Consider the following 121,896-nt stretch of genomic DNA (forward strand, 5'->3'; position numbering starts at 1 on the left):
ACAGAGAGGGAAAACATAAGCAGAGGGAAAGGCAGGATCCCCACTGAGCCAGGAGCCCAATGTGGGACTTGGTCCCAGAACCCTGGGGTCATGACCCAACTTGAAGGCAAACACTTAACCAACTGAGCCACCCAGGCGTCCCTATTAATTTCTGTTTTATATGTGCCTGACCCTTCCCATTGCTTGACTCATTTTCTCTTTCTGCATTCAATTCTGTGCGAATGTAGCTGTTTCCCAAAGGAAGGGATGGAGGACAGAAAAACCAATATATATCTGCTGCACCATTCTCAGGTTGTGAGAAATCTATTTCTGAAGTCCAATGGGGGGCAAAGGTTGCAACCGTCTTTAAAAACAAGTGGAACATTATCTTTGACAAGAAACATCCTAATCAAAAGCCTTTATCCCAAGAACTCGAAAAGATGTCTTTTGTCAATTTTTCTCTCTTCTTGCTTTAAGTAGAGAGGCTGGCTCACGTAAGTGATTTTATTTTATTTACTTTTTAAAAAGATTTATTTATTTATTTATTTATTTGACAAAGAGAGAGATCACAAGTAGGCAGAGAGGCAGACAGAGAGAGAGGGAGAGAAGAAGGCTCTCTGCTGAGGGGGAGCTTGACATGGTGCTCGATCCCAGGACCCTGAGATCATGGGCCTAGTTGAAGGCAGTTGCTTGACCGGCTGAGCCACCCAGGTGACCCTTGAAGGAAATTTAATGAACAGATTATTTATAAAGGTTTAGGCACAGTTAAGGAACTTTATAAATAACTGTAGAGTCATGTTCACTGGGATACAGGAGAAATTTATGCCATCCAACTGCTCTGCAGTGACATCACAGTAATTAAGAGTATGCATGAATTTTGGTCAGACTGATAAAGGATCCAATACCAGCTTTAACACTTTCTATGGCAATTTAAAAAACCTATCTGCATTCCTATTTCCTCATTTGTAAAATGGAGATGATAATATATCAAAGGATTGTTGACAGATAGAACAGAAAATGTAACTCAAATAGTAAAACCTACACATAGTGCAACAACACTTGAATGTTAAATTTTATTAGTATTCTTTATTTGATTCCTAGTAGAGATATTATAATACTGGCCACAAAAAACAATATTTAGGATCAGGTGTGGCTGTAATAATAATTAAAAAAAACAAATAAAAGAAGCTTAAATATAAGTTTCTCTTTCACAAAAATCAGAATCAGGATAGACAAGGTTTTGTATGGCAGTTCTGCTTTAAAAAGCCCACATACATCTTCCATGTCAATTTTTGCCATCCTTAGTATGTGGCCATTGTCTTCACGGTCCAAAATAGTGGTCTTTGCATCCTTGTTTCATGTGGCAGAATGAAGTAAGTGTAGCACTGGCAGAAGAAAAGTTGCAGCAGTCTCTTAAGCAAGGTTCTTGAAAGCTTACATTCTATGGGCCAGAACATCAGTTATATAGCCACAGTGGGCTGCATGAGAGGCTGGGAAATGTAGATTTATTTCTAGGGGAGAAAGGGACCATAGATATTGAAGGATAATCTGAAATCCTTGTCACAGTCAGCAACTCTTTCAAACTATCTTTATTATCCTTAAGTTCCCCAAAGTTACCTTTTGTTCTCCCATTTTTAAAAAATCTTTCTTCTCCATTGAATTTTTTTTCCTGCTTTAACATTCATAAGCCTATATATTTTCTGTCCCACTTTTCTTTCCAACTTTCTCATCCTGTCTTTGTGTATGTAATGAGCATTCCTGTTATTTGCCTGCTATTTTGCATTTACTAAGGTTGAACTTTGTGCATAGAATGTAATTTTCTACAGTTTATAAGTCCAAGACTTCACTCTTCACTCTTCACTTTCACAAAAGCCAAATGTAAGTTACTTGGAAAAGGGCTCTTAGAAGCTTCAGTTTGAAATTGTTCTAAGTCTTCTGTAACCTTGTACCTGAGGCTCCCACGTATTAGATCTCCTTATGTACGTATCTATTCTTATCAGGATGTGAGTTCAAGGAGATGAAAATCTGTATCTTACACAGCTTCATATCTCCTTCTGTAGAATAGTATTCTGCATGTTTTAAGTACTTGATTAGTTATGTATTATATAGAACTGGATAATTTTTAAAGCCATCCATAATTGTTACTGTAAATGATCAAATGTTTTATAACACCTATATAAGAAGCTGTGTGCTATAGTTTCTGAAATTTTGTGAGAATTTTATAATTGAATCATTGTAAAATATATTTAGAGACCTCAAATTGTAATTGTAACATAAATTCTTCTGTAAAGCCAACTTTACTCTTCCTCTAATTTTAATATTTTCAAGTTTGCATTTCCAAATGCTTATCTTCCTTAGAGTGAGTACCATTATACTTGCCTCAAAAAACAGTTTTTCAAATGTAGATATATAACTTTTTAAGGATCAGATTTATTGAGATAATTTTTTAAAAAGATTTTATTTATTTATTTGACACAGAGAGAGAGATCACAAAGTAGGCAGAGCAGCAGGCGGGGGAGGGGTGGGGGGGCATGGAGCAGGCTCCCTGCTGAGCAGAAAGCCATGATGTGGGGCTCCATCCCAGGACCCTGGGATCATGACCTGAGCCGAAGGCAGAGACTTTAACCCACTGAGCCACCTAGGCACCCCGAGATAATTTACATACGATAAAATCCACATTTTCTTAGGCATACTAGTCTCTACTAAGTAATTTCACTAGTTAGTTTTTTAAGATTACTACAGATTTGAAGCTATTACCTACTTTCTATATATATATATTATATATATATTATAATTTTAATGATCTCTGAATATTTTCTAGGGAAAAACAGTAGAACTCTCTTAACTGAATGGAAACTACTTGGAAATCTTTAGTACCAAATGAACTGTTAAACTATGCTTTATATGATGAGGGAAGTAAAATCTCCAATAATGCTTTTAAAACTTAGTTTCCTAATCATTTAAAAAATTTTATGCTTTCCCAGAAAGCTATGGCAGGAAAAAACCACAACAGGCACAATTTTTTTAATAGTTTTATAGGCTGATTAACATGGTATACCATATTTTCAATGACTGAAGAACTGAAAGAAAATATAAAATGATATATACTAATTACGACTGCCATAAAATTATATGTACATGGCAAAACATATAATTACCTTAGTTCTGATAGTATGCTTTTTATATATATAGGCAAATACCAAAAGGGTTGAAAAAGATGCTTTTTGATGCAAAATGTAGAAAAAAATGCAAGAATTATGAATTCTTCCTCTAGGTCTAATCTCTTTTACTCAAATAGGTATATTCCATTCAGTCTAGGGTCAATATGTCTAGAAATTATAATAAAAACTGAATACCGGACTAGATCTAAAGAGTCTCCCTCTATTGTATATTCTGAATTATAATCAGGTACAAGTGCTCAAGTTCATATGGAAACATGATAGTGGCTTTTCTTAAATAATAGTTGTGTTCAAATTATAATATGGTACCATTTTTTTGTTCTCTTTTTTTGTTTTTCTGTTTTTGTTTTGTTTTTACAGAGAGAAAGATCACAAATAGGCAAAGAGTCAGGCAGAGAGAGAGAGGGGGAAGCAGGCTCCCTGTTGAGCGGAGAGCCTGATGTGGGGCTTGATCCCAGGACCCTGAGATCATGACCTGAGCTGAAGACAGAGGCTTTAATCCACTGAGCCACCCAGGCGCCCCTTTTGTTCTCTTTATATATCACTTTGGAAAAACTAGAAAATGATGTTAACTTTCATTAGTAGGACTCTGTAGTTCCGCTCCTCGCTAAATTTGTTTGTGGTCCTCTGAAAGAGCACATCTTTCCTTCAATGTTCACCATCTTTCCATTTTCTTATGTGGCTGTCCCAACACCCTCATGCAGCTTTGCTTTTCCCAGGTCGGTCTGCTCTCACTGTAGCAGGCTCCAGATGCTTGCCTCCTCTAAATTAAAATTTTAACTATCAGGTTGGATAGTAACCAGATAAATCAAATCCCCCAACGTGTTACTGGCTAAAATAGCTCAAAAGGTCATCTCCTTGAGGTGTTTGAATTAAAAAATAAATAAATAAATAAAAGTAAAGGAGTCTTTAAGTTCAAAGCCTTCATTCAGGTATGATTGACTGTGCTGGATGTTGGACTTCTTTAATGTCATTTAAGTCAAATGCATTCAGTCCATTTCCTTCCTCGTCAGGATATTAAAATAAAGATTTCTGTAGAAATAGTATACACCCCAGCTTTATATGTATTTTTTAAAAATTATTTATTTAACAGAGTTTACAAGTAGGCAGAGGGGCAGGCGGGGGGGGGGGCGGGCGGAAGCAGGCTCCCTGCCCAGCAGAGAGTCCGACATAGGGCTCGAACCCAGGACCCTGGGATCATGACACGAGCCGAAGGCAGAGGCTCAACCCACTGAGCCTCAAGAGGAGCAGAGGGAAAGGGAGAAGCAGGCTCCAGGTGGCACCACCACCACCTTGAGCAGGTGGCCCAAGAGGGGGCTCCATCCCAGGACCCCAAGATCATGTCCTGAGCTGAAGGCAGAGGCTAACCCACTGAGCCACCCAGACACCCCTTAAATTTCCTTTTGAAAGCGATTCATCACAATTTCCTTTTCACAAAGCGTTTTGATAAATCCAATGATAGCTTATTTACTTAGAATGTTGTTTTGAAGGTGGTTGAACATTTTGTCATTCACTTAAAATTAATGAATATAACAGAAAGATTAACACACTGAAGTAAATTAAGGGCAGAAATGATCAAGGCAGTGTGAATCCTCTTGGCTAGAACTCCTCAAGCCAATTACCTAAATCCTCGATTCGTTCACTTTTGGAACCAAGTCTAATACATTTGTCTTGAGGGAGTAGTCTCAGAATGTGGCCGGGAAGAAACTGATCAGGAAAACAAAACAAAACAACACAATGAGATGGAAAAGTAGAAGGGTTCCAAGAAAGGCTGGGATTGAGGGTGGAGGCCAGGGGGAAAAAAGCGATCGTTTTTTCATTGAACATTTATTTTTGGCTTCCCTCATGCCAGGGCCTATTTAGAGTCTTCTCCGGATGGGTGCCCCGAGTCAACAAATTCCGGATTCCGATTATCTCAGGAACTGGAGCTGCCCTCACTTCCGACCTCCTCTCTCACAAACTGCCTGGAGGCAGGGGAGTAGGGGTGGGATGGGGCGGATGGGAGAGGCGACGCCCGCCTCGCGGAGCACAACATCTGCTGTGTTCAGCCGGGAGCGTCTGTCAAGCAGTGGGAGGAAAAAGAGCTTGGAGCCACCAGCCCACTCTTAGGCAAAAGTCTCCTGAAACGCTCCCCTCCGCCCTCCGGGCTTCTCCTGGTTTCTTTAGGGAGGTGGTGCGAAAAGCCAACTTTTGGGAACTTGTAGGAGAGGCGTGGGGGCCGAAGAGGGACGAGCATGGAAAAGCGACCTCACTCGCTCCTGGTTTAGGACTCCCCTGCCGGGATCCGGCGCAGTGGGCGTTCAGGGTCGGGTCTGGGGCGGGAGTCAGGTCTCAAGCGGCCGCAGCCGCAGCAGCGGCCAGGCTGGGAGGGGCGACTAGGGCCCCCCCGGCGCAGTTCCCCGTCCGGCCTCGCGGGGGCGCCGGCGCGGCGGATCAGGTGACCGAGCGCTCGTCCGGGGCTGCGGGAAGCTGCCTCGTTCTCAGCCGCCGGAGACGCCGCCGCCGCCGCCGCCACACCTAGTGGAGGAGCCGGGGAAGGCGGCTCGGTGGGGGCTGGGGCGGAGAGCGCCGGGGGTGGGGACGGAAGGGCGGCGGGCGGAAGGCAGGGGGCTGACGGGGCGCGGGCGGCTGCGGGGGAAGGGACCCCGAGGCGTCTGCCGAGGCTCGCTCGGTCACTCGCGCGGGATTGAGGCGCAAGGGTCATGGGCGCTCTCCCCTGAGACGGAGGTCGCGGGCGGGGGGGGAAGAGGCCCGAGAGAGGTTGACGCGGAGGCCGCGGGCCGGTGACTGGGCGCAAGGCGGCCGGCGGCGGCAGCGGCGGCGGCGGCACCACCAGCACCACGACTACCACCATGTCGCGCTCCGTGCTGCAGCCCAGTCAGCAGAAGCTGGCGGAGAAGCTCACCATCCTCAACGACCGGGGCGTCGGCATGCTGACTCGTCTCTACAACATCAAAAAGGTGCGCACGGGCCGACGAGGCCGCGGCGGGGGCGACGGGCGGGCGGAGGAAGGACGGGCGGCGGGGGAGAACGGGGGTGGGGGCAGCGGGCGGCGCCCACGGCAGAAATCACGGCCATGCCGAGTCAGGCCCGGCCCGGGGTCGCCGAGATGCGCCGCGGCCTAATGCGGAGTCCCGGCGCCTCGCCCCGCGACTGGCGGGCCGGCCGGAGGCCGAGAGAAGCCATTTCCCCGCTCCCAGCGTTGGGATCTGGCGGGGCCGGCGCAGGGTGCGGGGCGCCTCTGTCGCCCCCTCCTCTGCGCCCCCGCCCCCGGAACGGGGTCAACAGGAAAGGGAGGGGGTGGAGGGTAGGCAAGATGGGGGCGGGGAGAGCATAGGAAAACTTGGGTGTTCCATAACTGAGGCTGAATGGTGGGAATCTGGCGGAGATGGTAGCAATTTTTGGCCAATTTTTTGGTGTGTGTATGTGGGAAGGGGATTGTTCATCAGGGTGAACCCCGCATCTCCTCCGCTTGCCACTTTATTTTAGATAGCTAAATAATAGTCGTTTGAGAACATGCTGACAATTTGGAATTATTTCATTTTGAGGGTGGAGAGGAGGGGGAGGTGAGGGTGGAACCAGTTTTCTTCTGAGATACTTCTGGGCTGTGAGTCACTAGAACAGGAATAACAGCCTTCTCTCCCATCCGTCTTTACACCTCCTCATCTTAGTTTTTCCAGCCTTGTCTAATAGTACCTAAGCACATTTCTTAAAGTTCTGTGTCGGTACGAAATGAAAACTGTAAATATGTTGCTATTATTACTGGTTTATAACATATAAGGAAAATTTGTAGTTGTAGCTAATAGGCCCGTTGAAAGTCTTTAAATGGCTTCAGCAGATTAAGAAATGGAAGGCTGAGTTGGAGTTAAGAGAAATAGATGTAAAAGATAGAATAAATATTAATTCCTCCTAAGAGAAAACAAACCAAATTTTTTTTTTTCCTTTTAAGGCAGGGTTAGTAAGTTTCAAAGAACTTGGTTAAGAGAACATTAAAGAGATTTTTGGGTACAGTCTACGTTCTTTGAGTTTCCAATGTGTATTTGATGTCATGTCTTCATAACTATTTTTGTTGGCTTTTTAGTAAATCATGAATATTTCCTTTAGCTTAACCATAGTTGAATTGTGTGTAAATTAGGGCTGCTGAAGAAATAATATGTATGTTTTTTGAAGTCCATATAATGAGGTTCAAGTATAAAACTGATTTATTCCAACAATTTGATGTAGATATTGTAATTTTAAAGAAGACTGTCCTGACTTAATATTGATAAGTTTTTTATAAGGATGGTTTATGTTGCTGTTGCTTACCTGGATGCAAGATTAGTTTGCCTCTAAACACAGTAAAATCTGGAGAGTATCTGCAACATGTCTGTTCAGTTTGTTACATCTTATGTGGCAGGAACTCAGTATCATTACAAAGAAGCCCTCTGCATTTACCAAAGAGCCTTGGTTATAAATTTATGTGGTTGCAAAGAATTTAATTTTGGTACTACTACTTATAGGTTGTATCGACCTAAACTTTTTTGTGAGATTATGCTTCAACAAACATTGAAATTCGTTCCTATATGAACTTTGTCCAAAAAAACGAGCAAGGCAAGCAGTACTAAAAATTACTAGACCTGTGGTATTGTGGTTAAAGGAAATGGTTATGATGGTTTTCAGAAGAGGAAGTGAGAGTAACATCAAAAGTGATTTGGGTATTTGGGCACAATACCTTTTTAACCTTGCATTTAAACATTTTTATGGTATAAATACAACCAAACTTTATTCCACTTTCATAAAGTACATAAGGTTAAATTTTATTCATTTCAACTCTTACAATTTCAGTTCAATGCCTTAAAAGCATTATTTTTTCACTTCCTGTTTTGAGAAACTTCAGGCTCTTGTATTACTGAGCTAGTGAAATTTAGAATGAGTTGAATGTGATTATTAAATCCAAGTGTCAGATATTTTGAGTTACTGAAAAGTTATATTGCAGCACCTTATTGATAAATATTTTGTCCACCTTGCTTGATTGTGAGTTCCCTCTGGGCAGAGAGAGTGTTACTCATTTTTGAATTACTAGTACTTACGGTCTTACCTGGTCCACGAAGTTTTCAGTTAAGTCACAATTGAATGGATAAATACACAATGTATGTTATAAGTATATATTTAACATATTATGTGTGTGCATAATCTTGCTCTAGTTTTAATAATAGCTTTTGGTTTGCTCTCCTTGTGTAATTTTGCATACAAATGCATCAGATAGATTTTGAATCTTTTAGCCTATAGAGTTGTCTATAAGACTGGCATATCTTCCTGGCTGGCTAGGGATTGAAACATTTGTTCAAAAATCTTGCCAAAAAAAGTGAGTAAGATTTGTTCACCATGTGTTTATAAGGTTCATGCAGTCTGCATTTTTATAACAGTATGAGCTACCTAATCTTTTCAATCCCAATCTCTTAAAATCCTCAAGAAAACAACAACAACAATAAAAACCCCCAAAACCCCAAAAAACCAAAACCCTTCCACTACATAATACATGTCTATCAATTAGTTATCGCATTTTTATTAACTCATGTGTGCATTATATTGTTAGATTCAATTACTCTGTTTCAGTTGAAAGTCTGCATGGGAATATAATGAGCATACACCATGAAAATACTTAAGTGACCTGAGTAAAATAACTTCATAAGTTGCTGGAATCAAAAATAATATGCTTTGGTGCTTATAACAGGAATGTAACATGATTATTGAAATCGTTTTGCTTTTTTAAAAAAAATTCATCAGTTGAAAAATTTTTGAATCTTAATATGTACAGATTTCGGAAATTTTAAGGAACTTATAGACTAATCAGGGATGTGAAAACACATGAAGGAGGATTTTAGGGAAAAGACGTGAACGTGGTAGGTAGTTTTACATTTAAGTTTATTTCTTGAATCCTTAAAAATTGAAAACATGTCTTTTTCCAGACCTGATAATACTGCTCACTTATATGTTGATTTTTAACATTTTCCAAGCTCCTTTTATATCTGTTATTGTGGCATGGCAGGCAGTGTGGTTGTGAAAGTGGAGTACTAGGCCAGGATTTGGGAGACCTTCGTTACAGTCTTCAGTCTGTCACTGAGTTTTGTAACATTGGGAGGTGTCTTGACTTCTCTGAACTTCATTTTTTACTCTTTCTGTAAAGCAGGGGAAAATTAACTGTAAAAGAAATGCTAAAGTCCATTCCAGCTCTGATTATCTTATCTTTACAAGTAGTAGTCATAGCCCATTTTAAACAATAACTGAATTCAGTATACTTTTCTATAAAATAGAGATGGTAATCCATTCTCTGCCTACATCACAGGATTATTCATGAAGATAAAAGACAACAATGTGAAAATAGTTTAAAACCTCTGTGAATGTAAGGTAGTATTTATTTAGGAGTCTCAGCAACTTTTTTTGTCAACATTTGTTTTTTCGAAATTTTACTGCTATTAGCAAACATATTCACAAATACCAAAACATTTTTGCTGAGTTCAGAAATACATCTATTTTGTTTCTTGTTTCCTTTCCTTTCTTACCGGTCATCAACATGAACTTGATAATTCTGTACCAAAAAGGTCTCAGTTAATACTTGCATAATTTTGTTACATTATTGCCTTAATTCTAAAGGACAGAAAAGAAGAGCCACCTAGCTATTGCAAACTTTTTTTTGAATGGCATCTGTTTGCAGATTTCAAAGCACTTTCACTTGTTTAAAAATTTTTTTCTTATTAGAGGCTTTTTAAAAAAATAGTCTTTCCTCATAATTTTGGATATATTTATTCTATGAGGAAAAATGGGTAGAATAGCAGTGTAAAAAATTGAAAGTCTTTAGCTGGTATCTGTATATTTAATGGAGAAAAAAAAGGGTGCATGGGAAGGGTGTAATGTAAGACAAAGGGAGGGGAATCAGCTTTAGTTTTCTTTTTCACTGTTACGTTTATCTTTATTTAGGGTGTTATTTTCTCTGTTCCTTAATCAGGAGCAGAAATGTGCTCCAAAGATTGGTTTGTAGCAAATTGTAGACTAATAATTATTATTAGTATGAGATTCCCCCCCACCACCCCCTGCAGTGGGGTTTCATTATTAAGAGCCTTAAACATGATAAGAAGGAAACATCTCTCCATAAAAATCTGAATTAAATAATATATATTATTTATTTAAACAAATCCTATCATGTCCATTTGTAACTTTATTTTTCAGGAAAGCTGCTTGTAAAAATGAGGATTTGATAATTTTTTTTCTTGTTACATTGGATGGTAGGCTGAGGAGATAAAGATCACTGAAAAATACTTAGGAAAAAATTATTTTTATTTTTTCAAGTGGCAGTGATAGATTATTCTTTGTGGGCTAGTTAAGTAAATACTAAGCATTTTTAATGATTACAAGAAGAATACATGTTTATTATCAGAAACTCAAACATAAGATATTTGTGTCACTTCAGAAATTCTTTGCCTGCCCTTCTCCCACTTTTAAAAATAAGCCTTATACTTACACCCTTTTCTGTACCAATGCTAACATATGTGCATGCATATTTTATTATATTTTGATTAAATTAGACTCTTCACAAAAATAAAATTGAAGCAGCATGGTGCAGTTTACATATAAATGAAATTAGGGTCCTTAATCTATTGCTTGTAAACTTACACTGTAAGAAAGTGTTAAAGGAACGAACATACTTAGCTAGCTATATCCAATATGTAAAAAATGAAGAAGCCCAGATGAGAAAGTATGTCAGGGTCGAAAGTTCTTGTTCTTACTGCTTGGGATAATTAAGAATCTACTCCATATTTTTGTTTGATAATTTCCTAGGGATTGTTCTTATTAAGTTAAGTTATAGCAGTAATTTTGGGTCAGTTCCGGTAGTTGTACACTTTATATGTTATTAGAACTAAAAAGTTTCATCTCTTTATTGGCCAGTAAAAATAATGTGTAATGAAATTAATGCTAGCTGCCATTTTATTGAGACTTTACTGTATGCTGTTTGTAGTCTTTAAATTTGTCCTTAGGTGTATGTTGTACTTATTTATAGTTAAAGCAGTTGACTTTGGAGAGGTTAAATAATTTACCCAATTCCCTTTTTTTCAAAGTTTTTTTATTTATGTTTTAGTAATCTCTACAACCGATGTGGGACTCTGACTCATGATCCTCAGATCAAGAGTTGCATGCTTCTCCGACTGAGCCAGCCAGGTGCCCCTTCGCACTTCTTATTTTAAAGAAAATAAGAATTTAGATTGGTGACTTTTTTTTTTTAATTAAACCATAAGTATGGTTTCTGATTTAATTATTTTTGCCATTAGATTTATAGTGATTATTGACATTTTTGTGGTAGATAGAATTAGATTTTGGACACACAGTAACCTTAAAGAGATATGCAGTTATATTACAGAAATAATTTTTATTTTTACTGTAGATTAGTTTTGTATGAACTTCCTATGGATTTGTATGAAAAGATCACTGAGATCATACTCTCAGTGTACCAGAATTATTATTGTTTTAAAAAAAGATTTTATTTGAAAGAAAGAGTGCAGTGGGCATAGGGAGAGGGAGAGAGAGTCTTAAGCATACTCTGTGTTCAGCATGGTGCCCATGTAGTGCTGGATTTCATGACCCGAGCTGAAACCAAGATCTGGCCACTTAATTGACTGTACCACCCATGTGCCTGCCCAGAGTGATTGTTAATGGAGACTCCTGTTTAGCTTCGTAATGTATTAAAATGAGAAATAGTTTAGAATTAGGAGTTTTAAAATTCAATTTATTGAAAATCTTTTGGAGAAATATGTTTTTTTTATTAGCTTTTCAAGTTCTGTGCATTTTTTCTTTGTGATTATTTCTAAAATTTAGTCTCTGCTATTAAAATATAAAAATTGGAAGGACTAACCATAAAAATAATACTAAAGAAATCGGGAATTTTGTTTTAAATTGGGGGAAGAGTATGAAGCAGAAAGGAGAAGTGTAAACTGAAAGAAACAATGAAGTACCATTTGTCTTTCCTAATGTTAAGAACACATGCAATCATTTCCCTACTTGAAGGTATATTTTGTTCCAAATTGAACTTGGATTTTTTTTTTTTTAAATTTTTAGAAGGAGTGATTATGCAGGATGCGGGGAAGATGGGAGGGACACAGGGAGAGAGAGAATTTTAAGCAGGCTCCTCACCCAGTATAGAGCCCTACAAAGATTTAATTCTTTGAGAGAGAGAGCAAGAGTGAGTGAATTTGGGGAGGGGCAAAGGGAGGAAGAGAGAATCTTAAGTAGGCTCCCCATTGAGTGAGGAGCCCAACCTAGGGCTCTATCCCAGACCCTGAGACCATGACCTGAGCTGAAATCAAGAGTGGGATGATTAACTGACTGAACCACCCTGGGGCTCCTAAATTTGGAATTTCTAATGTTCTTTTTCATTTTAAATTTTACATAAAGTTAAATGGTAACATTCTCATACTGAAAATTTGTAACATGAAATATAAGAAATATAGTTAATAAAGTACACCGGTAAGTTTGTTTCTTTCTGTCTTGGGGAGAAATTAGTAATTAGTAAATTAGTAGTACTGTTTTCTATTCTCAAAATGTGGGTTTTGTTGTTGTTGGCTGTTTTTACGATTGCCTTAATCAGTAAATGTAGTAAAATCTTTTGATCCTTTTAGGAATTTGCAGTACTATAATTAGACTTTGGTAGATTTTTTTTTGTTTTGTTTTACTTAATCTGACAGTGCCTGGGTAATAATTTCTTAAAATAATATCATATTGCAGTGTTTTACTTAAATAAGTTAACAAACTTCATAAGCTCTTGAATTGCTAATTTGTAAGTAGGCTTGTACATGTGCCAGTTTCAAAGAAATTTCTTGTTTTAAGTAAAAGTCTGGGAAAATACTTTCTTATTGCATAGTTAATTATTTTAGATACTTGGCAGTAATAAAACTGCATTTTAGAAAGTATTTTATAAATCGTATGAACTTTTCTTTTAGTTCCAGATTTTGAGGGTTTTTTTATTCATTCATTTGCTTTGCATTTACTGAATGTCTTCATAGACACTGGGGAGACAGATAAATTAAGATGCAGTCTCCAATGCCAAGAAATTCACATTTTAGTAGGTTGAGAGGTTTAGAGGTATTTACCTAAAATGTGTTGTGTAAGTGTGCTTATGAGAGTCTTGAGAAGGGCAGTGAAGATTCCATTCTGGGGAAGAAGAGATACTGACCTTTGTGCTTGATTTTGAAGTATGAATAGAAACTTCAGGTAGGCAGTGACAAGGTGTAGTCGATCATTATTAGGATTCCAGAACTTTTGTTCAGCAGAATATATAGAGATGTAAAATATATAAAGTTATAAAAACCCTAGTAATGTCTAATGCCCTCCTTGCTGACATATGGCCTCTAAACTTCTCTTTTGTTTTTCATTCTTGTAATTTATTCTGTGGCTTGAGAGAGCTAGATTCTGATAAAGCTCTGATACTGTCTTTTAAACTTTGGACAAGTTATTTAATTTTTCTTGTTTATAGTTTCTTTATAAATTGAGGAGACCAGTGTTTTTTAGCCAGGGATACACAATATAATTATTTTAAAAGTTTTTAAAAATATATCTGTATCTTGACATAAACCTGCTAAGAAAAAGCCCCTGAAATGATTCTGATGTTAAGAACCATTGAAATGAGTAAAATGTAAGTTTTAGAGCCCCACAAAGATTTAATTCTTTGAGAGAGAGAGCAAGAGTGATTTCTTTCTCAGGCAGTTACTCACAATAGTGATACAATTTTGTTTTTTTGGGGTAATACTAAATTTCTGGTATATTGGGCTGCATGTAGACTTTTTACTAGCAAAATCATCCACAGAGTACTTATTCTCAGCTTCTGTTACACTCTAAGCTGTATATTTTTGTTTCCTAAGCCATGTTAATCTTTTTGATACTAAGTCTTGAAAATTTTATAGATATTCCAGTTCTACTATGTCTGTAGAGTACTCTTTAGTTAACCTTAGAAGGTTGAGTGAGTTAATTCATCTGAAGTGCTAGTGCAGTGCCTGACACAGAGTAAGAAATGAGTAAGTTTAGGCTATTGGTATTAAATCTGTTTCTGGGGCATGAATCAAAGTAGACAATAAGTTCATTTTTCCCCCCTGTTAAATCCAGCTCAGTACCCCCTCTGGGAAACATATCAACTTTTCCTTTTTTACTTTCTGACATTATAGTTTGATATCTATTTACTGCTAGTACAAAATAAGTATTTTTTTAAAAAGATTTTATTTATTTATTTGACAACAAAGATCACAAGTAGGCAGAGAGGCAGGCAGAGAGAGAGGAGGAGGCAGGTTTCCTGCTGAGCAGAGAGCCCGATGCGGGGCTCGATTCCAGGACCCTGGGATCATGACCTGAGCCAAAGGCAGAGGCTTTAACCCACTTAGCCACCCAGGTGCCCCCAAAATAAGTATTTTTATTACAGGAGTGTGTTCTTCAGTGGGCCTTTATGTATTTATTTATTTTTAAAGATTTTACTTATTTATTTGACAGACAAAGATCATAAGTAGGCAGAGAGGCAGACAGAGAGAGAGGAGGAAGCAGGCTTCCCGCTGAGCAGAGAGCCGGATGTGGGGCTTTGGTGGGGCTGGATCCCAGGACCCTGGCATCCTGACCTGAGCCAAAGGCAGAGGCTTTAATCCACTGAGCCACCCAGACACCCTGTCAGTGGGTTTTTAAAGAACAGATTGACTGATTGATTGATTGATTGATTTATAAAATAAAGTGGAGCCCAGCATGAGGCTCGAACTCACGACCCTGAGATCAATACCTGAGCTTAGATTAAGAGTCAGATGCTTAATTGCCTGAGCTGCCCAGAGGCCCCAAGAGCAGTTTTTTAAAAACAGTAAAAATGTGGTCACATATAATACTTGGGAAAAAAACCTATAGAATACCTTTTTTTTTTTTTTTTTGTAAATTGAGCTGTTTCTCTATATTGCAAGCTGAAAAATGTTTAAAACCTGTAGTGAAATACACTTCTTCTTGTGAAATGAATAATAATTAGTAACTCATTTGAATCACTAAGATTTTTTAAAAAATGAATTTTGAAATATCTAATGCATTGAAATATTTAAGTTTGTGGTTTTCCCAGAATTTGTGCTTGGAAAGCAATAACCTTAAAATATATTTTTAAGCTGGCTGTTAATTGGCTCCAAGTGACAGGTAATTATTGATAAATTTGCATTAATTTTAAAGCATTTCCAATAATTCCAGTATATTTTCTATGAAGCCTCTTAATCTAAATTTTAGCAGTGAATTGCTTTTTTTTCCCCACATATCCAAGCTTGAGGGGAAGTTGAAAGCACACTGGTTGGCCAAAATATAGGTGACACATACAAAAAAAAAAAATAATTGAAAACAAAACCACTAATATGAGACTTAAGTCTTGTTTTGCTCTTGATAGATTTTCCAGTATTTATTGAAACTTCATTGTATTACTTTTGTTTTTGAAATTACACAATAAAAGAATGATAGCTAAATTATTTTCTGTAGTCCATGATTTTAGGTGATGTCCGTCTATAGGCATTAATGTCAGTTAATTTCCTTGAAGACTCTAGGGAGAATCTTGGTCCTGATATGCTTTTTTTTTTTTTTTTTTTTTAAAGATTTTATTTATTTATTTGACAGAGATTACAAGTAGGCAAGAGAGGCAGGCAAAGAGAGAGGTGGGGAAGCAGACTCTCCGCCAAACAGAGAACCCGATGCAGGGCTGGATCCCGGGACCTTGGGATCATGACCTGAGCGGAAGGTGGAGGCTTTAACCCACTGAGCCACCCAGGAGCTCTGGTCCCGGTATGCTTTTAAATTTGCAAAACACGCTTTAAGATCTATGGTTTTTCTTATTTATTGAGTAAAAATTAACTTCCTGTTTAAAAATTAACTTCCTGTTTCTAGCATAAATTCGTCACATTTTGCATTTTTCTCTTTTTCCCTGACATATTCAGATAGGGCTAGTTTTTTGTACTTTCACAAATAGCATTCTCACTCTGAACTCTGGGATTTTGTTCATGTTTTTTCATTTACGTTACTGTATCTAAAAAATTGGTTTGCTCTGCAGTATTTTGGCAAAAGAATGTGTTTTATTGCTGAGTTAGACTAGGACTTAAAAAACAAAACTGATGAAACTAAGCAGATTTTTCCTTTGATAGTAATTACTCCAGTGAAAGTTTTGAGCATTGAGGTGTTGAAAGAATGGAACTATTTTTTTTAACTGTTTTTCTGTGCATATATTTTTAGATAAGCATTTTTAGTGCTTTGTAATCTTTAGGTGCTCACAGCTAAACCTTGAGCAAGTCACTTAATTTTTCTGACGCTCCTTTCCTCTCTGTTGAGAGATGCTTTAGGCAGTTTCAAAAGCATAGATGTTTTTACGCACAACAGGTGCTTGTAAATGTTCTTTTCACTCCCCACTCTTGGGTCTTTTTTTCTTTTTCTTGATTGTTGCTTAATCTCTTATGAAAGATTGAGGATTATTTCTGTATTTGATTTTTGTAACATCATGTTAAGTTTTTGGAAGAATATGTAGCATTAGTCATGTAAAATTAATCTGTGTTATGTAATTGGTTTGAGGAAAGGACTTGGGGGAAAGGGTTTTGGTGGTAGATTGGCAGAAAAATTTGTTTTGAAGTTGAAATCACACAAAGTCTGGTGTTGAGGTTTCTGGTCACAGATATTTATTTTGTGGCCTGAATGAAATATTGTGTGGTTTTCTAAAACATCTCTGTTCTTTATTTTTGGTAATAATATTATATTTATATTTTGTGAAAAAAAATGAATTTGGAGATGTTGGCTGATAATACTGAGCTAGAATTGGTTAAATGGAAAATTTTACTTTAATAATTGGGAACTCACTATAGCTATTCATGTGTTTTAAGAAATTGGAAGATTGTTCAAATAAAAATCTGAACAATCTACCCTGGGGAGTAGGTAGTATTACTTACTTCTTATGAGTTAGAGAACTGAGGTTCGGAGATTAAACTGCTTGCCGGGATATGGGCTGAGCTCCTTGACTCAGATTTCTTAATTATTATATTTAAGTATTCCCTTTAACATTAGTACAATTTCATCTTCTACATTAAATAGTCATAACTTTGTTGAATTTAAAGACAAGTAGAATATTCATAGAAAATAAAGTTGCAATTGTGAGAACTGGAAATTTAAGTACATAAATATTTAAATTTCCTTTATATCTTCTGGAACTCTAAATTACAGTGTTTTTTGCATTATGAAAGCATGCTGAGTCAAGATAAAGTAAAATACATGGTTTTAGGGTTGTGGGTTTTTTTTTTAAGTTCTGTGGCTCAGAAATTATTTACTTTTTGTCTAGTGATACAGCTCTTAGCCAATTATGCAAAAAAGCTTTTTTTTTTTTTTTGATAAGGCTGTAAGGTTCAGTTATTTAGGTACAATTTTGCCTTGTACTCACCTTTTCTTTTCCTCTTTTTCTTTTTTGGTGTTGGGGAGGTAGAAGTATTTAAAAGTTTTGTTTGATTTAGGCCTTTTGGTAAGCCTTTCTGACACATAATAGTCTAAAATTTGTTAATAACTAACTATATTAGTATATGTTTTCTTTTTTTTTTTTAAGATTTTATTTATTTATTTGACAGAGATATCATAAGTAGGCAGAGAGGGCAGGCAGAGAGAGGGGGGAAGCAGGCTCCCTGCTGAGCAGAGAGCCTAAGCAGGGTTTCCATCTCAGGACCCTGAGATCATGACCTGAGCCAAAGGCAAGAGGCTCAACCCACTGAGCCACCCAGGTGCCCCTTCGTTGTTTTCTTAAATGTGGCACTTCAAAGGGTGATACTTTTGAGAGTGAGAGATTAATTTTGTATAATATAATAGTTACAGGAGAATGAAGTAGAGTTTCAGATGTACCAACTGCAGACAATGTTTTTGAAATATATGTTGTTATTTTATGATTTCTTTGTCCTGTGTCCTGAAACTCTTATGCTTTGAGTGATGTTGGAGAAGAATATTAATTTTTATTAAATGAGAGTATCTGGTTAGTTGGATTTTTTTTAAATTTTGTTTATTTGACAGAGATTACAAGTAGGCAGAGAGGCAGGCAGAGAGAGAAAGAGAGAGAGAGAGAGAAAGGGAGGAGGAAGCAGGCTCCCTGCTGAGCAAAGAGCCTGATGTGGGGCTTGATCCCAGGACCCTGGGATCATGACCTGAGCTAAAGACAGAGGCTTTAATCCACTAAGCCACCCAGATGCCCCTAGTTAGTTGGAATTTTGCTATACTGCTTTGGTATAGGAGGAAACCCTTTTTAACTGAATTATTATGTATGGCTTTTTGTCAGATGTTAATTACTTAGATGTTAGTTTTTAGTCAACTCGTTTTTTTCTTTTTTTCTTGTACTTTTTCTTTTTTGCGTGAGTGTTTCTTACACGGTATTTCTGTTGGTATTAAGTAAATAAATCAAGCAGGTTGACCAGAAAAAATGAAATAGGGGCTAGTACTTCTATACAGTATCTATGAGCCATGTATGTTTTATTGGCATTTTTGAATGCTCGTGGTATTCCAAATATCTATGTTAACTGCACAAGCACATGCATGCACACAAGTAATGGGCCTGAAAACTTATTAGGGTAAATTGCAATTATTATCAACCAATTTAACGGATGGAAAAACTGAGGCAAAGAGGAGTAAAATCACTTACTTGCTTATGGTTAGGCAGTTAAAAAGTGATGGAGTTAGGATATGAACATGGGAGAGCCTATCTTAGAACTCATGTTCTTAACTAGGAGGCTAAACTCTTTCTATCAGTACAACGTATTTGGCATTTAGAGAACAAATGAAGGAAATGTGTGATTGGAAAAGGGAATTGTGGTCATTATTTTATATACTATGATAAAGACTATTTTGCAGTTATTCTTATGAGACTTTTACTTGGGTAATTATAATTATTGAGGCTGTTATTGACAACAGCTCGCATTTTTAGAGCATTTTAGAACACGCATATGGTAGCCCTTCTGTTAAATACTGTACATGGTTTATCTGTCTCTTTTCTAATCCTCATAATGACCCTCTGAGGTAAGTACTAAGTTCCCCATTTAAACATGTAGAAACAGACTAGGAGATAATTTGTAGTATATTAAAGGTCCTGTGTATCATAAGTGGTGACGATTGAAACCCAGTAAGTCTTATTCTAGAGTCTGTTCTGCCTCCCAGGATAGTATGTTTAGATATGGCTCATTGAGCAATGTGGAAAAAGGTAAATCAATTCCACAAAAAGATTATACAACCACTTATTTTTCCATTGAAACGAAATTTCATTCTTTATGTTTTCAGTGTAAGAAAGAATTCCTCGTATATATACATGCATCTATATATATGAGAATACATGAATGTTAGTTTTCAGATATTTGATTAAATTCTTACACAGTAAAATTTGTGATCATGGGAAATGCATATGGTAGTCTATCATATTTTCATTATTCAGTAGTCACGAATAATGTTAGAATGGATAGCTAAATTTTTAAATATTAGAATATGGAAGATAAAACATAATATTAAGAAACTGAATGTAATACTGAATAAATACTCAAGTGGAAAAAAAACTGAAGGTTATTTGGAATCACTTTAAGATTTGCACCACCTCAGGCATATTTAGGGAACTTGATTTTCATTGTATCATTGGTGTAAGGAAATGTTAATCTGTAGCTATTTATATTTGCACAAATTCTTAGTATGTGGTTCTTAGTTATTCTTATTATATATAGTAGACTATTTTTTGGGAAGTGAATTAATTGGCTAATTAGTTTATGAGAAATCATATTTTAAACAAATGATAGTCTACTCTGATGAAAAGGCAGATGTATTTTAGTATTTACCATGTTGAAATGGAATTTGCATAGTTGTTTTGTGTCAATCTGGTTAAGGATTATGAAGTTCTAAATTTCTTAGGTTAATTTTATCTACCTATGTTTGAACAATAAGAGAATTCTTACTGCATTCCTATTTCCATTTGGAAAATAACAGGAATGTTTGCATTGATTTTTATACTTTGATTTGGAAGGGAGTTAGGTGATATTTGAAAGTAGTTTCAATTTGAGCTGAAGTACAAAAGTCATCCAATAACAATTTATTTTTATTCTTGGCTACTGTTTCTTTTTAAGGTATGTAAAATTTCACTGACGGTTTTGCTCCTATTTTTATAGTTGCATGTAATCTTCATTTTCCTTCTAGTATTATTTAAAGTTTATTTAGAAAGAGCACCAAGAAGCTGACATGGTTGTACACTTACACAGTAGTATTTAAATATATATGAATAGTATAAACTCTATAAATCTATTGTATACTAAACTCGCTACTTAGAATACCTTTAAATTGTAGCACCATATAGTTCTAATCTTGTTTTGTTATTCATAGTCTGCAGTGCATAAGTTCTCTACTGAAACTACTGAAACGTATATCATAGTTTGACAATCATTGTTTACACGTAATTTTCTCTCTTTTTATTACAATGCTTCCCCAGCAAGGACAAGTTTGGAAGGTTTGCAAAGCTTTTCACCTTCCCTCTGCCCGCTTGCCCGCTTTCAGATCAGTTTCATGTTTCATAACTTCTCTCTCTGCAATTCACAACATAGCCATAGTAAACAATGAAAAAAACATTAAAATTGCAATATGTTTCCTCACACATAGTAGAGAGATAAAACTTTGTCAAAGGACACATTTTAAAAAAAATGTAATGAGAAGTTAAATAACAATGTTATAATTTTAGCAATTCCCTAAGAAATAACATTTCACTAGCATGCAGTTTATTAAACGTCACATAACAAAACACTAAATAGTTTAGATTGTATTTGGTATTGCTAATAGTTCAGATAAAAAGTTTCTTCTAATAGTAGTACTTGACATTTGTATAATGCTTTACAGTTTACTACAGAGAATGCTGTATGGCTGATGTGGTCAAAATGTAAACATTCCCATTTATTCTGTGCTTATGAGATATAGAACAGATGTAGATTCATTGTTTGAAGTGCTGCTGGTATGATGGAAAAATACTGTTGTAACTCAGATGTTCAGAGGAATAGGCAACACACTTTAGTAATATAAAGATAATTTTAGCAGCTTCCAGTTCTTTTGAACTAGGGCTCTTGTATTAAAATGTTTAAAGTGAATGAGGAAAACATTTTGGAAAAGACATTTAAACATAAGCTTATTATTTTATAACACTTAGAAAGAAACATTTCCAGTATTCTTCTGAATATTTAATTTTGTAATATTTTATTAGCTTCAAATGAATACAATCCTACCTCAAACCAAGACTTTTTTTTTCTTTTTCTTTTTTTTTAGGTTTGAGCTTTTTCCTTCACTGCTGTTCTGCGCTAACTGCTTTGAAACTTTCCATGCATTTTTTTTCAGTAGAAGAACATCTCTGTACTGTCTCCCATTGCATATTTCAGCTGTGACAATCCCTGCACTTTGCCTATTCATTTTATCACCTGCTCACCAAAAACAATAAAATATCTCTAACTTCTGATTACAGATTTGCTATTACTTGGTTTTAGAACAAGGATGCATTTCACTTTTTTATTACTGTTGTTTTATAGGCATGTGGAGATCCCAAGGCAAAACCATCCTACCTTATTGATAAAAACCTGGAATCTGCTGTGAAATTCATAGTCAGAAAGTTCCCTGCTGTAGAAACTCGCAACAACAATGTAAGTCATAGAAATTTTTATATTGCTTGATTTTAGCAGTCTGTAGGGAAAGTAATGTTTAGTTCTTATTTGTCTAATTCTTTGTATTTTGGTATGCCAATTATGTAACTTGATTAAGGGCTTTTGGGAACAATATTCTTATCTCTAAACTGGAAAAAATGACTCCGAACTACATCACCATTTTATTATAGAAGACATAAGATCTTAATTTCTTACACACTTCTTCTCTTTCAAGTTGGGACAGAAAGTAAGGTAATAGAAATGTATATATTCCAAATATTTGCATGACTAGTTGGGGAGTTTTTAATTATAGTCATAAATTTTAATTTGAAATTAATAAATGTCTTCATAGAATTTGTATTCTTTTTAGTAACTATCTGTGTTTATTTTAAAATACATTTATTTCTTTAGTATTTTTATAATTGAGAAAAACATTTCTGAAAAATAATATAACAAGGTGATGGTGTAGGATCTTTATTTTTCCATATTACTTTCTTCAGATGGAGTAGTTTTTCTTAGAATATACAATATAGTCATATCTGGAGTCTTCCTGATATGTTTATATAATCTTTCAGTAGTTCTTTATAATAATTTCTATAAATAACTAATTTTAGAAAATTAGAGCTAATTTTATCTCACCATGGTCTTTTCATATAAATTTTGTTGACTTGGAATCTTTTTGCATGTCTTCTTTTAAAAATTTTTTTTTCTTTTGTAGTCTCATTTTATAATCTTTACTTTTTTTTCCCTTATGTACAAACTTAGTCTAGAAATTTCCTCTTATATCTGGTCTCCGTACTTTTAAGAAACTGTTTAAAAAATATTTTGTCATCTTTTAGTCTCCTCAAATCATGTATATTTATTGAAGAATCATATTTTCCCTGTTGATAATCACCTTTACTTAAAAATATTGTAATGTAGAATCAATCAGAATTAATAGTCTGATAAAGTGCTTTTTAAAGAATTAAAAAAAGGTCTGTTTCTTGTAGTACGGGTTAATAGAGGTCTTTGTGTGTTTCATAGACGATTGTGTTTCATAATTGTTATATTAAGATATCAATTAGTTTTTGATTACAAAATGGGTGATTCAAAGTATACGCTTCTTAAGAACACCATTATTTTATGGAGAATCTTTTTTAGTTATTGACATTAATTAACTGACTCATCTGACAGATAATTTACCCACTCTGAATGAGAGAGATTTTGTAATGAAAATCTGTCCTACCTTTAGTTTTATATATACTTCTTTTTCTTCTGGCTCATAAAATCTCTGTGATATGAGCTCTCCAGAGAATCATTTAAGTTTAATTTGTGTGTGAGTATGTGTGTGTTTGTGTGTGTAAAGTTCTATGTGAAAATAAGCATAGTTCCTAAATAGGAGGCCTTTTTTTAGAAAATTAGTAAGATCTGATTAAATACATGTTCACTGTTTTTGTAACATTAATATTTTTTGTTGAAGAGTAAATTAAGAATCTTTGCTTTTCCTGATTTTTGGGGCAAACTTTATAATAATGCTGCTATTTTTTGTTTTTTAATAATTTTACTTCCCTTCTCAAATTCTGCAGCACAAAATTGACTTTTTAAAATAAGCTTTTTAAAAGATTTTATTTATTTGTATTTATTTAACAGAGAAAGAAAGATCACAAGTAGGCAGAGAGGCAGGTAGAGAGAGAGGGGGAAGCAGGCTCCCTGCTGAGCAGAGAGCCCAATGCAGGGCTCCATTCCAGGACCCTGGGATCATGACCTGAGCTGAAAGCAGAGGCTTTAACCCACTGAGCCACCCAGGCGCCCCTAAAAGAACAGTTTTATTAAGGTATAATTCACATACATATAGTTTACTCACTTAAGGTGTACAATGCGGTGGGTTTTTAGTACATCCCCAGAGTTGTGTATCCTGTACCACAATCAATTTTAGAGTATTTTCATCACCACAAAAAGAAACCCTAGACTTATTAGCATTCACTCCTACCAATCCCCCATCCCTAGATAAACACTAATCTTCTTTCTTTCTGTATACCTATTTTGGAGCTTTCAAATAAGTAGTATCATATAACATGTTGTCTTTTTTGACGGGCTTCTTTTCATTTAGCATAATGTTTTTATGGTTTATGCAAGTTGTAGCATATATTAGTACTTCATTTCTTTTTATTGCCAAAATATAGTCTATGGTGTGGATATATGCTTTTATGTATCCATTCATCGGGACGCCTGGGTAGCTCAGTTGATTAAACGGCTGCCTTCGGCTCAGGTCATGATCCCAGCGTCCTGGGATCGAGTTCCACATTGGGCTCCTTGCTCGGCAGAGAGCCTGCTTCTCCCTCTGCCTCTGCTGCCACTCTGCCTGCTTGCGCGCGCACGCACTCTCTCTCTCTCTGGCAAATAAATAAATAAAATCTTATGTATCCATTCATCAATTGATAGATGTTTAAGTTGTTTCTGCTTTTTTTTTTGTTTGTTTTACTGTTATGAATAATGCTGCTGTGAACATGTATGTAAAAGTAGTGTAAACTTATGTTTTCATTTCTCTTGGATGTGTATACTTAGAGGTGGAATTGCTGGGTCATGTGATAATTTTTTGTTAAACCCATGAAATTAGTTATATAGTATTGTTGAATGTTACGCTGCTTATAGAATTTACTCTGGTTGTTCTGTTTGCAAAGTCTGAGTTTTGTCATACAGCCTTTAAAACTATTATGTGTAATGCTGTTCTGTTGTTTTTTGCCTACTGAAGTACTATGTACTAGGTATTTATGAAATTTTGTGATCTCAGTTTTGATCCGAGCCTGCTAAAATCCTGGTGAAAAGTTCCTGGCAAACTTGGGTTAGGAAATGAGAAATGAGTTCAGTTTTTTTTTTTTTTTTTAATTTCATAGAAGTAGTTAATGGAGCTTTAAGGACTAGCAACTTTCCTTAGTATCATCTGGGAATGATAGAAATTTGCAGATTTCTGGCTGTTAGGTATGCTGAAGAAATGGTATTGATATCATAGTCGGGTTTTTTCCTTTGTGTTTGGGTCCTTGAGTCATTGTATAAATATGTGCCACAGAGCATGCTTACTTTATCTCATGGATCAGGGGGAATTACTGGTTAGCACTGTTTTTTTTTTTTTTTTTAATTTTAATTTTTTATTTTTTATAAACATATATTTTTATCCCCAGGGGTACAGGTCTGTGAATCACCAGGTTTACATACTTCACAGCACTCACCAAAGCACATACCCTCCCCAATGTCCATAATCCCACCCCCTTCTCCCAACCTCCCTCCCCCCAGCAACCCTCAGTTTGTTTTGTGAGATTAAGAGTCACTTATGGGGGACACCTGGGTGGCTCAATTGGTAAAGCAGCTGCCTTCAGCTCAGGTCATGATCCCAGCGTTCTGGGATTGAGTCCTACATCGGGCTCTTTGCTCAGCAGGGAGCCTGCTTCTCCCTCTGCCTCTGCCTGCCATTCTGTCTGCCTGTGCTCTCTCTCTTCCCCTTTCTCTGATAAATAAATAAAATTAAAAAAAAAAAAAAAGAGTCACTTATGGTTTGTCTCCCTCCCAATTCCATCTTGTTTCATTGATTCTTCTTCTACCCACTTAAGCCCCCATGTTGCATCACCACTTCCTCATATCAGGGAGCACTGTTTTTGTTTTGATTCAGGTAAGCACCACTTGTCCTCAGTTTCAGAAAAGGCAAACATAAAAATATTGTTTTGGTAAAAATTAAGCACAAATTTATTTAGGTGTTTCCGTGGTTTGATTCTTAAAAAAAAAAGGCTACCTGTGTGCTCACAGATAGCTGGTTATCTGGTATTGTGAGAAAAGGAGGACACTATTATCTGATACGCCCAGATTGGTCCTAACAATGCTTTAACAGTGATGATGTTGGGCTCTGTTGAGTTAATTTTACTGTCTTGCTCAGCCCCTTTGTAATCTGGTAGAAACTTTTGTACTCTTCCGATTCTGGAGTTAGGATAAGTCAAGGAATGTTTGTTTTGTTTTGTTTCTTTTTTGTTTTTGTTTTTGTTTGTTTTCTGAGTCGTGATTTTGAACTGGATGCCTCATAGGCTTCAAAGCAGGTTGATTAGGGTAAAAGTCACCTGAATAAAAGTGATACCAGTTTTATAATTACAGCAGCATTTACTGAGTGTCTAATATGTGCCAGGCTATGTATTTTAATAGAGTTATTTTTCTTATTTAATTTTAGATTAAAGAAAGCATTTCTGAGCTGAGAGATTGTCTAATATATCTATAACATGGTATCTTCTAGTATTTTGAGAGTGACTGCCAGATGGTTTAGAATTTGTTTCCTGTAAGTTTCTTAGAGCATATAGAGGGAAATCTGTAATTTTCCTAGATAAAGAAAATAGTAGAAACTTCTTATATTTTTAACAGGTAAAAATTGTTTTGTCCAAGAAATTCTAAAGGGGCATTTTAAGGAAATGTTCAGGTGTATATATGTTAAAATATTTCTTTTGAAATATTTTTCCTAAAATATTTTAATTTCCTCCCTTTGTTCTGATGTTAAATTTCCATCTAAAAGCTACTTTGTGTTTTTTTAAAACAATAAAAATATCTAACACAAAGGTGTCATTGTAAGATTGGTCTACTTACTGTACATTGTAGTGTAAAACTTTTTATTTGATTCCCAAATTAATGGGAAAGTGATAAAAATTACTGCCCTGTATATGTTGAATGAATCAGGTCTTAATTGCCTAAGACTGATGGCATTGTTGGTGAGGAGAGTGCCACAAGAACCATACTGAGATTCTGGACTGAGATATAGGCCATTATTGAAATAATTAGAAAATTAAGTTTTTAGACTTAAGAGGAATATTTTGTTATAGGTATTACTTATCTCCTCTCTTAAGGAACCCAGTACTACAGGATACTATGTAATAAATTAAAGTTTTTAGCTTACAGCATCACTTAAGGAAACACAAAATAAAGCAACTCTAATACTGTTGGTTGTGAGACATAGCTTTAGAATCTGTTTTTTTTTCATTTTTTAAAAAATTTTTAGAAGATTTTGTTTACTAGACAGGCGCTTTAACCAGCTAAGCCACGGAGCCAGCACTAGAAGATTTTGTTTAAATGAATCTTAACACTGAAAAAATAAAATAAAAAAACAAAAAATACAAAAAAAGAGAGAAGATTTTGTTTATTTATTTGAGAGAAAGTGAGAGAGCACAAGCAGGGGGAGCAGCAGCAGGAGAGGGAGAAGCAGGCTCCTGCTGAACAGGGAGCCCTATGCAGGACTAGATCCCAGCACCCTGGGATCAAGACGTGAGCCCTAGGCAGACGCTTAATGACTGAGCCACCCAGGTTTTGTTTTTAAACACCATTTTATCCCTAGTACATAAGAGGCAATAAATAAATGTTTGATGAGAGAATAAAATTTCCTTTATTGTTTTAAATTTATGTCAGAACCCAACATAGCAATATTTTTTAAATTTCATTATATTCTTAGCTAAAAAGTAACTATCCTTTTTAGTAGAGTTACACAAATATGTCTCATTAATACTACTACTGAGAATAAACTGGAATAAGAACAGGAGTTCCAGCTTCTTCTTTTTTCTCTTTTTTTAAAGATTTTATTTATTTATTTGACAGAGAGAGATCACAAGTAGGCAGAGAGGCAGGCAGAGAGAGAGAGAGGAGGAAGCAGACTCCCTGCTGAGCAGAGAGCCCGATGCGGGACTTGATCCCAGGACCCTGAGATCATGACCTGAGCCGAAGGCAGCGTCTTAACCCACTGAGCCACCCAGGTGCCCGGAGTTCTAGCTTCTTAAAAACATAAATATGTTTTGGGAGTGGGTGCTGGTATCAAGGATGGGATTAGGGAAGCTCTGACACATGCCATCATGCACTGTGGTTTAGTTAGAAGGAAATGGTAAGGAAACTTACTTGTTTCTAGCTAATCTCTAAGAGGGCATTTGTTGTCTTGGCATGGTTTCCATTATGATGTGGTACTTAAGAAGATGGACTTTGGAGCTAGTAAACCAGAATTTGAGTTCTAGCTGAATGATTTGGGAAAGTTATTTCACATCTTTTTTCTTTTTTTAAAAGATTTTATTTATTTATTTGAGATACAGTGAGTGAGCGAGCAAGAGCGGAAGCTGGGGGAGTGGCAGAGGGAAGAGGGAGAAGCAGACTCCCTGCTGAGCAGGGAGCCCAACTGGGTCTGGATCCTGAAACCCTGGGATCATGACCTGAGTTGGAGACAAACGCTTAACTGACTGAGCCACCCAGGCGCCCCAAGTCATTTCACATTTTTTTAGTAAATATGCTGCTGAAGTGAGCATAGTCATTTCACATCTTAAATCTTCTTTGTTCTTACCTCAAAAATGATAATACCAATTCCTAAGAATCAGTTTAATATCTACTAAGTACTTCACAGATTTGTGTGACAAATTGCTTTTGAAAAATGGAAGCTGTTACTTATATTACCTTGCTTTTTGGTCTACTTCACTGGTTTTTCTTTTAGCTGCCCTTTATAATGTGGGTGTTTCTAAATGGCTTCCTGCCCTCCTCCCTCCTATACTCCCCTGCCTGCAGTATATATGTATGAAAACATTTACTTCAAGGCTTCAGCTGAGTAACAAACGGTCTTCTTTTTTCTGGGTTCTAGATCTGAATTCCGTCTACCTTTTGGACAGCTGCACAAGTTAAATAGCAAACTTTCATCTAGTATTGAACACATGGTTATCTTCCATTTTGTTTCTCTTTTGTCTTGAGTCTCTTTTTGTCTTGAGTCATTATCTTCCACTTTGTTACCTAAAATAGAATTTTCTGAAACCCCTTTGACTTTTAGAAAATGTCAAGTTAGTCATTTAGGGCTCATCAGTTTTAATACTTGCCAGTTTTCATAACATTTTGAATTTATCCCCCTACCCCCCTTCAGGTCTGCATTTCCTGCTGGGAGAAATGCTATGATAATCCAAACACTGCTTTTCATGCCTTTCCAATCTCTCCTCATGTTGCCACCCCCCATCTTTCACACTGGGGAGGCCAAACAAAACAAAACTAATCTGTTTCTCTGTTGTAACTCACATCTCTGTTTTCCTGGCCCGAGTACTCATCTTTGAATCCTGTTGAGTAGGATATAGTAGGCCAACAAATAACACTTTGGTTTTAAAAGAAAATTATAATAAGATAATGTAACAATTTTTTTTAAAGATTTTTATTTATTTATTTGACAGACAGAGATCACAAATAGGCAGAGAGGCAGGCAGAGAGGGGGGGGGGGAAGCAGGCTCCCTGCTGAGCAGAGAGACCGTCGCGGGGCTCGATCCCAGGACCCTGAGATCATGACCTGAGCCGAAGGCAGCAGCTTAACCCACTGAGCCACCCAGGCACCCCAATGTAACAATTTTTTAGCCTTTTTTTTTTTTTTTTAAAGATTTTATTTATTTGTCAGAGAGAGAGAGAGACAGAGAGAGTGCACAAGCAGGGGGGGAAGCAGGTTTCTCACTGAACAAAGCCTGATGTGGGTCTTGATCCCAGGACCCTGGAATCATGACTGAGCCAACGGCAGACACTTAACACACTGAGTCACCCAGCTGTCCCATTGTAACAGTATTTTGATGGTGTATTTTGTCATTAGTCAATATGTCTCTATATATACTCTAATGGAAGCTTAAGGAAATATTTGGTCTTGACTGATTAAACTTTGCCAAAATTGAAAAATAGTGAGAACTAACTTAAGTGTCTATTCTTTTAAAAAGGTATTATCAACATTCATTTAATATCTCTTCTACATATAATAGTCTTTAATTCTAGCTTGAATAAACAGAATAAATAAAAGAATGAAACCCTGATTAGTAGATACAACTAAGCCATGCTTTGATACATTTGAAAAGTATGAAATAGGTCAAGTACTGGCAGGGAATTGCATTAGCACTAATAACCTACCTAAATTGGTTTAAATTATCTTTCAATTTTTACCAAAAGTAATATGGATGTATTGTAATGAGTCAAATAGTTCAGAAGAATTTAGGATGAAAAGTGATTATATCTCTTATTCCATTCTTTCCTGCCCTGGTCTTGTTTCTCAGAAGGAACTTGTGTAAGGAATATCTTATTTTTCTTTTATAAATTCATTTACCAATGTTAGACACTATATATAGTCTACGAAAGAATTTTGTAGACTGCTACAGAAGAACTTAGGTCATTCAGTTTCTTGCTCCTTACTCACTCTCCTCTTCTTGATATTCAATAGGTTTTCTTTTCTTAATATTTTTGCATCATTGGTTACCTAATTTTTAAACTTTAAATGTAGTTCTCTATTTTTATAGCCTCATCACAGTCATTTATACTTTAATGCTGTCAAAATTGTTAGTTGCTTCCTTTTGTTTTTGAAATCATAAAGTGTTCTGAAATTGAATTATATACTGATTCTAAAAATTAAAACTAGTAAAGATCTGCGTGCTTAGTTTGCATTGTTTCACTCCATTGTCACACTGAACTTAGAATAATTTATATTACATATATGTATTTATGTTTATGTATATAATATATATAGCATTAAAATGAAATGGATTCTTTCTTCCAAAATAATTTCATAGTTAGATTTGTTTCATAGGTGCATCATAATTTTCTGTACTTATAGTTATGTGCCTTGATAGAATTCTTAAATTTACCTGTCCTAATAATCACATTGATCAGCTTTCCTTTTTTTATGGAGCCCACTCTTCTATAACCTGCAGCCTCTGACTCCCCTCTGGACAGTTTGCTTATGTCTGCTGTATAGCTTTTGTCCTGGGAAATCTTCTCTTTGTTGTCCCACCAGGGCTTTCACATGGAGTTTTCATAAAGTTTGGGAATGTCTTGAAATTGTGTACCGAGTTTGATTGGGAAAGTAATTTTGAGCTTTTATTGTAATCTCAGGAATGATTCTTTGATCCCCAAACACATCTCTTTTGAAATCATAATCTTGTATATTGTATATTCTCATTATACTATACTGTAAGCATAACCTCTTCAGCTCACTCATGCTGTTTTCCTGCAAATGAGACTGTCAGTGGACATTATACTGAGGTTTTTATAGTATAGTCCCCAAGGAGATACATTCCTGGCATTTGCAATCATCTGTTTTCCTCAAATTTCCTGAAGTTATATCTTGCCTTTAGTGATAGTTTTTCAGCTGTCTTTCAAAGAATCCCTTTGGCTGCAATGGTAATTATGATCCCTTACCTAATAAAAAGGATGTTACGAATAACTTGTATTTTTAATTTTTATTTTCTTTGTCATTTGTTCTAGGGGGCTCTAGCCACTTTTAGCCTGTACCCTTTGAGTACCCTTAGCATAGTATTTTACTGCTTATCATGGCAGGTCTGGTCTTACCTTTGGTCAGATCAGAAGTTATTTGCCAAGATCCAGAGTAAAAGACAACAAAAGAAACTGCAATGGAGTAAATGAGAAGATTTTGCAATATCACTTGTTTTCTTTTTTCTTCTTAGCAGTAATCTTGGCTAAAATTGTTTTAAATATGTATACCCATGGTCTTTGGCCACAAATAAATAGGATAGTATACTATGTTAGTCTTTTCTTTAGTGTTGGATAGAATGTAGAACATGGGAAAATTATTTAATTGCTTATATATTTTTAAAATTTTTATTTATTTGAGAGGAGCATGAGCGCATGAGTGGGGGAGGGGTAGAGGGAGGGATAGAGAGAATCTCAAGTGGACTTCACACTGAGCGTGGATCTCCCATGGGACTCGATCTAATAACCTGAGATCATGACATGAGCTGACATCAAGAGTCAGATGCTTAACCAACTAAGCCACCTAGGCATCCCTTAATTGCTTATTTCTTAAGGAGTATTTTGTTTTGGGAGAGTATGTTTATGCTTTTCATGGCACAAATGGCCATGCTTTCTTTTGCCTCTAGGCCTTTCTTTATTGCTATCTTTACTGTCTGGCAAAATATTTTACTCCCATATTCTTTCACTAGGCTAACTTCTTCTTGTCTTTTGGGTTTATGCTTAGATGTCACCATTTCAGAGAAACTTTCTTTAACCCTTCCAGTTAGGTTATGTGCTGCATGTATAGTTCCCTCCATTTATCATTTACTTTATTCACTTATTTGAAAGGTTTGTTGAATGATGTCTGTGAGCCAAGTTCTGTTATGTGAGAGGGGATCCAGCAGTGAATAAACAAACCAAAATACTGCCCCCTGTAGAGCTTATATTCTGTTGGGTAGAGATAGAAAAGAATATGAATATAATACCAGGTAAAGATGAGTTCTAAGAAGAACAGAGCAGAGTGATAGTAGGGAGATACTTAATTAAGGTGACCAGGGAGTGCTATTCTGAGGAGGATGAAATTTGCAGTCATTGAGATGAGAGCTTATAGTGACTTGAGCTAGAATGGTAGAGGTGGAGTATGTTCAAATTCTCAATTATTTTGGAGACTGAGCCATGAAATGTTCAGATACTAGAATTGTATTTTGAAGATAGAATCCAGAGTAATTTGCTGATGCATTGATGGGGGACAATGAGAAATAAGATCTGAAGATTTTGGCTTGAACAGATATCAAGCTTCACTTGGGAGAGGACACAAGAGGAACAGGTTTGGGGTGGGAATAAAGAAGCGGTGGTACTCCCCAGCTCAATATTAGATACGTTAAATTTGAGGGGCCTGCAAAACTGAATAGAGATTTTGAGTAGCCAAGTCTATGTATAAGTATTGAGCTCATATATGTAGCATGAAGCTGAGAAGTTGAAGAGAAATTGTTAAGTGTTTTAATGGAGAGGAGGAGTGGCATAATCATTGAGAGGAAGAGAATGAATTGACAGTAAAAATTGGCAGTGAAAATGGAGTAATGTTGCTGCTCAGTTATGGTTTATGATCATGAAGTAGGGTTGAGATCAAGTCAGCCTGTGTATATTCTTTCTCTCAGTGGGTTTTTTTCAGGCAATAATGATAGAGGGAGAAAGGGCAAGGGTGTAATACAATGACGGGCCATTCCATTTTTTTGGGGGGGGGCATTTAATTTTAAGACGGATAAAAATAGAAATAGAGCATGAGATGATGAATGAAAAGATGGTAGGGCAAATGTATAGGGGGTGCCTCAGAGTTCAAAGAATTGATGAAGATGTAAAGGTATTAAGAGGATATTATCTGTATTAAGTGGGAGTTATTCTTCCATTGATGCTATTTTACCTTGTCTTCAAATCTCCCAAGAACAACAGATAAACAAAAAGGCCAGAAAGAAGCCACGGCAGCTTAAGCATTAACGTTATTCCTCTTTATAGGCCTGTAAATTGAGGACATTTAACATGATCCACCACTCTCTGTCAATATGGAAGAAAAATAATTCCTGGGAGCCTTCTGTATTTTAGGATCTCCTTTAACTTCCCCCATCTTCTTTACCATCCTCACTGCCCTTAGAAACTTCTGCAATTCTTATTGTGGTCTTTTGCAAACTAGAGTGAGTGAGATGTGTTTGTGTTTGTGTTTTAAACCTCTTTTGTGTAATTACTATATAAATATCTACATACTACATAAATAATTTCTACATACTACATAAATAATAATACATAAATAATTTCATGGAATTACTACATAAATATCTACATAAATATCCCTCATTAGATTATATACTCATTTAGAGGGCTATCATTTTATTGATAGTTTTATCCCTCATGTTGCCTGATAATAATAGGTTGGGATATTTGTTGACAAAATGAATACTATTTTATTACGGTAATTCTTCACTTTCCTAGAGGCTACTTTTCATATCACTTGCCTCTTTGAATACCTCTGAAAACTAGGAAGGAAGTGGTTCCACTTTCAAGAATCTTCTCAAGAGGAGCGCCTGGGTGGCCCAATCCATTAAGCTGAACCTTTGGCTCAGGTCATGATCTTCAGGGTCCTGGAATCTCAAGGTCCTGGGATTGAGCCCCGTGCTGGGCCCCCAGGTCAGCAGAGAGTATGCTTCTCCCTTTTCCTCTGCCCCTTCTTATCACTCATGCTCAATCTTTCAAATAAGTAAATAAAATCTTAAAAAAAAAAATCTTCCCAAGAAAAAGAAAGTGTGTGTCCACATATAGATATATTTATAGCAGCATTCATTATTTGTAATAGCCTGGAACTGGAAACAGTTAAAATGCCCAGCAATCAATGAATAAATAAAATGTGCTATATCCACTTAATGAGATACTGTTTAGCAATTAAAGGGAACACACTACTGATGCATATTATAGTATCAGTGAACTCCAGAAACATTTAGGCTAAGTGAAAGAAGCCAGATCGAAAAAGCTACATATTGTGTGATTGTTTTATAGGAAAAGTCTAGAAAAAGTAGATTTGTTGAGATAGAAAGTAGGTAAGTAGTTGCGTGGTGCTGAGGGTGGTGGGGGTAAGAGTGAGGTTAATGTAAGTAGGTACAGGGGAACTTTTTGGGATATTGAAAATTTTCTAAAGTAATAAAGTTGGTAGTGGCACAACTCTAAATTTACACAAAGTATTTAATCGTTCATTTATCATGATATGGTAGGTAAATTATACCACAATAAAGCTATGAAAAACAAATAATTTTGAGCAGCCAGAATTGGTATTTTAGAAAAAATAAAGCTTATTTAGAAATAAGCCTTTTGGTTCTCACTATGTCAAGCTTGTTGAGTTTACTTAGACAAAATTGTAACAAGTCTCTTTTCTAAAGCACTGTACATTAAAGGTACTCTTATTAGGAGCAAATGATAATTGACAGGAAGAGAAATAGAAACTTTAAAAAGTGAAAAGTATAGCTAGCAAGGACTGTTTAATGTTAGCTTATTACCTTGTATATGTTAGTAGCACCTAAGGCTATCTTGACATGAGTAGCTCGGTATAATTATTGATTACAGTGATGACATCTAATCAGTAAGAAAAGCTTGATTTCTTTCTGTGTCCCCAGGTTATGAAAGCAAAGTTATCACATATTATAAAAAAACTTATAAAAATTAGTTATTAAAATTCAGTGTAAAGGAACTAGCTTCATTTATATTTTTACTTATATTAGAAAATGGTGCCATTATATGAGGTAAATTGTATTATTAACACAGTGTGCTGTCTTTTATATAAACCTGTTATGCCTAACCACACTATACTAGGATCTGTAATTAATGATTTTTCTAGTAGTAATGATAAAATTACAGTAGTTTCATCAGTTTGCATTAATTTTGACCATCTTGTAACCAGAAATCTTAAACTTTCAGGATTTTTTCTGATGCAAGTTAATGCACTGAGGTGGTCAGATAGAGATTGTTTTAATTTACCTAGTGCTACATAACAGACCACCCCAAATTTTGCTGAGCTTAAAACACAACTTATTTCTTATCATTCTGTGCATAGGTGGGGTAGTTCTTGTGCTTGTCTCACCAGTCTTACATCACAGCTGCATTTAGCAGTGAGTTGGCTGGGGGATGGGCCTAGCTGGGCTTAGCAAAATGCTGAACAACTTCTTTCCACATGATATGATAGTTGAGGCTTTTTCACCCATGGCATTTTAGGACAGTGTTCCCGAGAGAGGAAAATTGGAAGCCATAGGCCTCAAGTTAAGAGTGTCATTTCTGTGGCTTTTTGTTGGTCAAAGCAAGTTACAAGACCAGTTGAGATTGTAAGGGTGGCAAAATAGACTGTAATTCTTGATGGGAGGAGCAATTAAAGTCCCATTACAAAAGAAGCAGGCTTTAATATTTTTTGCCTTTCTGTTCTTTAAAATATAAAATTATGCATTTCAGAATTGAACAGATGACTAGCATAATTGGAAAAAGTTTGGATTTATATATAAAATGAAGAGGTTGAATTAGAGAAATTCTTGGAAGCTTCAGTCTGATGAGGCTACAAATAAATACAAGTATTTTCTGAAAATAGTTTTGGCTTTGCTTATTCCTATTCTAATTTTGTGTCATTGTAGGGCAGCTTCAATGTTGAAGTGTATTGGAGAGGTGTTTGGGCTTTGAAATTTGACTTGTATTGGCATTTTACCCTTTTATGGTCTATTTCTGTATCTGGAAAGTGAATATAAAAATATACCTGGATTGGGAAATAGAAAAAAGTTCTGGAGATAGATGGGAGTGATGGTTGCACGACTATGTTAGTATATATATATTTTTAAGATTCATTTAGAGAAAGAGACCACAGTTGTGGGTAGGGGGGTGGACAGGATAGGGTGGGAGGGATTAGGGTTACTTTCCCTAAAACTTACTTACTTTTTGTTCAGAAAAATGCATTTCTGATATAATTGACTACCAATAGAATCGTCTTATATATGATAAAAGAAGAATCCTACAAAATCCTATGAACCTTTTTAAAACATTGTGTACTTTTTGTGTGAATTTGGATTTTCAGGTAATCTTAAGTGATTTGCTTATATTTGGATGGAATATGTCATTCTCTTTAGATGTTTCATATCCTCCTTTTATACTTTCTTATCCTGGAAAGACATAATGAAATATTTTGCCCAACTTTGAGGATTTGTTCAAAGGATTAAATCAACACTCTGTGTTAGGATACATAAACTCATTTGAGGCATGAGTTGATGCCTGATACTACATTCATTTACAGTCAGCAGTGCAATTTGAAAATTGACTTCATGATTTTAATGTTGAGAATCTTGAGGATTGGTGATGGATTGATTGTCCATCTCTGTGCTATGTCCATCTCAATGCTGGCGATATAGCAGAGAATGATACAAACGCCCTTGCTCTCATGGATTTAAGTTCAAGTTGAGATTTTAGACAACAGACAAGAGAAATAAACACATACTTTGATTGGAGATAAGTGGTAGAATAAGGAGTTAGAGAGTAATGAGGAAAAGGAGACTGTTTTAGAGAAGAATGCTTAATAGTGGCTTCTCTGAAGAGAAGTGTGGAGTGAGTTATGCAAAGAAGTGGAAAAGAGCACCCCAGACTTAAGAAAGAGCAAGTGCAAAGGCTCTGTGCTAGGGCCAACCTTGGTGAAGTTGATTAAAAGAGCAGGAAGAAGACCAAAACGTTAACTACTAAGTGAGGGTAGAAGAGTATGAAGGGAGATGAGGTCTTAAAGGTAGGCAGGTCTGCTATTTAAATTTGATTCTGAGGCCTTGGTAGGGACTTTGTATTTTAAGTGTGATGGGAAACCATTGGAATTTTTTAAAAGCCTTCTATTTTGAAATAATATTAGATGTGAAAAAATTTGCAGAAATAATACAGAGAGCTCCCATATACTCTTTACCTAGTATTAATATCTTGCATAACCATTATTGGAATCAGTTTTTTTAGATAGCATGTTTCTTTAAAATTCTCACTCTCCCGCTTCTATGTGGAAAAGACTGAAGAGGCAAGAGATGAAGTATAGAGTCCAGTTTGGAGGCTAGTGTAGAGATCTAGATGAGAGTTGATGAGCGCGGTAGCTGACAGTTCCTTCAGAGGTTTATCCAAATAGCTTCTTCAGGACTCGTACTTTTAAAAGCCTGGATTAGAATATCATACTAAGAAACTGTGCAAAGCTTTCCCTGAGTCCAAGCTCCTATATTTGGTTGTTTTTTTAAGAGGAACAAAATACTAGCATAATTTAGACCAAGAAAAATACTGTGCATAAGTAACTTTGTTAATGAAAGAAGGTAATAATTGAAGTAAGTGAATAAAGAACAATAGCCACATTTCTTTGTGTTGAAAATCAGTGAGTAGCTCTCTTAGGCCTTGGTTCCTTGCTGTAAATTTTCAGTACTTTTTCTTTGAAAGAATGAAAACTAGTAAATACTAGATGTCAGTCATGTTTTTAGATACTTTGTGTGGAAAATGCTTCTTACTTTGACAAAGATCAATTACCAAGATTTTTCATTGCAAAGGTATCTTATTTTATGATCTGCGTGGCTACTCTTTTACTTGAATGGTAAGAATTTTACTTGAATGGTAAGAATAATGAACCATGGTTTGAAATTTTAAGAAAGCATTCTGTAACTATATACTTTGCTAATGTATATAGTTAATCTATGAATCCATGATATGCTTTTAAAGTATTAATGAACAGAATGCATTCTTCTCAGAGTTGTGCTTTTCTAATATTCTGTAATGTAACATTAAACAATTTATTACTAATTTATGTTCTTAAACTATTTCCTGCTTTTGTTCGCTATAAAACAATGAGGTGATGAATTAAGAAAACTTTGTTCTGGATGTTGAACCTAAAATTAAGTACTTTTTGGTAGTATCTACTCTCCCTCACTTTAGGAACTAAGTGGTAGCATTTTTTGTGGTTGAAGTCTGAAAATTGTAGACACTTTTGTTCTTTGTTATAGGTTTATATAATTTATTTTCATTAAATAGAGTACATAATTGAGATGATTGAGTGAGATACTTGTAGAATATTTGGAACAATGCCTAGCAAAAAGTGCATGCTCACTTAATATTAACTCTTTTTTTTTTTTTTTTTTTTTTTTTTTAAAGATTTTATTTATTTGTCAGAGAGAGCGAGCGAGAGCGAGCACAGGCAGACAGAGTGGAAGGCAGAGTCAGAGGGAGAAGCAGGCTCCCTGCGGAGCAAGGAGCCCGATGTGGGACTCGATCCCAGGACGCTGGGATCATGACCTGAGCCGAAGGCAGCTGCTTAACCAACTGAGCCACCCAGGCGTCCCAATATTAACTCTTATTAGAAGTACTATAAGTAGTATTGGATTATTTAAAATAGCCTTGTTTTTGTTGTTTTGAAGAAGTAGTCTGTGAGCCTCCTTTGTTACTTACTTAATATTTAATGGGTAGCTTCTGGGTGTCAGGCATTGTTAGATGTTCTTATGTACTTTATTTTGGCACATCATAAGAGTATTAGGTTCTGAGAGGTAAAGTCATATAATCATCGTTGTGCAGTAAGATGTGGGCTTTCTTTTCTTCTTTCTTTATTTATTTTTTCAGTGTTCCAAGATTTATTGTTTATGCACCACATTCAGTGCTCCATGAAGAGGTAGGCTTTCTAACAAAACTACCCAAACCTGTCATCTGTCATTGACATATAAAGGCCTTTTAATTTGTCAAAATCACTCCTCTCATAGATGTTTTTATTGCATAATTTCTTATGTGCAGAGCTATATGATATAGGTTGTGGAGACTGAAGAAATGAGTTGCATACACTATCTTATAGTGTTGGAGATAGCTGTGATACATGGAAGAAAATGATATTATTAGAAATTAGACACAATTAGAGGATGGAGGTGTTGTTTGCATTCAGGGAAGAAGGTTAATCCGGAATGGTGTTTTTGTTTTTGCTTTGGTTTTATTTATTTATTTATTTATTTGAGAGAGAAAGAGCCAGTGTGAGCGGCAGAGAGAATCTGGAGCAAACTCTGCCCTGAGTGTGAAGCCCATTATCGGGCTCAATCCCATGTGACCTGAGCCTAAATCAGAAGTCAGATGTTTGCTCAACCAACTGAGCAAAGGACCCTCAGGGATGGTTTCTTGAAAATAGGTTAACATTTAAACCAAGTGATTTGGGAGTAGTGGGATTTGGACATCTCAGTAGAGGAAACAATGAAAACATGAGATAGGAAAATAGTGAATAATTTGTTTTGGCTACTGTGTGTGAATGAATGTAGGGGAAATTTTAAGATTGGAAAGGTAAATTAAATTTAGGACCAAATTGTGTAGCGCTTTGAAAACGTGACTGTTTTCAATTCAGACATTCATTAGTTGAGTTCATTTCTTTTGGTCATTGTAGACGCTAGTTACATATGGTTTGGGGGGAAATAAATTGAATGAGAAATTTAGACCACAATGAGATTTTGTTATTAAAAGGGAAATTGGTGGGTATGCAGAATGGTACAAAGAGCAGTTTATTAGGAATGAGGAAATGAGATTTCAAATTCTGGTCCTGCCATGAAGTAGTTATATAACTTTGGAAAAGTTCTTTTACATTCTGTGTACATTAGGTTATCAGTATGTAAAATGAGGTTTGTATAAAGAATCATTAAAGCCATAATGAGATGGTGACTGTGTCTTTTTCTTTTGTCCAAATAGGATGCTGAAATTGAAAGATACGATTAATAATTAAGCCCAGTCACAACTGAATTATATTCTTGCTTATCTTAATGAGTCTTTCACCTATTATGTTTCAAAACTCAAATTTAAAGTACTGAACAGCAAGAAAAAGGACTATGACATTAATCATAAATGTCTAATGTTAAACAAGGTGAAGGTTTATAATCTGATGAAATAGAAGCTTTTAAAAATTAATTATTTTTAATTGAAGTATAGTTGACATACAGTATTACATTAGTTTCAGGGTATGTGACATAGTGATTTTGTAAGTTTGTATCTTAATACTACGCTTACCACAAGGGTAGCTAACCATCTGTCACAATACAGTGCTATTATAATAACACCGTGGCCTATATTCCCTGTGCTATACCTTTTGTCCATGACTTAAACTCATTCCATCACTGGAAGCATATGCCTCCTACTCCCCTTCAACCACTTTTACCATCTGCCACACCCTGGAAATAGAATCACTTTTAAATAAGTATCTGCTTGATGTTATGAGTGGTAATGATTAAAAATGGGCGTATGAACAGGGAATTGTTTTGAAACAGATGTATTCTTCAAAATAAAGGCAGTTAATCTGTAGATAAAGCTAAAAACAGTTACACATCACTGTAAGTATACACTTTAATATGGCATTTAGAGGAAGTAATGAGGTACCTCATTTGCACATGTTTTCTAGACAGAATTCTTTAAATGTCTTCAGGGACTGAAGTCTTAGGGTAGTTTACCCTGTGCTTGCAGTTTTAAATTAGTCTTGTTACAGTTTTTTTGTTTATTTTTTAAAATCTTCCCTTAATGTTTTAACTGCTGTAAATTTTCTGGCTTATAATGGTTCATTACAATTACATGGAGAGGCATCTTTTCCCACAACCTTCCTGTATAAGAACTGCATGAGAGCCTCAGAATTATGTGGATTTGGTAGCAAGTTTGTTATTTCAAGCCACTTTCCCTGTATTTTCTAGTTTTCTCATATTCTGAGTAGGTGATTCTCAGACATTTAATGTGTATTCAGATCACCTCGGTATTTTATTAGATCTGCCATGGGCCTGATTCAGTAGATTTGCCATGGGCCTGAGAATTTGCTATTCTAATAAGCTATCCTAAATGATGTGGAGTTGCTGTTCTGTGGACTACACTCAGTATCAAATGTTCTAGGAAGTTTATTGGAATTCACATTTATTGGATACACAGGACATTAAATATGGCTGGATTCTTTCAGAACTTATATTGATAGTTAAAAAGAAAAAACTTAGGACTTTTGTAAATCTAGTAATACAGTTGATTGAATGATATTTATCTTTTGTATTCACATTTCCCTCTTTCATGTCTACCAGTGTCTTAATCCTAGTTTTGCTTCTTTCTCATTTCTTTTTTGTTGTTGTGGTTTTTTGCTTTTGTTTAATGTATTATTATGTTTTGTGGATCTGGTTAGGGAACCGTTACTGTATTTTATGTTTGTATCTACATTTTATTTTGCATGCGTAACGTGGCTTTGCCTGGATGTTCTTTTTGGTAAGTTCCAAATTTATAAAGCATATTATTTTTTTGTAGTGTAAGTTACAGTGTTTTTCTTCTTTTTTCCCCTCTCACTTCTAGTAATGTGATCATGCTCATGAGTTGTTGTTTTTTTTTTTTAAAGAGTTCATTTGATATTTTTTCCTAACATTTTCCAACTTTCCTTAATAGTAGTGCAGTTTGATACTAATCTGCTTTCATTGGTTTTATAGCTTCACGCTGTCAGTTGTTGATCACTATTAGCAGTTGCTGTCTCAAGTATTTTGGTTTTTTAAAAAGCCGTAATCATTTAGAGATATTGTTCTAAGAGCTTGTGCTTCCATATAGCAATCATAAAAGAAGATAGTTTGTAGTAAAATTAAATATCTTTGTTCTGAATGAATAATGGATTCTGATTTTGTTTTTACAGCAACAGCTTGCACAGCTACAGAAAGAAAAATCAGAGATTCTGAAAAATCTGGCATTATATTACTTCACATTTGTAGATGTTATGGAATTTAAGGTAATGTATTTTAATATGTAAAATTTAACATAGAATGATGTTTGTTAATTGTATAAATTGCTTTATCACTTGGATATAATAAAATTTGACTTCTTCTAGAACTAAAACTTATACTACTTTTTTTTTGTGTGTTTTCTAAATTTAGTATCATTTATATAGGTGAGAGATTAAAATAAGCTTTATTTTCAGGACCATGTTTGTGAATTGCTGAATACTATTGACGTTTGCCAAGTCTTCTTTGATATTGTAAGTATTATTTTCAGAAAAATTTCCGATTCTCTTCTATCTGATTTTCTAATAGAACTAAGGGGACTGAATATTTTTCTTTAGAAAAAAAAAAATCTACGTGTCTAGTGTGTGAAATTTTAGCATTGTTAAGTTGGCAAATTTGTAGGATTTTATTTAAGGTAAGGAGTTATAAGGAGTTTTTAAGGTAAGGAGTTTTACTTGTTTATTTGTCACTGGGTATATGTTTTGCCCATATTGGGAAGTAGTAGTTACTTTTAGTATTTTATTTTAGAAGACCCAATTAAAAGTTAAGTGAATAATATTTTTCTCTGTGAAAGACATACTTGATGGAATCTTTCTTAGGTATGATAATTTCTAGATACAGGAAATCAAAGTGAAAAATGTCTCCATTGACAGTTTACTTATTCAGTGAATTTTATTACTTATTGGTATAATACTCCTTTTTCTTAGTGAGATTGGCTCTATCTTCCTTCTCTTTCTGGTTTTGTTTATCGCTTTAAACTGTCATCAGTTAAGGCAATAACAAACTTGTTTCATCTATAAAAGTTCGTCAATAGCACAAAACTGTTACCTGTAACTTCCAAATTTTAGGTATATTTTTGGTGAAAGGAATTAGAATCTTAGAAATGGGATAAAATAAATATAGAAAATTATTGGCTTTCAATAGCTGCTGTGAAGATGTGTGTGTGTGTGTAAAAGTTTTGTAAAATAAGGAGTTAACCTTGATTTTTGTTTTCTAGACTGTAAACTTTGATTTAACAAAGAACTACTTAGATTTGATCATAACCTATACAACACTTATGATACTGCTGTCTCGAATTGAAGAAAGAAAGGCAATCATTGGATTATATAACTATGCTCATGAAATGACCCATGGAGCAAGGTAGACACACATTATACAAATCTTTGTGAAATTCTGTTTGATGGCTAACACCTCCCTGAAATTTGGTATGTCTGTTTTAAGTGACCGAGAATATCCACGCCTTGGCCAGATGATTGTGGATTATGAAAACCCTTTAAAGAAGATGATGGAAGAATTTGTACCCCACAGCAAGGTAAAGTCTGGTTTTTAGATGCACATAGTAGGCATGTGAAATACAGGGTCAGGAAATCAAGCCCTGTGCTGAGCCCATGTGGTGCTTCCTTAAGATTCTCTCTCTCCCTCTCTTTCTGCCCACCCTACTCCACTCATGCATGCGTACTCTCTTGCCTGCTCTCAAATAAATAAATAAATAAATAGGCGTATGAGATGGCATAAGGGTGAATATTTAGAGTTATTATCAACTTTTATGAAAAACATAATGGGATGTGAATAATAGCTATGTATGGCTTTATCCAATTGTGAACCAGAGAACTCTAATTAGTTAGACTCCCAAATAGTATTTGGAGACTCAGGAATCATTCATTATAGTTTTTAGATGCGGTGTAGGGTAGAGAGGTAGTGAAATTTAGTATTTGAGAATGTCTCCTCTCATATCAGACTACCTGGATTCTAATCCCAACTCTGCCAATTACTGAGTATGTAATATTGGGTAAGTCATTTAACCAACTTCATTGTATCTCAGTTTTCTTATCTGTAAAAATGGAATAATAGTACCTACCTCATATGGTTGTGAGGATGATTAAATGAGTTTAATAAGGATGATTTAATAAGTTTAATACTTCACCAAAGTATTTGGATACATAGTATTTGGTACATTTTAGTTATATTATTAATAAAAGCTCTTAATGAGAAAAAAATTGCAAGAGTTTTGTGAAAATAATTTGAAGCATCAGTCTTTTATAATATATTAAAAAAATAGTTCCTAATGAAACAATTTTGGTTCAAAGGAGTCTTGCTGTATGGGTTCTCCACAGTAGGGCTGATTCAAATGTTCCTAAGCACATCAGGGAAATGTATAGGTATCTCATATATCCTCTTTATAGATAAGGAAATTGAGGGCTAGAGAAGTGACATGAATGATTAGTCATTTGGCAGTAATAGTGGCAAAACCAGAACTAAAGCCCAAGATTTCAGAATCTTGGTTCATTCTCTGAGTGATGAGAGTTAGACATTTTAATAATACACTATTTTGTATGGATCTGTTAATGCCAAGATTTTTCCTTCAGTTTTCTTATTCCTGTGAAAATTCTGAAGATGCATTTACAGAAGGTGTGTTTGCAATTAATTTTTTGTATAGCTGTATTATCCCACAAATTTATATGGGTTTAATGTTTTGAAGTTAGTTGGATCATTAGTTAGAAAGAAGCCAATGGATGGCATTAGTTTTGAAGTAAAAGTCAGCATTATAGATGGAAGTGTCAGGATTTTTCAGAGTGCTGAGCATGTCCTGGTCATCTGTCTCTGATTTTGGTAACAGTTTTTCCTCACCTAGAATGGTCTTCTTTGCTCCTCCCTTGTTTTTTCCATGGATCCGTTTCTGACTTTTTGCCAGTTATGTATGGCCTTGTTTTTACCCACTGCAAATTTGTTTCTTTTCCCACTTAGGTGATGATTTTAGGTAGTATGCTGGTTTCTGTTTTCTGAACAAATCCCATGGTAGTTTATGTGCAGCCAGATTAAAGAATCACCCTTAGGGATGGCTGGGTAGCTCACTTGGTTGAGCATTTGCCTTCGGCTTAGGTCATGATCCCAGGGTTCTAGGATTGAGCCCTGCCTCTGGCTCCTTGATCAGCCTGCTTCTCCTTTTACTTCTGCCTTCCCCACTATCCCTGCCTAGAGCTCCCTGGCTCTCTTTGTCAAATAAGTAAATCTTAAAAAATATATAATTAAAAAAATCACTCTTGTACATAAATTTTAAGAAGCAGAGATGGGGCACCTGGGTGGCTCAGAGGGTCAAGCTACTGCTTTCGGCTCAGGTCATGATCTCAGGGTTCTGGGATTGAGCCCTACATGCGACTCTGCTCAGCAGGGGGCCTGCTTCCGCCCCCCCCATCCCCACCCCCACTGCCTGCCTCTCTTCCTACTTGTGATCTCTGTCAAATAATAAATATACTCCTAAAAAAAAAAAAAAAAAATGAAGTAGAGCTAAGTACCAAAGCCCAGTTAAAAGCAAACAAAAAGTAGGTGAGAAGAAACATTAAATACCTTGATGATAAAGCTGTACTTAATAGACCAATGGCAAATAGAAGTACAGTAATTTATTAAGATAGAGTACATTTTTTAAATAAGGCATTCTTTGGAGAAATATGAAATATGTTGAGTTCTGTTAACACTTAGTCATATAACCCTAATGTTCTGTTATTTCAGAGAACTATCAGAGTACGAAAGAATGAAACTAGGCTTCCTACCTCTTCTGAAATAAAAATCCCAAGATTTCCTGAGCTAAGATCTTCTCCAGAAATGCAGAATCTATGTTGCTTTTATGAAATTAAAAAAAAAAAACTTGAGAGGAGATAGCTGGACCCATCTCAGATATTATATGGAGCATAGTCGTAATTAGGCTTTGTTGTTTTAGGGTGATACAGTTAGAAGCACACAGCAGTTAGAGCTGAAATTTAAATGGAAAAAACATTTATTCCTCAGCTTCCTTTTTTCCTATTTTAATTAGTCTCTTTCAGATGCACTGATTTCTCTTCAGATGGTGTATCCTCGAAGGAATCTTTCAGCTGACCAGTGGAGAAATGCCCAACTATTGAGTCTCATCAGTGCACCTAGTACAATGCTTAATCCTGCACAGTCTGACACCGTATGGTTCTCTTTTTTCCCTTTTTGAATGGAAATAGTAAAGTTGATTTTTTAAAAATATCGGTTATGCTGTGTTGTTGCAGTTTTTCTTCTAATTGATATTAGCCTGTCAGTAAAATTTATTTTAAGATGTTAAGTCGTACTATTGAATTTTTTATTTCTAAATTTTGATGCTGAGTTAATACAATCAGTGTTAAGTATTTTCTTTTAAAATTTAAATGTTTGTTTTGTTCTGATGTAGTAGAAAATTTGGAAAATGCAGAAGATTTTAAAGAAAAAAATCAGAATATCACCTCAGTCTTCACTGACTATAGAAAATCATTATATTCTTTCACACAGTGGACCTTTAAACAACACAGGTTTGAATTGTGTGGGTCCACTTACACCTGGATTCTTTTGATAAATACTATAAATGTCTTTTCCTTAATATTTTCTTAATAACATTTTCTTTTCTCTAGCTTAATTTACTGTAAGAGTACATTATATAATTTGTGTAATATAAAATATATGTTAATTGATCTTATGTCATAGGTAAGAATTCTGGTCAATAGTAGGCTATTTGTAGTTAAGTTTTTAAGAGTCAAAAGTTTTAGGTGAATTATCAGCTACAGAGGGAGGGAGTTTGGCACTCCTGACCCTCATGCTCTTCAAGGGTTGACTGTATTTTCAGTCTTTCCTCTGTGTATATGAACATAGAAGTTCTGCAAATGGAGAACACACACACACATAATTAGTAATTCGGGTGAGACTGCATCTATGTACATAAATCATTTTTAACTTGATTAATATATTATCCTTTGGAATATTACAAGCTCTAAAATAGACTTGGGAAATTTAGAATAGACTCTTGGAAATTTATCCTTTACCAGATTGAAGACAGTTTTGCGAAATATTATTTTAAGGGAGATTTCAGGGAGTGTAAATGTGAAGGGGGCACAGCTCTCATTGTCCTTTATGGATTGCACATTTAAATATAAATTATAAGACCTTTATTCAACTTTTCAAATAGTTGTGGTGGTATTTGAACCATGAATTGAGTAGTAAGAATTTTTAGGAGAGAGACAGTGACTTAGTATAGGATTTGTTTTTTTAGAATTTCCTTAATCAGACATCTGTATTTTCTTTTTAAGATGCCTTGTGAATATCTCTCTTTGGATGCAATGGAAAAATGGATTATCTGTAAGTAAAATTAGTTTTGTAATCACCCCTCAGGTTCTAAGTTTTAGAAAAAATAATGGATAACATGGATTACTTCTATGCCAAGCAGTGCGCTAAACCTTCTCAGTGCCTTACCTCATTCAGTTCTCATACTGACTCTGTCAGGATAGATAGTCTGCTTTATAGATAGGAATCTAAAGCTTAGTTCACATAGTTAATAAGTGACCAAGACAAAATAACCCAGGCTAATGCCAAGGCTCATGGTACATAAATTGCCTCTCAGAGTGGCTGTCAAACTACATTTTTGTTTTGTTTTTAAGGATTTTTAGAAATATTGTATTTATTCACTAAGGTTTTTGATTTTGATTTATTTCAGTAATACTAACTCATGGTTGGCAGTTAGATACATGGAGGATAAAAGTACTAGTTGTACTCCTGAGAAATTCACAAACTGTAGGGAAAATAGACACAGTGACCCACAGATATAATATAGAATGAGAATTGCTATAATACAATTACTTCTACCACCCTGAAGTCCAGTGGCAGAGGGAAATAATTTTGAGCATTTTTTTAACTTCCTCTAGTTCTTGTTACTTGATTTATTAACCATTAGGTAGTATTTGTTGTCTTTTCATTATAGTATGTCTCAAACTATAATGAAGGACCAGTTTTTCTTTTTTAAATTATTTTGGATTGATACTTAGATAAAATACAGATTACCAAACTACTAAGAACTAAAAGTGAATTACTAGAGTTACCAGAAATAAAGTAAGAAAGACACAAAATAAAAACTCACATTTTAAATTATTTAATTCAGTTTAGTCTGACAAATAGATTATTACTAGGTTTCTACTCCTACTAAATATCAAATTTTTGTGAAAGTTGCTAAGTACTCTCTTTCTTTACTTAATCTCATCATGCCCTGGCACTTTGAATAGTCCTGGCACTGTTACTAGAATGAAGGAGAGCACATGCTCCCTATCCTTAGCGTTTTTTAAAGAAAGATTTGATTGATTGATTTATAGTGTGCACACATGCGAGTGGGTGGGGGCAGAGGGAGAGAGAGAGAGAGAGAGAATCTTGAGCATGGAGCCTGTCTCGAGTCTTGATCTCATGATCCTGAGATAATGACCAAAAATCAAGAGTTGGATGTTTAACTGACTGAACCATCCAGATGTCCTCCTTAGCCATTTTTATTAATTATATTTTTTACATTGATCAGTTTTGTGATATTTATATTTTCTTCTATAATGATAGTTAAGATTTTAATCCCTTCTCTTAGTTGACTCAAAAGCCAGCTTTCCAATTATTGATTTTGCTGAAATGTATTGTGATCCTCGATGGTTCATGTTAATGGAAGTCTGGCCTTAGAGTAGAGGTGGTTAGTAGTTTAGGTGGCATGGGTGATCTCAAGAGTTAAAACTAGTTGCGCCAGTCTGTACAGGAATGCTGATTGCAGGTTTTCACATGATGAGCAGGGAAGTGATTCAGAAGGTAGGCTACCCTAATTGGGGATATAGGGACATAGAGAAGGCAAAGAGATGTGGAATGACCACAGTTGCCAAAATAAGGAAGGTGTTTACTCTGAGTTTGCTGCTTTCATGTAATTGAGCCTTGAGTAGAGGTAACAGGTTAAGAATTACGTTAAGAATTAGCTTAAACTCTGTACTTTTTGACCTCGATACTCATAGTAGGACATTTCTGTAGAAGGTGGTCTACTTCAGCACTTTGCTTTAGATTAGTTCAGGTGTGGTCCCTGGGTCAGCAGCATCACCTTAGAACTTGTTAGATATACAGAATCTTGATTTCTACCTTAGACCTGCTGAATTAGACTGTGAATGAATCCTAGCAATATGATTTAAAAAATCATAAGCCTTTCCAGTAGTTCTGATGCAAGCTAAAGTTTGAGGATCACGTGTCTATATTATAGCCTGGCTAAGAGTTACTGAGAGTCTGGAATGTTAAAGACTCAGCTATTTGGAATGCAGTATAAAATAACTTATCCTGGTGTTCTTTCCGGGTCTATTCTTGCTATATTGGTTGGACTCAGAGGACTCCTTGGGAAAGATCTCTTTTCATCTCTGGAGTTTTGGGTTACTAAGTCCAGTCTCCTTTTAAATTAAATTCTACCTACTTTCCATCTTGAAAGATATTCTCTAATTTTCTTATCTAGCACTGGTGTTTTGTCTTGTTTCCAACATTTTTTGTGGCTTAAAAAGTTAAAAAAACATTTTTTCTGTCCTTTTATTGGGACGTTGGTGGGGAAAGGAGGGTAATATTTAATTTAATAAACCATCCTGATCTTGGGCAGTCGAATTTGAATTACATTACCTTTTTGGATTCTGTCATAAACAAATGGGTATACTAAATTCAAAGGTAATCCATATCTTAAAAAAGTAAAACATATGGTAACCCATAATATAACTGCTAATATTTTTAGAGAAACCTTTTGTTGTTAGCAGCAATTTTGTGAATCTAAGTATTCAACAAGGTATAAGACACTAAATGAAATCTCTTTACTCAGGGGTTTAGAGTAAAAGTCATTATATAAGGCAAGAATCTTTTACAGTCTCTCTTGAGGATTCTTTTTAAGTTTCCGTACATGAATTGTATGCCTTTGCTTGTGCACCAGATCATATAATTGTGTTTAGGGGTCCTGTTGCGTTAAAAATACTTTATGTGTTTCAGGAAATTTAAATACACGTCTGCACATAAGACTCCACAGTATATGCCTACTTAACTTAAAAAGTTAACTTGCTTGTGTAGTGGCCCTGTTAAAAGAAGGTTGAGCTAAGAATAAAAAGATAAATGGCAAGTTGTATGTTAATGATTCAGGAGTTTAGAGGTGGGAGTGACTACTGAGAATCCTAGGGAAGTTTTGACAGGAAATAGGATTGGTTTGTAAATGGCCCACTACAATACCTTTTGTATAGCCAGCACTGAGTAAATGTTGAATGAAGGACAGATGAGGTTTTGTGGCCTAGTCTGGATGGCTAGAGAGGGCACCCACAAACATATATATGATTATATTTTTGTGTAGGATTTCCAAAGTAGGTAACACAAGATGAAAGAGAGATTTGAATCCGTATACTAGAGAGCAGCATAGTATATTGAAAGAATCTTAGACTTCAAGGGTAAATACTTGAGGCTGACTCTAGCTCTAACATGTTAATGGTATAACTTTAGGTAAGTCATTGAACCTTCATTTCTTAAACTATGAAAGAGAAGTATACCATCTGTTTTATCTACTCCACAGAATCATGTGATATGATATATGTGAAAACTTATTTAGTAAACTGTGCATTGCTATGAAAATGCAGGATGCTATTGCAGTTCTTCTGGTGATTTAGAAAAGTAGATTCGTCTTATTTTTCAATTATTTGAATAGTTGTAATGATTGCTGTATTGTGTGTTAATTAGTAACTTCGGACCTTTGGCTTAAAATATTTTGTAAAGGTTTTTGAAAATGCCTTTTACTCATTTGTTAAAAATGACTTCTTATACTACCCAGAAGCAACATTTCTTTTTCTCATCAGTGTGGGTTGAAGGAACTGATTTTGCAGAATACAGAAAACTATTGAGAGAAATATTGTTGCTATCTTCCATGTATATGAATTTTTATCTGTCACTTGAAATCCTAGATTTAGTGATTATGTTTATATTTCTAAAAATTTGAAAGCTACTTTGTAACTGAAATAATATAATTTTGGAATACTTTTACTTTGTATTTGCTTATGTTTTTTTACTTTTATCTTTGTATTTACTTGTGTTTTTTTAAAGTTGGTTTCATTTTGTGCCATGGGATTCTAAATACTGATGCGACAGCATTGAACCTTTGGAAGCTAGCTCTTCAAAGTAGCTCTTGCCTCTCTCTCTTTCGGGATGAAGTTTTCCACATTCACAAAGCTGCAGAAGACTTATTTGTAAACATACGAGGGTATGGAATTTTCATTTATCTTGCTTTTTTGGGAGAAGAGTCGGATTATCTTCATTGAAGTTGATAATAGAGAAGGGTCATGTCATACAAGAAGATATCACCTGTATTATCTTACTGGCCATAGCAAGTTTTTTTTTTTTTTTTTTTTTAAGATTTTATTTAATTATTTGACAGAGAGAGATCACAAGTAGGCAGAGAGACAGGCAGAGAGAGAGAGAGGAGGAAGCAGGCTCCCTGCTGAGCAGAGAGCCCGATGCGGGACTCGATCCCAGGACCCTGAGATCATGACCTGAGCCGAAGGCAGAGGCTTAACCCACTGAGCCACCCAGGCGCCCCTAGCAAGTTGTTTTTAACAATCATCCTGATATGGTAGTATTCATATCATTTATAGGTAATATTCATATTAATATTCATTCATTGAATATTAATGAATATTAATATTCATTCATAATATTCAAAAATTCATATCATTTTTATAGGTAACTTTGTAGATTAAAATACCTAGTGTTTCTGCCCTTTCAAAGTTTGTGTTCTAGGATAAAGAAGATGTGTTCTCTTTTGCAAATCATGATATGGAATTCGACATAAATATTGCTGAAAGTACCATATACATTTTAGAGTTTTGACATTTTTGTAGTGCTATTTAAAAGTACATGAATCAGTCAATAGCTCTTACTTAGTTATAACAATTATAGAAGTCAGACCATGGCACATAAGAAAACATGTTTCCTTTTAATAAGTTGTTTCAAGTGACTCATGTATATTAATTCCCTGTAAATCGAGCAGTTCATACAAATTTGTTTCCTTGAAAATTTTAATGCCTACATTTCTTTCCACATGAGGTTCTATAGACAGTATATTAAAGACAGATTGAACTCATACTTGGTAGCAATTTTGAAATCTTTTGAAATTAGGAGTGTCTAAAATATTCTGGGATCCCCTTTACCTGAAGGTGTTGAATAATTATGTTTGGCTTCTTAGCTTCAGATAGAAATAAAGTTTACCTACATTTATTTCATATCCAGTTTAGAAATGTCTTGATGAAATTGAGATGAAGCATCTGTTATTTATTAAAAAATAAAGATCTGTTTAACCTACCAATTTAAGCCTCACATTTTAGTGTGTGTAAGAATTACAGGTTCCTGGACATCATCCCTAAGTTGTATTTCCTATATCTGTATCTTGAAGAGGCTAAAGGAATCTGCCCTCTTTCCCCTACTAATTTTTGAAGTAAAATTTACCGACAAAAATGCATAAATTTTAGGTGTCAACAAATTTGTTTATGAATATTCTAGGTGATCACCTACTCAAGATACAGAACATTTCCATCATCTCCAGAAAATTGATTTGTGCCCCTTTTGGTCACCACTGCCACCGTAATTTACCTCCCAGTCCTTTGGTCAAGAGACCCCTGTTTTGATTTCTTTCTCTGTGGGTGTTTCTGACATTCTTTCTCTGTTTCTCTCTCTCTCTCTTTTAAAGATTTTATATATTTATTTGACAGAGAGATAGAGAGACAGAAAGAGAGCACAGGTAGGGGAAGCTGCAGAGGGAGAGGGAGAAGCAGGCTCCCCAGTGAGCAGGGGCTTGGTCCCAGGCCTCCAGGATCATGACATGAGCTGAAGGCAAATGCATAACCAACTGAGCCACCCAGGCGCTCGCTGTTTCTGACATTCTCTTGTGGTAGTTTCTTGGTCATAAAATGAGGTCTAGTGCTCTATGTACTTTACAGCTCTTATTCGGCTTTTATTTTAGGTGGTGAAATACATGGAAATATCCCATGCCATATGGGATAGCTTCTAATTGATTTTCATTTTCTAATTGATTCAGGTTGAAAGTCATGAAACTTGTATTTTGTTTTAGCATATTGATAGCTTCTCTGTGGAATAGTATTTAAATATATGTAAGCATTTAGAACCAGGTAGTCTATATATTGAGCAAACTTATGTATGATACACATAAACTTAATGACACCATGAGACTGATTGCTTTGATGTTATGCTTTCCTTTTTTTTTTTTTTTTTTGTTATGCTTTTCTAATAAGAAACTTAACCATATAAGAATCTTCATATTTAGAGTTGAGGAGTCTTAATTTTTTATTAAATCAAAAATGACCAATTTAAAATATGACTTCCAGTAGTTACACGGCAGATTGTTAAGTATAAAGGCTTATGAATTATTAAGGACAGTGATTACAGAATTAGCTTATTTTCAACATTTGCTCAAAGAACACATAAATTTTAGATTTTGGAATTAATTTAGAGTTTGGTTTTAGCCGGGTTTTCAGGAATATAGTTTTTCTTTAACGTTTTAGAAATTTTGAGTTTTTGTATATAGCATTTATGAAAATAATGTATTTATTAGCATTTATTTTTCAAGTATTATCTTTAAAGTTTTTGATGTTCGTGTCTTGTTTCTTTTGATTTAAAGTAGTCTTATGCTTTCCTGCCCTAGTTTTTTCTGTCACAAAACCCCTACTCCAAACATTAAATAGTGTTGCTCCCTCTGTCCTTTCAGAATTTTTTTTTTATGAAATAGCATAAAAATCAGAAGTAATAGCTTTGTTATTGCTTTAGATTTTGGGAAACCACTGTTAATTTCATTGGAAGTATAATTTTTAATAACTCCATGAGGGCTTAATGAGGTATAGTTAATCAAGATCTACATAGTGAGCTTTAATTTTTTTTTGTTAGATTTAATATAATATGAGAACTCTTTTTCTAAGAAGACTTAACTGAGTAATATAAGGAACCAGGAAAGGAGGTGGGTGGATTTCTTTCATGCATTTTTAGTTTGAGGGCCAGTTTTCCTTGTTGCTAGTAGAAAACTTTAATTGACTTTTAGTGTTTGGCTAACTTGTTTTGACTGTTACTGATGAAATTAAGATTAATGTGGTTTTAATTTTTTTTTCACATAGCTATAATAAGCGTATTAATGACATAAGAGAATGCAAAGAGGCAGCTGTGTCACATGCGTAAGTAGTTCTATCTTATCTGTGGAACTTAAAATCAAGAAGAATTTCTTTCTTAAAGCACAATTTTGTTGAAATGATGGCAGATTAATGTGTACAAGATGTGATAGAAGTGAGAGACTTACAGTCAATGAAAAGTAGGTATATATCCTTAGTATCTAGTAAGCTTCAAGTTGTACAGACAGATCTTAAATATTTTTGAAGTGTTGATATAAATGCTCTAAGAAAGTACTGTACTTTTATTTTAGGTATCATTTAAGTCTTTTACCATTACTATGCTTTTGTGCCAATACTTTGCAAATTGTGATGATTTTTGTACTATTTCATGAAAATTGACATATTTTCACACTCTCCTAAGTAGTATTTACTTTTCAAAGTATGCCTTTCCTGAATTGTAATAAATATTTTATATTAGTAAATATATAGAATAACTTAAAAGTTAGCATATTTAAGATCTTTGAACAGCTCTAAATTTACTCATGAAAGAATTATAAATAATTTGATATTTCAACTTAATTGATATGTATGGTATACTTGTATAGAATATTTTCTCTACTGAACTTACATAGAAGTACCTACCTACCTACCTACCTATTATTTGAGCCATCTGTATTTCTATAAGCCAGAGAGAAGATAATGCATCACCGCCACTGATAAAAATATAAAACCACAAGAAGTTTTAGAATTTAGGTTTAAGCTATGGGATGGATGTTGGGAATTTAAACCATCTTTATTTATTGCTGTCAGTGTTGTATCATTTTCCTCATGCATATTTTTTCACTTGAATGAAATGCTTATATTATAAAAAGTTATTTTCTAGTATAAATAACATACTTTGGAGTGTGTTAGAATTCCTTTCTTGACATACAAATGATTATCACTTCTTCATTGGATAGACACTGTTGTAAGCACATATATGGTGTCATAGCTATCTTTTATGAAACTCTTTCAAAGGTAAGACGTTCCCCCCCTTTATTTATTGTATAAAGCAACCATAAGTAATAAGCAATAATTTTTCATAGGAATTTCTCATTCCCATAATGCAGGCTTAGGACTTTATAGACCTTTTCTCTCTGTATAAATAATACCACAGGCACCTTGTAGCTACTCTGTGTAGCAAAATAGTCAAAGTAACATTGACCCCTTTCTTGGAAATTGCATAGAATGACTTTATTATTGTCAGATAAAAAAGAGCTTGTTACTGGAGTTAACCTAACATTGTGAAAGTGTTGTGTTTCAGCCATTATGGAAGATGTATTTTTTGAGGCAGGTATCATCATCCCTGCTTTATAGATGAGTGGCTAATACTAGGAGAGGTGAAACCTAAGATTGCTAGGCAGAGGTTGGATTTTAATCGGTGTCTTCTACTGGGTCCTGGCCAAATTTCTGGTATTCTTTATCCCTTACAGTTGTTTTTCTGGCATATATATATATTGTGTGGGGGGGGGGGGGCGGTGGTGCCATTTTTTGTACCTATCAAAATCTTAAAACCTAAAATTGGGACTGTATATTTTTCATACTGTGAGAAGTTGGAATACTTAAAACGTTCTGTGATTTTTTTTTCCATGTTATTATGTGAGAGTAATTCTTTTTAAAAATTTGTATTTCATTTAAAGAATACCTAGTAATAAATATTTATAATTATCTTTTCCTTAACTCATCTTTTCTGTTTTTGAAGAGTGCCAAGAGATCTTATCCCAATATCTTTATTGTATATAGCTCTTCCTTAGTAAGTCTTATATATTTAATAGGAATGTAGTTAATAAATTGGATATGGATTATCAGATATTTATTAACTTGTGTTCATTGATTTTTTTGTGGAGATGACAGAAATGTATACATAGTATACAAAGGATTTCACAGTCCAGTTCTTAAAGTGCTAGGCTAAATGGTATTAGAGTTGGAGAAATTATTTAGAAATGGAAATCTGGATAGTGGGAAATGCTTTTTGAAGGATTGGTCTTAAAGTTTGGGTAGGATTTTGATAGGTGGAGAATAACAGAATAAAGATGGTTATAAAAACAGCATAAGAAAGGCAAAAAAAAACGTAGGATTGGAAAGTCCTTTAATGACATACCATAGAAGATACTTGTAGGGGCTTCTTCCTAAGACAACTTTGGAAATTGACCTGAAGTGATAAGTTATTTAATTGTCAATAATGATTTTAGTGGAAACATAAATTATAATGATGTCTTTCCCTATAGTGGTTCAATGCACAGAGAAAGACGTAAATTTTTAAGGTCTGCACTGAAAGAATTGGCTACTGTCCTCTCTGATCAACCTGGCTTGCTAGGTCCGAAGGTAACTGATTTAATTCTTGTTCTACCTACAGGTGCACGATATTAAAAGGAAAAATTCTGTGTGAAGTTTTATTAAAATTTGATCTAATTTCTTAACTATATGTGTGCCGTATTAAAATTTAAAAAATATTCTCTATGGGAAATTGTACTAGAATTTGAACTTTTACTAAAACTTACATATAACTGAGAATGAATTTGTTTACTTGATACATATATCACACCTTCCTCCATTTTTCTCACTTCTTATATATATCTTGATATATTTTATATATATTTTCTTGATACATATCTCCAGGTTTTCTTCTGTATTTTCATTTTTGCCTTTTGAACTTGATTTCATCAGTTCTTGCCAGTGACTTTTCACTTAGAGAAAGATTGTGCGTAGGTTTTACTTAGAAGCTTGGCATGAGAATAAGCAACATTGTTTATTTCTTTTTAATTAGGCACTTTTTGTTTTTATGGCATTATCCTTTGCCCGTGATGAAATTATCTGGCTACTTCGTCATGCAGATAACATGCCAAAGAAGAGTGCAGATGACTTTATAGACAAGTAAGTTAGCAACATTTAAAAAGTTATTTTTTAAATATTTTGGTGTATGGGATGTGGAACTTGGGAACTTGGGGTTAAATTATTTTGTAAGACCTTTTTAAGGGCTTTTCATATTTCATAATAAAGGAATATTTGTAATACATCATTAGATGATATGAACTAGAATGCGGAGTCTACTTTAGCTTAATATTAGGGTTTTAATGTTTCCTTTCTAGTACTCTAGGTTGTCATAAATTCCTGTTTTCTTGCTATAACCAGTACTATTTTCTTTGGAATTCATTTTTTAAGATGACTTACTATGCAAAAATTTAAAAAGAATCCTTCTGAAGTAGAGTTGCAACCAAGCGTGTGATTTGAAATGTCTATCATTTTAGTCCACAGTCTTTCAATAGGATTTAGATAAATGAAGCAGAGAAATAAGAGCATACAGAAAAATCTTATTTCTAATCCTCTAATCCTCTTTCATTTGTGATTTTTTGGTAATGATGTAGTTTATGAGATACCCTAGTTTTATTTTCATTTTGGGTTTTCCTTTATCAACTTCTTTAGTCATAGTTGTTTTGCTGTTGGGTTTTTTTTTTTTTTATTTTTGTTTTCCATCATGGAAATGTCTTTAGAAAGTAATTGACATAAAATGATATTTAGCAGTGCTTTTTCTAAGAAAAAAATCTTCTTGTAGTAATACCAAAGGCATTTTATATTTTCCTATTAATAATGATGAATTTCTTTTTTGAAATACTTTTCTTGAATTTTTTAAAAAGGCACATTGCTGAGTTAATATTTTATATGGAAGAGCTTAGAGCACATGTAAGAAAATACGGACCTGTAATGCAGAGGTATTATGTGCAGTACCTTTCTGGCTTTGATGCTGTTGTTCTCAATGAACTTGTGCAGGTAAATCTATATCATGCTATTCTCTCTATTGTTCTTTGCTTCCCTTTTTTCTAATAACTGTTTTGTTTGCTTACTACAATCTAGTGCCAAGTGGTGGAGCTACAAATGTAAGTAAGTCATTGTCCTGTCTTATCAAGGGGATCATAATCTAGAGGGGAGAAAACACTTAGTTGTAGTTGAGTATAGTAGGTGTTATGCTTAAATGTGTACCAAGTTCAGAGTGAACACAATGCAGGGAATATTTCTTTATTTTGGCAGTGGAGGTATACAGTGACCAAATTAAAGAGGACCTTGCAAAAGAGGGATAGTAATAAATCAGATTTAACTAAGTTTTAGAGGAAAAATAGAAGATAAGTCCTTTGGCACAGTATGTTAGAAGATCTTTTTATTTATTTATTTTTTTTAAGATTTTTTTTTCTTTTTTTTTTTTTTAAAGATTTTATTTATTTATTTGACAGAGAGAGATCACAAGTAGGCAGAGAGGCAGGCAGAGAGAGAGAGAGAAGGAAGCAGGCTCCCTGCTGAGCAGAGAGCCCGATGCGGGACTCGATCCCAGGACCCTGAGACCATGACCTGAGCCGAAGGCAGCGGCTTAACCCACTGAGCCACCCAGGCGCCTCAGAAGATCTTTTTATTTTTTTAAATTCATCTAGATGTCCTAATTTGATTAAATGTTCTAATTTTGTTTTTAATTTGGATTTTCATCTGTTGATTTTTCGTCTTAATTTTTTTTTTTTTTTTGGTGTCTGTAATTTCTTTATTCAGTCTTTTTCATTTTAATATAAATTTATTTTATCTTTATTCCAAATAAACTAACTGTAAGGGAAATGGGTTTTTTTTTTGCTTCATTTTATAAATCAAGATGTCTTTATACTATGTGTTAGTTTACTAACACATAGTGTAAAGAACAACACAAATTCTCTGTATTCTAAAATTACTGGTTTCCCAGAAGAATAACCATACTTGATGTCCTGATTTTTTTTTTTCAAACCTACTTAAAAGGTGCAAGTAAGAAAATAAAAAGTTGTTCATGTAATTGTTTACCTTGAATTATATATACACCTCATAGGTTACTATCCTGAACTGGTGTATTTTTTCTTTTATCCACTAGATGGAGCTTAGATGCTTTCTGTCTAGAATGTCTATTAAAAACAGGAATAGAAGAACTGACTTTTATCCCTATAATGTTATTATTTTGCTGTACTTTTTAAAAAAGATTTTATTTATTTATTTGATAGACAGAGATTACAAGTAGTCAGAGAGGCAGGCAGAGAATGAGGAGGAAGCTGGCTCCCTGCTGAGCAGAGAGCCTGATGCAGGGCTCGATCCCAGGACCCTGAGACCATGACCTGAGCCAAAGAGGCTTTAACCCACTGAGCCACCAAGGCACTCCAACTTTGCTATACTTTTATTTAAATAGTTACTACTTACTGGATAAACCAGAGGCTTTTGTGCTATCACAATTTAAAAAATAAACCAGACTCCTGATTTCATGTCATTTTGGAACTTGCTGTGGCTGGTTGGATATTAATTAATAAATGTAGATTTATGTTACATAATATTAAAATTTTTAAGTCATTCCATCTCTTTTGGTGTCTTTTGCATCAATTGTATTTTATAATACTAGGAAAATTAATGTTTTTTTTTCTGGAATTATAATATTAGTAGCAGTAATACTAGTATTAATAATTGTCAGATTTATTGATAGTGTATTTTATGATGTCTGTGCAACAATCCTCAGAGATTAGGTGTAGTTACCATTTGTTGATGAAAAAAGAATTTACATAACTTGCTCAGTATCATAGAGTTCATGAGTAATAGAGCCAGTATTTGAGTGCAGGCTCTAACTCCAATGTCTGAGCTTCTTATACCCTCTTCTGTTGTAAAGTACATGCATGGTGTTTTTAACCATTTACTAGGATTTAAATTTAGAACTAAGATTAACCTGCTAATGTAGTTCATTGTAATGGGTGTTAAATTTTTTTATTGAGGTAAAATGTACATAACATACAATTTTCTTTGCTAACCATTTTCAAGTGAACAGTGTAGTGAAATTATGTATATTCACATGGCTGTGTAGGTTTTGAAAATTATACTATTTGTGAGCTAAGCATTCACTTTTAAAAAAATTGTATTATTCAGCATCAACTTCAGATGCAGTTTTTAAGGTACTCATTTTTCTAGCTGACTTGAGAGGGATATTTTGGTCCTATTTTGTTGAAGTATAATTTACACACAATAAAAGTCATCTATTTTCAGTATACCATTTGAATTTTGACAACTATACATCCATGTTACTACTACTACAGTCAAGACATGGAAAGTTTCCAGTACTTAAAGGTTTTCTTGTGTACCTTCGTAATTGATTCTTTCTCTAAACCCCGGGCAACTATTCATCTGCTTTTTGTCACCTTTGCCTTTAAAAACATTTTTTCTCATATAAATGGAATCATATACTATATAATCTGTTGTTTGTGATTTCTTTCTATTAGCATAGTGTTTCTGAGATTCATCCATGTTAATGTATGTATCATTTCATTCTTGTTTAAAGCTGAAAAATACAGTATGGATATACCAGCTTGTTTATCCATCTGCCACTTGACAGATCTATGAATTATTTCCCCAGTTAGATGTTTTTAACATTATTATTATTATTATTTTTTTCAGAATCTTTCTGTTTGCCCTGAGGATGAATCGATTATCATGTCCTCTTTTGTTAACACTATGACTTCCCTGAGTGTAAAACAAGGTAAGTCTTCCAAATAAAAGCATATTTTCTCCTAATTAGATTTTCAGATTTGATTATTAAGGGGGGAATTTAACAGTTAATTTTTCTAGACTCATTTATTTTGGACACATTTACTCTGTTTTCTTTTGTCTTAGCTTTGTTCTCTCTAAAGCAAAGTTGCCAAAATAGGTGTATAATGATGTTTATAAAAATACTGAGAATTATGGCTTGAAATTTCTTATTATTCAGTAGGTGGGAAAAAAAAAAAAACCCAAAATATAATGAAGTATATATGTGGTCTAAGCATCACCTATGACAGTAGTTGGTACCACTGAGGAAATTATATTTTAAAAAGTACCAGGCACTCAAATATTATCCTATTTAATAAATATCAGTTTTAGAAAGCTGTTGTATTTGGTAGATTTGAAAACTCAAGGTTTGAGAGTTAACTTGATTTTGCCAAGCTCTAACAGTTATTAAGTGTCCCTTCTAGTGCAGGGATTTTAAGTTCAGGTCTATCAATCCCAAATGTTGTATACTCGACTGCCTCTTCATTATTTGAATACTTCATTCCAGCAGATTGCTTTGATGTTTCAGTGTTGTAATCTTTGAGTAAAAGATTCTAAAACCTTGAACATTTCTGAGTAATAAATACACTTTAGTTTAATCAATCTTTATCACACTTAAGTAGTGAAGTTATTGTGAAGTTGTACAAAGAGTTACTTTGAGGAGTTTCACCATGCTGTCCATAGCTTCTGTTTATAGGATTTCTCAAGCTCTCTTCTAGCTTTATTCAAAATTGGTATGTAAGCACACTGAGAAATAGTTTATGAGAGAAGTCTGTACTTTACACTTCTCTTAGCATAACTCCCTCTTTATATCAACATCATTAAAGGATTTGAGAACGACTTCACTCTTAGGTATTCAATTACTTTTGTTTTTTTAAGTGTACAGTTTAATAGTATTTAGTATATTCACATAGCAGTGCAGCCATCTCTAGAACTTTCTCATCTTGAAAACTGAAACTTCATAGCTATTAAAGAACACTTTCTGTTAACCTCTTGCCCCTGACATCTACCATTATGAGTTTGACTACTCCAGGTACCTCATAAGTGGGATCATGCAGTATTTGCCTTTTTGTCACTGAGTTATTTCACTAGCTTAATGTCCTCAGGGTTCAGCCCCACTATAGCATGTGTCAGAATTTCTTTCGTTTTAAAGGCTGAATAATGTACCACATTTCTTTCATCTATTCCTCTATTGATGGACATTTGGGTTGCTTCTGCCTTTTGGCTGTTGTAAATAATGCTGCTTTGAACATGGTATGCAAATACTGCTTTAAGACTCTGCTTATAATTCTTTTGTATATATGGCCATAAATGGAATTGTCTTAGATCTTAAATTTTAAAACTGATTGTATATTTGTGAAACATTAATTTTCTTTGTAATATTTTTTCTATTGTAGTTGAAGATGGGGAAGTATTTGATTTCAGAGGAATGAGATTAGATTGGTTTAGATTACAGGTAAGAATAACTTAATTTTCATTGTCATTCCGTTTGGGTAATGGATATTTTAGCTAACATGAAAATACTAATAAAAATATTCATTGTTGTATACCTGTTGAAAAGACTAGTTTTGTTTAACTAACTATAGTTTTTACCTCATAGAAGAAACAGTTTTCTTAATTAAGATATAATCAACATATAACAATATATTAGTTTCAGGTTTACAACATAATGATTCATTCATATTGCAACATGATCATAATAAGTCTAGTTAACATTTATCACCACACATAATTAGGAATTTTTTTTCTTCTGAGAACTTTTAAGACCTACTTTTCTTAGCAACTTTCAAATATGCAATACAGTTTTACTGATACAGTCATCATACTGTACATAACATCTCCAGGACTTACTTATTTTATAACTGGGAGTCTGTAACTTTTGGTTACCCTCAGCCATATTGCCCAACTCTGGCTCCCCACCTTTGGCAACCAGCAGTCCGTTGTCTATTGTACATTTAGTTTTAAGTATTTGGTGTTTTTTTTTTTTTAAATTCCACATATAAATGAGTTCATTTGGTCTTTGACTTACTGTGTCTGACTTTCTTCACCTAGTATAATGCCTTCCGGGTCCACCCATATTGTCACAGGTGGCAGGATTACCCCATTCTTTTGTTGGAATAATATTCCCGTGTGTGTGTGTGTGTGTGTGTGTGTGTGTATTTACACCACCAATTCTTCATCTGTTTATCCATTGATTGCCACTTAGGCTATTTCCATGTCTTGGCTGTTGTAAATAGTGCTGCATATGAACTTGGGTTTATAGATATCTTTTTGAGTGAGTGTTTTCGTTTCCTTCAGATAAATATCTAGAAATGGAATTACTGGATCATATGGTAATTCTAAATTTTTGAGGCATCTCTATACTGTAGACATCTCTATACTGTAGACTGTATACTATATAGACAACTTTATAGTGGCTGCATCCATTTACATTCCCACCAGGAGTGCATGAAGGTTCCCTTTTCTCCACATTTTTGCCTTGTGTTTTTGTCAATAGCTTTTCTAATAGATGTGAGGTGACATCTCATTATACTTTTGATTTGCATTTTCCTGATGATCAATGATGTTGAGCACCTTTTCATGTTCTTGTTAGCTATCCAGATCTATCTAGATGTCTTTATGAAGGAGCAAGAACAAGCATCCAGCTCACAGGCTGTAGTTTACTGTCCCCTGATATAGTGCCAAAAGCTTCATTTTTCTGAAATGCAGAAATAAATGGTAGTAGACTTTAAAAGTTTTCATTTAATATATAACACATAAATAGTTTAGAGGACTTTTTTTTTTTAAATTTTTCTTTAGAGATCACAAGTAGGCAGAGAGGCAGGCAGAGAGAGAGGAGATGCAGGCTCCCTGCCAAGCAGAGAGCCCGAAGCGGGGCTCGATCCCAGGACCCAGGGATCATGACCTGAGCCGAAGGCAGAGGCTTTAACCCACTGAGCCACCAGGTGCCCCAGTTTTAGAGGACTTTTAAAATTCAAGCTTAAAATCTTTGTATAACTGTAAATTTCATAATGAAATTTAATTCCCTGTAAATTCTTCTAGTAATTATGTGAAAACTGTGGCGCAGTTTTTCAGTAACTGAATATTTTTAAAATATGTATATTTTAAAATAATAGTAGTATGTTCTCATTATAAGATGTCAGAATACCCAGAGGTAAAGTAGTTTGTACTTTTCCCACTTTCATACCTCAGAAATGCATTTAATAAGTGGTTTATATCCGTTTAGGTGTTCAAATAGTAAATGGAATTGTAATATACACACCCATGGTTCTGCAATTTAAATTAATTTTTATTTGTTTAATTAAAAAGTAAAATGTGTTGGTGGAAGAGATTTTTATCAACCAGTATGTGTTGGTGGAAGAGATTTTTAGATCAACTCAGTCTCAGGAAGGATTCCTAGAAAGAGCATACCTTTCTATTACCTGAGGTAATTCTGCCCTTAGGTTCCTTCCAACCTCAAAATACAAAGGAATTTTTCTCACACTTGTTCTTTGTTCTATGGTTGTATACATTTGGAGATGATTTTATAAGTGAGGCTACTAGTATTAAGTAACTTGCCTGAGTTTGCAGAGTTGGTTAGTGGGAAATCAGGGAGGAACACTTAAAACACCACCACGCCAAAATATTAAATGTGTATATATAATAGGTTTTTTTTTTCCCTTTAAAAATAAAGTTTGGGGTGCCTGGGTGGTCCTGGGATCAAGCCTCCCGCATCGGGCTCCCTCCTCTGCAAGGATCCTACTTCTTCCTCTCCCACTGCTTGTGTTCCCTCTCTCGCTGTCTCTCACTGTCAAATAAATAAAATCTTAAAAAAAAATAAAGTTTAGATATTAACATTTTATTTTAACAAAAGCTGTGAAACAGTATAGAACTAAGAGCATATAAAATGAAAATAAAAGTGAAATTGCTGTGCTACAGAATGTACACATTTAAAATTTGGAGAGTCACTCATCATTAAAAAGCTTGAACTATTTAAGTCTCCTGCTGTCAGTTTGTGAGAGTGCCTAAACCAACATTTGGGTTTAGAAAATTTTAGAGAGTTAAGGTACATTTTGAATTTGCCCTTATTAAATACTTTTGGGATTATTAACTTACTCATTTGAAGGATTCACTTGAGAATTTATCTGTGTTTAGTTATATGGCAGAATATAAAACATTTCTGTAGCATTAAGAGTGTAGAACTGGTATATCTAAGTTTTTCTAAATTTTTATAAGATTATTATAATAATATCACCTGCTGTATGATTCTTTCGTGTGTTGTATTCTTGCTTTTATTAGTTTGCTAGGGTTGCCCTAACAGTACCAAAGCTGGTAGCTTAAACAACAGAAATTTATTATTTTATAATTCTGGAAGCTGGAAGTCCTAAATCAATGTGTCAGCTGGGTTGATTCTTTCTTAGGGCTATGAGGGAAAATCTTTTCCAGGCTTTTTTCTAGCTCCTGGTAATTTGCTGGCAAACTTTGATGTTTTGGCTGGTAGATGGGTCACTCTAATCGCATTGTCCCTGTCTCTATACAGTCTTCTGTGCATATCTCTGTGTCCAAATTTTTCCTTTTTTATAAGGATTCCAGTGATAATGGATTAGGGTCCACTCTTACGACCTCATTTTTAACTTGATTGCCCCTGTAAAGACCCTGTTTCTAGATATGGTTACATTCTGAGAAACTGGGGACTATGACTTCAGCATATTTTTTGTGGACCCAATTTAACCCATAACATTGCTCATAATCATGAGTGGGACATATAGCCACTTTTCTACTGCATAACTCTTAATTTTTAGTGACAGTGGGCTAAAGCATACTAAGGAAGAAAATAGTGGGGCATATAAGTAAGCCAGAGAAGTCTTGTCTGAGGGAAAGGATAAAAATGTAAGTTGTGAGGTAGTAACCAGAATCCAGAACGTTAGCAGAGGTGATGAAGAAAAGTACCACACCTACAGACTAGGCCATAGGATTCCAGAAATAAAATATTGAGCAGTATTATATAATCTGGAGAAGAGTACAGATCCTCTTTTAAGGGTGTTATAAATCTGGTTGTGGAGACAGGCATTAAAGATAATGAAAAATTAAATAGCAGTTGAAAATTTAAAAGATTAACTTAAAAGATGCTGCTGGCAGAATATGATTATAAATTAACTGTAGTTTTCTTAGAAGGAAGAAAGATTTTTTCAAGTTGGAATTGCTAATAATGATTTTATAGAGAAAGCATCATTTTGCCCATTGAAAGATGGGTAGAAATTGAATAGGAAAATAAGCTTAGACACAGGAAAAGGGCAAATAACGAGGAAAGGACAAGTAAAGAAACTTTTTAGTGTTAAATATTACTACAAGAAGGAACAAATCTTTACAAGAGTGATGAATGATCTGACTCAATGATCAGATATAAGGATAAGAGTTCAGTATAAGCACATGGCCAGACAGGTACACAGATATCAGTAATTCTTGAGTAGTGCAGGACCAGAAGGGTAAGCCTTTGGAGAATTTTAGAATTGCGTTTTGCCTTCAACTGGAGTCCGAATTTAATCCTTAAGTCATTGGTGTTTTTTAGGTCATTTTGATTTTTCTCCTTTTTTCTAGTCTTTGAGGAATTCTTTGTCCATGTATTTTTTGTCATTTTTTTTCCTGTTTCCTCAGGCATCTCGTTCCCTTATGTATTCCCTAGTCTCTTAATTATCTTTGGTTACTTTCATTTATCTTCTTCCCTTCTGTCATTAAATTTACTTAGGTTGTTCTTACCTTACTTTTATTTAAACCTTTTTTTTTTTTTTTTAGATGACCTGTTTTCTCTTTCATTGTTGTTAAATACTTCAAATGAGTCTTTTAAATTAATTTTGTCATTTTGTCACCATCCATGTTGTAGCCCCTTGCCATTGTAGGGGCTGAGATTTGATTTTTATACAAGGAAATAATTTTTATACAAGGAAATAATTTTTATACAAGGAAATAATTTTTGTACAAGGAAATAATTATTTAGTCTCTACTGTTTGATAGAAATTGGCAGAAGACATGGGGCCCCTGCATCAAGGACAAAGGATTTTATTCATTGCACAGGAAGCAGCATGAGCATCAACATATATGTATCTTTTTTTTTTTCTCTAGCTTCCATGACCCAGATGAATGCTATGTATGCAGTAGGTTTCTGTTGCAGCTAAGGAACACTGAATTTGATGAACCCTCTGTTGTATCAACAGTAAGCATACTAGCTCTTTGATCCAGAGGTAGATACCGCCTCATTTCCTCAAGTTTTACAAAGTACTTGCAAGTACAAAGTACAAGTACTCTCAGAAATGGCCTGAGTAGTTGAATTCTTACATATCGAAGATGTGTAGGCACACGTGAGATCCATGAAGGAGTATCTCACAACACCAGAATCCTGGCCATCATTCTTAATTCTTCTGTTGCCCGCCTATCTAATGATTTCCCAGATGAAACTCTTTTGAACTACCACCATTGTAGAAGAGACCATCATAATCCTGTCTGGATTATTGCCACGGCTGCCTTCTATTCCCTTTCTGTCCACCTTTCCCTAGTTCCCTCCTCCACATAGAATAATGTTTCTAAAACACAAATTGACCACTGCACAGAACCTTTGGTTCACCAAAAGGTTTAAATTCTTTAATGTGTTTTGCAGGGGTCTACATGATCTGGTTGAATCTCTTCTTACACCATTTTATTTCTCCTCTTTTCATTTTAATTGTAGCCATAGTGAACAGTATTTATTCTATAGACACTCTTTCTCTTCTTGTTTTGTACCTTTCTGGAATGCCCACTGTCCGTGGACAGATTTTTCCTCTTGATTTGGTACCCTTATAGTAGAATTTATTTCCCTGTAAACCCATTGTGATGGTTTTGGTTAAGTTCTATCACATTGCTCAACCTACACTAATTTTTACGATTTTCATTTCTTTTCTAGAATTCATCAATTAGTACAGTATGTTTTAATTACTATAATCTAAAACCTCAGTGAATTAACATGTACAATCTTTACTTTCATGTGAGTGTATCACCTGTATTTTTTCTCTCAAACTAGATTGAAAATTTCTTTCGGTGGATCTAGCTTGACAATGCACTGTTTTATACTTTTGATATTATAACTTCTGTTCCTTTGGGGTTCTAGATGAATGACCCATATATTAGATTTTACTTTATTGGCAGTAGTATTTCTATTTATTTAAAGAATTTTTTGATAGGAATTTCAAGTTTGAGTCACTATTGACAGCTTTAAAAAGGTGATGTTACTGATACAACATCAAAATAAAAATAAAAAAATTTTTGATAATGTGTTTTTTTTTTCCCTGTAGAATGTCAAGGGTAAAGTCATTGGTCTTTGCTTAAACTACTTTTGTTTTTTACTTTCACAGGCATATACTAGTGTTTCTAAGGCTTCACTTGGCCTTGCAGATCACAGAGAACTTGGAAAGATGATGAATACAATAATTTTTCATACAAAGATGGTAGATTCCTTGGTGGAAATGTTGGTGGAAACATCAGATCTCTCCATATTTTGGTATGTGGTAATTTTTTTTGTATCAGAATTTGACATTTTTAGTATGTAAAGATACCTTTGTTTATTGTTATTATGATAGTGTTGTCCTTGAGACCATTCAGTAATAGTCTTTAAAAAATATATTTTATTTATTTATTTGACAAACAGCGATCACAAATAGGCAGAGAGGCAGGCAGAGAGGGGGGGTGGGGAGGAAGCAGGCTCCCTGCTTCCAGGTGTCCCTCAGTAACAAACTCTTAAGAATAAAGGGAATAGAGGGGTCTGGCTGGCTCATACAACTCTTGATCTTAATATGGGTTTGAGCCCAATGTTGGATGTAGAGATTACATAAAAAAAACATAAAAGTAAATCTTTAAAAAAAAAAAAAAAAAAAAAAGGAATCGTTGACAACAAAAGGAAGTCTACCAAGTAGGGACCTTTTTTTTTTTTTTTTAAATTCTATGTAAGAGCAGCTCTTACTCTTGTGAATTTATTTTTATACTTTTTTGTGTGGAGGTAAAAAACTGTCACTTCAGATTGCCTTAAGATCCTCTTTTGCATCATTAGATTAAGGAAAAAAAGTTGTGACTCAGGGTTAAGTAGAACAAATGTCAGAAGTAAAATAACAAGTAATTTCACTCTGTAGTAATTAGATATTAATGCTATGATGGTGTGGTGACTACTCACTCCATTTTCCTCTGTTTTCCTTTGTTCCTGTCATAGCCTCTTTAATTATTTTCTTCCTTCTCTTTCTCTTTTTTCTTTTCAAAGATTTAATTTATTTGTTTGACAGAGAGAGAGATCACAAGTAGGCAGAGAGGCAGGCAGAGAGAGAAGGGGAAGCAGGCTCCCAACTGAGCAGAAAGCCCAATGTAGGGCTCGATCCCAGGACCCTGAGATCATGACTTGAGCTGAAGGCAGAGGCTTAACCCCCTGAGCCATCAAGGCGCCCCTTTTTTTCCCTCTCTTTCCCCCCACATAAGGTGGTCCTTGAAGGAAGTTCAGGTCAGGTTTTTGGTTTTTTAGTGTCTACCATAGTAGGTGTTTAATAAATGTTTAAATGAATAAATGAACTTGATTGTGATCAGACCAATAAAGAGTAGGACCAGGTTTCATACATAATTATTCTGGCTCCAAAGCTGGGCAGTATCAGCTCTGTATCATCTTGGTTTTTTTTCCCTGTATGGAAGCTAATTGGAGTAACCTAGTGTGTCCCTTTATTTCTACAATGCTGAGAATCTCACTGGATAGTGGTAGTTGTTTGTGTGTATTGAAAAGCTGTTATTACAAACAGCTTCTCATTTTTTTTTATTTTGGAAGATACTCCAGTCCACATTGATTTGGGCAGTTTGTTAAGATAGCTTTAATTAGCAGTATTGCAAAAGAAATCCAAATTACCAGATAGGGAATGCATGAGAGGTTTCTTTAAAAAACTGAAACAAAACAAACCAAAACAAACAAACAAACAAACAAACAAAACCTCTGAAACATAATTTGTCACTGAAACAAAATATATCACATGACAAATTTGCAAGAATTTTAAGATTATTTGGAATCCTATACTGTTGTCTGACTTGAAAAGAAAATGGAACATTTTATGTTTACATGTATTTGAGCTACAGAAAGGTTCCTTTTGGTAAAAGGAAGCTACTGCAATTAAAAAATCCTGTTCCCCTTCCTTGGAAATAAAAATACTTTGAGTAATGTTTAAAACTTGTGATTTTCAGTCATACTTAAATTTTATCCCTAAGTAACTTTTATCTATTTTTTTCTCATCACTTTCCTATTTTATCTGTTACATCCAAAATAAATACATGTTTAGTACTTCTGGTTGTCTTACTATTCCAAGATGTACTACATTTTATTGCTCATATTCTTTTATATTTAATATCTCCAAAATCGGGAAGTAATTTGAAATTGATGGTACAGCATTGTTTAATTAACAGTGTTTTTCTTTCTTAGTGGTACAATAAAATAGTGGTGTTTCTTACTAATTGATAGTGACTTGCCTTTGATAAGATTTGGTAGTGTGAGATTTGAATGTCCTGTATTCATAAGCCATAGATATGGTTTATTTTTTGTTGAAGTTTTTTATTTTAAAACTTACTATTATGAAAATTATATTTTTATTACTCTGTAATGATTGTTGGTATATAAAAGATACTCTTTGGAAAAATAACTACTCTCTTCTTAAGGAAATAAAGGCTACCAGTTGATAACTTTTGTTCCCTGGAATCCAGTTAAATTAACTAAGTATTATATCATAAAATTTTTAACTGTAAAAATGGTGATTCTAATTTTTAATTTGTTTCCTCATATAGTTTTTATAGCCGTGCTTTTGAGAAGATGTTTCAACAGTGTTTGGAGTTACCCTCTCAGTCAAGATATTCAATTGCATTTCCACTACTTTGCACTCATTTTATGAGTTGCACACATGAACTGTGTCCAGAAGAGGTAATTTCAGGATAGTACTGTGATTTATGTGGTATGCAGAGTATACTAGCCCAAACATGTAGCTGGCTAGATTTCATAATTACCTAATCTAGCTTCCTACCTAATTTCTCTTTATGCAGAATCAGAACGATGTTTGAATAGATTAAAATAAATGTAGTGTTTATTTGGATGGATGGATAAATGCACATACTTATTTTTAAGAATATATCATAATGTCACTTAGAATTACATTTATTAAATGACAGGTCAGGTATTCATATTTATGGTAAAGTTATATACAGTAATTGATTTTGTATGCTTACTTTTTCTCTTAAACTGTTAATTGAAAAGAGTTGAAAATTGAATGTATAGATTACTGACTAAACATAAGCGTGTCAAAGTGGAATTTCACTCACTTGTTAATATGATAGATATGGTAAACAAAATTAACATTAGCATTTGTAAGACAATTGCTTCTTGGCCTTTTGGCTAAGATCAAGTGTAGTATTTGTAAGACATACACACAGACACACATAGTTATTAAATAATTGGACTACTCAGTATTTTTATCAGTAATAAGTATCAAATATGTACTCAGTATTTCTTCTGATCTTTAAAGAAGAAATGTCACTTTGTAAGTGTGGTGAGACTATATATTAAAATTAAATGGTCTGTTTCTTTATAGTTTAACTTAGTGTTGAATCTCTTAGAACTACAGAACTTGGAGAAAAGAAACTGACAAGCAGTAGCATTATTACTATCTTGAAACATTAGGTAACATCTGTTGCAGATTGTATTCCATCAGCGCTTTGGAAGCCAACTCTGAGACAAGGTTAACCTGCAGGAAGTTTAGTAGGGACTGCTTTTTAGGGTTGTTACCTGTGAGGATATCAACACCACCAAATTTAATACTTTTATACAGTTTTTAGGTATAATAGATTTTATCCTGAAGCTTTATACCTAAGATACAGTATTAACTCTTCATCATAATCATCCTTCCCATTAAATTACCCATGAAGTCCTCTTAATTTTATTTGTCTGGTTTCATTTCTTGAATCTGTCTTCTACTTTCCGTTGCTTTGGTCACTCTTGTAGCTCAAATTTGCAATACTCTTCATATGTACTCCTAAATAGTTCTCTTACCTTCAGTATTTCTGCCTTTAAGACTGTCTAATACACTGCCACCAGAGTGTCTCTTTCCTTCTTGAAGAATCCTCAGTGATTGTCTCTTGCATATGGAAAAGGTAAAAATTTCTCACCCAGGCATTTAAATCTTCAACAATTTGCACTCTGTTCTTATTTTTTTTTCTTCTAAAAAACTGTGATTAAAATCTATCTGTATCTGTCTGCATACAGACAGATAATGTTATATATGAGCTAAAAGTGTGCCATGTGTTATTTTTAAATGTGCAGTACAGTGGCATTAATTAATTTCACAGTATTGTGCAACCACCACTAATATCATTTCCAAAACTTTTGTCATCCCAAGCAGAAACCTTATGATTATTAAGTAGTAATTTCTCATTCTTCTAACTCTTGATATCCTCTAGTCTGTTTTCTGTCAAAAAATTTGGTTAGTCTAGGTGGTTTATATGGGTGGAACCATGTAGTATTTGTCTTTTTGTATCTGGTTTATTTAACTTAGTGTATTTCTAATGTCTCCCAGATTTTTGTCTCCATCCCAGAGCTTTCAGATCTTGATTTTCTGGATATTCTGCTGGAATTTAGGTATTTTTAGCCATCTGAAATGTAACATGTCCATGATACTCTGCATGTTACCCCATCACCATCCTTTGAAGCCTTTTCAGGCTTCATATATCCAAACTCCTACCACTTATCATTATTGTCAAAGCCACATCTTTTTTCCTGCATTACTGTTGTAGTTTCCTAAGTGGTCTTTCTGCTTCTGACATTGTTCTCCCCAAATCTGTTTTCAGTATTGTCGCCAGAGGCTGAGGCAGATCATGGAGAGAGTTCAGTTGTTATGTTTTTCATCCAATTTCAGCATTTCTGAGCATTGAAGGGGAATAGTAATATCAGATTTGTATTTTAAATAAGTCCAGTAAATTTGAAGAAATGCTAATTCAGTGTTTTGTATTGTTTTGAGGAATAAATGATAGCAAGGGGTTCAAGAGTCAGAATTTGATTAAATAAAACCCTGAATGTTTATAATTTGAAAACTTTCCTTAAGTAAAGTGAACCAGTATTTAATTGTATCTGAGCTGGGGATTCCTTTTGATTTGGCTTCCTTTTAAAGTATTCAGGGGCATTTATAATAAAATACATTAAAATATCATGATAGATCACCTAGGAACAGTTACTTTAGCTGTTTAAGTATTTTTATATTCTTATATATTACATTTATTTATATATTTTATATTTACATTTATATTTGTATATGTATATTTATATTGTATATTTACATTTATTAGCAACATAGAAATACCATATGTAAACTGTATATTTGTTATGTAATTATGGAAGATCTGGTAAGGTAAACTTTAAAAAATTTCTCTCTGTATGAAGTATAAATTTGGAGTGCAAAATTTTATGGCATTATATACTCAACTTTCCAGTTATCACTGACAAGAAAAACCTATTAAATTATTATGATAGCCACCAAAACTAAAGGTTTTGGTTACAGAATCCTGTAGAGAGAGATGGATGAATTTGAGTGAGTATATGTCTACGTACACATATCTAATCTCTTGAAAATTAAAATAATGCTCCCTGCCCACCCCCCTCACCCCCCCCACCCCCGCCAAGTTGTGTTCAGAAAATGCATGGTTAGCTTTTTTTCTCCTCTGGTTTGGAGTTGATTTTAGGGAGTTGAATGCTTTTTTCTTTGTTTTACTGACCTCATGTCTAACAATTTTAATTAAATATTGAAGCTTTTCTATAACTAGGAAGTTATTTGTTGTGTCAAGATCTTATGTATGTGTAATAAATATATATGTGTGTTCATGTGTGTATCAGTTAAGATTAGAAAACATTATTCTAAATGTGTTCTTTCACATCCTCTGTTTGATAGTTTAATTTTTAAGACCCAGATGTAGGACCTTGCAAAAACTGAAAATTAAGTTAATAGTTTTTCATGTAAAAGAAAATACCAATACTCTAAGATCCCTCTAATCATACTTAAAACTTGTACAGTCACCAAATACTTTACATCAGCTATATAAATACAATATGGTAGGTTAGTTGTTCCAAGAGATAAAGGTGATCTAGAATGTTCCTTACCCCCCACTCCTCAGTGTACAATAGACTTTATTTTCCATGTTTATTTAAAAAATATTTTAATTCAAACCGCTTTCTTATAACTTTTCTTATTGTTGTTATTATTCTGCTTTGACAGCGGCATCATATTGGAGATCGCAGTCTTTCCTTATGTAATATGTTCTTGGATGAAATGGCCAAACAAGCTCGAAATCTCATCACTGATATTTGCACAGAACAGTGTACTCTTAGTGACCAGGTAATAATTCACATGTTTTCTTACAGACAGGAAAAATAACTGTTAACCAGTTATTTTTTAATTTTTCTTTTTCATTAAACTCTTAGTAAATCTCATTACCTCACTCTTATAAAACTCCATTTTTAGGTTTTTAAAAAAATTGCCACTGTCTTTACTGTTTAAAAGACAGCCTGTAGCTTAGTGTTCATATACCTTCCTCATAGCTCAAACTGTCTACTTCACCCTGTACTTGATGCTTTTTACCACCTAGTAGTTCTCACTAAATTTTGAACTTTTCCTTCCAGTAAAATGTTCTCATTCTTTGCTTGCCTAGTCTGTTTTTACTTATCCTTTAAACTTTTGCTTTGATAATAACTTCCTCTATGAAGCTTTCTTCACATAAGATTTACCTGTTTTCTCTTTTCTACCAAACTGTGTGAGCTCCCCAAGCTAGCTAGGTGAACTACATCTCACCTTAGTGCTAGATGGTATTTGCTACATTGTCTGGATTCACGTAAGGTTTGCTTAAATTGTTAGTGCTTTTTCAAAATAATTGGTTAATGTAAGATTTCATTTCTTTTTAAATAGTTGCTACCCAAGCATTGTGCCAAAACCATTAGTCAAGCAGTGAATAAGAAGTCAAAAAAACAGACTGGTAAGAAAGGGGAACCTGAAAGGGAAAAGCCAGGAGTTGAGAGTATGAGGAAAAACAGGCTGGTAGTGACCAAGTAAGCCATCCACTTTTATTATATCTTTTTGTTACAGGTAGAAGTTTTTCATTTTTTGTATGGCATTAGTACTGAGGGAATGCTAGTAATTGTAAATTCTTAATTTCTCATTTATTATTATTTTATGTTTGTGAACTCAAATAGTTAATGCTTATTTCCAAAAACAGACTTTGGATTTTTGAAGAAAATTCATGTAGTAGGTAATATTTGCCTTTACTAAATACTTTATTTGTATATTTTATTTATACTTATATACTTTGTTTGTACTGAATACTTTGTCTATACCGAATACTGAAGGCAAAGAATTTGTCTAAAAATTTGGGGGGTATGCTATAAAAGCAAGCCATAGTTTTCCATTTCTTTAAAATCAGATAGCCTGAGACTTTATTTTGGCATGCATTATATTAGAACCTACATCAATTTTAGAGTGAATATATCAGACTAGATATTATTAAAGATTGTGTGTTTGTTTGGAGGGTAGGAATGGTGGGCAGTAATACATGAACATATGTTTTGTTTAAATTTCCTACTTAATTGCTTTTTTTATGTTGAGCAAGCTGTTGGTTATTTTATAGACAACTTTCTTTCTCTGGTACAGAGACTATAGCAAGGTTTGGAAATGATCGTTTTTATGAGCATGTAATAGCTCTTATTTATATTAAATCATTATAGTCATTATCATCTGAATGGAGAAACAAATGAGTGATACTGTCTTTAAAAAGCTGCTCTCATGTTAGTAATGTCCCTTAGGGTTTTGAACTTGTCAGTTTAGGAAAGAAGAAAACTGAATTCTGCAATTATTATCCCCCAATAAGGTCTGATGTGTTTATAAAAGTAATTTTGTATTGCTATGGTGAACTGTTGAAAATTTTATTGTTTATTAATATTTTTTCAGCCTTGATAAATTGCACACTGCACTTTCTGAATTGTGTTTCTCTATAAATTATGTACCAAACATGGTAGTTTGGGAGCATACGTTTACCCCACGAGAATATTTGACTTCTCATCTGGAAATCCGCTTTACTAAGTAAGAAAGACTATAAACTACTTTTGTTGGTTCAGTTAATGAGTTTGTCATGTTCTTCATATCCATACAGTGTTTACTTTTATGAGGAAAAGTATTAGAACTGATACAGTACGAAGAGTAATGAATGGGGAACCACAGAGAATAGTGAACTAGAAATTACTTAAGTTATTCATATTCTTGTCCCATACTTGTTATTAACTAGTTGTAGCACCGGATAAGCCAGTTACTCTTTGTGTGCCTTAAGTTCCTTATAAGCTAAATGGGAAGACTGGAGCAAATTAGTGTATTTCACCTGACAGGTAACAACCAAGTAGGGTCATGAGGTCAATGTATAAAGTTGCAGTCAGTGTTTAAAAAAAGAAAGAAGAGGCAGGGAGGAAAAGAAACAGGGAAGAATAGAAGAAAAATATCCATGCACTGCACGTGAATATAAATACTGCTCTTGAAACTCTTCACTTATACATATGTATGTTTGTACTGATCGTGATGCGAAATGCATATCTTTTAGTTGGTTACAGTTAAATGTTTAAAAACATCAGGACTAGGTGAATTCTTATCTTCTCTGAATTCACATGTATGCTCTTAGACCAGTAGAATTCTAGACTCTCAAGGCATTCCTAATTAGAGATTTTTAAATCTTACATATGTTTCTTGAAGTCATACTGTCTGTGATATCAGAAACCTTTCAATTTTAAAAATGTTGCTCCAACCTTTTTTCTAAAGTTATACACTTAATTATTGAAGAAAATGTCAATTGATTTGAGAAGTTTTTCTTGGAAGGCCTTAGAGCAATTTATAAAACAAAATTTAGCCAAGGATTTTTCACAGTTTTATAGTCATTAACAAGTAGTATTTGTACCATATGCTTGACATTGTGTTAAGTACTATAAGTAGTAATGAAATAGTATAAAGCTTAGAGCTACAGTTCATGAGAAGACTACAACAATTGGAGAGCAAAATAGGAGAATATATAAGTGGCATTAAATTGTGTGTTAAGTCATCAGTTGCGTAGTCAGGTGTTTAAGACTCTCTGTTGCTTTCCTTTAGTAAGGCAGGCATCCTGACAGTGAAAACCAGAATAGCATTTAGACCAAAAGGTTATTATGCACTCTGGTATTTATTAAATATTCTCAACTTGGTGGGGGTTGTTAGAGTGGTGGGTGGAAGAGAGGGTTCACTTTCCACTCCCTTTTTTTTTCTCTGTACGTAGTCTGGTCTGTTAATCCACAGAGAAACAGATACTCGTTTAACAAAACATCTACTTAGTTACGAGAATCAAGGCCAAGCTATAAACTTGTTTACCTGGGAAAGATTTTTATGCCAAAACAAATAGCTCGTATTAGTTGGTTGATATTTGCTGATCACTTGAGCACAGTTTTAGGGCTTTAGGGGTTATATACAAAGATAGCACCTACTAACCTTGAGTTGGTCTTCTGGGATTTTTTCTTTTTTAAAAAGATTTTATTTACTTATTGGACAGGCAGATCACAAGTAGGCAGAGAGGCAGGCAGAGAGAGGAGGAAGCAGGCTCCCTGCTGAGCAGAGAGCCCGTTGCGGGGACTCCATCATGACCTGAGCTGAAGGCAGAGGCTTTAACCTACTGAGCCACCCAGGTGCACGTCTGGGATTATTTTCTATTGATGGAGTTTGTCGTTCTTTTTAAGGATTTATCCTTAGAGATGCAAGTTTAAGATCTTTACATATCTAATGCTTAGGGAGTTTTAAAGATGGTAAGATAGAGGTGGTCAATGGAGGGAAAAATCAGGTTGGAAAATATTTTCAAAATTTGTGTTTCCTTTTAGGCGTACAGTTTATTGGGATATAAACATAATGCAACTGTGTTTTATGTGCTGCCAATGATTAAAAAACCAAGAAGTTTTTTGTTTATTGCCTTGTTTTAACTGTCATGCATTTTGTTGAGTGGCAGCACGATAGGCAGATGTGGGCTTAAACCCTAGACCCACTACTTCCAAAAAGAGTGAACTTACTCAGTTTCCTTGAGTTCTGAGCCTTAGGTTTTTGTTTTTTTTTCAAATTTGTGAAATGGTGGTGATAATAATTACATCATAGGGTTATTAAATATGAGGATGATCTGTATAAAGCATAAAAAAAACTACTGGCATGTAATAGTGCCAGATGAATTTGAGCTATGCATTAAACAGTTCATTGTATCTACTACAGACAGTGTATCCTGTTAAAGAAGTTTTTTTAAAACCATCTTTATTGTTAAATCATTTTATTTTAATATTGATGTCCTTAGAATTTTTAAAATCATATTTCTACCTCATTTTAGCTTTTAGGTGTTCTTTTTTTTTTTTTTAAGGTTGCTTTTTGGACGATAATGATAGTAATTACATGGCTTTGAAACAAATTGTATTTAAAATTGTTATGGTTTATTTAATCAGAGATCAGTATGTTGAATGGCTTTTACATAAATGCAAAGTCTGTTCTTTTATTCCCTTCCCGCCAGGTCAATTGTTGGAATGACTATGTATAATCAAGCCACACAGGAAATTGCAAAACCATCAGAGCTTCTGACAAGTGTAAGAGCATACATGACTGTACTGCAGTCAATAGAAAACTATGTGCAAATTGATATTACAAGAGTATTTAATAATGTTCTTCTTCAACAAACACAACATTTAGACAGTCATGGAGAACCAACCATTACAAGTCTATATACAAATTGGTAAGCACATTTAGAAATTAGGAGTGATAAAAAGTTACTTCGAAATAAGCTGCTTAAGGAAGTTATTTTTTTTATCAATGAGTGCTCATTTTTATTATCAGTCAACTTATGTAGGAATGTATACCATAATAAATTTTGAATTGATTTCTCCTTTTTATAAATTTACTTTTTCTCCTTAGGTATTTGGAAACTTTGTTAAGACAAGTCAGCAATGGTCATATAGCTTATTTCCCTGCAATGAAAGCATTTGTGAACTTACCTACAGAAAATGAATTAACATTCAATGCAGAGGAATATTCTGACATATCAGGTGAACGAAACTATGACATGTTTTATAGAGTGAAGAAACCTTGATTCTTTTGGCTTTTGATTGTTATGACTATGTTCATTCAATTACATTCATTCAGTACATAATCATCATACATTATATCTTAGACTTACCTTTGTGTTACCTTTTTTATTCTGGAGACTTGTCTAAGGATTTTTGTATTAATAATTTGCTTCTATAATGGAACATTCCAGTATGTTAATATTCGTTTTCTGAAAGTGTTTGCTCTGTCAAAGTATAAAATTAACTACATTTCCTTTCAGAAATGAGGTCATTATCAGAACTACTAGGCCCATATGGTATGAAGTTCCTAAGTGAGAGCCTTATGTGGCATATTTCATCACAAGTTGCTGAACTTAAGGTAATACAGTTTTTATCAGTTTTAGCTTTGAAACGTTAACTCCTGAAAAACATTTCAAAAATATGAACCTCAAGTCTAGAATCTTAGTTTAATCCAACATGGAAGTTCTCATATGTGGAGTAAATTGTAGAGATAGCATGGCCTTTCAGTAGCATTTTCATTCAGTACTCTCTTTTACAGTTGAAAAAACTGAGAGCCTAGAGAGGTGAAATGACTTACTAGAGGAGACTAAAACTCAGATTGATTTCTTGGCCTTTGGTCATATTTTCATGCTGTTGTACCATGATACTGTTCTTTGAATGACTGGTCAAAATTCCAGCCAAAGTCATTTATTTAAATTTTTAGTTTGAATGTATTACTTTATACAGATTATATTACAAACAATTTTAGGCTCATTGGGGTTTTTTCTTTCCCCTAAGTAATCTCTGTGCGCAATGTGGGGCTCAAACTCATGACCCTGAGATCAGGAGTCACATGCTTTATCAACTGAGCCTGCCATGCACTCCTAAGCTCATTGGTTTTTTTCTATTATTAAGTAATCTTTTAAATTATCTTATGCCCTTTAAGCTGGATAAAAAATGTCTTTAGAATGCTTAGCATTTTTTTACAAAAGATTTTATTTATTTATTTGACAGACAGAGGTCACAAGTAGGCAGAGAAGCAGGCAGAGAGAGAGGGGGAAGTAGTTCCCCGCGGAGCAGAGAGCCTGATGCAGGGCTCGGTCCCAAGACCCTGGGATCATGACCTGAGCCAAAGGCAGAGGCTTTAACCCACTGAGCCACCCAGGCACCCCTAGAATGCTTAGCATTTTATTAAAGATGTAAAAGAGCTGAAGCAACAGCATTTTAAAGGACTTTTTTTTAAAAAGCCTTTTAGAAATATCCTAGTGTTAAGGTGATTTATATTGAATTAGTCTGTGTATATAGTAGCTATTAAGTTTTTGAAAGAATTTGAATTTGAGCCATTAAGACTTTTCAACTTAAGAACAGAATAGAAGAGGCATATTTTAAAATATGCCCTTTTAGGGACACCTAGCTAGCTCAGTTGGTGGAGCATGAGACTCTTGATCTCAGGGTTGTAAGCTTGAACCCTACTTTGGGTTTATTTAAAAATAAAATCTTAAAAAAATATTTAATAATGTACTCTTTGTGAATTTTTTTGGTTACTTGTGCCTTGCATTTTTAATTTCTCAAGAATATGGTTATAGCACTGATTAATAGCTTGCATTTTATTTTTATTTTTTATTTATTTATTTTTTAAAGATTTTATTTATTTATTTGAGAGAGAATGAGTGAGAGAGAACATGAGAGAGGAGAATGTCAGAGGGAGAAGCAGACTCCCCAAGGAGCTGGGAGCCCGATGCCGGACTCAATCCTGGAAGTCCAGGATCATGACCTGAGCCAAAGGCAGCTGCTCAACCAACTGAGCCACCCAGGCGCCCGTAGCTTGCATTTTAAATGTAGCACTTAGAAGTCTAAATGTGGCAATCTGATATACTGAAAATTTAGCAAATATATAGCTTAAGTCGATTGCTGCAAGGTGAGAAATATTTTGCTGAAAATAGCAAGAGTGTGACAAGAAGGAGAGGTGGTAGTACCCAGTATTTAAAACTTTTTTTTAGAAAGCTTTTATTAATTTTATTTTAGAGAGAGAGTGCGTGAATGGGGAGAGGGGCAAAAGGAGAGGGAGAGAACCTCAAGTCAACTCTGTGCTGTGTGGAGCCTGGTATAGGGCTCAATCTCATGACATTGAGATCAGGACCTTTGCCAAAACCAAGAGTCAGATGCTCAACTGACTGAGCCACCCTAAGAATTCAAACCTTTAAAGACTCTAATTATCCTGAATTTCAGTCCTCTCATTTAAGAGCTTTGACTTTGGGCAAAGTTTAAACTCACTAAGCTTTTATTTTGAGAGAATTGTATGAGATAATACATGTCAAACACTTAGGTACTGAGCATAGTTCTTGACTCACAATAAACATTGAGTAAAATATTACTTGGTATTCAGCATTTCCATTATCCTCTTAATGTTGTTTTTCAAAAGAGTGTTCTATAATTCTTGTATAAAAGTCAACTTTTAGGTACTTTATAATGTGGATTTTAAATAAACAAACTGTATGCTTTATATAGTTTTGAATACATAAACATTGCAGTGACAGTTTTGGTTCTTTACAAGCAATATCATTGCTGTTTATTAGACTCATTCACCTATAAATACAGTCTTTCTCTTATCCTATTGTTCTTAGGTGACAAATTTCTCATCCTCATTATACTTTCTTATGTTCTTTTTGGCATGAAAGAAGAATTATGACAAGATTTTTTTTTTCTTGACTTCTAGAAAAGAATTTTGCTTTTACCAGCTGTTTTTTTTTTTTTTTTAAATTTCAGACTGAATAATAGGGACTGCTAGAATTGTTAAGTATTTTTAGTGCTTCTTTGCCATTTAATGTGGTAGATTGAATATTGTCATGTAGTAACACAAATTAGCCTGTATCTGTATCCCATATCTATGAGAGTTTAAAGGCATTTAATGTCCTTAACAGTACTGGAAGGCTGCCCCTGAAGATCTAGCCTTTCACTTTCCTTACCTCCATAACTCCTCCAGCCTGTTTGGCCTACTTGTTGTCTCAAAATATTCTTCACTGAGTTATTGTCTTAGCTTACCTTTTCATAATATTCATGTATTTTTCAAATGTTGTGTTATCAGAATATCCTTTCTTCACCACACTTTCTAAAATAGCAAACCTCACTTTTTATTCTCTTTATTCAGCTTTCTGTGTATCTTACTTGTGACCTTTCATGTCATGTATTTGTTTATGTCACTGTCACTCGAATAAAAACTCAGGTATAAGCTCGCTTAAAACTTTGGTACTAAATTAGTGTCCACACATAGAAGATACTTGCTTAATATTTCTTGGATGCAGAAGTAAAAATAGGTAGCTATTTTGACTCTTCACTTTGGGGACTTTTCTAAGCTGCTTTCATAAAACTGGTATCGTCCCTGTTTTACAAATTAGGAAAGTGAAACCAAGAAATATTAAGTACCTTGTCTGGACTCACATGCTTAAAAGTGGTGAAACGAAAACTTGAGCCTGTGTAGTCAGTCTAGACCTAGAGCTTATACTGGTACCATGTTATCTGTTTTTAGAAATAAAAAGGATCTAAGCAGTGATCTAACACATACTTACCTGATGCAGGAAGATCACACAGATTTTCATTCTTACATCAAGAGGTAGAGATTGCCTTTGACAAGATTACCTTTACATATTTAAGAACTTTTGTAGTGTTTTGCCTTTGTCTTCCCCATGTGAAATACATTCGTGTTAGTCTTTCTTTCTTTTATACAGATTCTATTGAAATTATTTGTGTAAAGCCCTTGGATAATAGTGCCTTGAAACTGAGAATAAACTTCAGCTAGAGATCTGGTTAGTGAAGGTACACTTATTCTGGGTACTGTACTTACTAGTACTGTTTAAGATTGCATTTATACTTTTGGTAGCTATACCATAATATTTTCATGTCAACTTGTGATCATAAATTTTCTCTTTTCTTTTCACTTACTGACCTTGAACCATGGCTCTCCACATCTGAGATTTTGTATGTTTTTGTTCTTTAGACCCAAGTGTTGGCGACATTGTTCTTTTAAAAATTTTGTCCTCTTAGGTACTATTATTTCCAGATCACTTTGACTTCAGATTTTGTCATAATTTTTTAGTAATAGTTTATTTATAAACTTAACTCTCTTAGCCTTTCCTTAAGTATTGTTCTCAAATACATTCTTACTCTTTTTTGTTTTTTTTAAAGATTTTATTTATTTATTTGACAGATAGAGATCACAAGTAAGCAGAGAGGCAGGCAGATAGAGGGGGAAACAGGCTTCCCCCCCGAGCAGAGAGCCCGATGCGGGACTTGATCCCAGGACCCTGGGATCATGGCCTGAACCAAAGGCAGAGACTTAATCCACTGAGCCACCCAGGTACCCCTACCTACATTCTTACTTTTGAAAAGAAATGGAAGGAGCTTATGTCTAATATTTCTGTCTCTATGGTGGAGTGACTATTTTTTTCTTGAATGTTATTAAAATTTAATTTAAGGTTTTGATGAGAGTATAAATAATGTTAACATCTTTCTTTTAATGCTATTGAATTTTCTGACTCCAGAATGTTGTTTCTTGGGTGGATCCTCTTTTAAATATTTGATAATATTAATCTTGAGTGAAAAACCTAGACAAAAGAAACTTTTTGTGTGAAGAACTCATACTCATAATAATTGAGGTGCATGAATGTAAATTAGCTTGGATTTCTCATTAAATACAATATACTCCAAAACCAAGATGGTTTAGGATACTAAACATTTTTTTTTCTAAAACTTTTGATTTTAGCATTTTTATTTTTTTAAGTTTTTATTTAAATTCCAGTTAGTGAACATACAATGAAATATTAATTTCAGTTGTACAATTTAGTGATTCAGCGCTTACATATAATACCTGGTACTCATCACAACCAATACACTCTTTCATCTCTGTCACCTGTTTAATTTATCCCCTTTCTCCGTACACTTGCTAACACTTGTGTTTTTGGTTTTAGCCATTCTGATAGGTGTAAGGTGAGATCTCGTAGTTTTGATTTGCATTTCCTTGAGGATAAGTGATGATGAGCATCTTTTCATGTGTCTGTTGGCTGTTTGTATTCTTTGGAGAAATGTCAGCTCTTTTGTCCATTTTTAATTGGGTTATTTGGTTTTTGGGTGTTGGTTTATATAAGTTCTTTATATGTTTTCAATACTAACCTTTATTAAATATGTCATATGCTAACATCTTCTCCCATTCAGTAGGTTACCTTTTAGTTTTGTTGTTTGTTTCCTTCACTGTGCAGAACTTTTTATTTTGATGTAGTCCCAGTAGTTTATGTTTGCTTTTGTTTCCCTTACCTCAGGAGACATTTCTAGAAAGAAGTTGCTATACCCGATGTCAGAGAGGTGACTGCCTATATTCTCCTCTGGGATTTAAATTGTTTCATGTCTGATATTTAGGTCTTTAATCCATTTTGAATTTATTTTTGTGTATGGTGTAAGAAAGTGGTCCAATTTCATTCTTTCACATATTGCTGTCCAGTTTTCCCAACACCATTTGTTGAAGAGATTGTCTTTTTCCCACTGGATATTCTTTCCTGCTTTGTCAAAGATTAATTCACTGTATTGTGACCAATTGCGGGTTCGTTTCTGGGTTTTCCATTCTATTCTGTTAATCTGTGTGTCTGTTTCTTCACCAGACCTTACTGTTTGGATCACTGTAGCTTTGTAATATAACTTGAAGTCTGGAACTGTGATTCTTCCAGCTTTGCCTTACTTTTTCAAAATTGCTTTAGTAAATTGGGGCCTTTTGTGGTTCCATATAAATTCTAGGATTGTTTACTCTAGTTCTGTGAAAAACGCTGTTCTTGGTATTTTGATGGGGATTGCATTAAATGTGTAGATTGCTTTGGCTAGTAATAGACATTTTAATAATTTTCTTTCAATACATGAGCATGGATGTCTTTCCATTTCTATGTGTTGTCTTCAGTTTCTTTTTTTAAAAAAGGATTTTATTTATTTGAGAGGGGCAAACAAGCTCCTCCCTACTCAGCATGGAGCCGGATATGTGGGGCTTAGTCCCAGGACCATGAGATCATGACCTGAGTGGAAACCAAGAGTTGGATGCTTAACTGACTGAGCCACCCAGGTGCCCCGTCTTCCATTTCTTAGCCTCTGTATACTGAGGCATGCTTCCATGTGTATTCTTGTATTTTATTATATAAATCATTACAATCTTATGGTCATAATATAATGGTATTTTATATCGACAAGTTCAGTGTATTGTATAGTATTCTATCTCATTGAGATAAATCTCCGAAAGTACTCAGTCTGTCAGTGATGATTCTAATTGTTTTGCATTTTTTAATGTCCTATTAAGTTTCCTTAGAATGATCTAATTTATGAAATTATAGAAACAAAATAACATACAGATTTTTGCTTCAAGTATTGGTAGGGTAGGTTATTTAGACCATCTTTTCTCCTAAGGGCAACTTAAAAAGTTGGCAAGATATATAAAGAAAGATTCTTCTTTTAAAGAAGCTAAAAAGGTAGGCCAAAATCAAGAAGAATGTGGGAACTCAGAGACATGAGCCTAGTACTGGAAGCCACTTTTGATCTGAAGACATTTGCTGATCCAGAAGCAACATTTATAAGAGTAATACATAGGTTTTATGGCCTTGTGGGGTAGGGGTAGGGGAGTCTGTAATAAAAGCCAAAGCCTGTCTAAGGTGAGGAGTGGGAAATCTACTTAAATTCCTCTCCACCCTTTTTACACAGATACCCCAAAGGGTTATATCTCTAGGATAATCATGGACTGGAAATGATTTGCCCCTCCCCAGGATATCCAGCTCTTTTGGTGTTGCTCATTTTGTCCAAGGAATCTATAGTCTTAAACCTGGATTGAGGTTGTCCTAGATTAGTAGTGCCACAAAGTGCTTGGCAGAAGCTGACAAATACTCTTTAGAGAAATCTTCATCATAGTTTTCAAATGAGTCCTACAATAGTTTTCAAAAACAGTAACCTCCACCGAGAGAGTGGAAATCTGTCGGAGATTGAGTGTGGGGGTAGGATGTTCAATACATCTGGCTGGCTGCCTTGGGTCATTTTCTGCCCCCTGCCTCCCTGCTGCCAGCTTTTGTTCCTGATTTGCAACTGTTGTCCTTGTTGGCATCACCTCTTAAGATGGTGAGAGGTGTGTAACAACTCCCAATACAGACATGTAATAACCCTCTTGTTTTCATCTTCCAGTCTTTCTTTCTATGCCACTGCTTACAACTTCTGTGCCCTGTCTGGGTCCCAAGGCATGCATTAGCTTGCCTTCCATACTGTATCTCCCCTGCAGGAATTTGCTGGTCACATTTCTTACCTCTACTTACTCTTTGCTCCATTTTTCATCTTCTGGAAGTTTGTTGACATCTCTCATTTGGTCTTGTTTCCTATATTGTTTTCTTTTTTATTATAGGTTTATTCTTTTTTATTCTTTTCCTTTCACTTCAGTGGATTTCTGGAAGAAGAGTTTTAGACATATGTATAAAATACTCAACATTTAAGCAACACTTCACATGGTTTACAAACTTATTTGAGCATAGGAAAAATTTATGAAAGTGGTTCAAAAGATATGGATGTCTGCATATTTTCTAATATTGCCAAATATCCCCCTGAAGAGATTGTAACTCACACTCTTCATATTAAAATATGATTATGCCTCTAATAGTATTTTGGTCTTTCTTTTTTTTTTTCAAGTAGGCTCAATACCCAGCGTGGGTCTTGAACTCAGGATGCTGAGATTAAGAATCACGAACTCCACCAACTGAGCCAGCCAGATGCCCTTCACTTTTGTCTTTAAATTAGTGCATAAAGGGGCATGTGGTTGGTTCATTCAGGAGAGCATGTAGCTCTTAATCTCAGCGTTGTAAGTTTGAGCCCCACATTGGGTGTAGAAATTACTAAAAGTAAACTTTATGAAATTAGTTACATAAAATATTTTGGGGGAAATTGTAATATTTTAAAGATCATTTCTGTGATTCCTTAGCTTTTATTTTTTTCTGTTTTTATTTCTTAAAATTAATCTAAATTGACATAAACTAAATATTTGGCAGCACATTTTCTTTGTATCTTAAAGATGACGTTCATTGTTTTAGTTTCTATTTTAGCTTGGGACTTTTTTGTTGAGTAAGTTTGTGTGTTAGAAAAAAAGGAGAACTTCTTTATATTTAATGATCGTGAATAAATCATTTGTCAGACATAGTCAACACTGTGCATGCATACTCATGGTAAAATGCATTCATTGCTCTCTGGAGAAGAAAACAGCCAGTCTTCTTTCCTACTAAAATTCTTGAGGTGTTTCATTTGGTGGTGTGCCCATTGAGACAATGTCTCCTTCTAATCCTGCCAAAAGAATCGTTTTTGGCATTTTACAGATCAGTTCTTCTAGTTCCCTCATAGAGCCTCCCTGCCCCCAAATGAAGTAGGAAATTTAAATATGAATTGTGCCAAGAATTTAACACTTTCTTATTAACTGAAAACCAAATTTATTTTTAGTACTCTTCATATGTTTTGCCTGATTTGTATTCACTAGTATTACTTCCGGCTTATAGTCCATTGGCCAGTGATATTAATCAGTGGCTTTAAAATGTTTAGAGAGCTCTGTTTTAGCATTCAATTGAGAAAAGAAAAAAATTTAAATATATGAACTATTTTTAAGTGGAGACAGTATTAACTTTTTTTTTTTTTTTAAAGGAATAATGTGCAAACAAATACTTTAGGGTTATGGTTCTTAAATTATGGTCTTTAGATCAGCGGCAGCTGCATTACCTCAGAACTTGTTAATGATGTGCAAATTCTGCCTTTGGTTCTGCCTCAGACTCGCTGTATTGAAACCTGTGGGGACTAGGACCCAGCAATGTGTGTTCTAATTAATAAGTCTTCTAGATTGTTCCGTACACTAAAAATCGGGAACCATTTCTTTAGGGATTAAGAGCATGGATTTTTAAATCAGTTGTATCTAAATTCAAATTCCGAAATTCACCATTTAATATCTTTATAACTTTGGACTACTTACCTAATTTCTCCAAGCCTTAGTTTAATTTCCTCAGTTGTAAAGTTGGAATATCACCTCTCTTGTGTAGAACAAGTAAATGGGGTTGTTTGTAAATTGCCTGGTATGGGAACTAAAAAGTGATTGTTGTATCTTTACCATTAAACAAATACTATAATTTTTGATTCTCAAGCACAGTTATTCTGTATTAATAACTGTAGGGATCTTAAAGTCATGTGATTGGAAACATTGTGTCAGCTTACTTGGTAAAGTTTTCTTTTTTTTCTCTTAATGGAGCGTAGGTAATGGTGTATTTAAAACTCAGTGGTGTCTGATTCAATGATATGTGTGGTATTATGTTCAAGGTATAGGAGCACTGTCAGGATTGAGCATGTATTTGAGTGTGTATTGACTCAATCAGGTTTTAGCCTGGGACAGGTATTGAATTGGCCCCAGGAGAAGTAGGCATTTTAATCATACATTGTAGAAGTTGAATTTAGCAAACAGGTATGACTGGAAGTGTATATTTGATTGGGAGCATAAAGAGAAATAATCTGAAGTACAGGAATACCTCATTTTATTGCACTTTGTATATACTGCAATTTTACAAGTTGTGGGTTTGTGGCCAACCCTGTGTCTAGCAAGTATATTGGTGCTATTTCTCCAGTAGTATTTGTTCATGTCGGTGGCACACTTTGGTAATTCTTCCAATGTTTCATGCTTTTTCAGTATGATTATATTCCTTATAGTGATTTGTGATCAGTGATTATGACTCAGAATGCTCAGATGATGGTTAGCATTTTTAGCAATAAAGTATTTTTTAATTAAGAATCTAAAACATTGGTTTTTAGACATGCTGTTGCACATTTATAGACTGTAGTGTAGTGTCAGCATAACTTTTTGTATGTACTGGGAAACCAAAAAATTCATTTGACTCGCTTTGTTGCGGTATTTGCTTTATTACAGTGGTCTGGAACCGAATCTGCAATATATCTGAGGTATGCCTGTAATATCAAGTAACCTAAACAAAATTCATACTAGTATAGGAAAACTGATTTTTATAAATTTTCTGTATAGGTTTTCATCCTCCCTTAAATCAGTTGTCATCAGCCTTTGGCTTGTAACAAAACCCTCATGGCACTTTAACAATATGCTTGCTGTTAAATCTTTGCAACCAGGCCTGCTAAATTGAAATATTTGAGGATGAAGCTTGGATTTGTATGTATTTTGAAATATACCCAGGCTTTATTCCTGGATATTTAAATATTATATCCAGGCTCTCCATATACATAGAGACATTATCTCTGCCGGAATCAAATTAATTATTTTTTCATTTTAATTTCAAACTTAATTACTTTTCCAAAGCATCTTTTAAGAAAAACATTCTTTAATGGGTTATACTTTCCTTGAATAGCTATTCTTTACTCCCTTCCCTTATTTGTATCTCTTCCTTCTCTTCCTTTTTCTGTGGTCTCTGAAAGAGAAGGTAGATAGTTAACACTTCCATTTTATAATTTGTGTGGGAAATCTGACTCTATTATAAGCCCCATGAAGGAATACATACATATGAAATAGTACAAAAGTTATTCTCCCTCTGATTATACACATCCAGTGATGAACTGTAGGCTCTCTTTAACTGTAGGCTAGCTTTAACTTTAGCAAGTTGTTTTTATTTTGGTTGGAATTTATTGCTCTCTATATCTTCTTCAGTGTCTGTTTTTTATTATTGATGCTGTTCTGTGTCTAAGCATTAGGTAATCCCTTATCCTACTGCTTATCTTTATTGCTTTTTCCTAAACCATCCTCTCCTTCTTGAATTTGCAAATTGAAGAAAAACATTAATCCTGTGTAAATAATTTTAAGATTCTTTTATTAAGCCAGCAACAAAAGTATATAGCATAGAACATCTGGATTTCATGAATTGTATTTCCTACTTGCTGGATTATGATTTCCAAGCATGCTCTTATCTCATTAACACAAGGTGGTCTATGCTTAACCTAGGATCTTTATTTTTTTTTTTCTGTCTTTCTTTCTTTTTTTTTTTTAGAAACTTGTGGTGGAGAATGTTGATGTGCTAACACAAATGAGGACCAGCTTTGACAAACCAGACCAGATGGCCGCACTCTTTAAAAGATTATCATGTGGGTAACTCATGAAACTTTCTCTAAGCATTAAGAAGACCTTGACACTCAGTATTTAGCCTTTGCTTAAACATAAATATAATTACTCCTGAGCTTATGAAGAGAGCAGAAAATAGTTGCAGTCAAAGGATATTTTGAGTATATGGCTTATCTATTTCACATTTTTTTTTTACCATAGCTTTAATACCATGTATCAAATATTTAATGAGTATTATCAATTAGTTCATAAACTCATTTAATACAAGTAATTTAGACTGAAGGAGAATTAACTTTTGAGTCTATAACTTTCTAAAAATCAACTTTATTGTGGTATAATTTGCATACAATGAAATCTACACATGTAAGTGAACAGTTTGATGGATTTTTGTCAAATGCATATATCCATGTAACCGTTAACCATAGTCAAGACATACAGCACTTCCATCACCTCAGGAAGTTGCCTCATGTCCCTTTGTAGTCAGTTTCTTGATATCCCCCAAACATAGATAAAAACTGATCTGATTTCTGTCACTATAGATTAAATTTGCCTGTTACAGAACTCTACATAAATGGAATCGCACAGTATATACTCTTGTGCCTGTCTTTTTCCACTTAGTATGTTATGTGAATCAGTAATCTGTTCTTTTTTATTGCGATCTAGTAGTCATTGCATGAAAATCTGAGCCCTACAACTAAAAAAAATTCGTTTTTAATGTCTTCTTGACATTGATTCTTTGTAGGAGGTATATTGTGCAATAGCAGTGAGTCCTAAAAATTTATGAAAACATAGTTAGGTAACTATTTTAGGTGCACTTGAATTAATTTTATTTTCATTTGCTTTTGTACTTGAACTTGTATAATTAAAAATTATTCTGAAGTCATACTTCTTACTGATTCATTTAAAAGCTTTTCCAGCATTAAAAAATTAATGAAATACCAAAAAAAAACTTTGTATTTGAGAAAACCACGGTTTATTCTCCCAAATAAAAAATAATCCTGAAAAAAAATTAAAGCCATGTGTATATTTTACTTAATACGTCCCCCTGGAGAATTTTCTTTTAAATGTTATGCAGCTATATCAGATTTTAAAAGTATGAAATGATTTAGAGAATCACTTTATTAGGCTATCTTATCCAGCTTCAAAAATATAAACTTATATAATAAAAATTAGTATAAAATTAAACTACATGATAGTTGCCTTATAGGACAGATCAGTTGTTGCCAGAACTGGGAAAGCAACAAGTGATGAAACTTGTTGACCACAGTGGCAATGGTGGTAACCCAAGTCTACACATGTTAAAATTTTTTCCTAGAGCTGTACCAAAAGGGGGAAAGAGCATCATGTTTACTGTACGGTACTTTAAAAAATGAAATTAAAATTTAAAAAAAAAAAAAGAAAATACTGATTTGGTAGTATTCTAGGGAGGTAGAATATGAATAAATACTTAGAAGGAAATTATTTTTTTTAATTTCTACCTGATCTCTTTTGTTCATTGTTTTACTATATACTTACATTTACCAGTCTTGTTTTCTTTATTCTTAATTATTTTTTCCTGCTTCTCCTATTTTTTAATACTCAGTTGACCACCCAACCAGCCGAACTACTTAACTTCTTACTAGTAAATAATATTTTGACTGTATCATCTGGTTAAAGGCATTTAATCCACTGCATTGTTCAGTACCTGCTTACTGTTACTTTAACTCTCCTATTTGTGTAATTGAAACAAAACAGAATTTGTTAAAATTCCAAAGTTCATACAATTTCAGAATAAAATCCATAACCCTAATGGCCCATCTATATCAAATTTGCCTTCAAATAGAATTTATTTATTCTTTTTTGTAATTTGGATACAGAAAAGTTCTGCTTGAGAATGGCTCATGTAGGGGAGTAGAGAAAGCTATTCTTTCAGTTGAAATATTTTTCAAAACACTCTTTTGTCTCAGATCCCCATCTTTGTGCCTCCTTCATCCCATATCCAGAGGTTGATAAATTTTTATGAGTCTGATTTTCATATTCAACAACTATATTCTTTTTAATGCCTTTAAAAAGCCATGTAATTTGTTAAAAGTAACCCTAATTGGGGCACCTAGATGGTACAGTCAGTTAAGCCTCTGACTCTTGATTGCGGCTCAGGTCTTGATCTCAGAGTCCTGGGAGCCTGCTCTGCATCAGGCTCCATGCTCGGCACAGAGTCTGCTTGAGATTTTTTCTCCCTCTGTCCCTCCCATCCATGCTTGCTCTCTCTCAAATAAATAAATTAATCTTAAAAAAAAAAATTGCTCTGAATTGGGAGGTAATCTGTAATTAATTTTCAGTTCTAAGACTTTTAAGCTATTTGAGCAAATTTAATACTGTATTGCTTCCTGTTTTCTGACTGTGTCTCTGGGGTCTAGGTTCATCACTTTATTGACTCCCTTAGTATAGACCTTAATTTTTCTAGTTTTCCTTTAATAAATCTTCCTTTTAAAAATTCATTCCATACACTTTTGCCCTGACCTTGCGACCATCTACAAATCTGTAAGTTGCCTCCAAAGACCTTTACTTTAGCAATACTTTGAATGTTATTATCACCTTAAATTGTTGCACTGATAAGATCCTGAATTTGAAACTTGACTCTCAGTTCAGTCATGTCTTCAAGCTTTCCCACTCCTTCACTCCTATTAAATTTTTTGTTCTAGTTCATTGAAACATTGTTTCTCTAGTTTTCTAATCAGCCTCTTCCTGGCTTTACTTCCTTACCCATTATGGACTTTAAAACTTAGTGATTTTAATTGCATTCTCCTTTGTGCTATCATACCTTTAACTTTTTTTTTTTTTTTTAAGATTTTATTTATTCATTTGAGAGAGATACAGAGACAGAGATGGAGAGAGAGAGAGCACAAGCAGGGGAGAGGCAGAGGGAGAGGGAGAAGAAGACTCCCTGCTGAGCTGGGAGCCAGACATGGGGCTCTATTTTAGGACCTGGAGATCATGACCTGAGCCGAAGGCAGACGCTTAACCGTCTGAACCACCCAGCTGCCCCTTCTTTGACTTTTTGCTACATTCATCATTCTAAGCAGTTTCTCTGATCCCAGAAAAATTTCCTGCTCCCTGGAGGCCAGATACTGCTTGTAAAGTAACACTTGTTAAAGTCTGTTGTTAAGCCTTCCTCTTATTCATTCTACCATTCTTCATATTGCCAAATTTTTGACTAGCTTGTATTCACTGTTTGTCTTTCCAGTTCTCTACTCTCAGTACACTATAATGTGGCTATGCCTGAAACCTTTCTGGAAGAGATCATTAGTGACTATCCATTTTTAAAATCTGGTCCTCTTTCCTCTTATTCTACTTGATTTCTCTGTAGTCATTCTCTCTTTTATTCCCCTTTTTATTGAAATTTCATTCTCTTTATTTGTCAATAGTTTTACAATTTTTAAGACTTTTTTTAATAATCCTTTTGGGGAAATGTATCCAGTCTTATTTATCAGTGTGTCTTTAAAGTATTCATCCCCAGCCGGACTCTCCTTATGGCGCTGCAGGTATTTAATACCAAGTGCTAATTTGATCAGAGTGTGGTCTATGGACCGGAAGCAACAATCAAAAGCACCACATAGGAGTTTGTTAAGAATGTAAATTATTAGGGTTCCACTCCAGACTTACTAAATCAGTTTGCTGGGGCCCAGCAGGTGATTCTGATTTGCACTGAAGTTTGAGAAATATTGTTAGATGTTTGACGCACAGATACATTGCAGCATCTCTGGAATAGGAATGATATTCTGATGGGAGATACAAATGGGTGGGGCGAGAAAGCCTGATATTATGTTATTGACCATTATATTACCTCCCCTGCCACTCACCCCGTGATTCTCAGAGGGAAACTTGGTTATGTTATCTGACTTTTTTCCTGTCATATTCCATATCTAGTAGCTATTTCCTCCAGATCAGAGTTTGCAAGTTGGTGGGTCATGTTTGGCCCAGAGATATTTAATTTTTTTTTGGCTCTGTGCTCCATTAAGTTAAAAACAAAACAAAACAAAACATTTTTTTGATCATTATTTTTAAAATGGATGATTTTGCATAAATATCCAAACTTTTGGTTTTCCCTCCCCCCAAATCCTGGACAGTATTTTGCCACATTGCAGTGATTGGCTGGAGCTAAGTAGCAGTTGTCGCCTTCAGAAATGTTTTTCTCCAGCTTTTCCCCCTCACTATTCTGTCTTTCACTTAGACTACTTCTTTATTTTATGTTACTTGCTATAGACACTGAACTTGTAACTCCTGCTGCTGCAGATCCCATCTCTTAAATGTAATGCCTCAATCTGTTCCTTTTATTCCCATGGTTCTTATTTAAGGCTTTGTCATTTCATGAACTACAATCTTGGCTTCCTAATATGTTCAGTCTAACCCTCTCCCACATTCAGTTATATTTCCAAAGATTTCTTTTCATATCACTCTTTATATTTAAAAAAAAACCCTGAACTACCCCCTCCTTGCTTAGAGGATAGTCAGAACTCTATCAAAATGGCATTCAAAAGCAATTATTTGGATAACCTTATATCATCCAGCCATTGTTTCCTCTCTTTCCCCCTACAATTTTTTGCTTGCCTGGCCTGAGATCCACATAGTCTCCACTCAAGTGGTAGTTCCTTGGGATATGCTTTAGTCTCTTTGGGCTACTACAACAAAATATCGCAGATTGGGTAGTACATAAACAACAGAAATTTATTTCTCATCGTTCTAGAGGCTGGAAGTTCAAGATTATGGTACTGGCATGGTTGGGTGAGGGACCTCCTCAGGGTCCCTGACTTGTTGCTGTATTTTTGTCGCTGTGTTTTCACGTGACTGAAAGGGGATAGGGTTCTCTCTGAAGCCTCTGTAAGGCAGTAATCAAGTTCATGAGACTTCACCTTCATGGCTTGAGCACCTTTCAAAGGCCCACCTCCTAATACCATAAGCTTTGGGGGCTTCAGTTTTTAATACATGAATTTTGTAGGGACATAAACGTTCAGAACATAGCAAGATGTTAATGGAAATTTTGGGGAATTAGAGGAGGTGCCAGTGCTTAAAAAGGTATGCCAAATAATCCATTAATGATAAGTTAAACAACAGTTCTTACAATAAAGTTTCTCAGAACTTTTAATGGGTCATTATTGTTACATATATTCAAGAGAAGATTGTAGGATATAATTCTGGCAAAATTACTTGATTGAATTCTCAGTATCATCCCTTGGAAAATATATGATTATGCCACACTACTTATTTTCTCATTATTCACCTTATTTTCTGCATTCCTTTTTCTAGATTCCCTTTTGTTTTGTTCCCTGGCCTGGAATGCTTTGTCTTCTCCTTTATGACCAACTTTGATAACATTTTCCCAGAGAAATAGTTCCTTTCATCCTTCTTTCTTCTCTCCTTTTCTGGATGGTAACATAGTCTCATTTCTTGAATAACCTTTTCATTGAACGTCTAGCCTTCTGAGTCTCCAGCACTCTACTAAGTACCAGAGAAAGATTAAAAAAAAAAAAAAAATTGGTTGATTCGACTGGTTTCTGCTCTGGGAGGTATAACATATTTGTGCCTTACCTCATTTTGTTAACACTGCTGTTTTAAGTCTCATCACATTTTGGCTTATATTATGGCTGTTGGTGTGTTTTAATAAAAGATGGTATGGTCAGGGTTTAAGCAAACCACACAAGGAGGTAGAAAGTCCAAACATTCTCTCCATTCCTGCTCCTTAAAGGTAGCTATGGTTAATGGTTATCTATACATCTTTCTAGAGATTTGTTATATATATACAAATATATGTATGTATATACTGTTGACTCTTGAAATTCATGGGGTTTAGGGGTGCTGATTCCCTGTGCTGTCAAAAATCTGCATGTAATTTTTGACTCCCCCAAAACTCAACTGCTAATAGCCTACTGTTTACTGGAAGTCTTGCTGATAAAATAGTTAATATATTTTATATGTTATATGTATTATATACTATATTCTTACAACAAAGTAAGCAAGGGAAAAATACTATTACAAAAATTATAAGGAAGAGAATATATATTTACTGTATTTACCAAAGTAAAATCCATGTGTAAGTGGACCTGCACACTTCAAATCTGTGTTGGTTCGTGGGCGAGTTGTGTATCTTTTGTCTCATATAAATAGGGTTGTGTTTTCTTAGTTTTCTTGACAGTTCATTTAGACTGTTAGTTATGGTCTAGTTTATTATTCTGTTTATATTTGTGTTCTTATTATACAGTACTATGTATATTGGGAGTAGTTCAATAAATGTTTGTTGGTTTTTTAAAATATGAAGGTATTGATCCTTCCAATTCTAATTTCCCTTGATTTTGTTAATTAAGTTTTAATATTGAATATATCATAATAATTTTTAGAATAATGCTTTTTAACCAGAACGTGAATGATTAAATCATTTATAGTTTTCAGCAACCTGGTCTTGCCCAAACTGTGTGTGATCTCAATAGCCATTTTTTTTTTTTTCTTGACTCTCCAGACCTCAACAGTTTAAGAGTTTAGCATCTCCAAGTTCTGGGACCATTTGAGGACTTAACTCCTGTCCACTCTGACAACTCCTCTTTCTCCCTTAGTCTCTCTCTCCTTCCTCCTACTTCTGCCATTTCTGAGAGGATTATACAGGTGGCTACTTAAGTGATTATTTCAAGATTCTGGTGTACCATCTAAACCATTTTAAAGATAGTATGTGCTCCATATGAAGTAAACTGTAATTTCCTTACTTTAATATCATTCAGTACTTTTCCCTCTTTAATTATTTGTTGTAGTCAACTTGCTGTCATATCTTTTATCTTGGGAATTTTATGACTAGGAGTTTTCTTCAAGGTTAAGGAAGAATTGAATTCATACTCTTCTCTTTTCTTTCAATTTAGCTGTTGACAGTGTCTTGAAGAGGATGACAATAATTGGTGTAATTTTATCCTTCCGGTCATTGGCCCAGGAAGCACTTAGAGATGTAAGAAACCATTTTAAGTACATATCCTATAGTTAAATAATCCCTTTTAATTTCCCAGAAATTAAACATTACTTAAAATTCCAGTTTTCATAATTATATAATATCAAATATATAGAAATAAGAGTTATTTAAACTTATTTTTTATTTTGGCATTGAAATAGGGGTGGGGATTTAGTTTGCCAGGATATTGTACTACTTTTTCAACTTTACTCTTCATTGAAGTGTTTTCCATTTCAGCTATATTCAGTTTGGCATTCTAAGTACTGTTCTTAGTACTTCAGAAAATCAAGTGAAAATAGAAAAGGTAAAATAATGATTATGAAAACTAGAAGTAATTGAATGGTTATAATTAAATTTGGGGTTCACCATTTTTTTTTTTTTTAAGATTTATTTATTTGAGAGAGAGACAGAGAGAGAGCATGCACAAGTAGGCAGAGCAGCAGGCAGAAGGACAGGGAGGAGCAGGCTCTCCGCTGAGCAGGGAGCCTGCTGCGGGGCTTGATCCCAGGACCCTGGGATCATGAGCCAAGCCAAAGGCAGCTGCTTAATCAACTGAGACACCCAGGTGCCCCTAGGGTTCATCATTTAAAAATAACAATGCATTTTTATTTGTTACCCTGCCTAGGTCTTATCTTACCACATTCCTTTTCTTGTAAGTTCAATTGAAGATTTCAAGGATCATATTCCAAGGGAAACTGATATGAAGGTAATAAAATTTCTATTTGGATTTTACAGTTTCTGAAATGAAATATTTGAGCTACATATGAAGTAAAATTTAATAAATTCAAAACAACTGTGAAGTTTATATTTTAGAGTGATCAATTAATTATGCTTACTTTTGCAAATGCATCTTTGAGAGCTCAGCACCAAAATGCTACATAGGCATTTTGAAAGTTCATCTTCCTTGATCACTTATAGCAATGTCAAATGTGTTGGTATTGATCTTTTCTTATACTGATAGCTGTTCATACATAAGCAGAATTAGAAAGACAAGCCAGTGACCTAAGAGTTGTTTTAGTAAAATTTAATCAATTTTTTAAAATTAATGTTAAAAGTCTTGTAAAAGGATTTCAATTATAGGGTATGATTTTTAAAAATTTTAATACCCTGTTTTAGAAATTAAGGAATATTAGTAGCCATATGTGAGTTTACAGTTTTGTTTTGAAAATATTTTGATCGTGAAATCTAACTTACTTATATAACCCCAGCAGTAATTAACCAGTGGTTACACATCCAGTAAGTGACCTCATATGTATGTTTTCCAAGCTTTCATGTGTCTTGAAAATATCTTATTTTCTGTTTCACATGTTTTGAAATGCACTGTCTGAAAAAAGTGATGTCTAAACTCTTTTTTGTATAACACTCAAGTTTTTTCTCAAATTGATGCTATTCACTTTTTGAGGCTTATTTTCCATGGCTTGTTCCATTCCTCTCCCATGCTCTTACCTTTCTTACTCTATCTTTCTTGTCATATGTATCCCATGAGGTAACTAGTTCTTCCTGTGTGCATTCTCACATCTGTTTGTTTCATCCTCCAATTTATTCTACCTGAAAATCCTGCCCTTGTCTAATTTCCGCCTTGTTGAAGTCCTGCTTATCTTTTCAGGTCTGAGTCAATTGCTGTATTCTGAGAAACATTCCTTGATCCCCAGGCAGAAGGATTTCTTTTTTCTTACTATTATCAGAAAACTTTTTTGTTTATCCATTGCAGAGTTAAATATTTTCTGCTTCGTATTATCATTGTGCTTTTTCTCTTAAATTTTTACTAGATTATAAACATTTTGAAGACCTTGTTTTATTTTTTTTTTGTCTCCTACAGTGCTTTACATAGTGTAAACATTTGAAATTAATGACTGTCCTATGATTTTATGTTTGAAAACCATGTGTGATTAGTGCAAACTTGTTAAATGGAAAAACTGTAGAAAAAAGTTAAGAAAACAGTAAAGATGAATCATTCCTTGAAAATACTATGGTGTATGGATTATGAGAGTATCTGAGCAACCATCCAGTTCTCTGAGCACCTGACATAATTATGTTTAGTTTTTAACAAACTTTCTTTCTTTCTTTTTTTTAAAAGATTTTATTTATTTATATAAAAGACAGAGATCACAAGTAGGCAGAGAGGCAGGCGGTGGGGGTGAGGGGGGGAGCAGGCTTCCCGTTGAGCAGAGAGCCCTATGCGGGGCTCGATCCCAGGACCCACTGAGCCACCCAGGTGCCCCTTTAGCAAACTTTCAACAACACTAATATTTTTTTTTAACTTACATATTTTTAACATTTATTTTTAACTGAAGTATAGTTGTTATACAATATTATACTAGTTTCAGGTGTACAACATAGTGATTCAGCATTTATAAACATTATGAAGTGCTCACCATGATAGTGTAGCTACTATCTGTCACCATACAAAGTTATTACAGTGTTGCACTACATACAGGGACTTACTATCCAAAACATTGTTGACTGTATTCTCCATGCTGTACTTTGCATTCATGTGATTCATTTTACATCTGAAAGTTTTTACCTCTTACTTCCCTTCATCTATTTGCCAATCCCTCTGGCAACCACCTGTTCTCCAAATATATATATTTTTAATAGCTTTATTGAGATATAATTCAGTTATCTTAAAATTTACCCATTTAAAGTATATAGTTCAGTGGATCTAAGTATAATCAAGTTTCTTGATATCCTGTCAATATTTATTGTTGTCTTAATTATAGCCATGCTAGTATGTATGAAATGGTATCTTATTGTTTTGTTAAAGATTTTCCTAAGATGATGAATGTTGAATACCTTTTCATGTGCTTATTGAGTATTTGTGTATCTTCTTTGGAAAAATCTCTTTTCATATCCTTTGCTCATTTGGATTGTTTGCCTTTTTAATTTTGAGTTGTAAGAGTTCATTATATATTCTGGATACAAGTCCATTAACATAGACATAATTTGCAAATCTCATTCCGTGGGTGGTTTGTTTTTTTGTTTTTTTGGTTTTTTTTTTCATTTTTGTAATAATGTCCTCTGTGGCACAAAAAGTTTTTTAGTTTTGATGATCCAGTTTGTTTGTTTTTCCTTTGGTTGGCTTTCCTTTTGGTGTCCTAAGAAACCATTGCCTTACCTGAGTCATAAAGATTTATATCTACATTTTCTTCTAAGAATTTTATAATTTTAGCTTCTGTGTTTAGGTTTATGATCCATTTTGAGTTAATTTATGGGTTGGGAACGAGTATTGGATCACACACAAAAAAAGTTCTTTTTTTTTTTTTTTTTTTTTTAAAGATTGATTTATTTGAGAGAGTACGTGAATGAGCAGGGAGAGGGGCAAAGGAAAAGGGAGAGAATCTCAAGCCAACTTGCTGCTGACAGGGGGTTGGGGGGGCTTGATCTCACAATGTTGAGATCACGACTTGAGCCAAAATCAAGAGTTGGGTGATTAACCAACTGAGTCACCCAGGCGCCTCCCCAAAAAAATGTTTTTCTAGAACTTAATCCATGGCAATTTCCATTTATTTTAAGATACACAGTTTTACTTCGCATTTTATACTGAGTTTTTTTTGGTAGCGATAGCAAAGGTATGCTATGTAACTATGTAATTGGTTTTTAACTGAGGTATTGAGTAGTCAGAATACCATACTTGAAATTGATATATGATACCAAAAAGAATTATTTTAGTCATTAGAAATTTCTTTATCAGACTTTAAATTTATATTCCTTGAAAATCTCTCATGGGACTGGACCCCTGCATGGCTCGGTCAGTAGGGCATGTGACTCTTGATCTCTGGATTGTGAGTTCAGGGTCCATGTTGGGCATTAGAGCTCGCTTTAAAAAAAAAAAAAAAAAAAAGGGGCGCCTGGGTGGCTCAGTGGGTTAAAGCCTCTGCCTTCGGCTCAGGTCATGATCCCAGGGTCCTGGGATCGAGCCCCGCATCGGGCTCTCTGCTCAGCGGGGAGCCTGCTTCCTCCTCTCTCTCTCTGCCTGCCTCTCTGTCTACTTGTGATCTCTGTAAAATAAATAGGTAAAATCTTAAAAAAAAAAAAAAATCTGTTATAAAGAGATTAATTTACCATATTTATAGCTATGATATGATGAGTCATTGAACCACCACAATTTTTCATTAAGTAAGTATGAATATAAATATAAGTTGAGCAATTTTGATTCACTTTGTTCCTTTATTCGTCTCTTTTGGCTTGATATTTTTACATCCATGCTTCCAAGAAATGTAATCTTAGTATGATTTTATTGGCATTTGCCACAGAGAGTATACAGATTTTCTTTGGCCTAACAATGGGAAGTTCTAATAAGCAGCACATTATAAAGTAATAACTCAATTTTTCATTGTAGGTTAGTTGTGCTGTAGTTCCTGTTTCAGCCAAGTTTGAGATACTCTAATATTCTCATAGGTAGATTCTAATTTAAAATGTCTTTCCTTACTAAAGTGAGATTTCTTAGAAATTTACAAAGTATTTCTTACTCTGTAATTCTTAAATATTCTGTCAGGTTGCAATGAATGTATATGAGTTATCATCAGCTGCTGGATTACCTTGTGAGATTGATCCTGCCTTGGTGGTAGCTCTCTCTTCACAAAAATCAGGTAAAGTGCATTGGTAAATATGTATTAGTCTTAGTTAAAATTACCAGGGCAACACAGATACAGGTATGGTACTTATTTATTCAAATGCCTACTTAATGTCAAATTTTTGGGGGGTGGGGATGGGTAGTTGGAATATAGCAATGCAGAAAAGACAAAAATCCCTGTCATCTGGAGCTTATGTTATAGTGTAGTCATAAGACTAGATGGAATATTTAAACCATAAGACTAGATGGAATTTCCAAGGTTAGTTAACATAGATGCAAAAGAAAGAGGATCAGGGTCTGATCCTTAGGACGCTTTCAAATTTAAGAACTCAGGGAGAAGAGGAGGAACTACTGAAAAAGAAACTGAGAAAGAAGGATGGATGAAAGAGAAGGAAAACTGGGAAAGAGGCACTTCCAGCAAAGTGGAGAGGGAATGATCAGCTATGTAGAACTGGGTAATGCTGATAAAAAGAGCGGCAGTGGAATTTTTGGAGCAAAATGCTGAATAGAGAGCGCTTAAAAGAGAATAGGAGAAAAGAAATGGGAAATAATAAGTATAAAACAACTCTGTCAGAGAGTTTTATTGTAAAGGGGAACAAAGAAATGAAATGATAGTAGCTAGAGGCAGGAATAAAATCAAGAGAAGGATTTTTTTCAGGTGACAGAGTCACAGAGTCTATACTGATAGAGATGGTCCAGTAGGTAGCATAATTGATATCTAGGAAAGAGTGTCTTATTTTCACTGGACTAGAGTTGTTTACCATGAATGAGTGCATCATTGTATTGTGTTAAACATTTAAAAGATTTTAAAACTAGCTCTTTGAAATGTAGTACCCAGAATGTTCTAGATTTGTCTACAAAGTAAATAACATTTTATCTGTTTCTGATACTAAAATAACCATCCCTATGGTTGGGTTATTATGTCTGGGTTCATTAGTTCTTTTTTTATTTAACATTCCTTTTTGTTTCATCATTCATGCAGTATGTTAATTATAGTCACATGGGTAATTGCCACTATTACTCATTTGGCTACAACTATATTTTTCATAGCCAAATTTTTAAAACATGTTCTGGCTCTTAAGTTCAGTTCTTACATATATGTGGTAGGTGAATAATAGAATACCTGGAATTTCCCAGGTACCAGACTCAACTGCCTAGGTAACCCTACAATTTTAATACACGTTATAATAAATATTTTAGAAAGGATTATGTCTTAAAAGACTTACGGCAGTGCTAGTTATTTTCATTTATCATTGGTTCCTTCTGTCTTCTAAAATAGGTTGGAAATCTAGTCCACTTTCCACATTTATATCTTTTAATACTAGTAGTAAACTTTAGATAACATTTACATGTTTAAAAAAAAAAAGGGCTTTTTAAAAATTATTTCATAGAGTAATTTATGCAATAATTTTCTAAACTGTAGTACACAGAATATTTTTATAAAATAATTTATCATCAGTTTTCAGTTAGGAAATTTTAGGATTCCACTTATCCTACTCATATTTTTTTGCCCTATAATCTTAAAATTAAAAATTTATTATGCCTCAGTGTTTTTTTTTAGAGGTCCTTGAAATATGTTTAGGTAGTTGATAATAGCCAATAATAATGTATTTTACTTCTGTATCACAACAAAGTTGTGATTAGTTCTGTAGAAGCTCAGTATAAAAATTGAAATTTGCATTTTCTGGTTTAGATTGATAGCTCTTAACTAATCTTGAAGAAATACCTTGGCTTTATTTTTAATTTTCTCCCTTAGAAAACATAAGTCCGGAAGAAGAATATAAAATTGCCTGCCTCCTTATGGTCTTTGTGGCAGTTTCTTTGCCAACATTGGCTAGTAATGTGATGTCTCAGTATAGCCCTGCTATAGAAGGTAATGGTTTAAAATTGCTTTGGTAATGAAAAAGTCAAGAGTTTTGATATAATAGATACTCTTCAAGTAATTAATGTTCATTTATAATAGAATGTAGATGAACTTACTAGCTATTTACTACTAGCTTTATAACCTTGAATAATTGACTTTTCTTTTTCAAAAGCCCCGGTTTCCTGATAAGTGAAACATGTATGTGTGAGCTTTTGGGTGCCTGGGTGTGTGTGGCAGGGGATGATGAAGTAGTATCCAACTCTTAAGATTATTTTAACGATTGAATGACAAAATGTAAAGCAGCTAAGAACATCTTTTTTAGTTTCAGAGACAATATAAAATTGATATATGATTTTTCTTGGGATTTTTTGAAAATTTGCCTTTTTAATTCAAACATCATTCATTGCTTTTTTTGCTATAATATTTTTAAAAGCACTAATCCTCATAAAAATGAAAGGAGAGCAAGGCAGGTAATCTCCCAATTCTTAATAATGTCACTATTTATGTAGGTTGTGACGTGATTAAAGACTTGCTGTTTATGTATTCTTTGAAATTTTGGGGTCATACAGAAAAACCAAAAACTCTATTTGCACTTTCTCAGGGCACTGCAACAACATACATTGTTTGGCCAAGGCCATCAACCAGATCGCTGCAGCTTTGTTTACAATTCACAAGGGAAGCATTGAAGACCGTCTTAAAGAATTTCTGGCGGTAGGTGTAGTCAAATAGCAGAACTTACAATGTTTTATAAGGAAAATTAAAATGATAACGATCAGATATAACAATAAATTCTTTTTATTTTTTTCCCCCTCTGTAAGGAGGACCAGGTGAAGAAGGCAGGCATTAAAATCAAGGAGCCAGTTAGCATTTTTTTTTCCCTTAGAAATCTCTCATTTCTAAATCTCTGCAATATGACCTTTTTTTTTTTCTAAGCTGATTTTTGTACTGCCTTGAATTTTGCCCATTATCTTATATATAGACACTGAATGATTGAAATGTATTATTTTAGGTTGAAGCATAGTGAAAATAAGTAACTTATGAACATTTCATTAAATCTTTCTTAAAATGTTTATATACTTTTAAGCTTGCATCTTCCAGTCTACTGAAGATTGGCCAGGAGACAGATAAAACAACAACAAGAAATAGAGAATCTGTTTATTTACTGCTAGATATGGTAAGTCTCATTTTATTTTTTATCAACAAGAACATTCTTGATAGTCTTCTTGGCATGTAGTGTTTCAATAACAATATGAGCTGAAGTACCTTCTGTTCAGTCCACTCAAGCTACACATTTTCTAAATACCACTTGAAAGACTAACATTACTTGTATTTTATCATATGGTAATCATACCAGGAAACAACAGAATGAAAGATAAGTATTACCTATTGGATATTCTTTTATAAATAGTTTTTTAACCACCTGGGAATCAGTTAAGGCCTTATATTTTCTTAGTGTGTCATTTTCAACTCTTCAAGTTTTTCTGAATTTTCTACGTTTTGACTCCCTTCCACCCATCTAATACAATTTGCTATGATTCTCTGAGCCTGGCCAGCTCTTTCTCTTCACTATCTGAACCAGCTATGCTTGCTTCTACACTGTAGCTCTTCCCTCGCTTATAGTAATCTCCTTTTCCTGCATAGATCTGTATCTATCCTATGCTTTGGCATACCCCATAGCTAAAATCTTTTTCTAGATAGACGTTCCTGATTACTGTGGCTCACATTAATCTTCATCCCTTTTGAACTCCTCTAGCTTTCCACTTAGTTACAGTTGGTCTTATGTTTGATTTGGCTTTTTGGCTTAATCTTGGAAACCCAGTTAAACTTGATGCTATGGACCATATTTTAAATATGTTTATATTCTTTTATATGTCTAGAATAGAGTTGAGAGCAAATGAAAGTGCTCAATCTTTTCTTATGATTAGTAGACTTAATTGAAAAGTGGTGATTTTAAAGATTTTGATAACAAAATACTGGCACATTTACATTTCACATTTTAAAGTAAAAAAAAAAATTTTCTCACTATTTCTAGTAAGAACAGTATAGAAATTATGATTTAGTGGCTGTGAGTAAATGTTCTGATTACAAATAATTTCAATTCTGTGATGCATTTTTTCTACTTTTCAGATTGTGCAGGAATCCCCATTCCTGACAATGGATCTTTTAGAATCTTGTTTTCCTTATGTCTTGCTGAGAAATGCATACCATGCTGTCTACAAGCAAAGTGTTACATCTTCTGCATAAAATAATAAAATATCTACTTATTGAAGACAAGCACGCATTTTTTGTTGCTCTGGTTTTACCTGTAAACTGTGGAACTATTTTACCTTAAGGCCTGAAAAACAGTTTTGTGGATTATAAATTTCTTTCATACGGTTGTATTTCTGATCATTTGTTTCATTTAATATGGTTGGACTACAGTATACTTGGTTGATTTAGGTTTCATATTCACTGAATTCACTAAAGTTATTCCTATAATTTTAGAATATCATTGTTTGAAAAACATACATTATCTCTATGTTTTTGATATTTGAAAATGAAAAAATCTTTGCTTGTTTATTTCTGAAAAAGAATTGTATTTAGTGATTATTTTAGATAGTGATATTATAGCATTCATCTGTGTGTAAATTATTTCATATAGGGAAGAGTTCTGATCTGTACCTATGGTTCTTAATGAAAACAAAACTGGATGTGCATTTCTGTGATGTTATGAATACATTTCTACTTTATTTTGAAACATTTGCCAAACTAAATACTGTAACACTGTATAACATTAAAAATGTTAAAGGACTGCTTAACATTAGAAGCAGACTATGTCCAGAAATTCTAAAACAGCAGCATATGTTGTTGCTTGTATAAAGCCTGGTGATAATTTTTAGACTAACTTCCATAGTGCCCTACTGGCATTAGCACTACCATTGTACCCTGCTGTATAATAAACAATCTTAGACATTTATCAACTGTTGATACAAATGTTAGTCCCTAACCACTTTTATATGTTTTAAATTTTTGAAATTCAAGTGTACCTGCCATAACATAAAATAAACACTAGACTGTATCACATTTTGAATTATTTCTTTAATTTTGGATCTCCAGAAATTTATTCAATATGAATATTTTAGTGTCATTTTAGTTTAAAATAAGCTTTAGTTTAGGAATGTCTAAATTTAGCATTTGATACTAGGTCAGTTGGAACAAAATTTGATTAAGTATTTTGAAAAACATTCCACTGGGAAAAAATTTTAAATATAATTGGGAAATAAAATTACATAACAATTTTTAAGAATTAAGAACTAAAAGGAAACTCATATGCCATCAGCTTGCAGTTGTGTATGTGACCAAATGGACAGAGTTACTTGAAAGAATGGGAATAAAATGAATGATATGAAACTATAAAATGTTGTTGAGAACTACATCAGTGAGTAATGAATGGGAAAGACCTATTGCTTAGGGGTTGGCATGGTGGGCAGAGCAGCTCATTTTGTTTAAAAACTAACCAAATGTTTTGTTCTTTGATTGACGTTATAAAGACTACTTCTCAGCAGCTTTGTATCTGGGTCTCAAATAGAGCTTTTTCTCACAGCTTCTTAAGCATACCCTAGTAAAATCTCAAGAGAAAAGAAAGGTACTATGAACACAGTTATATAATGTTCTTCTTTGTTCAGATATAAAGAGTAGAATGAAATTGAGGTGCCACAAGATTATCGTGTTGCTATTTTGCATATGATTTTTTCCAGTCTATACTTAAAGCAGGGAATAGTTATCACTATCTGTTGGGAATTTTCAGTAGTTCAGTGAGGATTTTTGAAAAGGGAAAGAATTTTCTGGGTTGCCTGGGTGGCTCAGTTGATTAAATGTCTGACTGTTTATTTGGGCTCAGGTATTGATCTCCAGGTCCTGCCTGGGATTGAGTCCAAATCAATCTCCACACTCAGTGGGGAATCTACTTGAGATTCTCTTCCTCTCCTTCTGCCTCTCCCTTCATTTGTATGTGCTCTCTCTCTCTCTCTTTCAAAATAAATCTTTTAAAAAGAAGGAAAGAAATTTTTTAATGGAGTGGTTTTATAGACTTGAAATAGCCTGATGACTCAGTGAACAGTTGAAATTAAATTGTTTATTTTGAAATTTTAGTATCCTAGGGTGATAGTAACTTGTTGGTAATGATACCCTGAGAGGTAAAATAGGTATTTGAATATACGCACTTAGATTGGTAATGTGGTAGGCCATAAAGATGTCCATATGCCATTATTAAACCCTGTTTAGGCCAAGAAAAGATGGCTCCTTCACAGTCATGTGAAGGTTTTCTTGCCTCAGTTTTTTTCTCACATACCCAAACTGACTGGTGTGGTATCTGATTATTCTTTGAAGACAATCTTTCTTTCAAAAAAAAAAAAAAAAAAAGATGTAACTTGGAGAATTAAAAGTAAACTGACAGTACTATTTCTAACATTTTGTTTGTCCTAACTTTTTTTTTGTATTAATGTAATGTTCTTATTCTAAACTTTACAGCACACTGTTTTTATTGTTTTGTGTACAATCATGTCATGCCATGGATGCTAGTCCTATACTCTGCTATTTCACTCAGCAATAGAAGATGTCTTTGTTTTTTTTCTTCAATGCCTCATATATGCCATGACTAATTTAGTAATTTAGTGAACATTTAGGAAATTCCTTGTTTTTCATTTTAAATATCTTCTGTCTATATCTTGGTGAATTTGGCCCATTATCTCCTTAGGATAGTTTCTTACAAGTAAGATTGCTTGGTGGAAGGATGTACAAACTTTATTTATTTTTTAAAGTTTTTATTTAGTTATTAATTTGACAGAACACAAGTAGGCAGAGAGGCAGGCGGGGGTGGAGTGGGGGAAGCAGGCTCCCCGCTGAGCAGAGAGCCCGATGTGGGGGCTTGATCCCAGCACTCCAGGATCATGACCCGCAGCCGGAGGTAGAGGCTTAACCCACTGAGCCACCCAGGAGCCCCAGGATGTACAAATTTTAAACTTTGATACATAATATTGGTTCCCAAGAAGATTATAATAATCCAGTAAGATTATATCAGTTTTACTCCTATAATTGTGTGAATATAATTTATTCTATTACTGCTAATCCATATCTTTGCCTCTTCAGAATGGGAGACATTTTGTTTTAATTTGCATTTCTTTATTAGGGAGGTGAAATGTCTTTCTTGTGTTAATTGGTTATTTTTATTTCTTTAATGAATTACTCATTTTCATTCTTTTTGTTACTTTCAAGTGGTGTTTGAAGCTTTTAAGATACTAATTGAACACTTACTGGCATATGTAAAAAATTTTTGGTCCCATACAATCTTGAGTGTAGTGATGTGGCTATTAAAATCTACTAATAGTGCATAGTAATTAATATTAGGATGCAGCTACTTTGATAACTGAATTTTAATTGGGTTTTAGAAGTATAGGACATTTATTTCTAAGAATAGCATTCATATAAAAAGGGTGTATATATATCTTTAAAAATGAAAAGATGTTCAATTTAAATATATGAACTTAAGAATCAATTGAAATTATGGTGAGATTATAATTCCTTTATTCTATTAAATAGGTATAAAATTATACATTAAGCTAATTCAGAGAGATTTTGTTTGTGTGTTAGATACTATATATAGGAGACTGTGTATATAGCAATTTTTAACCTCATTCCTCAGAGATGTCATTTTAAAAACTGTTTTCGATAAAAACATTTGCCAATCAGAAGGCAAAAAGTTGCAAGACTTTCCTTGCCTTTCATACTAATAGCCTGGTGTACATCATTTTTTAAAGAGAAGGAAAAAAGACCAGAAAGAACTTAAGTGCTTTCTTTCTAAATTAGTAGAATTAATATTAGCCTTTGTCTTTTCATTATATCCTCTAGAGTTCATTTGTAAAGCTCTTTGTATTTTAATGTGCTTGGTAAAATTGTTTGTATCATTCATTTCACCCCAGACTTCATTTTATGGGAAGTTTTTCATTTTATAAAATGATTGTGAACCCAGGTAAAGTGGCCGTTTTGTTTTAAAGGGTTTTTTGTTTCGTTTTTCATTTTGTTTTGTTTTGTTTTGAGCTAGAGAGCAGGGGAAGGAGCAGAGGGCAGGGACAAGCAGATTCCATGCTGAGTGTGGAGCCTGATGTGGGGCTCCATCCTAAGACCCTGAGATCAAGACCTAAGCGGAGATCAAGAGTCAAATGTTTAACTGACTGAGCCACCCAAGCACCCCTAAAGTGGCCTTTTGTTACTGAAAATATAAAAGAAATGGGATCTATATCATACATTATTTTAAATGTAATTTAGATAATTCTTTGTGAAGAAAAAGCTGCCCTACCTATCATTTAGCCATCTGTAATCCTTGTCTTTATGGATTGTACTAATAGAGGAAATCTGGTCACAAACTGTTCTCCAATTCAGTCAATTTGAGCATATGTCTGTATGATTGGGATGAAAAAGACGTGTAAGGTCTTGCACCTCCCTTCTGGGAGCTTAGAGTAAACTTTGCTGTTATGTCATATTTTAATCAGCTAATTGTTCTGCTAGTGTTGCCAGTTTCTTAACCCAGGAAGGATGGAAAAAATTCCAAAGTTCGGTGGAATAGAGGACTAGGATCCTGGTAGTTGATTCTGGAAAAAAGGCTTCTGGGAATGTCAGCACAGAATAAACCTTTAGGAATCTAGAAGTAAGGAAGAGTCATTTGAGCCGAAGTTAGGGCAGCTGCTGGGGAAACAGTCTTCACGGTCAAGAAAGTGCTCCAGAAATGAATAGTTTTTACAGGGTTATATACTTTTTACATCTTACAAAAACTCAGAATAGTATAGAATAGTACATAGGCAAGAATCACGAGGTTTACCATAAAGGAATGCAGGGAGTAGGTGCACTGATTGCTGTCTCAAGGATGGTTTTCCCTTAGGTTACCCGTTCACAGAGTAGATGTACCATGCAGGTGTGGTAGGCCATAAATCGGGCTTTTGGTTTGAGCAAAAATTACATGTAGTCATGGTGACTTAGGAATCTAAAAATGGCTTCCCTTGTCTGTCAGGCCTTTTGAGAGTTTTTCACTCATCACACGCAGGAGAAGGTTGAGTCCAAAAAAAATTCAGAGCTTAGCTTTGTGTGTTACACTTTGTGTGTTATACTTGACATGGTGCTGTGATGATAGTAATGAGAATCTGATGTGGTTGAGCAAATATTGGCTGGATGAGATAAACTTCATTTGTTCTAGCAATAAATACCCTTACCTACCTTTGTAATTCCCCGGTAAGTAGAAACAGTGCCTTAGATTTAAAATGGGGGCTTCCTTCTTCTTCCATTAGACTCTTATTTATTCCTTTTTCTTTCTTTTTTACAAGTTACCTCTTAATTTTCCCTTCTCTTTTCAGGGTGATCCTGGGACTTGGCACAGATGCTTCCCATGACTTCCCATTTGGAATCCCCCTGTTAGTCATTGGCACTCTCCTAGTAATTCTCTACCACTTTTCCATTCATTCATTCAGCAAATATTTCTAGATGCCTGGATATAATGGTGAGCAAAATAGAGAAGGTCCCATTTTACAGTTAAGTTTGCACATTAATGATGGTAGGCAGTAAAGGAACAAACTTCTGATAGAGGAAGTATTGAGATGGTGGGCTGGGAAGACAAGGAGAGAGTTGTTTGAGGCATCAGGGAAGGCCTGTGTATGAGGAACACTGGAGCTGGTACATGAAAGGTGAGAAGGGGCCAGAAATTGTCAGAGAGCACAGTGAAGGTGAAAGCCCAGAAGGCAAAAAACAAAACAAACAAAAAAAAACTTGGCATGTACGAGGAACAGAAGAAAGTATACCAATTAGTATTTCTGTGGGTAGGAGCCTCACAGGGCTGGCTAGCTCTTCTACTTTCCTGGTCTGCCTGTCTTCTATCTTCTTTCTTTCTTCTTTGCTTATATATTCAAAGTTCCAAAGTCCAATCTAAGGTAGGTTGGCCATAAAGAAAGAAAAATTGAATTCACTGGTTGGCTGTGGCATTGATGTGAGAATGGTCGAGTTTCATGTGTCTACCACCAGGCCTTCTAAACCAAATTTTTTTCAGGCGGTGAATCATAATCTACCAATTATGTGTAATCGTGCCAACCCTTCTATTACAGTGACTTGCCTTTGGAAGATAACAGCTGTGTTATTCTTAAAAACCTCTGAATGAGTAATCCCTAAAGTAGTAGCTACACATCTGTCTTTATGGCTGCTTGAGCACAAACCGCCATATCATTTAATGGCATTGGCCTGAATTTTCAAATAGACAACATGCCTCTTTTTCTAAAGATTTGCTGTGACCTTTGTCTTTTGGGAAAAAAGACTGGTTTGTATTCTTAAATGTTTTAATCTTTAATAAAAAATGATTGTTTAGCTATTTGGTCCTATAGAATTGAAAGGAAAATTCATATTTATTGACTCTACCTGGTATTATTTTCAGAGTGGAAAGCTGCTTTAAGTATATTGAAGTACGGGTGCTTATATGAATCAAACTTCCCATACATATTACTGTCACTAACATTTCAGATCAAGCATGCCTAACTCTAATGTGTCTCATTTCCAAGAAAAGTTTTCAGCCTGTCATTTTGACCTAAAAAATAACAAAATAGGGCAAATTAGCAGATTAAAGTGAGGAACCTACCCAGAGAGGGCTATATCTTATTTCCAATTAACCTTAACCCTCACTTTACTAGTAATTTTCTCTTCACTTCGAGAATGAGATGGATGGGCAGGTTCTGGTCAACTTCTTTCATGAGGTCCACAAATCTGGGACATGAGTGACCTGGAAATTGGGCTATACTCTATGAACAACCTGGTGATTACTGTCTTAACTGTTGTATATGGCTAAGTCATATTCATAGTGTATATACTGACCATATGCTCAATGGTCTAGTCTTGAAATCAGTATTTGGCCAAGACCTACTTGGAAGATCACCATTATAGAATACAAGCTTCTGTGATACATGAACAACTTCTATTCAAAAATTGTTACAATTTTATTAGATCAGTTATGTTTTTAAAGTTTAATATAGTTTAGGATCATTCATTTTTCACCTCTGTCAACTGCCAAATTGCTCCTGTGCTCATTTTAAATCACTCATTTAAAATACTAATGGGGCACCTGGGTGGCTCAGTGGGTTAAGTGGCTGCCTTTGGTTCAGGTCATGGTCTTAGGGCCCTGGGATAGAGTCCCAACTCTCTCTGCTCAGCGGGGAGCCTGCTTCTACCTTTCTGTCTGCTGCTCCCCCTGCTTGCTCTCTCTCTCTATCTCTGCCAAATAAAATCTTTAAAAAACCAAAATACTACCTGCGTTCAAGTATAGAGTGGAGAGCAACTCATGAAATTGCTATCAAATTATTTAAGATCTGCTTTTTCTCCATTAGTACTAAGTTAAAGGCATCTCCTCTTTAACTCCTGGATTTGAAGTTTTGGGGGTCAGTGGTAATGATAAAATTTCTTAAAGTATTCTTGCATGCTGAAACTTCATGTATTATTGGATTATATTGCCAGAAACAAACCTAAAACATGTTGCCCTTGTTTATTATTTCCTAATTTTGCATGTATCACTGGATCACAATTTCTTGAAAAAAATTTTTCATAAACTTTGGTTCTAAAAATGTGATAACAGAACAAATACAATTGAATTCCCATTTGCATATTATCTTTAACAGCATGCCCATTAATTTCAGCATCTTCCATTTAGTAGAAAGAAAATCTTTACAGCAAGTGTCATGTAAGAGAAACATGAGTTCTAAAGGCGCATTCAGGGACACCTGGGTGGCTCAGCCAGTTAAGCATCCACCTTTGGCTCAGGTCATTCGGGTTCCTTGCTCCACAGGGAATTAGCTTTTCCCTCTGCCTGCTGTTCCCCCTACTTGTGCATGCTCTCTTCCTCTGACAAATAAATAAAATCTTTAAAAAAAAAAAAAAAGGCACATTCATTCTTTAAGTGATAGAATCCAATTTGGGGATATCTCTACTCCAATTACATCTGAAAGGTTTTACTTGAAACTGGATATTCAATTGTTAATCATAAATCAAGATGCTGTACTGACTATGTATGACCATAACCTATGTGATTACCTGGTGATTGATCATACATAAGTTGTAGATGCCAGAGAGCAGGTTGGAGCAGGCATTCGATTGTTAGACCTTGCAAAAACTGAAGCAGAATCTAAGGAGCAGAGATAATGCAGAACTTCCTAGGCTGAAGCTGAACTTCAGTCCATTCCTATTTCTTACCTTCAGCCAAAATGTACACAGGTCTCTGTGTGTACCCTGAAGTGCAAGGCCCAGCTGGCAGAACTTGAGATGAGAGGACAGGTCAAATTTGACCTTGGATGTTAATAGGGGTATTGTCCAAGCTGAAAACGCTGGTTAGAGTCTTAAGAAGAGCTCACATTTATTGATAGCTCGCAATGCAGCAGACACTGCGAAGTTTTATCAATTGGATCCTTTTTTGCTCATTTAGTCTTCTCAGTCATCCTACATGGTGATTATCCCCAAGTTACTCCTGTGGAAACTGAGGCTCAGGGAAGGTGAGTAACTTGCACAAACTCATATTGAAAGGAAGTAGTGGCTAAATATCAATCTGGCCCCAAACTACATACTTACCATTATATGGTCTCTGATCTCTCAGATATAAATGTGGACTTTTTTATGCACTAGCATTTAAAGGTGCTTTGCACGGATTTACCTGCAGATTCAGAGTCAGGAAACACTTCTGAGTGCTTACATTGTGCCACTGTTGATACTAGGCATTTTCATGCCCATTACCCCATTTAATCTGCACAACCAAATTGGTCAATAGGGACTATTTTTTCATGAAGAAACTATCACAGCTTTAAATCCCTTGTAACAAAAATACAGAGTGACGGTAATAATGGAGCATTTTAGTTTTTTATAGCTGGATAAAGCTTTAGAAATTACCTATTTTAACCTAGTCAACAACAATTATCCAAAGTCACATAGAAGAAATCTTGTGATTTCTTCTAGAATTCTTTCATCTTGATTCTTGGTTCAGTAGATCTAGTGCTCCTTGTACTGTGCCATGCTGCTACATAAATGTGCATAGTCCCACAGTCAAAGTTTAAATCATAATGAGCATTTGCTGGTTCCTGCTAGCATTTTAGGGGTATGTATGAGGTATGATTCCATGGCATCAAACAAATCTGGGATCCCAGTCCCAGCTCTGTCACTTAAGGATGAATTACTTGACTGAGGTTGTTTCTGTAAGTGTAGAATGGGGATAATGTCTACCTCAAAGGGCTGTTGTAAGGATTAAAGAAAGTGAGGACATATATATAAATTGATGAGATTTAATAAGTGGTTGCTATTATTTGTTGTTGATTTGGCTATTTGTTGTGATTTTTATAAAATTATCTTAAAAGAGTTTGTCATGGTTTTTTATGAATAGTAACATCACAACTTCCAGTCATGAGAATGGACATTGTTGTGTCAGCCTGTACTCCAGCTCTGATCTGAGAATCTCTGTATTAAATGGGAAAGAACTCTTTCTCGTGTAGATTTAACATAAAGCAATCTTCAAGTTAATGTAAGACTGTTCTTTACTATATATACTTTATACTGTATTTGTGCATAGAATATACCACAGATGTAAAAGATAGAAAGCTTACATTTTCAAATGTCCTTGTAGTACCCAGAACAATTTCAACAGTTGCTCACTGGAAGCCTCTGTGCCTTTTCTCATGTTGTTTCCTACCTCTAGAATGGAATGTTCTCTCATATTATGGCCTGCAAACTGCTGATCATATTGTCAACAGCGAGTTCAAACATCAACTTCTTTTCCAGAGTACATCATCCACTGTTTCTTCTGAACCTTGTAAATACCTTTATTGTAATACTTATTGAATCATAGTGTAATTGTTACATATTGGTGTCTCCTTTGATTCTGGGAATGTCTTCTGGATCCATGTTTATTTCATCTTTTTTTTTTTTTTTTAAATCAATCCCCCAACTCGGTGGAAAAGGCTGATGGCTAGATAGAAGTTACAGAAAAATGTCTGTTGCTTCACGTTGGGGACAAGTTATTTTTCTTTTTGTTCTTGTTGAGGGACAGGGCATTGTGAAGTACAGGTAGGTACTTCCGGTGCCTGGAATGGAGGTGGCTCACTGGTGACACAAAGTGGTTTCTGTGATTTCTCCCAGTGAGATGATTCACATGTTTGGAGTCCTGGGGGAGATGTGGAATCTGAACTTCTTATATAAATAGGCATAACCCCCTGAAACTAATAGTACATGATATGTAACTAAATTGAATTTAAATAAAAAAAATTTTTTTAAATAGGCTTAAGGATAGTGAAAGATCAAGAAAGTGTTCCATATAACAGGAAAATGATTAAAAAAAAAAAAAACCAACTCTGGAAATGTAAGTGAAATGCCAAGAACAAAGAAGAGAAGGTCTAAGAGAAATTACAGAGTGACAGTTGAGGTCATTGTCCTAAAATAGAAAAATAATCCTTACAATTTGGTGACTCACCCCTAACTAAAGTCAGTACTTCATAAAAAAGGTAGGAGCTTTGAGACACTTAACTGTAATCTTATCCCTTTGCAGAAATACCTCCCGTACTTGAGCTGGTCTGATGATCTTCTCATGTCACCAGGCACAAGGATTAGTAGACCTTGAAATATCCTTTCAGTGTAACTTCTCATCTACTCTCAAGATCACACCGACAATCACTTTGGCAGCTGATCACAGAGTGACAACCGACAAGGCTCCTAGGCTTTCAAGATGGCAGAACACTCTTGCAGAATAAATGCCTTTGCTGCTGGAGTCCACAGCATCCAGAAACTGATTGGAGGAAGCAGCTGATGACCTCTCTAGTGAGTTCTATTTTTGTCATATTTGAGCCCAAGTCCAGTGGTTGCTAACAAGTGAACTAACCCTAATACTTCAGTTTGAAGGAGATATCACACAATTCAAGTATACTCTCCTCAGCTAGAAGCCATAGAGCCTTCTTTAGCTACAGTCTGAACATTAGCATTCTTTTTTTTTTTTTTAAAGATTTTATTTATTTATTTGACAGAGAGAAATCACAAGTAGATGGAGAGGCAGGCAGAGAGAGAGAGAGGGAAGCAGGCTCCCTGCGGAGCAGAGAGCCCGATGCGGGACTCAATCCCAGGACCCCGAGATCATGACCTGAGCTGAAGGCAGAGGCTTAACCCACTGAGCCACCCAGGTGCCCCTGAACATTAGCATTCTATACAAAACATTGCAGTTGGAAAATAGGTGTGGTCTTTCAAGAACAGCTTCTGAATCTGCCAAGTCATCCTAAATAAAATGTATCATAGAAATTCTGCTTTGCTTCATGTATCAATATCATTGTATCTTCTGAAGTTGAGGTGTGCACGGATGGTAAATTCTCAGATTGAGTTTGACCGCCTCTCTTTGTGAGAGAGAGAGACCTTGAGAGTACCTGTATTCCTGGGGGGAACACCCAGGTGGAGGTGCTCACGACATGCTGTCATGACTGGCATGCTTGGATTCCCAATTTCAGTGATCATATCTGGTCTTAGCTTTATAACCCCTTTACAAAATTCAATTTATTTGAAGTGAAGGGAGGGAAAGCCTAATGTTTCTCTGGGTACTAGAGGGGTCAGCCCTTCCACAAGAACAAAAAGAGAAATAATTTTTTGCTCCTAACATTGAGGCAAAGGGCATCTCTACCCCCTGGGTTTCTGTAATGTTTGTCTAGCCATCAGACTTTTCCACCTCACAGCATACTTTCTGAGGGGGAGGTTTATTAGAGAGTATTTGTTTCCTTAATTAATCTTGAAATTAATAATAGAACTCTTCATTCTAAATAACTTAAGGTCTAAAGGGAATCAGAAATGGACAAAATACAGTATTGTGGCATTTTTAGAATGTGGCATATCCTCAAGGATCATTTTAATGGATGGGTTTCTGAGAAATATTTTATATTCTATTATATTCTCTGTTTTCTGTTTTAACTGATTTTTAAAAGATTGATTTTTTAAAAAAGATTTTATTTATCTATTTATTTATTTGAGAGAGAGAGCACGAGCAGGGTGTGGGCCAGAAGGAGAAGCAGATTCCCCACTGAGCAGGGAGCTGGATGTGGGACTTGATCCCAGGACCCTGAGATCATGACGTGAGCTGCAGGCAGTTGCTTAACTGACGAGCCACACAGGTGCCCCTTTAAAAGATTGATTTGATGAGTTTTCATTTTAATTTTAATTTTTATTTTTTTTTTAAATTTTTTATTTTTATAAACATATATTTTTATCCCCAGGGGTACAGGTCTGTGAATCACGGGGGTGGGATTATGGAGTTTTCATTTTAAAAGCAATGTTTGAGGGATGCCTGGGTGGCTCAGTGGGTTGAGCATCTGCCTTTGGCTCAAGTCATGATCTCAGGGTCCTGGGATCAAGCCCCACATCGGGCTCTCTGCTCAGCGGGAAGCCTGCTTCCCCCTCTTTCTCTGTCTGCCTCTCTGTCTACTTGTGGTCTCTCTCTCTCTCTCTCTGTCAAATAAATAAAATCCTAAAAAAAAAAAAAAAAACAATGCTTGAATAGGAAAGTGAAATATAAATTTCCAGCTTTAATTCTACTTGTTCTGGGAGTATTATGTATCTTTCCAGAGTCTAAAACCTCAACAACTATTGTTTTATCTCCCTCCACTTTCATTTCTCATTCCATAAAATTATGACTCTTAAATGAAATACAGTAGTCCTTCCTTTATTTGTAGGGGACACACTCCAGGACTCCCAGTGGGTATATGAAACTGTGGACAGGACCAAACCCTATATATAACATTATCTATGCATACATACCTGTGATAAAGTTTAATTTGGAAATTAGGCTCTGTAAGGGGTTAACAACAATAACTAATAGAACAATTATAAGAATATACTGTAATAAAAGTTATGTGAATGGTGGTTTCTCTTTCTCAAAATATCTTACTATACTATACTTACCCTTCTTGTGATGATGTGAGATGATAAAATGCCTACATTACCTGGTGATGAGATAAAGTGAGGTGAATGGTATAGGTGTTATGACAGACTTAGGCTAATATTGACCTTCTGATGATGTCACAAGGAGGATCAGGTGCTCCTTGACCACAGAAGTTGACCACAGGTAACTGAAACCACAGAAAGTAAAACTGCAGATAAGGGAGGACTACTGTAATATATTACATCTTAGCATTTATTCAACAAATATTTTTTAAGTTTATTTTTATTTATTTACTAATTTTTCAGTAGTATCTCTACCCAACGTGGGGCTCAAATTCATGAACCTGAGATCAAAACGCACATGCTCCTTGGACTGAACCAGTCAGACATTCTCAACAATATATTTTTTTTGAGAGAGCTTAAAGATAGATACTTTATTGTTCACCTTTTACACAAAACACACCAGCCATTTTCTTCCACAGCTTGACAATGTTTAGATCTGCAAAAACCCAGCAAGAAGCTTCATGTAGATTTCAGTAAAGGAGAATGTAACTCAGCCAGGCTTTTGTTTTCCGCAGCAATACCAAGGGCCTCCTGCGCCTAGCAAAAATCTGTCCTTTTATTTGCTGCAGTGACTTTCTTCCATTATAAAACAAACAAAAAATGTCTGTCCAAAAGCAAGCTACCTTCTGTTTGCTGAGCCAGAGGTATTAGCTCATGCATAAAACAATTTCAGTTTGTTGTTTCTTCTAACAGATTTCAAGTAAAAATAGGGTTTAAGAAAGAATGTTTTGAATGGATGCAGGTCGGTTTGATTTGCTGTACTATATAAATGCCTACATGTACTATAGGTTCACAACTTAATTTGCTTTTATAATCTTTATGGATTTGGGCCATATTTAAGGTTTTCAGAGTTGAGCATATCGTTCAGTATTCCATCAAAAGGATAAGGCTACTGAAAGTGCTATCTGCAGAAGAGCTCATTTCGTAGGAACTGACCTAAAAGTTCTATCATGATGCAAATGTGGCATAAACTCTGGAAAAAAGACAATCAGGGCATACCTCTGCTTGGAAAATAAGCATTGGAATACTTTAAGGAAAATACATTTAAGTGGATTGATAATATGAGGAAGGTTTCCTAGTTGTAAATCTAAAAAAAAAAAAAAAAAATCTAGGAGAATCCTCATATTCTAAACTGCTTCCTAAAACTATTAATTTAAGTAATTTCTTCCCCCCCAAAAGTATGCATGCATGTTCTAACTGGGGAATTAGTCAACTGGTCAATTAAAGACAATTTTAATACTTTTTAAAAATTCTTCATACAAAGGAGAGATGCTGTATGTGTTTCTTAAACTACATTATGTAAGTCCTTAAAAACAAACAAACAACAGAATTCAATGAAGACCTACAAGTACTTATGCCAAGCAGGAATCTGCCTGCCACCTATGGTCTCATATTAACTAAAAATTGATGTTGGACTCAAGATTCTGAAACTAAGTTTTTATTACTTGAGCTCTAGCACAATGTAAAGGTCTGTAGCCTTAACTAGGATAATGTCTTCCCTGATCAAATCCAAAATGATTACACCGATAAGCTCCATGCTGGAAGTGCTATTCAAATTGGGCCCCTTGGTGATAATTCTGGCTCCCTCTTCCTCCCCAACTTCTTTCTGGCCTCCACATCCACCTTGGCTTCTACAACCACTTCTCCCTCCACGACCACTGCCTCAGTCACCATGGTGACCACCATCTTGGTATCTACTGTCCTGCTGGTATCCATTACCCCAGTATCCACTTTTTATGTATGTAGATGTTTGGAAGTCACCATAACCATCACCTTGATAGCTACCACAGCAGCCACCACCATGATAGCCACCTGGCTGGAAACCCGAATCTCGATGACCACCATCTTGGTAGCCACCACCTCCTTTTCCATTCTCTCCATCCGTCCAGCCTCCTTGATGCTTATTTTCTCTCCCTCCCCCTAGCTATCATGGTCATAGCCACCGCACCCACCTCTCCCTCCTCTTTGTTCATGACCTCCTCGACCTTCATATGAGGAATGTTCATAACCACCTCTCCTCCTTGTTGGCCTCCTGCTTGTTGTTGGGGGCCGTCTTACCTTTTCTGCCATGGTGGCATCTCTGGAGGTAGAGGTCCAATTTCATTGGGTCTACCTCCTCTGTCAGGCACCCTACCCAACAACATTTTATTGATGGCCAAGGCAGTCTTTTCTTTTATAGAGTTACTGCTTGTTCTTAAAATCTTTGATGAGTCTTGTCTTATAGCCAAAACATGGGAACAGATTAGGAGATAGGACTGAGCACTTCAGCTGGTAAACCTTTGCTATTTTTTCTGTCTGACTCTTAGCTCTGTCAGACCAACCAAAAGACTGGACAGTGACATCTAAGCCTTTTAATAGCAGCTTTCTCAGAACTTCATGTTCATTAGCTATGGCCTGGTTAACTGCTTCTTTGTTTTCCCAGTGGGCTGGTCTCATTGGTTTCTTCAATAAAGGCTTTCCACATGGTTAAGTGGAACCTTTGCTAATGTCTCCTTTAATTTTTTTCAATCCCACTGAAGAACTGGAACATAGTTATATTGGCTGGAGGATTGGACATTCCTAGAGCAATACATATGCCTTTCAACTCTTGAAAGACCTCATGACTACCTCCTTCCTGAGCTTTCTTTCTTTCTTTTTAAATTACTTTTAAAAAGATTTTTATTTATTTGACAGATAGAGATCACAAGTAGGCAGAGAGGCAGGCAGAGAGAGAGGAGGAAGCAGGTTCCCTGCTGAGCAGAGATCCTGAAGCAGGGCAGAATCCCAGGGTCCTGAGATCAGGACCTGAGCCGAAGGCAGAGGCTTTAACCCACTGAGCCACCCAGGAGGCCCACGTTTTTTTCTTTTTTGAGGAGTATTTGTACAGAGAATTCTGGCAGCTTCTAGTTCTGAGATGAGGAGTGTGAGCAAAAAGAGGCAGTTCTGAATGAGAAGGCACATGGTCACATCCTCGGATGTCAGTGAAAGATAAGGACAGTTCATCTCCCCTAGTAGCCCGTTCACTTCAAGCTGGAATTCTCATTTTCACTCATTAGTTGTTTACACATTTTCCTCTAGTTTATAGAACACTCTTAATTCAGACACCAGCCAAGCACGGTTTGGTAAACTTTGGGGAACTGGCTCCAGCAGAGAGTGCCTGAGACAGAGAGCACCATCTTCCAACAATGGACCCTTGTTACCTAGATCTTCGAATGACTCCAAGATGTTAGTCTCTATGAGGTTACACTCCATCCTACTGTGGTATTCAAATATTCTAGTCATCAGGTTCCCCTCTTCTCCTGCAACACATACACTCACATGTGCACTGCCTTCCTGCAACAAATATTTTTAAAAATACTTACTGTGTGCCAAATCCTTGGGGCAAAATAGTAAAAACAAAACTGTCTTAACTAAAAATACAGTTTAACTAGACTTATCTAGGTTTTCTGCCCTACACACAGACAGCTTCATCTAAAGAGAAAGACTCCTAATGGTGGGCCCTTCTGTGTGTATACACTCTGATCCTAATATGTGTCTTCTTGCTGGCTAAAACTGATTAAATGAGAGAAGGAACTAAACTTGCAGGGAGCTAGTCTGATAACTTGAAAATGGTGGGCTGTTTTTACCATATTTTTCTCATAAATTAGAAGAGAGGCTGAAGGTTGTAGTGGCTACTTAAGCTGGTAGTCTTACGGAGTAGGGATTGGAAGAGCCATTTCTGGGCTTCCTGTGCTTCCAGATTATGAGGGAGGAGAGTGTCAGAAAAAGCTGATCAGGTGAAGGAATGGCATGGAGGTGCAGAAGAAATCAAAGAAGCATCACAGGATGAAGAAGAGAAAACATCCAAACTCTCTTTTTTTACCTGAATTGATTTGACAAAATTTATATTTCTTACAAAT

General features: G+C 34.8%; 1 protein-coding gene and 2 pseudogenes across 4 annotated transcripts; 2 read left to right on the forward strand and 1 right to left on the reverse strand.

The window, feature by feature from the left end:
• Positions 1-5,783: 5,783 nt before the first annotated feature.
• Positions 5,784-106,075, forward strand: NCKAP1 (NCK associated protein 1). Of its 4 annotated transcripts, none has more exons than XM_059166844.1 (32): positions 5,784-6,118; positions 20,650-20,667; positions 21,728-21,838; positions 41,745-41,837; positions 42,027-42,083; positions 42,827-42,969; positions 43,051-43,141; positions 45,638-45,775; positions 46,905-46,953; positions 50,713-50,869; positions 53,787-53,843; positions 56,045-56,141; positions 56,584-56,690; positions 57,452-57,584; positions 60,252-60,333; positions 61,778-61,836; positions 67,742-67,887; positions 70,188-70,320; positions 73,655-73,774; positions 74,342-74,481; positions 75,377-75,508; positions 77,979-78,197; positions 78,377-78,507; positions 78,789-78,886; positions 89,541-89,634; positions 96,493-96,575; positions 97,201-97,281; positions 101,071-101,164; positions 102,905-103,021; positions 103,614-103,723; positions 104,097-104,186; positions 105,140-106,075. In XM_059166844.1, the coding sequence occupies exons 1-32, from the start codon at positions 6,011-6,013 to the stop codon at positions 105,254-105,256; spliced, it is 3,405 nt and encodes a 1,134-aa protein (XP_059022827.1). In that variant the 5' UTR covers positions 5,784-6,010; the 3' UTR covers positions 105,257-106,075. The 4 variants fall into 4 exon arrangements, with proteins under 4 accessions (XP_059022827.1, XP_059022828.1, XP_059022830.1 ...); XM_059166845.1 differs by having other exon boundaries at positions 41,751-41,837; XM_059166847.1 differs by lacking the exon at positions 20,650-20,667 and having other exon boundaries at positions 41,751-41,837.
• On the forward strand, positions 70,769-70,858 carry LOC131828243 (U2 spliceosomal RNA; annotated as a pseudogene).
• A 13,421-nt stretch (positions 106,076-119,496) lies between the features above and the next one.
• Positions 119,497-121,249, reverse strand: LOC131827011 (protein FAM98A-like; annotated as a pseudogene).
• Positions 121,250-121,896: the final 647 nt, after the last annotated feature.

This window comes from Mustela lutreola, chromosome 3 (assembly GCF_030435805.1).
Source record: "Mustela lutreola isolate mMusLut2 chromosome 3, mMusLut2.pri, whole genome shotgun sequence".
Taxonomy (NCBI): Eukaryota; Metazoa; Chordata; class Mammalia; order Carnivora; family Mustelidae; genus Mustela; species Mustela lutreola.

What these genes read in the sequence shown, in the direction of transcription:
- NCKAP1 (XM_059166844.1), top strand. Translation starts at nt 6,011, where the DNA reads ATGTCGCGCTCCGTGCTGCAGCCCAGTCAGCAGAAGCTGGCGGAGAAG. An exon ending in CAAGGGAAACTGATATGAAG is followed by an intron (nt 97,282 to 101,070) that starts GTAATAAAATTT and finishes ATATTCTGTCAG; the next exon opens with GTTGCAATGAATGTATATGA. An exon ending in GTCTTAAAGAATTTCTGGCG is followed by an intron (nt 103,724 to 104,096) that starts GTAGGTGTAGTC and finishes TATACTTTTAAG; the next exon opens with CTTGCATCTTCCAGTCTACT.